Source organism: Rhea pennata, chromosome 1, assembly GCF_028389875.1.
Source record: "Rhea pennata isolate bPtePen1 chromosome 1, bPtePen1.pri, whole genome shotgun sequence".
In the NCBI taxonomy this organism is placed as follows: Eukaryota; Metazoa; Chordata; class Aves; order Rheiformes; family Rheidae; genus Rhea; species Rhea pennata.
The window spans coordinates 23,893,911-24,038,089 of record NC_084663.1 but is presented as its reverse complement, the minus strand read 5'-3'; the positions used below and the strand labels follow the sequence as shown (position 1 = coordinate 24,038,089).

The 144,179-nt window shown below is 38.7% G+C and overlaps 4 protein-coding genes and 1 long non-coding RNA gene across 7 annotated transcripts; 4 read left to right on the top strand and 1 right to left on the bottom strand.

Moving 5' to 3' along the window:
* Positions 1 to 18,541: 18,541 nt before the first annotated feature.
* Positions 18,542 to 27,356, top strand: LOC134154946 (hyaluronidase-1-like). Its single transcript, XM_062601601.1, has 3 exons — positions 18,542 to 19,459; positions 25,807 to 25,896; positions 26,928 to 27,356. The coding sequence occupies exons 1-3, from the start codon at positions 18,542 to 18,544 to the stop codon at positions 27,354 to 27,356; spliced, it is 1,437 nt and encodes a 478-aa protein (XP_062457585.1).
* Positions 27,357 to 40,436: 13,080 nt separating this feature from the next.
* HYAL4 (hyaluronidase 4) lies at positions 40,437 to 60,065 on the top strand. Its single transcript, XM_062590237.1, is given in 9 exon segments — positions 40,437 to 40,446; positions 41,463 to 42,201; positions 42,203 to 42,294; positions 42,297 to 42,343; positions 42,346 to 42,453; positions 43,162 to 43,296; positions 58,158 to 58,355; positions 59,717 to 59,807; positions 59,920 to 60,065. Coding segments are annotated over 9 exon segments (1,566 nt in total).
* Positions 60,066 to 60,876: 811 nt separating this feature from the next.
* Positions 60,877 to 111,766, bottom strand: LOC134154940 (uncharacterized). The gene is made up of 4 exons (XR_009961381.1): positions 111,685 to 111,766; positions 108,146 to 108,228; positions 71,342 to 71,377; positions 60,877 to 61,275 (listed from the first exon to the last, which is right to left on the bottom strand). It is a non-coding gene; the product is annotated as an uncharacterized LOC134154940 (long non-coding RNA).
* On the top strand, positions 92,713 to 100,217 carry SPAM1 (sperm adhesion molecule 1). The gene is made up of 3 exons (XM_062601550.1): positions 92,713 to 93,678; positions 95,643 to 95,732; positions 99,564 to 100,217. The coding sequence occupies exons 1-3, from the start codon at positions 92,713 to 92,715 to the stop codon at positions 100,215 to 100,217; spliced, it is 1,710 nt and encodes a 569-aa protein (XP_062457534.1).
* On the top strand, positions 111,536 to 138,974 carry LOC134154927 (ADP-ribosylation factor-like protein 8B). 3 transcript variants are annotated; one of them, XM_062601563.1, is made up of 7 exons: positions 111,536 to 111,736; positions 116,126 to 116,206; positions 131,549 to 131,622; positions 132,594 to 132,687; positions 134,945 to 135,012; positions 136,338 to 136,408; positions 138,772 to 138,974. In XM_062601563.1, exons 1-7 carry the CDS (start codon positions 111,548 to 111,550, stop codon positions 138,819 to 138,821), a joined length of 627 nt encoding a protein of 208 aa, XP_062457547.1. In that variant the 5' UTR covers positions 111,536 to 111,547; the 3' UTR covers positions 138,822 to 138,974. The 3 variants fall into 3 exon arrangements, with proteins under 3 accessions (XP_062457547.1, XP_062457557.1, XP_062457565.1); XM_062601573.1 differs by lacking the exon at positions 134,945 to 135,012; XM_062601581.1 differs by lacking the exon at positions 136,338 to 136,408.
* Positions 138,975 to 144,179: the final 5,205 nt, after the last annotated feature.

Genomic DNA, 144,179 nt, shown 5'->3' with positions numbered 1-144,179 from the left:
AGTTAGGGGTGGGAGGGAAACAAAAAACACTTTTTACTTGTAAACTAAATGCGTAAGAGAAATAAAAATCATAACATTCCACAATGTCATTTTTATAGTTATTTTAGACAAAGATCTTTAGGGATGGTAACAGCTGTTTGTTATTACACCTCATTGAAAGTGAATATATTAAAGATTAAGAATCTGTGTTGTGGTGTGTACACTATTTCATCCATAGAAATACCTTTTCTATACCTATACAGTCAAATACGGAAGGGGAGGGAGACTGCAAAAGAAGCTGCCCCTTGGCAGATACTGATCCCCATACTCAGCTTCACTTTCCTTCTGCCCTCCTTCCAGTCACTCCCAGTGCCCTGGCCTGTGCCCTAACTGGCTCCTATCCATCTCCTGGCAGCTCCTACCTCTTTCCCTATTCCCTTTTATTTCTTCTCTCCAATATCTCAGCAATCTTTCTGCTCCTGGAGGTAGCACTTGTAGTGAAAATCCTATTCAGCACCCTTAGGCTGGAGCATATTCACTGCAGAAGGATGCTTAACAGAGGTAGCTGTCAAATGCTAGTAAGAGCATCTTAACTATTTTTTTTCCTGAAAAAAATGAAAAAAAAAAAAAAGTTTTGGAATGGTACACCTTGGTCAAATTTGGTGGATGATATCTGTTGGATGATATCCTATCTCCTCTATGTTTCAACTCTTTCTCTAAGTAATTGAATTATTAGATCTTTTTATCAAAATGGTTGTCAGATTCTTTTCAACATAGGCAAAAAGGTTTTTCTTCTAATCTCCCATTGAGAAGAATAAATGCACAATTTTATCTGCAATGTTAAAGAAGTTACCCAAAGGTTGAAATCTGACATTGCAAATTTTGGCCTGGATGATTCAGTTGTCAAAAGTCTAAGCACCAAAAAAAAAGAGATCTAATGATGGGAAAATATTGAGCAAGCCTGACCATATGCATTGTTACCCAACACATGATAAAGATACATTTTAATTTGCTGGGAACAAAGGAGAGTTTTCATTTTCTATCCTGGAGATCCTAATCTGTGTTTAACCAAAAGGGGGAGAACCTTTTATTCTATAGACTTGTGCATCTGATTCCCACTGAAAGTCAGAAAAATAGGCTCCTGTATCTCTTAGGCAGTTTTGAGAGTATAATCCAAAACAGCTTCCAGTATCATGGTTAGGAACAGCAGTACAAATGACTAAAATGATTTCAGTGTTCCTAGTGTCCGTTGAAGTCATCCTAATTATAGATACACTAAACTACTGGATTAAAAGGCATGGGTGCACCTCTGAACCATGAAGCAAGCCGTTGTCTCAGGGTAGTTCCCTGTCTTCTTCCTGGCTGAGGTGATATAGTGTCATCTGTATTATAATCTCTAATTCTACAGAGAACAGATTGTTAATGACCTGAAACATTTTACCATCCCAATGAGTGTCCAAAGAGATTGTCTACTTCCAATTGCAGGAGTATGAGAGTTTGCATGACTCACAGTGGTGTGATGGCTCCATACCTATTTTGTTTAGGTTAGCTCCAAGCCTAAGGGTATGTCTCAGCCTAAATCTCATAGGGTGTTTCTCAGATGCAGTAATCCAGTTTCCTGTGAGATTTCCTCATATGTACATACATCTTGTGCTTGAAAATTGAAAATTAGTTTATATATGAGACAGAAATGTTTTTAGAAAATGACCATTACTTCTTTTACTTACAAAAAAATCTGGATTTAAGATTCTGTTGTAAGAATCTTGTTTTTTACATCTAAGAAGCAAATTATATTTCATTTTTATTAAAAAGCCAAAAAAAGGAAGAGTAATAGAGAGTAGAGAGAGAGCCAAAAACCAAAATTAAGGACAGGATTTTCAAAGAAGTAAATGTAATTTGGACCTAACCCTATTAGAAACTCCAGTACACCTTATTCCTAAAGATTTCTACCTTTTTTATGTGATACACCTTTTTTACAGGAAAGAAGCTTTCATCTTGTAGTCTTTAAAATCATAATTAATGTCTTTTCCATGGGAAAAAAAAAGTGTTAACTTCAGACAGTGGCTTTTGTGTTTCATAGTTAAAATTGAATCATATTTCCTTGTAAAGCAAAACAAAGCACACTGGTAGGAAGAGGCAGGAGGAAGGAATAGCAAAGGCAGAAGAATATAGCTTCTGTATCTGGGTAGCTTTTGAAGCACATGATCTAAACTGTTCTTCTGGCCAGGAAAAACATTTGCCTTTTTGCACTTACTTTCCTCTCTACATTTCCTCTCTACAATTCATGGAATTTTTTTTTTTTTTTTTTTTTTTTTTTAGAACTAGATCTGGTTGTTTGAGATTGGGTTTTAACTTACTACACTAAGTAATAAATATAATAAGGTCAAGACTTCCTGCCTGGCTAAGATTGGTTCTTATTAGACAGGAAGCAAAATGATTGAGAAAAAATAATACAAAGAAGGAAAGAAGCTGAAAAGAAGTTAAGATGCTAGACAAATGATTTTTAGAGGGGGCTTGCGTCGGAGATATGAGGTGAGTCTCTCACACATTACTGATTGCTGTAGTCCTTGCTACTAGGGCTGCTGACCATCACAACCTCTGCAAACACAAATGCCCCAGATTGCTATGACCTGGAGCACACTGCCTTTCACCCCACATTTTAGCAACAATGCAATTAAGGTGTGCAACCCCAGTGAGCTGTGGGTGCTACAGTGGACATTGTTCGGTTGAGGTGGTCACACTGATGAACCCAACTGAAGCTGCAGTTGGCTGTCTCCTGAACATCTTTTGGCTATGTTGATTCATAATTCTTCTTTTTGTTTCATATTCAGCACTTTTTACAGTCTTTCCTCTTCCCTTTCTGACAAAGAACTTTCAAAAGGCCAAAAAGCATGACTAGAGCAAACACTTTCACAAATATTTTTATGTATCAGCCGAATAACTTCAGAAAAATGAATCCCTTAGTCTTATTAGTGGATCACTTTTACCCTGCCTACTCACCCAAATTTTGTTTTACAGAGTTAACTTTAGATAATAAGGATAAAGTGTGAAGGACTTTAGTTAGCAGTGGGTTTCTTGTAATTTTTGTATAGCAAGAGTGTTTTCAGATAAACAGAGACTTTTTTCTCAAGTGCTATCTATTTTTTTCATTTAAGTATCCAAAAGACAGGTGTTAATTGTAGAAGCAAAAACTTTACTTTTTCAATATGCAGAATTACTTGATTAATTTTCTACAATCCTACTTGATTTTATATAGTGTTAGAAAATCTAAGAAAATTGTAGAGATAAGATTTATCCACAGGACCCAGCTTCTGCTTTCTGCCTATAAAATAGAAATACAACAAAACTGCCTTGCAGAAGTACATGGGAAATCATGGTTGTTCTTTAACTTCCTCTTTAGCAAACATAAACTGACATTTTTTTCTCCTTACTCATTTAGCTCCTGCTGTTGCATGAAAGTACCATCAGCCATACAGGCTTGTGAGTCAGCAACTTCTCTGCGTGAAGCTGAGCAGTAAATTCCATTTCTTCCTCTTTACACTTTAAATATAACTTAATTTCTCTATTCAACTAGGAATGAGGTCTGTTAGTTATTCTCTTCTTGTACGATGGTGACATTATCAACTTTCTTGCTAGTCTGAAGTAGCTTTTGCATGACAATGAAAAATCAGTTAAACACAGGAAAAAGAGAATGCACAAGATTTTATTCTGAAGGGGTGCTAAAATAATGGCAATATACAGAAAAATGATGAAAGGATCTTTTAGTAAAGTACCTCTTTAGACAGGAGTGTCTCAGATCTGAAGACTCTTATCTTCAGAGAAAGGGGGTCAGAGACTTCAATCTTCTTTTCTCTACTTGCTATATGTACCAAGAGTTGAGGAGCCACAGACCTGATTTTGCAGAAGTCATTGCCAAAACATTTATCTTTCGAAAATGATGTTCTGAGTCTGATAAGCTAATAAATGTTTGCAGACTTTAAGCTTTAAATATTCACTATCTCTGTGTTGTAAACATAACCAGCACCAGGGTAAGATCTCTGCTATCTAAGTGCAAAGACCTGATATTCTTACTGTATTCTCAGGAGTCTCTTGCAAGAATACCTAAAAACTGTGGTTAAATGAGCCACCAAATGCTTTCAGAAAATGTTAATAAAGTGAACTTTTTTTGCAATTATCCAGCTAATTAAGTATTTGCTTAATGCAGAGGAAAGCCATAAAAGGTTCAGTCTTAATAGATTTTATGTTCTTTAGAAAACATAGGGAAAATTAAGGGGGCTTTAATCTTTAGTTTTCTTATATTTTGTGTTCTACTAAATGGGAACATTTGAGATTTGTTGGCTAGAAGCATTAACTTCATTATATAATTTCTTTGTAATGTTAGGTTAAATCTCTGTTCTTTCCTTCTCCTGATGAAACCAGGCTGCTAGCCCAAGCCTTGTACCAGCATTGGCTGACATGTGATTGCTCTGAGATTCGTAGGTGTGGGCTTTATTTCACCCCGAACTTGCTTACGCTCACTGTCCTTTCTATATAAGGAAATTGCCACGCACAGATTGTGCGTGCATTATTCAGGGAGAATCCTACCTGAAGGAGCATCAGCCCTTTCCTATGGCCTGGCATCCGTGCGTTGCCGTGGCAACTCAGCAAAAGGCAGCCTGGCATCTCTGGGGTGAGATTTTAGCACGAGGAGGAAACAGCCAACCCAGGAAGAGGCAAAATAAGTGGAGTATGTTGGACTTGGACCTGTAGTTCAAGGGAGGAGATATGACAGAGGTATCGGAGGTTGACTTCTGGGCCTGCAACTGAGACAAGGTGGCAGAAATGGTCTGAACTTCCTTAACTTCAGAAAAACGTCAATGAAATAATGTCACATTGCGGTGGTATTCCCCAAAAAGGAGTCTGAGTCAGAAGTGCTGGCAAAAAGGTACAAATGTCCCAAGGCAAGCTCATTCCTGTCCAAACGGGGAGTGAGAAAGGCAGTTTAACCAAGTGATTTTTAGGATGTGTTAGGGTCTTGGTTTATCTAGCCCTAAAATCAAATGTCTTGCATTTATGATTAAATATGTTTCAATAAAAATAAAAAAGATACCTATCCCTGTAACCCTTTTATTCGCTAACCTCTGAAGGGATAGATTTGTAATGTTACATAAGGGCTTAAAATGCAGATAACTAATGATATTTTCACACATGCCAAAACTGGTTCAATGTTATCAATCTTATACCCAAGAGTATTTAGATGCCTGACTGCACTGAAATCACTAAGAAACAGAAATTAAGTATTTAAATAATTTGGGGAAATACAAGCCATTAGTCCTACCAGGCCCAAATAGTTAAATTGCTTTTAACAATGTCACTTCACATCTGTTTGCATCTTTAGTCAATGATGTGTTTTTGAAAAAATGACCACAGGGGCAAGCATCACTTTCATTAACAACAGCTTTTAATAAAATAGACTCCTGGGAGGGAATTCAATTCAAAATACATGTATGGATTTATGTATGGACTTTCCATACAATCCATGATTTCTTCTGCCTCAGGGAACATTTTTAATGTCTTCTACGGCATGACTGGAGTTGAGGTCCATCTGCTCAAATGAATTAATAAAAGTTGCTAAGGTTTCTGATTTAGACTAGGAGTATCTGAGTTTAGAGAGATGCAGCATGAGTTAAACATTCTCACATCCTAGACAAAAAAAGACAAAAAAAATCTTAGACTACTCCAGGCTCGCAGATTTGGCAAAAGCTTTCAGTGCAACTCGGGAAGTTGGCAGGAGCTAGACTTCAAATCTTAGCAATGTTGTCTTGGTATCTGTATGAATTAAATATATATATGTATATATATATATATTTATGCATGTGGATATACACAATTGTCACATGGCAGGAATCTATAGCTGCTGCCTCCTGTCAATTCTTACAACTCTCTGGTGATCTTCATTTCTCAAATATCAAATGTAACTGTAACATAAAGTAAAAAAAAGCAATAGCAAGCAAACAAACTCAGTTCTTAGTGCCCTCAAAAAGTGCAGGTAGAAAGAAGGATTAAAGACAGAAACCTTTGATGTGTTACAGTATTGAGCTGACTTTTATTAAGTATCATTGTTACCATCAAGTAGTATTGTCAAGCAGAAACTACTTGATATCAAAACTACTTTTTCCATTCTAGATTGTTTGAGGTTATTTCATAGTCCTGAACACACGATTTTGCTTTTGCTAGCTTTTTTCCCCAATGGTCGGAAGAATTTTTCTTATGCTGGCAGCTCGGAGTACTTTCTGTATGACTAGGGATGCCTTGAAGAAACAAGTTCTTGAGTTCCGTTTTGTCTCCTGTTTATCCTATAGGATACACTTTTGTAAGCATCTCTGAATAAAACAATATTTTGGTAGGCTGCAAATCATTTATTTGAAATTTGTTGTTCTTCCCCACTTCAGTTAAAGAAATGCGGTATTTGTTAGTGGTTAATTTGAGATGTTTTCTTCCACAATACCAATGTATTTTAACTGTGTTGAGGTCTAATCTTTTGACTGAACCTAAGATTTTACTTGTATATTTACATAAATCAAGTGCATGTGCACACCATGTATTTAACTGAGACTTGTGCACACTGATTATTTTAATAACATACTTAATTATAAGGTTATTATTTATGTGGTATATTTGAACTGATAGAGCAAAGAGGATCATCAAAATAAATTCTTTATGAATTATGCATCAGTTTACTTCATATTTTTCTGAGTACATGATTAAAAAAACCAAACAGTAGAGCTAAATGAAAAACAAAACAGCAATGAAAATGAAGGAGGAATATCATAGGGATACTATCACTCAGGTATTAACACTGCATGGCTGCTGAGGCTTGGTTTTCTAGAACTGAGGCTCGCAGAGGATGCTAACCCTTAAAAAGATTTTGCAATAAGTGGGCAGTGCCAAGGCAAATCTCCTCTCAGAGGGGTATATACAGAGCGTAGGAGGAGCATATAACAGGGCCTCATCCATGGCATCAGTGGGTCGTTATTAAACGCACAGTATACCATGCATACCTACTGGAGGTGGTGGACATTAGCTCAGTCACTAGAAGATGTTTCTGTCTTTTTTTGTTGTAGAGAAGAAGCTAAGGCGCTCAGAGTGAGTGTGAATATGTATGCAAGTCTGTCTGCCTGCGTAATTGTGTGTCAGCCCCCAACTGTTACTCTCAGCCAAACATTCAGGAGTGGTACAGTTCTCAAAGACTGATGTGTTTCTACGTACTGATGAAAACAACCTTCTGAGTAAAAGACAATAAAAGTATCCTATCTGAAGGGAAAGATTGCAGTATGTGCTCTGCATGGCATCGTAGGCTGGACAATCAATACAGGAAAAGATCTTTTATGAATATCTCAACCTTGGGAAAACTTAGACTGGAGCTCAGTCAATGATGCACACAAGTCTGTAGGAAACAGCTTTGTTATTTCCAGGGCTCAGGGAGCTACTTGCTTCCTATTTAATTTGAATAATTGTGCAGATCTGTGGCCAAATGTAGCAACAGCAACAAAAATCTGTAGTTGTTTCAATAGTTCTCTGTACTTGTTTTCTGTATTTATTTCAATTTTAATACTTAACCTTAAATGGCAGCAGTCATACTTGACAAGATTAGGAAACTTCGAGTTTCTTTCTTTAACACTTCTCAGTTCCCACATGGGAATGTGGACTACATTTCTGACCTCATTATCTGCACTACTTTAATAGAAAAATATTTAGAGATCTTCCTCTATAAAATTCCTATAGGTTGGATGTATTTTCAAGTGTTCACTCAGGTAGAATGTATTCATTTAAGTTTCTTGTGTGCTAAATCATTTTCCAAGTCTCTTTGAGCAGCAGTATATGTGGCTGCTGTCTACATGGACTGGTCTGTCCTGCCAGGCACTCTGGTACGGATGGTCTCTTCAGGGAATATTAAGGCTGAACATTTCAGGATAAACTTTGGGGAGGTCTATGCCCAACTGCTCTCTTTAAAGCAGTTATTCTTGAACTATTTTGCTTGTTTTGATTTGCAAGTAGCCCTTCACTGCTCTGCAGTAGTCCACTGTAGGCAGACGTCAAATTGTCCCCACCGTTAATGCCTGTCACTTACTGAGCTGAGAGTATGTAACTCTCAAAACATAACTTCATTCTTCTTGAACACTGATTAGGTCGTTCCCCCATTAGTTCACAAGAGCAGACAATATAAAATTATTTTTATGAGATCCAGGCTGCTTCAATAGTTATGGCTAACTTTTTAATGCATTAATTAATTAAATTATGTATTTATTTATTTATTTTGCAGTTGCATGGTGACAGTTAGGTAAAATTATGCCCTAATCTTCCTATCCTGTGAATTTCTCATTAGTTAAAAGTCTACTCATTAGGAAGAACAAATTCCCAGGACAAACACATCAGCTATTGTAAATTGTTCCACTAAAGTTTTCTGCCGTTCACTGATTTTAGAGAGGTAAGTGCCATGTTATTTACTCAATTAATAATCATTAAAGACAAAGTTTTCTCTTCTGCTTGTAGTCTAACAGTAGAAAAGCTTTCTATATTATTTTCTGTAGCATGTCACTTTATTTCTATATTCCTTTCAAATAGCTGTGGTGCTTTACACTGTTTATAATGTCTAACAACAATTTTTGATTATAAAATTGATCTTGAAAAACTGTCTGTGAATAAAAGTCACATCTGAAAAACAAGAGGAATGTTTTGACTTTAAATAGGATTTCACAATATTATTAATCAATTTAATACTTAAATGCACTCAACGCTAGAGACATAGGAAGCAGCTAATCGTAAGTTAGTCATATAGTTAATCTCATACAAAAAATAAAACTTTCCCTTTTTCATTAGAAAAAAAGCCACAGAAAGTAAATGTTTCAGTGATATAGCTATATAGTAATACATTCCATCATCTACAGTCAGTATATTTGAAATTTGGGCTCCGAAGTAGCCCCCAAAAGGGTGTAGTTAGATGTTTGACAATGAGTTCTGTTCATTAATGATTTGTGTTAATATGTCATGCTCTATAGATCTAGTGAATTTTGAATTCATTTTCTGAGGCAATGTAGACTGCCAAAGAAGCTGAATATTGGCACGAAAATAGTCATATGCTAATTTCACCTCAGAAGCTTTATGCATTGTTTTCCAAATTGTTCTGAGTTTCTGTTCAACAAAGTGCTAATATTTCCTGCTGTGATATCCAAAAAATAGGAATTATTTACTGTAAGCATTTACAGTAGATATACACAATTATTTTAAAGATTTGCCAAAGTATTAGTTTTTTCACTGACTGAAGGATTCATTTTTCCTTTCACAAGATTATAAATGCATAATAACTCCATTATTTCAGCTGGAATATTTCCAGATTTACACCCATCAATTAATTTCAATTGAATTTCCTTGAGTTACAGGTCTGAAAGCAGAATTTATCTCAGAGAGAGCTACTGTTAATTTAGCTTATAGTATTTTCTCCAGAATAAGCCATTTCTGATTACAGGAATTCTCTGTGTTATCAATTTGACTTAATATTCTCTGTTTTATAAGTGCCTCTAGTAATAATAATGCTTTCAAAAATGAACATTTGAATTAAGCAGATTGTGTTAAAAAAACAAAACTGTGTAAAATGCTTCACAACAATTTAACTCATGTATTATTTATTGTACTGTATTGCCCATTCATACATTCTCATAGCTATTAAAAATTACATGCCAGAAGGTAGGATGTATTCTGTTAGTGCCAATTAATGTTCATAATCTTTGGTGAAAAGTGTTTATTAATACATTAAAAGGAAAATCTATAAACCAGTAAGATTTTTTTTTTCAGGATACTACTGGCATGCACTTCTATTTTCACCCACCAAGGGCCAGAGCCAGAAGAATAATATCCTGAACATTGCAAAGGACATTAGTCTTACTTAATTTCTCAGGGAAATAAAGCTTTAACAGCTCTTACAATCAACATGGCTCCTCAAGAAGGCAAAAAAGTAGAATTTATTTTTTTTCCTTTATTATTTGCAAAGTACTTTAATGGAATAACATTTGAAAAACAATGAACACTATTCAAATTATATGTATAGGTATAATCTTTTATACTTTTAACACAAATACTGAGAATATTTTTTTCTAAAATATGTTTTTGTCTAGAATATATTGCAGTAGAAGTGGAATTGGAAACAACATGACACATTAGACCTTTTCCAATGTCAATGTGAATGGCATGGATTTGAATAAAACAAGTCAGATCAACGCTTCATATATTAGATACAGTCTGAATTCGTGTATTAGGCACACAAAAATATACAATATTCTAGGTTTTATATAGCTTCCTCCATTCAGAAATATGTCTTTTTACTCAATACTTAAGAAATTGAAAGATTGTTTGTGGCACAGATACGTATAAATATTTGTACTGTCCCTCTACTGCATGGACAGAATTAATCCAAATTAACTTATATTTCCTTGGTATTTGAAGTATCATCCATAATTTCTTGTGATTTAAAATGACAGAATGGTCTTTTAAGTAAAACACAGAACTGGAAATCATGATGCTTATCTTATTTTTCCCTCTGTTACAGATTTGCTAGTAAATTATTTAAAAGTTTTTGTGTCTCAATTTCACAATATGCTCCATTGGAATGGGAACATTATTCTCTCTAACAACATGTTAAAAATTCACATCTGAAAAACAATGTGAGGTTTCCGTGTTAGCGGCAAAGGGGCAATGAGAAAAAAGAGCCAAGAGGGAATAAAGTTCAGGAAATTATCCTGAGAGCCTCTCCATGTGCATGTGCGTGTCTACCTATGAGCTTTCTCATGGAGCGCGTAGGAAGCACGAGCCTGGGCATAGAAAATCCAGTTGGGATTGGGCAAGCTGTACTCAGGCCAGGTAGGGCCAATTCAGAAAAAAAAAAATGTAGGCTCCAAAAATGGGATCCGAAAGAATTTAGGATGAGGAGAGGGTTGACATGTTGCAACACTGGGGCACTGAAACCTAAGTGTTTAGATGCCTAAATTCTGTATACCTCGAATAGGCAAGGTTGAGCATTTTACCTGTCTGCCTGGAATGAGTGATAAGAAGTACCAATCCTGCCACCCTGTTGGATTTTGGGGACAATATATAGATACAGGTACCTTTATCAGTGTCTGGACTGTGAGACCTGAAGCTACCCAGTGCCCAGGCTTGACTGTGTGACCTATCCCTGCCCTGAGTACAAGTCAAAATGAGAATCTCTCCATACCCTGAGAAGAAAATTCAGAAGTGAGGACCAGGAGGGAGCCACAGGGGGTCCCTTGGATCACTCTTTGTGATTTTTCATCAGGAGGGATACACAAATGTCTGGAGCACTCTTTGGTTTCAGGAGTTCAAATTCTGAGGACAAATCCTGCCTTATAAATTTAGCTTCTAGATTTGTTTCTGGACAGGCCAAAGTGTTAACTTCATGGACAGAGGAGAACTTTTGATGGCAAAAAAACTAATGGAACGAATGTAATTAGTTACAGACATAAAGGATTTGATGCCAAGACACTGGGCAAACCTGACATTTCTGCCTGTTGTTAACCTCAGCTAGTGTTTCTAGCTTTTAAATACAACTAAAACTTCAGCTATTTCACACATCAAAAATTTGAGATGGAAAAGGAAAGTTACAAGTCTCTTGGTTTTACTGATTTTTTTTTTCCGATGTGGAAGTAGTTTAAGGAGTGATTTGTATTTCTATTAAACCAGTCTTATGGCATTGGCTGAGGTGAAATTCCACCACCATTTATCAAACTGAACAGCCTTCAAGAGCTGTTGATACAAATGTGAGGACTTGGCCAGACAATGCCAGTAAAGATAGCAGAGTCTGACCTCTGAAGACTGTCCTATAAAGAAGTTACATATAGACTAGGGATAACATAGGACATATGAAGTATTAAAATGGCTGGTTTTAATAGAAGAGAAAAATTACGGGTTTTATGGGAAATGCATCTTTTCAATACCATTTTTTTTATTTTTCATTCCTATGCTTGCTTACAGTCTTTTCTCTCAGTTTAAAGCATGACATGAGCTGCACATCACAGAAACAATAAAGCTAAACAGGAAATGCCTAAGCAGACTTTTGGTCCTACATTGGTCCAAATATGACTTATTGTAAAACTGTGATGCATCCAAGAATGTCCTCCAGAGTTTTCTCTTTGCTTTAAAATGAACAATCCACAGTTCCCCAAAAGTCAGCAGCCACAACAGTGACTGTGTAGGTCTGACCCTCTACCCCTTTGCTCTTTGAATTTCTTTTCACATGTTTTGCACACAAACGCAAAGGATGCTACTTTTCACCTTGGAATTAAGCCTCTCTATTCACCAATTGAAAGTGAACTTTAATATGACTCACAGAAAGGAAATAGTTAATCATGTGTCCCTTTTGTACTTCCAGTGATCTGGAAGCAAGACTGCAAACCTTTGCAGTTACTTTTTTCTTGTGTTCACTTTTTAACTTTTAGTTTAGTCTGAGAAATAATTGTACATGGAGAATTAGGATAATGTGAGATGAGACTGAAAAAGGGAGAGCAGAGAGGAGCCAGTGAATCTTCCTTAATCTTTCTTAAATGTGATGCTAATGAAAATTTAAGAGAAATGACACTTGAATAACGAAGTCAGTCTGTGTCCACCTTGTCTTTTCAACAAGACCAGGAAAAACAACAGTTTTGAAGTAGAAAAGTAATAGCAGACAGGGAGTAGGATGGCAAATTGGTCGATAGATTTGACCTTTCCATTATATCATAAGAAAACAGAGAAATATGCATGCTTACATAGATATACACATGATATCTGGTAAATGCATCCTGCAAAATTGTTTGTCATAGAGAATAATGTGTTGATGCACAAGATTTTTCAAACCATTTGCAAGCCACTTTGAAATGTGATTCTATTGTGAATTCTTTTTATATAATTATAATTGAAATGTCTATAGTACTTAGCCATAATAATAATTTCTACCCCAAATGTGGTTAGCCTATGTGCAGGAAAGGACATTTCTTTTTACTGCCAATTTGATACATTCTTCGGTGGAATACAAATAATGCATTCACTTACATTCATTTCCTTTTTAAGTGCCATTATACTTTTTTTTCCAAGCAAAATACTTCCCTCCAGATATGAGAAAACTTAGCTAAAATGGATGTGTGTCTACAGTGAAAGTAAGTACAGCTTTATATTTAGCAATTGAGAGACAGAAGTCAATAGTACATTTGGGAGACTGAAAGTACCTTGGTAAAGTGTTATAAATCTAGTTTAAGCCACACAGCATGATTCTTGTCTGCTAAATAAGCTGGAAAACATCACCTTTCCTATATGATTTAAACGTTCCTCTTTAGTATGTAATAAAACACATTCTGCCTTTCCAACTCTAGCTTTTAAATTATAATAGCCAGATATTGACTAATGATGGTATCTGAAGTAGCCATTATTGTAGGAAATTTTCTTCTTTTTTTCCAAAATATGTTTCTGAATTGTGAAATAATTATGGAGTTCAATGACAAGATACATAATCTAACCCTCATACTTCATAGGTAAAATTGCGTATCTACGAGTTCTTACTTTCCCACTGCCCATCATGCTGCATACATTTCAGCTTATTTTCAAGACTATAGTCTTCCCCTTTCTCTCAGAAGCAAGGGTAAGCTGTGTATGTACCTAGTCGTAGGTTACAGGCTTCCAAGTGTTGCAATTGTTATGTGATTTAGTTTTTAAGATCACCTTTATATACATTTCAGAAAATTGAAATGTCATCTAAAACACCTTTAAATCCTAGCTGAAATTAGGTCTAAAACTACATGCTCTCTCTGCTTCAATGCAGCCGCTGCTTAGAATCTACCTTTCACTTTATGGCATAGTTTGTCATAGTTTTAGAGAAATTGTATCCATTTGGAATGAGCATGAAAAAAGAAATAGAAATATTGTAAGATTCTTATGTGACAGATAAAAGAATTTTGATGAAATGAAATCCCCAGAGAATACATGGTGAGAGATTACTAAATTTTACAAAATGCTTAGTTGATTGATGAAAGCTTCTTATTTTTGTGGTCCATTGACATAAAACTCCACCAGTAGTCAAAACACTTAAAATGTTCCATTTTTGGAAATGAAATTTGAATAGCGGATATGTCCACGTTAATCAGCTGTTTATCCAGAAGAGATGGAAAGCCTTAATCTTCAAGGACAATTAAAACCAGCAGAAGATGACAAAACAGAATAGTATTATTGTTAAATGTATGAATTTTACTCTCTTGACAAGTCAGTATACAAGCAGAGTATAAAATGAGATATTGCATTTGCTATTACAAAATTGCATTGGCTTGCCATTATATGACCAACATATGAACTCTAATCTAAAGTATCACCTATAACATGGTGCGTTGTACTGTAATGTGCTGTTGTACTGTATCCCAAGAAGCTTGGGATAATCAGTAAAAACGGCAGAAGAGCAAAATTGTCTGTCTGGAAAACACCATTGGACTGTATTGGAATCCCTGTTCAACTTCAGTGATCATGAAATCAGGCCTTAATTTTTTAACTTATGGAGAATTCATTTTTGTTTTTAGAATATAGAGCAGAAACACTGAGAATAGATTCTGTTCTGAAAATACTGTAGTGCCTGAGAAAGATATGTGCATCTTTGAATAGTTAAATTAATCATGACAACATGTCATTGAATCAGGAAAACAGGAGAATTTGGATCGAGGTTGATAATGAGCTTCAAGATGGAATCGTTGATGCCTGTGCTCATTAAAAAAAATAGGGATTAAAGCAGCCCAATTAATGCTCATGCATGAGATCAAAAACCCCATAGTCCAAACGAACAGCAGTGGAAACTGTAATAAACGATGTTTTGTTCTTGCTTAGAGACTGTTTCATGCATTTGGGAAACAGCAGATAATTTATTCTGTCTTGTTTTTTCAGTATTAAAGGTAAGACTTACCTGTTCCTTTGAAAACTTGTTTCACATAGCCTCAGATAGTGTTCTGAAGCAAAATAAAAGAACTGTAATGAGATTTTCCTGTGACAATAACATCAAAGCTCATCACAGATTAATGCATCTTTGTTGGACTTTGTCTATAGAACAAGTTTTGGGGAATTCTCTACCCTTTAAGGAATTATGCATATGGGTTGTCTCTCTCTGTATCTTTTAAAGAGTAGCAGAAGATGCTTTGCACTTTTAGACGTCTAAAAGTTAGGCATGTTACCTTGTCTAGGCACTTATCACCTCTCTGGGATAATGGAGCTGGGTGACTGCTTCCGTATAGTCTAAAATAGGGAGCTTGTAGCAACTTTGGGAGGTGCCCATTCCTTGCTGAAGGATCCTGAATGACTGTTCTAGATGAGCTCCCCAAACTTCTAAATATCTAGAACAAGGTTAGTTGGGTTCCACCTCCTCATAGTGTGTTTCCATTTTCTGAGGAAGACACCTACTTTCTACATGTCTACAATTGAGCGAGGCAGCCAGGGTCCCTTGCATCTTCAGTGAATAGCCTAGATCCTGATATAAATATATTCATTTTGTTAGCTGTGGTGTTATTTAAAGCCTTGTCAAGGATAGCAACAAGCTTTGGCCAAGAATTAAAAATATCACTTAGAATTACCCTATTATATATTTCCTGGCCTATCACTGTTAGAGTTTATTGTCCGCATTGCGGTAATGCCTATGGGCCTTAGTTCTAGAAAAGAATTGTACTGAATTAGTCATGAATACATGACAAAATGATCTAATTATATATTCATAATAACATAAGACTGAACAATATCAACATTTGGATGGTGGGACTAGGCAGCTGGGATCTTCTCTTGAGTTTTTTCTTACACAAAAATTCACTAAACACCTTTTCTTTCTCCCATTTCGCTCTTCCTCTTTCATCTGAGCTATCACTGATAGAGAAAAATCTTGCACTGTGGGTTTATTCTCATGTACAGAAAAGCAAGCCTGTCTTGATCATGGAAAAGCTCTTACAAATGTACTGAATCAGGTCAAAGAAGCAATGCAAAGTGCTGTAATGTATTCAGCAGTTTGAGTGTAACAGCAAAGGAAGCAAATTCTTCTTCTTTTTTTTTTTTTAACTTATGGCGTTACTTAGATGGTTATGCAAGGCTCTGACTGAAGGATACTAGAGAAAAAGACTTCCTTCCAGCTGATCAGTGGAGTGAAAATAAGTTGGCTTCTCTTCCTAGTAGGCACGTTCATATGCAGTACCAGCTTGATGCCCCATAGCAGTTGCCACTTCATTCATGGATGTTATCATTAATGGAATATGAAGGATTATGAGCAAAGTTTTCAAACATAGGAGCTAAATCTGTATTTAGGCATGCAGCATAAGGAAACCAGAGCATAAATCTGAAGCTTGTTGATGAGGGCTCACTCCTGGGATGTCCCACTGTCCTGGCCTTTTCCTGTTCTGCTCTTTTTGCACTCCTTCTAACCACTGCTTCATGCAGCTTGCTCTCCTCCACCACTTAGGAAAATATCAATTTAGCAGACCACCGGAGAGTGGGGCTCGATTCTTTCCTAGGGCTGAGGATGAAAGACACAGGACTGGAGGTAAAAGAGAAAAATGTTCTTCTGTGGGAGATAAAAAGACAAAATAAGGACTTAAGGGAGTGGGAGAAGATCAGAAGAGTAGTGATAGCTAGGAAAAATACCCGTCAAACCCAGGGGACAAATGGCAGGGGAGAATGCTGGGTAGTATCACTTACGAAAGACAATACTTTTTCAAACAAAAGAAAACAGATTCTTTCTTTAAGAGGTCTACTGAGGGGTTTGGATAGGGGTGTCTGCAGCCTTCCTGTAGATTTGACATTCCATTACAGATAAAAAGGCAGTATCCAAGAAGTGCTACAAAATCTAGTATTCAGAATAGCTTATTGGCTATAATGGTTTGAAAAGAAAGAAACCTATCTGCTTCAGCTGTGATCTAATGGTTCTATAACAGATCGTTAGGTGTGATAAATTAATATTCCTATTACCTAGGAAATGAGTTAAGTTGTATATGTATGTAACTTGTTATAACTGACTGAGGATATACTAGGGCCAATTGAAGCTACTATAAGTAAGATATCTAGATTACGACTGGATAACTTGGGCTGATTTTACAGTCATGGAAGGAAATCATTAAAAAAGAATGTAAATATAGGGAAGCATCTAGATTCAGAATTCAAATTGACATGGCTAGTGCATGAATTGAGTATACAGCACAGACGTTTAACATGAGAATAAAACTGGGAAACATGATAGATGAATGACAGAAGATAACAACAGAGAGGATAAACTATATCATATGATAGATGTAATGTTTTTTTTTAAAGAGAAGTCAATTTTGTGATCCCTAGGTTCAAGCTGGTATGTAAGCTGGATGTGCTGTATAGCGTTTGATCATCTGTACCAGTAATATGAACTGTACCACCCAGTGAAGAAGCCTGAATAACAAATCCAGCGTAGAGCTGAGCCCTTCTTGGGCAAGAGAGAGCAGCAGGGAGAGATTTTGGAGCAGCCGGCTGGGGCAGTGCTGAACAGCTGCATCACGGGGTTCAAAGCACAGGTTTGGGCTCCCTGGGCGCCAGCAACCCTGGAGCGCTGACAGTGCCCACAGCACTAGCAGTCACTAGACCAGTATGGCCCATAGCCAATTTCCTTTCAGAGCCTGAAAGGAAAAAAAAACATTAATAAGCACCCACTTATATAGACTAACTCCCCTTTTCAAAGATGCAGGATGTTTTTCTGGCTAGTTCAAATATGTTTAACATTGTTTATTTTCTTTAATATTTTAAAGACTTTCAATTACTTTCAGTGTAATAACTATCTTAAGCCGTTAATAGCAACAGCCTTCTAGACTGCAGATTGATGATCACTCTTCCATCTAAATGTTTAGAAAATAAAGACAATGATCAATAGCAGATAAACAACACACTTTTTTCAGATGTCCTAAAAACTGCAGCATTTCTGAGTTCTGTTGGTTTACCTCTCCGTGTGAGGTAAATGCTTCTGTCATAGCTTCTGTTTAAATTATTTTTCCTATTATGATCATTAGCATATACAGATAATAAGGAAAACCTTAGCCTCACAGTGATAATATTCTAAGAAAGACAGACCATAGCAGAACATACTTGGAAGGTGAAATTTGAAATAAGCATCATGCTCTTTTTTATACTGTTCTTTTAAGATATTCTGTTGTTAACGCATTTCCCGTAGACATCAAGGAGCAAATAAGTGTAACGGAAAGTTCTGTAGCAAATGCGTGAGGTGTCTGGGAGAAGTAGAAAGCAAAAAAAGAGTGAACATCAGAACATGCTTCCAGACAGTGAAGTCTATCAAAAAGTCTTCACAAGCATTTGAGATCAGACTTAAGTTTTCCAAGCCATAGTTCTGTACTTTTTCTGATTTGCACTGAGTGTAATGTTAAGAAAATCAAACTGGAAGACATTCCCCTGTCATCTTCTCTGCCTCAAAGGTGGCTAATGTCTTTCTAATATTTCTTCTCTTGTTTTTGTTTTCAAGGAAACACTAAAACAATTTCCCAGAAAACAACATACCATGGATGTCTGGGTCAAATGGATAGCAATCTCAGTGCTGGTCACTATGGACTGTGGCCAGTTACTGAAGCAGACAAAGGCCCCTCTGCTTCTCCACAAGCCTTTCATCGTTGTCTGGAATGCACCCACAGAACAGTGCAGGCTGCGGTACAAAGTGGACCTGGATCTCAGTATTTTTGACATTGCATCAAACACCAATGAGACGTTGAGTGGATCGAACGTGACAATCTTTTATCACACTCATTTGGGACACTATCCCTATTACTCAGATAATGGAGATCCTGTGAATGGAGGTGTGCCACAAAATGAAAGTCTTATCAAACATCTTAATAAAGCAAAGGCCGACATTGACTATTCCATACCCATGAAGAAATTCCAAGGACTTGCAGTCATTGACTGGGAAAACTGGAGACCCCAGTGGGATAGGAACTGGGGCAATAAAACCATTTATAGAAATAAATCTCTTGAGATGGTTAGGAGACGGCACCCTCAGTGGTCAGAGGACAAAATTAGGAAAGTAGCTAAAGAGGAATTTGAAAACGCTGGGAAGAGCTTTATGAACAACACTATCCTTCTGGCTGAACATATGAGACCAAACGGTTTGTGGGGTTACTATCTTTACCCGGACTGCTACAATTACGATTACAAAGAACACCCGGAAACGTACACAGGAAAATGCCCGGCCATTGAATCTTCCCGTAATGATCTCCTGCTTTGGCTGTGGAAAGAAAGCACTGGTCTCTACCCTTCCATATATCTGGATTATATATTGAAGTCAAGTCCAAATGCACTAAAATTTGTTCACTATCGGGTTAAAGAGGCAATACGTATTGCCTCAATTGCTAGAAAAGACTACGTTTTGCCTGTTTTTGTTTACTCCAGACCATTTTATGCCTATACTTTTCATGTTTTAACAGAGGTAAGAAGACAGACTTCTTTAAAATCTAGAGGTTGTAGATAGCCACTTAGAAAAAGTACTTTCTGAAAGTACTGTATAAAAGCATGTATACATTTATATTTCGTATGTAAGGCTGTCTCTCTAAAAGAAAGTATTAGTCATAACACAAAACACTACATCTTTCAATAGTCAATCCTAGTGTTTTGATCTATTTCTTTAGAGTAACATTGTATATTTTTAATGAGAATCTCTTATAAAGAAACTAAAGAAATTGCTTCTCTAAGTAATTCATTCCAATGTTTCAACCTTTAAAACAGCTTGTTGAATGAAGCTGTCAAATTTTTGTGAAGATAGAAAATGAATAGTATAATGGAAAGATAAACTTTCATGAGAAAAGATCTTTCAGGATTTTTGTTTCCTTCTCTAAAGGGAAATTCATTCAGTATAGAAATAAACTAATTAAATAAACTAGTTTGGCCTGGAGCACCTAACTCCTGTGTGGTAAGCATTGGCCATCTAGTGTTTCAGAGGTACAACACATTCAAATATCTTCACGATCCAACATTTGGTACTAACACCTTTGAATCTTTTAAATTAGGAAACCAAGTGTTTGAATGATAGAATTGTCTTTCAACTAATGATAGAGTACGATATATATATATATATATATATATATACATACATATCAGTGGTCAAGCTATATTCATACAAATCCTGAACGAAACAGAAAATGGGAAAGAAGAGGTAAAGAAAGAAGGTGCAGATTCAGTTTGCAAGCCACAGACTGCTTCAGCCTGGAGATGGGAGTAGGAGTGTTGTGGTACATCCCTGCCAGCCTGTGAAGTGTTTCAAACTGCTCCTGAAATCAAATGATTTTTAGCAAATGGAGACTCTTTGCAGCTGTTTTCTGTGTAGTATGGGTAGGAAAGGGAAAAGAAACCGCAGGTCCCAGCTGCCTCAGAAACCATGTACAAGTAGGCAAAGCCAGATCGCACTGAAGGCAAGGGGAGCTGCTAGTGTCAGTGCATGCAGGATTTCACCTAAGGTGCCATTCTTATGATCTCAAAGCAGAAGAATATGAAATAAATTGGTAGTTTGGAGATGTAGGCTAAAATTATATGTTCTTCATAAAATAAGTCAATCCCTTGATTAGTATAAAAATACCATGAATATTATTGAAAGCTGTGAAAACTGTTACCAGTTGTACCAAAGTTCAACATCTGTGGTAATGTAACGTTACTGTTTTACCTTAAGCAATTTTCTGAGAAGTACAGTGGCAATTTGAAATAACATTCCTCATAAGTTTTTCAATTGTATATAGCCATTTACTTTTAGATGCCTTAAAAATCACTTTGCAGCTCACCACCAGGGGAGAGCCAGAAAATCATCCTTGGGTAATGCTCCAATATATATTTTCTAATAAGGCATAGTAACCAGTTCCACTGACATTCCTGGAGACAGAGCTTGCTGTGTCTCCAGAGTATGGATAGTCTGTGAGAAGAGCTTGGGGACTGCCAGAAACTGGTAGGGTTGCACTTGAGGATACTTTAAATAGAAATGATCAGGAAATTATTGTTCCTGTTTTCTTGCATAGCCATGAAGTCATGAAGATATTTTAAGTATGCTTTTGTGCAGTCAGATTTGCACAGTAGACTGAAGTTTCCTATTTGAACCATGTGATGCCCCCAGGTGAAGCTCACAAACCTACAAATGAAGTGTGAAACCTCTGAGCTCTGGAAACAATTTGCATGAAAGAGACATGAAAAGATGCCAGGCATCCAAGCTAAAGAATCACAGACAAACCGGGATACCGAGTTAAAAGCCATTTGAGCTCTGACAAACTGGGACAGGAGAACTGCTCTCCTGCTCCCTGGAGTTGTACAAGAGTTATGCCACTATGATCTAGTAGGAATAATTGCTGACACATTCAAGCCTTGTATGAAGCCCTTATGCATGTGTCAGGAAAGATGCAAATATCACAGTGGAAGAAAATAAATTGAAACAGTGGTTGTGAGTCAGAGTCATTGAGGAAGAGACACAGGCCTAGCTAGCACACCTACAGAAAGACAAAAGGCATAGGCGCAAAACTCATGTGATGGCTATGTTTGCTCTACATTTCACCCTCACCTCACTTGGAAATCAGGGGAGTCGTTCACAAGGTATCTCAAAAATTCATCTAAACCATTTATAAATAATGAATTGGGATCGCAATCACTATGAAAGATTTCTGTATCTGTTAAAAGTGCACATAAGCAGTTTGCTGTCTATAGAATATTTAGAAACCAATTTCCTTAACAATTCACTGTTGACTACGTGGGAGGGGTAGGTTGCACAGTAGCATCTGTGCTTCCTGACTAGATGACTGAAGTCACTAAATAAAGCAAGATGACAACTGACAAATGATGAATAATGGATATCAACTCCTTTCACTCACATGCAGATACTCCTTTCTGAATCCAGGGTGTGCATGTGTACAGAGGCCATTCCCTGCAGCTAAACCAGGCTTGCACTAGTAATACTGTATAAAGAAAAAGTATGTCTGAAACTAATGACTGTTCAAAATGTGAAGGCAAGATTACAGGAATAATTCTTTTCCTTTTCTGCAGCATGTGACCTGGACTGACTGTTCTGTTTCCTCTCATGCTCATACACTGGAACAGCTTAGCTCACCTCCTATTTTTTTAGTATACAGTGCAGTTGCTTGGCTGACCAAAATATGGAGAAGTTCTGATGGGAAATAGAGCATCCTTCTCTGTGTCAAGTCAGCTGCCTGCTAGGATATAGCCCAGGATAGTCTAGAGAGTCTTTGGTTGTACATTGCCCTGAAAAGCTGGAACAAGAATTAGCATCAGAAGGGAACAGGCTTTCTTGAAATATTTATCACTCATACAAACACCAGACACCGGGGTGGCAGCTAACCCAGAAATTTGTCTCTTTAGCACAGGCATGTAACATGAATGCCAGAGGATCTGATACAAATAGTGAAATAGGATTTCCCACCCAGAAAAAATGCCAATATGACCATATTTAAAATGATATCTACATTTTCTATAAACTCATATTTTCTGCATGTGACTCCACAGGGATTACAAGCAAGAATACCTGCTTAGCAGTCCATCTGTTTGTCTACTTACGTTTATATGGAAGAGCCATGCCAGTGCTCCCCCTATTAGTGCTAAACTCTTCCTCACTAGTCTGTAAGGAAGACTCTAGGTTCAGCTCTGAAGATAGGATCATTGCAAAAGTGACATAAGTGTCTGAGGCCTCTCTTGGAGCTTACTCAAGGTTTCAGGGAGGCACCTCCCTGTCTCTGCTTCTAAGCTGCATCTCTCAGAAGTTAAGAGGGACACTTGCATTTCTTTCTTTCTCCCCCCCCCCCCAAAAAAAAAAATCCACATGAGGTATGAGGCTTTTAATTTTAGCCATGACTGTGGCAGAAAAGAGTGATGATCATGACTTCCTTGTTATGCAACGGTCTAGCAATCAGACTGCTGATCTCTGATGTGGGAGCTCTCAGTTCAGTTCTCTCCCTAGACTGTTGAGGCTGAAATCCAGGTCTGTCATTTGCTTAAAAATGCCCTACTCGCTAGTGGTTGTTCAAGTATATTGGTGTATAGGTGGAAGACAAGAGGAGTATTCCCTTTCCCCTTTTCAGCCTATGTTGGACATCAGAAAAGGGTTAGGGAATTAGTAGACCAAAAAGAATGAGAGTGCAAGAGAGTGAACGAATGAGATGGTACAACCTTATGGTCATAGGCTGTACAGGGAAGAGCCCTTCCATACTAAAGGTTTTTGAGGTACTTAAAATGAGTCAGTCATTCAGTAAAAGACAAAACCTTGCCTAGACAGATAAAAATCTGTTTTCCTTCCTTGCAAGCAAGTCCCCTAATCAATAAGTTGAATTAATCATAACCTTTAGAATTAAGTTCACACGTTTCCTTTGCTCTCTTTTGAATCTTTCATTATATGGTGCAGAGTGAAATGGCATCTGAAAGAAAAAAACCTCTCTAAGGGCTGCCTGTAACCTCATGGTGAAGTTAACCCCCACATAGTGGGAGGTGACATATATCTTAAGCATGAGTGAAGAGTGGAAAGTACCACCCATGTCTTTCTAATTCTTCCTGAATGAGGATTCTCACCAGCAGACCCTCATATTAACAAATAAGAGAAGAGGAAAAGTAAAGAGGAGAGAGAGTGTTTAAATGAAATTCCATACAATTTTTTGAATGGAGCTGCTGTTTTCTGAAGCATCTAACACCTGTGTAGAGGCAATGGCTATCCTTTGAGTATCCCCAGGGAAAAGTGCCTTCCAATCAAATGCCAAGTTTTTGATTCTGGTGTTAATGAGAAAAAGATGCTGAGTTTCTCAGTATTGACAAGGTAATGATCCTACATGTGCACAGAAATGGAAGCTTAGGTCATTAGGAAACTTCAGTTGTGAAAATATCACTCTGCTTACAGAATTTATACATATGGAGGATTAGAGTAACTTTAAGGATATGCTTTTGAATTTAAGTATCTTAATTCCGTATAAATCACACATGAAGTGCCAGAATCCCTTTGTGGATCTGTATCTGAACAATTTTTCCAAGTAACAAGAGGAATTTGTGGAAGGTGAGGGTATAGAGCCTGGATTCCACAGGATAATAGAATCACAGAATAGTTGGGGTTGGAAGGGACCTCTGGAGATCATCTGGTCCAACTCTCTGTTCAGGAAAAGTCTGCTAGAGCAGGTTGCTTGGCACAATGTCTAGTTGATTTTTGATTATATACAAGGACGGAGACTCTATAACCTCTCTAGGTAACCTGTTCCAATGTTCAGCCATCCTCATAGTGAAAAAGTGTTTTCTTATGTTCAAGTGGAATTTCCTGTATTTCAGTTTGTGATCGCTGTCTCTTGTTGTGTCCACTGTCATTTGTACTGACTTCTGGTCAAGAACTTTAACTGCTGAAGGATATCATTTACAAAATCTTTATTTTGTGTTTCCCAGACCTTAGTTCAGTCAACCATGCCAAATATCTATTGATTCTTTAGTTTTTATGAGTGAAAAAATTCATTAATTTGTTAATGAGATCCGAACTGTGCTAGTACAAGGCTAGAATCATAGTCTAGCCTTTGTGTATGGACAATCTTTATAAAGTGCATGAAGATGAGAAGGGTTTAGGATCACTCTTTACCAAGAGGTCAGGTTATATTTCACATTCTCTTAACATTTGATACTTTGATCTTCAATTCATACTTTTTTTTCCTCCTTTTTTTTTACCAAATTAAATCCCATGGGGAAAAAAATCACTATTTCCCACATAAAAGTAACACATGCGGCAGACAGTATTGTCCTTTTATAAGGACACTGAACTATAGAGTAATGACATTCTCTCAAAGACTGCTTGGATAATGATTATCAGCATGAACTTCAGGTGAAGCCATTTCTAACTTGTAACACTCTAACCCCTCTTTAATATCTAGTAGGTAAGCTCTACTCTGTTCAAACTCCTACACTAGATTTTCCTACACTATTTGGTCTCACCTTCGGTAAAGAGTCAAAATTACTGCTCACTGTGACTTTTCTGTAATTGTTTTTCAGCCTTCAGCCCAATCTCCTTTTCCCAACATATTTATTTATGTCTTCTTTTATAGCTCTTCAACCACAAATATTTCAGGAATAGGAATTCTTACTATGCATCAGTAAATCAAAAGGCACACTTACACACTGAAATAAATTATTTATTAATAATAAAGAACTAAATAACAATAATAAAATAGTCCATTCATTCTGTTAATCCAAATTTCTTTGACTTCCATACTCTGGTAATTTGGTTTTTCTTTTGGATTGTTTTCTCCTAAGAAGAGATGACAAGACTGAACCAAAGAGCATCACTAACTTTTTAGGGAAGTTTGCTGGTTCTTCATCTAATTAAGAAAAATTACTGAATCTGTCATTACAAATAATGATCAGGAGCTACTTGTTAAACATTTATTGTAGAAAGGATTGATCATGCCTTAAAATATGGGGATGGACTTGAAGATACTTCCTCCATATTTTATAAGATTTAATTGCATTTCTCCTGACAAAGTATTCACTGTCTCACCATTCCATTCTTACTCCTCCAGTTTGTCTAGAAAGAATCCTTGTGACTTTATAATAATGTTTTTATTAGTAGTTCTGCTCCTGAACAAAAAACTATGCAGGCCTTCCAATAGAAGAACCTTAATCTGAGGAGTGATTTTATTGTGAATACTATGCTGCAGGGACCAGTGTTTTCTCTAGGGAGAAAAGAAAAGCAGTGCCTAGATGCCTGGATCCTAGAGCTTTTTATTTTTATATCTGTGATTTTCTGATGTCAATTTTGGCCTTTTCCTTTTTCAGACTGATCTGGTGAATACCATTGGTGAGAGTGCTGCCTTGGGAGCGGCTGGAGTTGTTCTTTGGGGGAGTATGCAATATGCCAGCTCAAAGGTAAGTGATGTTGGTTTATTATTATTTAGGAATAACCTCAACAGTTCTTCTCTACCCCCACCTAGTCTGTGCCTTAGTTACAGCCAGAAGTCTCATTCTTGCACAGAAGAAAGAATGGAGCTTGGTGAGCTGGGGAGTGCTCTACTGGGTCTAAGTAGAAACCGTGTTGAAATGACAGATGGAGAATAATGTAATTCAGGAAAAGGCTTGCTTTCTCCTCTTCCTCTCCTCAAGTGTTCATAAATAATTCATCTGTAAGTGATGGAGAGGGCAAGTGTCCCAGTACTGCTGGAATTGCTCCAGACATTAAGCATATTTTTAAATCAAGTAGTGTGTGTTTTCGTAGGAGGCACAGCAGGCTGGCTTATGCTCCTGTGGGAAGAGCATCCTTCTTGAACCTGGAAAAGACTTTGGTGCCCTCTCTACTTTTGATGCAATCTGTCTTTGTCCTGCTGAAGTCGCTGGCAAAGCACCATCTACTTCAGCACAGGAAGAGGAAAACCAGAACTGGAGCAACAGCCAGAGGATTTCAGAGCTTTTTAGCCACAGTTGCAACAATTTCTGTGCCAGTCTCCAAAAAAGATGCAGCTGCCAATAGATTGAAGGAGTTAGGGCATTCAGGATCAAAGCTGTGATGTATATGTTTTAAAGCCTATTCGTGGCACATTGCTCCTTTTCGACAGCTAACAGAAATCTCTACTTAAGAAACTAGTTAGTCTTAAATTAACATACAGACAATCTTTCTCTTTACTAGGACACACCACCTTCGCTCAAATCACTCTAAAACACTGCATATTGTTACTATGCACCCAAACAATATAATAAAAGTTAGTATTTTGCTAATCTTTCTTACACATGGAAATAATCTCATTTAAACCAATAGATTACTCCAGTGTGTAAATACAACAAGATTTACCTTAATATCTTACTTGAGCCCCAAACAGTTGTGTACTAGTGTTTTACGAAACATATGGAATTTGGCTATAATGTTAGCTACCGAATAATTTGTCACAATCTTTTATTTTTTACAGGAGAGTTGTTCAACTGTGAAACAATATATTGATGGCCCTTTAGGGCATTATGTCATTAATGTGACTTCTGCAGCCAAACTCTGCAGCAAAGTCCTGTGCAGGAAGAATGGAAGATGTATCCGCAAAAACAGTGACTCCTCTGCTTACCTCCATTTGTCACCCCATAGTTTTAAGATTCAAGTCCGTCACTCTGAGATCGGCCCAAGATTCCAAGTGACTGGAAAACTGAGCCTGAAAAACATAGAAGTCATGAGGCAGCGTTTCATGTGTCAGTGTTACCAAGGCTGGACAGGAATATTTTGTGAACTGCCTGACCGAAGGCTAACGGAGCACTGGGTTCACTTTGTGTTCAGTAGATCAAGAAAACAGAAGCTTTGTATCTTCCTCTTAGGAGCCACGCAGCTTTTTCTCCTTTACACTGCACACTAAAATTTTCTGAACCAGTGCAAGTAAATCAGACATGGTACTGCTAAGACTTATGTTCTTTAGAAAGTTTGTATTACAAAGGAAAATAGTATTACTGATTAAATATTTTTATTCTGTTTTGCTTATAGTCCCAGTTCTTCTGGAATTGTTCCAGATATTAAGTGTATTTTTAAAGAACCCCTTCTATTTTTGGAGCAGCTCCTTTACTGTTAGCTCAGTTTTTACTTGTGCCTTAAATAAATAAAACTTTTACTGCTACAATGGAATTTTTACCTGAGTAAAAAAATTGAAGAAAACGGTAAAAGGATTCATCTATGTAGTAGCCGCATAGGACCCAGAGCCTCTTGTTTTAGGACTGGGTGACTTAACACATGGTGATGAGGAGATTTTTCATGTGGACCAGACATCTCAGTCTGTTTGCTACAGCTCCTGCTGAAATCCAGTGGAGCATTTTGTGTGGGCAGCCACAGTGTCCACATCCACATCCACTACAAGTTATTGATTTCACTGCTTCCCTACAAGCCTCCACAGAGGAAAATGTGAAAAGTGCAAGAATTACGCTTTGGTGAATATACTTAAAATATGTATATTTCAGTATTTCACTTCCTGAAGTTGATTTGGGTTTCTTCTGGAGGCATCAGTATTGTCAATGATATTTTTTGTCCCATCAGTTTCGAAGGTACAGTTTGACTGAAGAGAGATCTCTGTAATTTCCAGTCATTTGGTCAAATGTTCATTTTCCCAAACTTATGTGCATTTAGATCAGGGCTCCTGAGCTTTGTCCTGGCAGGAGGCACTTCACAAAGCTGCTGCCAAGGCAGAAGAAAGGACACGTCTCCTTCTTCCTCTCCCCACCTGGAAAACAAGCAGCCTCACACTTTCTTTCTCTTCTTAGCCAGGCCCCCTTCCTAATGTTGGTCTAGATTACTTTAAACATTAACTTGTCTCTGTGCATTATAATTTGCCTGGATATTCTTTGTAATCCACTGTTATTGTTGAATTTTTCATAGTAACTCCCCCCAAAAAGCTTTCTTTCATTTTCTAGGGCTGGATTCACAGCGGGTGTGAACTGTGGTGCTCAGGCTCACTCCAGCCGAGGACCCAGAGTATAACAGCACTGTAACGGGTATTTTGAGGCTGCAGTGATCACTTTAAACCTAGACACTGAAGAAGGAATGACTTCATTTAAATAGAGATTTATTGCTATCCTTAGTGTTTTGAGTCACTCTCTAATGACATGTGCTGAGAAGCTACAGAAGAGATTTTCCACTGACCTTTTACTTTATACAATGTAACAGCAATGGATAACAGCAAAGTGAAGGTAAAAAATTTCATTTTTTGATGTGAGAGAGAAGGAATTAAAATGCAAGTTTAGGAAAACTAAAAGCTGTTAAAATAGAATCAAGTTACAGTGTTTACCTTTATTTTTTCTTGATTGTGAATATTCTGCTTTAGCTCCCTTTTCAATTGAGCTTGCTGAAGTTCAGGGGAAACTGATACTTTAAGGCAATAAGTGCATCAAAATCATTGGCTCATTTTTACTAAATACTTGTCATCAGTAATAGATCTGCATTTAAACTAGATGTTTCTGCTTTGTAGAACACTCATCTACATTCTAAAACCATGATATGACGTGAAAATAATATAATGTCATGTGTTGTGCCACCAAGATGTGTTTTTAAAATGTTGTGCGTCACATTGTAAAGTGTTTCTATTATTTCTAAGAATAAGCTGTTTAAGGATTTATATACAAAATTTATTTGGATAACATAAATTCAACCACATTGATGTAAGTTCTTAGTCAGCTAAAGTTCTGGTGCTTTGTGAGAAGTTTATACAAACACTACAAATGCTGCAGGTGAAGTGGCAATTTTCTCAGTTCAGCCTGTGATATATCTTCCCTATTAGTGTGCACTGACAGAACCTTGCTGAGGTCCCAGGGTTTTATAAATCTGTACGGCAGGTCTTCTTTAGCCTAGGCTGCCACCTCACACACAGCAGTACCTGAATGTCTGTCGCAGTGCACTACATCTGCCTGGATACAGAGGTATTGGATTTGGCTCAAATATTTCTGTGAAGAACTGCAAGGCCAGTTCTGCACCCTGATCACTACACTGACTTCAGCAGATTTCCCTGTGTTTAATCAAAATCAAATTTTTTTCTGTTCTCCTTAATCATTCTTAATGGAAGTAAGCACTTAAGTGAACGTACTTTTATAGACTTTATATATATATATATATATATATATATATATCAGCTGGTCAGAGCACCTTCTTCTGGCAATAAAAAAAGATTTACTGCTAGAAAGTAAGTGTCTTTGGAAGTTCTTTACAACTATAGCTGCTGCTACCAGGGTTGGAGGTAGCTGTGTTTGCTGGCTGAGGGCAGGCAAGGATTGTGCAGCTGCATGTAAGGGTTCCCACATTTTGCATGCTCCCAGGTGGAACCACAGACTGCCCCAGTCAGGCCCAAGGCTGGGATGCATTTGTCTCCCTTAGTCACACTGGTGAATATGGCCTGCCTGGTCAGAGGCAGTAGAGCCCTACAGGGTTGCAGTGTGACACTCGGCCAGTGTCCCACACTGGCTGAGCACAGAGTGGCAACATGTGGGACTGGCCATGGCCTGATGCTCAGCAGGGCCGTGTAGGACCCATCTGCCATGCAAACCAAAGGAGGCCCAAGTAGGTATCAAAACAGGACCCCAAGGATTGCTGTACAATCAAAGGAGGCTGCACATCTGTCTGCTCCCTTCCCTTCCTTTGTGGGTGCTGTGCTCAGCAGAGGACTAACCACACCTTCACTGAAGGTGGAGGCTTACTGATATCCTGGCATTTTTTTTTCTTTCCGTTTCTTGCTGAGAAATGTGAAGTATGCTTTCTTTAATAATGGACATTTTTCAACTTTATTTACTATTAAATTAATATTAGCTTTCAAAAATAAGTGATGGACTAATCAATTTACTTAATCTAGGTCTAAAAACTCAAATTCGAATGAATAGGCTTTCTTCAAAAGCTCGGTTACTAGAAGACAATCTCCTCATTAATTTTTTCCACTTCACTGATGCTCCCAAACACTATCTCACAGTTATAGTCTTGCCAATTTATTTCTTTATAAATATATTGCTGACTTTGATAGTGCTTCTGATAAAATCAGACTCCAGATGCTACAGTAGTACAAAAAATAAATAGCAAGTGGCCTATTTGCAATTGCTGTGGTAGGTCTTACATGATCATACAGGTGCACATAATTTAATAAAGACTTTTTCTGGTCCAGGTGGATAGTGGAGTCTTTGAAGATACACTCTCCTATTTCTATCCATGTTAGAATTATATGGAGGAGGAAGAGTTACAAATAGCAGAGAATTGTGCTACGAACCTTTATGCTGATCTCCTTCGCTAGGACCAATTCTTAAAGCAGAATTAATCCTCGGAATTGGGCATGTGGTTTCCCAGATGATAGAAATCAGGATTTTCTGTATTCTGTCTGGACCACATCCACCAGGATAATAATCTATTTGGACCTCATTTTTGTAGCTCTTCCCAAATGCTGACCTGTGGAGCCATGTAATCTTCCATCCCTCATCGGGGGTTGACAATATCAATAGAAACACAATGACAGATTTCCAGCTTTCTTAAATTTGCTGATTTAACATTCTGAAATTTTGAAATCTGGGGAAATGCTTTGTTCATTTCTTCTTTCTCCCTCACCACTGCCTCACTGCCTGTAAATGTACCTACAAATGTAAAAGCAATGAAAACTTTTGTTTTTAAACTCATCTCATTAATGTTATGTTGATTGTTCATTCCAGAGATAAAAACATATTATCTGTGTACCCAGAAGTCTGAGTGATCAGCAAAAATATGAATAAGTGGACAAAATTATGCAGTCTGGAGGGCCATGATCTTCTATACTAAAATCATCCTGATCTCCCATTAAAGTTTAATGAAGGCTATTGTGGATAAATTTGTTTCATGGTGGATTTTCTATTTCTGTATATTATCTCTTTTGCATGGCTGGAAATACAACACTAACCTTAATTTATCAGTGGAGAAACCATGGGGCAAGCAAGAAAAAGGCAGAATTATTTCAATGGGGTATTGCATCTAATACATGGTTGTACGTTTTGAGCAAGTATGGAAAGGCTGGGGCTCATTTTGCTCCATTTCAGTGTCTGACAGGCAGGTGTGTGGGGCTGCAGACCCAGTTTGGCAGCAATACCAGCTTCAAGTACCATCAGCATCTTCCCACTCCCAACCTTTCCTCTGACTCCATTCCTGTACTGTGGTACTTGTGTGAGCGGGGCTGTTTGTGTGCCTTTGCTGGGAACTGCACCGAGTGTTCATTCAGCTGGGGAGTTCCTTGGTAAAAAAGTGCCCTAAATAATGCATTTCTAAAAAAAATTTGAAAGATTGAGATTCCTCAAGCTGACTGATATCATGACTGCTCAAGCAGCTAAGCCAACATTACGAGAGCAGGGAAAAGTCATCGTGAGGTGGTAGCAACACAGTGAGTTGAGTGTTGGCTCCCAGGGCAATGTGTCATGAATAAGCAGCTTTGGTATGAACTTGAGGACTCAGCGGGGAGGAACTGGCAGCGTCAGCGGGTGACTCACGGGACCCAGTGCACAGCACGGCTCTGCAGCGGTGCCGGCGGCTGCGAGGCCAGGCTGCGCCAGCCTGGCTGCCTCCCTGCCCTCGGCTCCACGCCTGGCACGGCCCCTGCACCCCGGGGCCACCACCGGGCACGTGGGCTCAGGGCGCTTCGCTGGAAACTCCCCCAGGGGCTGGGCTAGAGGCTGATTTCTCCTTATAGCAGTTCACAAGCCGTGGCCAGCAAGGGCAGGAGAGAGGCTGCATGTTGCAGCCTCATCCGGAGCAGCTCTCGCTGCTGGGGGGCAGAGCGCTGCACATCTGGCTGAGGAGGAGGTCTACAGACACGTGAGGGCTCCCGTCTAGCTCCCCTAAATCTAATAGCTAGTTCAGATTTTGATGTCTATCCAGAGGCCAAAGTCAGGGCAGGTAAGTCTCACCTTGGACAGTACAGCTCGAAGAACATGAATATTTAAAATATCCTATAATATCCCTTTTTCTCCTGAGTCTTTAAGATGAAAACAAAAGCTTGCTGGCTGAACATAATCAGTTTTTGTGTTTCATCAGCTTTTTCCTAATTCAAGGTCTCTGCTAGGGTCAATGTATTTGTAAAAATGGGAATTATTTTTAGCGATAAAAGAGCTAAAAACACTCACGTATAGTGCACACAGAATGAAAGTTCAGCTCAGTTAGTTACAATTTGTAACACTGCAAAAACAGATGTGTACATTTTTTCTGTTAAAAATTCCTTGTCAAAATAAAAATTTTTACTTAAATTAAAAACTGTCTCAGTTTTACACTGAAAACAGATTGTGTAGGCAATGAATTAAAGTTGCACACCACACACAATAAGATTTTCACCAAAGAAACTTTGGTACACTTAAGGCACAATTTATTTTTTGTTTATGTTTCAGGAAAAGTAATTTCCTGTCAATCTGTGCCAGATTCAGAGAGTGAGAGTATTTGCAAACGCAGTTTACTCTAAAAATAAGTTGGAAATGTTAGTTTTGTGCATTTCGAAGAATGGTATGAGCTGGAAATAGTACAGACTCTCAAAACCAGAAATCCAGACCTTAAATATATATATATATATATATATATATATATATATATATATATCACATACTCTTTACTAAGATTAAAGCCACTAGAATGTTTTTACAGAAACTAAGCAACGGCACTGTTTGCTTTCTACATACCATAACGTGCAGCAGTCCAGAGCGCTTAGATGGTGAATTAGAGAGGAGGTGGGAACTTCTTCAGTGGTTTCATCAGTAAAAGTAAGAATGTACTCTGAGATTTAACTTTGTGATTTTTAATAGTTACAGTATACCAGTCTATCTCTTATTTAACGTCACCGAAGCAATTTCAAGGTTGTCTTTTTCCTGATTCAGTGAATATCTCATTTAAGTTGCAATAACAAAATGTGACTAAATATATCCATGTGTATATTTAAATATCTACATTTATATATTTAGCTTTGCCCCAGAAAGAGCAGAAGAGTTAACACAGGAATGAGGCTTTGTTTTCTGTCATGTGGAAACAAACTTAGAGGCAGTTACATAACCTTATAGCTTGGCACTTATGGTCTTTGCAGAGGTTCAGATTATGTGTATTACGTAACCTGGTTTACACAAGAGGCTAAAAGCATCTAACAAGCTAAAAATAAGCAGTCTTCTGCAATTTCAAATGACAATATTTCAAACTTCTTTAATATGACTGCTCTTACTTTAACAATAAAAGCCATCTCTTCAGACAATTTTTTATTTTTTGTCTTTGGCAACATTTTACCATACAGGCAGTCTGTTTTCTTAGAGAGATTCAAAGCTACTTTCTTGTTTTTCCATTACAGCAAGACTCTTCCGTTTTTCATTTAAGGTGCTTTCCTTTTATGTTCATGGAAAAAAAAAGCCTGGAATATTATTTCTGCTTTTTCTGACATTTGTGAGCAGCTTTTGGAAAAATGATGTTTGTTTCTGTGCTAGTAATAACGTTCTCAGTCAATTAGCAGGTTATTAAACTATTTGTTATGTTGCTCCTCCAGACACTGGGTTTTCAGGACAGAACAAAAAGTATTTACTTTTTGCTTTATTAGTTTCTCCTTATCTTGGTTTTGTGGCCACTAACAATATTTCCCTCCAGTAAGAGCCAGGTATACCAGGGAACCCTACGGGACTGGTAAGTCAGTCCCTGTCTGCAGTAAAGGTAGTGGATCACGGACACAGAGGGACTGACATTTGCTTTCACCTTGTGTCGCTATCCTTGTCCTTCTGCGTATGGCTGCTCATGCTTCTCACTTTAAGGAATAGGCTGGTAGAGGTGAGCTTCAAAATACACATTTTAATTCTCAGCAAATTTGGCCCTTCATTTTTGCACAGGATTCCCGATGGGCATGTTACAACAGACCCACTCCAAATGCCTTCTTGCCGTCTTCGGGCTGCTCTGGGTCAGTGGGCAGAGGGAGCATATTCGCCTCTTCATGCTGTAGGAGAAAGCCTAACATGCTGGTGGTGGCTTTTTGCTACAAGACTTGTCTAAATGGGAGAGCCCTGGCTTCTGGCCTTCCTCCTGCTCCTTGGCACCCAGAGCAGGCTGCAGCAGGAATGCTGGTGGGCACTGCAACGAGGCGAGATACAAGACAGCCTGGTGGAAAGACAGGATGGAAGCAAGGCCACTTCACAGGTCTTTCAAATGTGCTTTTTCAACCTTTGTGAATTTAAGTAGTGCACAAAGGTTTCACCCAATGGTTGATATAGTGTCTAAGTCCTTCAACCTTATGATGGTAAATGATGATGACTGCATGAAGTTAATTTGCACAAGTGTGAACTGAAGTCCTTTGGAGACCTCTATGGACAAGTGTTCTTTTCTTAAATTTCAGCATGAAGCTTTGTTTTGTGCACTTTGGACTAATCACAAACATTTCAAACCTAAGAGAATGGATAAATAAGACAAACTCTGCTTGTCTGTGAAAATTTAGGTATTGATGCATCTTTATTGGAAGGGAATGGAAATGAGTAAGTACTGAAGTTACATTCATTCTTCTGCAGCAATACTCAGAAGGGTCTCCTAGCTCTCACATCCCACGCTGAGCGTAGTAGAATCATGACCTGATAATAAATTGGTCTGATTTCAGTAAAGGAACTAATTTGAGTTGTGGAGTTCCCCACTCACTTTGGACAGAGAGCTCTTGATTTTTCTGAATGTAATCTCTTATTTTAATGTTTTTTGTGATTCTTCCACTCTTAAAAGGGCCCAACTTCATCTGATTTAAGATAATACATCATTTTTGATTTGCACTAGCTGAAAAGCAGATACGAACTATTCATATTTGCTTTGTTTATCCTCAAATTTTTCCTTTTGGGCTGGCACTAATCAATTAGTTTCTAGCACCATCACTGCTGCAAGGATGGTCAGCAGCAGTTCCTTAAAATATCCTCTCTGTGCTTACAGCGAAACAGCAGGTCATATGATGGAAGCTGCATGGAGAGGCTGCCTGAGAGCATTGCCACTGAGTGAGGATTGCTAAATTTGTTCAAAGCCTCCTGCTAGAATCCAATCCATACATGAGGCTTACAGAGGTTTACATGAGTTCCAGCTTAAAATAATTGCAATAATCCCTTAGACTGACAACACTGAATTGTTGTATTTCCTCCAACAATAACATTTAGCTCTAACGTGATATTCTGTTGGTTAGGGAAAAAAATCAAATGCCTTTTTGTGTTGTTGTTGTTGCATTACAGTTATTCTGTTGGAGGAGGAAGAAAGGAATGTCACCCAAACGTACTGATGCTGGGTGCAAGCTGTAATCACTCCAGTTTGTGTGTAGGAGTTTGTTCTGCAGACACTGGGGGGGCTAATCTTATCCTAGTGCAAGTACAAAGTAACTCTGTTGGACTCACTGGAAAGTTAGTGGGAGAAAGTCAACCCCTTCCTACTGGCCAGGGCTAACCTTCTGTTTAATTTCTGTGAAAAGAATATGCTCAGAACATTAAATGTCATTTATTTGCTTTTTCATTTGGGATTTACCATACAACTGGAGCAGAAAAATGGACAGAGAGTAAAATTATTTCTTAAGAGAATCATTTCAACACAATTTAACATGCTATGAAGAATAATATCAAGTTAGTACTAATTTGTTGGTATTTGAACTTTTCTTAAGTTTCTTAAGCTGCAGAAATGCAGGAAAGAGAATAGTAATTACATTCCATGAGGCTTATTCCTGGTCCAAAAATGCCCTTCATCCACATTGTGTGGACAGACTAGATGCCCAGGATAGCTGTGAAGCCCTCTGGAGAGGGAAAGCCCAAGGAGTTTTCATGTCTTAAAATGGGCCCAAACTTGTTTTTTGCACATAGCCTAAGCCAGCTGGCTGGTTATGCTGTGCAGTGGTCCTCTAAGCACATCTCCCCAACTTGGCTCTTCGTAGTGTGGTTATTTTGAACTCCCAATAAATGAACAGCCAGTAATGTCACAGGAAACCTAGACATCCTGGGACTCAGAGTTTAAGCCAGCTCTTGAACACAGACTTCATGATATGAAGGCTGATATAACCCTGGAATGTGAATCTCCTTGCTTTACATGTGGTGTAACTCCTTATAACTTTCTAATACGCTCTCATACGAGGGCAACACAAACTACTCATACTATGCCATGCCATTATGCTGATTCTATAGTATAAAAGTCAAAAATAAAACATCTCTCTGGAAAAGAGATCTACTGCAAAATCTTTGGGATTTAAAACAGGGGGAAGGTTGTGGAATTGAGCACTGAGAGCTTTTCAAAGCTAGACACAGGCCAAGGAAGCTCTGTTTCAGTATATACCAGACATTAGTACAGTCACTGGCATCAATAGCATCATGGAAGTACAAAGCTAAGCATAAAGACTGACTTTATGGATGATTCTATGAGATATTAAATGAATCCATTAAACCAGTTCCCTTTTTGCTAGGGCTAAGTATGGATTTAATCTCCCTGTCTGGACCACTGTCAGATGTAGTTGTCTACAAATGAGAGAGACCTATGCAGCATATGGTAGAGGAGGAGCTGTATGTGCCATGAGGGTACTTGATCAATCTTTTTTACTTTTTTTTACTCAGGAGTCCAGCTATCCAGCTGGCCACCATAATGCAAGTGCTCTCACATTGACACTGGGAAACTATGGCATTAAAAGGCACTGATACGATAGAGACCAGCTTACTGTCCTGAGGAAAACTACATGGGTCTGTAAGTCATTTGCCAAAATCTCACCTCTGTCTAGCAGTCCCGATCTTTGTCACAGGAGGTTCAATTTTACTGCAAAATTGCTATCAGTACCTGCCTCCCAACATGTCATAGGTAAGTTAAAATGTTGAATTACAGCCTTTGAATCTTTATTCAGCTTATTGCTCACAAGTACTATAGGAAATAGCTGTACTGCAATAGAGTCATACTTCAATCTGTAGCATTTTAAGGGTGCTCTGCACTAGATTTGAAACACTATCAAATGTTATATGGCAGCTCATGCTGCTTAACGCTCCTAGTATCTTGACTGGGAATATTTTACTGAAAGGATTTGAATTTCAGCTATAATCAGTCCTCATTGTCACTGAGTCATGGTCAGATCATGTTAGGTGAGGTCCTGCTTCATTTTTGTTACTCATTATTCAGCCCCTTACATATAATAACTTAACAGAGATACTCCACAGCATCTCTCCCAGGCCCCTAGCTAAAGGATACATTGGTCTAACGTGCCTCCATCCACACAAAGGAAGGAAGGTAGGGGATGGCAGCGAAGCCTCCTCCCACACTGTCCTCCCCCAGGCTGCGGCGAACGGCTCTCAGGGTGATCTCCTCCGTCTCCGGGCTCTGTGCATCTGCAGAGCCTCTGAGCATGTTGCCTCCACATCCAGATTTGTCACCAAAAGCAAGAGTCGCTTCTGATGCTGTGACTTTAACCAGACAAAATTTGTTCCAGCTCATGAGATTTCTGAGGGCATCAGCTTTGCTGATAAAAAGACAATGAAATGATAACTCTGTAAAAATCCAGAGATTTTACTGGATCTCTGTAAGTGTGAGAATTCATGTTTTAATAAAGCCACACACCTCTGATAAAGGTGTTTGGTAACTGGCCGGCTTGCTGAGACAGCCTGTTTTAAACCCATCAGCTTATGCTGAGTCAATGTCATATTGTTGTTACAGTGTTAACTGGAAAGGAAAGAAAAAAGAAATCTCACTGTCTTTATTCACCATTTGTAACTTTTCTAATCCTTTGAATGACTAAAGTAACATCACTGGAATAGAGTTCTGTTACAAGATATATGTTAAGGTTTTCAGCCATAGATTAACTGGGGTAGAGAACATGGCTTATATGATCTGATCAATGCTTAGCCTTTCCTTTATCATTTAGTTGGCTATTTTTCTGCACGATCCTGTGATTTAGTACAAGTAACATCCTCTGTGCCTATTCAAGCTTGAGCTGTATATTTTAAGCTGGTTTTGCTCAGGCCTAGCTAGAGCTGTTTGCTGTCCACCAATGACATAAGGTCGCCACTTGCTCCTGTCTATTGGGAATTGCTGCCCACTCAGCATTTTGGCTGTCAGCTGGGCACCAAGGCGGCTGCCTCGGCGCTGCCTTGGTTCACAGAACAACCATAATTAGCAGAAGGAGTCTAATTGGATACATTCATCCTGGGTTCTGGCAATTATAATAGACATAATTGAGAGAAATACCTAGCAGAAAGGGAAGGAGAAGTTCCTAGTGTGCACTGTCCTGCTGCACAGACGGAATCAGCTGCAGGAAGTGTGGGTGAAGGCAACCACCCTGAGCAGAGCCTGGGCACAGGGCTTCCTCTCAGCTTGCCACATGCAAGCGCCCACAGAGCTGCTCCTGGCTAAAATGTGTATGATGGCAAAATGCGCCACAGGGAATAAAATCAAGAGCCAGTAAATCTCAGTGCCAGTGCTGGTGCTGGCGGCCCCAGCTGCGCTGCCCCGGGAGCCCCGGCACCATGCAAGCCGGCCGCCCGCACGCTGCTGCTGGTGAGAATCAATGCGCCCGGGTGCTGCGTGGGAAACCCTCCCCAAATCCTCGGGCAAATGCCCCAAGGGCTGTGCTCAGCCCTGCTTGGGGACACATTAGCCACCCAGCTTGTGGCAAGTCTGGGAGGAGAGCTGCCGGGCGGCGGCACTGAGGGAACTGAAAAACAGAGCACATCGGCACTTTTGAAGAGTAATTGTAGGGATTTGCTGCCCTCTGGTAGGATTTCCTTACAACTCCAGTTCTCTGTGAATGGGAGAGTTGTGCACAGCCAGATAGACACAGCACAGGGGCTGTCTGCTGGCAGGCATGGGGAGTCTGCTTGGGGATCTGCCAGCCTAACTGCATTTCAGAGCTCCTTTGAGGAAAACAGAGCAGTGCAACAGGCAGCGAGCAGCTGGAGACCCCAGCTATAGCCTTCCTGCTCCTTCCTGGAAAGGCAAAAGGCTCTTGCTGATCCGAGGGAGAGGCTGGAGCAAGAGGCACTGTGGCTGGTGCTGGCACAAAGCCCCCTTCATTTGCTCCATCACTCCTGCGGTGACAGCACAGCAAGCCTGACTTGCTCAAGCTGGTCCTTGGGTATTTGCCCCCTTGCAAGAGCAAGCCCACCTTCCTCCAGATTGGACTGTACATGCTTTTAGTGACAAAATTCATTTTGGTTTATAATTCTGAGAAGCCCTGAGTGGCTCTGCTGAGTTTAGTTTCTCAGCATGGTATATTCTTTCTGAGAGACATTGAGAAAATTAAGCTAATTTTCATTAAACCCCCTTCCCAAAATGCATGTTAATGCAAATTAGGTGTGCTACTCCCTTTGCCTTTTCATAGGGGTCAGGCATCTAATTTGCTGGTGGTGGTTTTGAAAATCTGGGACTATTCTTCACTAAATGCACCATATTGTAAGCCTCTAGGGGTGAGATTTCTACTGATGAAATTTTGAGTTCTGCATGTCTACACTGCACATGCAATGGAGTGTCTTTGTAATCAATAGAAGAAACTAGCATATTTAGGACACATCAAACCAATTTAGTGTCTCAAACCATCAGATGACTTGTATTATCTATGGATCATTAAAAATGCCTGGGGTCACTACCTTGGATGTTGACGGTTTTGCCACAGGTGCTCAAAATTAGGTCCTAAAATAGCAAAGAGATGGAGAGAGGGTGTCATAAAAATACAACAGGAAAATGGATCTCACCTAATTGATGTTCTTTTTTTGACATAAAGAAAGAATATCCTAGATACCCTGGAGGAATACAACTGTTATTCCCATTCACTTACGAACCAATCTGGCTGCTCAAATGAGACAAATGATCCTTACCTCCAGCAGCTGGCAGTCCCAGGAGAGAGAAACAGCAGGGTAAGATTGAGGAAGAAGGAAAAGAAGTAGGACTCAGAAGAGTACAAATCCATGATACTCACCGATGGTTGTACTGTTACGTAGGATTTCCCTAGGGCTCTGAATGGGACAGGAGCTCGGGAATGGGTGTGGGTAAGGCTGAGTAGGCAACTTCCGTAGTGATGAGTGAGCAAAGTAAAGGAGGCTGAGATAGTGCTACTCGAATGGAGAGGGGGGTATTAGCATTGTACAAGGGGCATGTATTTATGACAGAGATGATGTATTATGTGGGCAAAGGATGGGCACTGGCAATAACACTATAGCTGTTTAACATATATACATGTGTATATATATATACACACACACATATATGTATATACACACACACACACACATGCACACACGCATGTGCATAGTACAGACATAGCAAACAGAGTAAGCTTTTAGTGGCTTGGTGCGTTACACTGGCGTAACTAATGATTCTGCTTGTACCAGTGGCCACAAGCAGTGGCATAAAGTCCACATTGCACAATGCAGTGCTGTGCAAAACACTATGAGTGCTAGTTCAATGTGATAATGCAGCCAGGCTAATAAATAGTTCAGAGCAGCCTTTCATAGATCTGGTTTATTGCTGTCAGGGGTCTGATCTTGTATCCCTTTATGGTGCTGCACAATGACAGTGAAATATATGTGCTTGTTTAGAGGCATTTGGAGCATCTCTAGCTGGCACGGTACTAGACAGGTCAGGCAGGTTCACAAAGCTATGAAGATGGTGATAAAATCTAAGGTTTTATTTGACAGTTATCTCTGTTATTATTGAGAGATATGGGGGAATAAGGTAACCATTTCTTCATCGATTTTTTCAGCCACAGCAGCCACAGCTACTAAAACACCCTGGGGCCCACTGAAGTGATGGTAACATCCTCAGTGATTTCAGGAGGATTTGAATTGGCAAGACCAGCAGCTGCTGCCAATTTCTACAGTTACACTCCACAGACCTACGCAGATTTACTACAGCTGAGAATCTGTCCCCTCTGTTTGGATTAGGCTGTGACCATGTTGTTTCTCTAGTGCTTCTGCAAGACAGTGATACCTTAGAAATGCTTGATACATTTTCATTTAGCTGCATATGGAATAAGCAATAATACCTCTTCTCTTATGCTCTACAGACAGTCTAGGTGATCCATCTACTGCGGTCTCTTACATCCTGAGAATACTGCCTGAAAATGGGGTATTATTACGCATCATTCCCATGTTTCAACTCACAACATGGCTGTGCATAACATTCATCCAGACTTCTCTTACTCTGAAACGAGCCCAACCATCAGTTTTCCAGAGAAAGCCTTTTAGAGCTGCCTGGAATGCACCGACAGACCTGTGCTCCCTGAGACACAACGTAATACTGAACCTGAAAATGTTCCATACAATTGGAAGCCCATCAGCTAAAGCAAGAGGGCAGAATATGACCATATTTTATTTTAATAGTTTTGGCTATTATCCTTGGTACACATCACAGGAAATCCCTGCTAATGGCAGCCTACTCCAGAACTTCAGTTTGCAAACTCATCTGGAAAAAGCTGGCCATGACATAAACCATTACATCCCTGCTTAGGACTTCAGTGGATTAGCTGTCATAAACTGGCAGTACTGGAGGCCTCGGTGGGCTCACAACTGGGACATGAAAGATGTTTACAGAAGAAAGTCCAGGAAACTTATTTCTGAATTGCAAGGGAATATTTCAGCAAATGATGTTGAGCATTTAGCCATACTTTCCTTTGAAGAAAGTGCAAAAGCTTTTATGAAGGAAACAATTGCATTAGGAATGAAAAGCAGACCAAAGGGCCTGTGGGAATACTATTTATACCCCGACTGTCACAATTACAATTTCCATGATCAGAACTACAGAGGTTCCTGACCCAAAAGTTTAGAGGAACAATGAACTTTCCTGGCTCTGGAATAGCAGTGCAGCCCTGTATCCTTCCACTGGCATTAAGAAATCCCTCAGAAAAATCAAAACATTTTACACTTTTGTCAGTTTAGAGTGAATCCATAAGGAAATCCATAAGGATTTCCTCCGTGACGTCTCAAGATTATGCTTTGTCTGCATTTGTATACACTTGACTAGGTTTTAGAGATGAATCTTTATTATTTCTGTCTATGGTAAGCTATTGCTGGAACAATGTGGGCTGCATTAATGCTTTAACCACTCTTGCAGATGGTGCTTTGGGATGGGAACACTCCTAATTGGGCCAGCTCTGCTGATTCATGTTAATTGTCCACATGCTTTAAAGAGCTCAATGTTCTGAAGGAAAATTAAGGTCTCAAATACGTAGATTTTTGCTTCAGTTCATCACTGTGCGGTGTTCAAACATACATTTGAAGGGATTAAAAGGATTTCAGCTTTTGGATTTAGTACACCGGAGATGGTTAATATATTAATCCTCCCTGATGTGTTTTCTTCTGCTCAGGTATGCTTTTACTAACTAATCCCCAGATAGCTTACCCTTTTATAGAAGGGAAACTGAGGCAGATATGTTGGCAACTTGTTTGGTGTCACATCAGAATGGGAAATTGAAATGAGGAATATGCTTTTCAAAAAACAGCTTATTTTTTCTATCACAACCCTGACTTAGTTCACCCCTGCAGAGAATGATTACCAATAGGTCTCAAATTCTGTATTTTATAGTTCAGAGAATGAGCTGTATTCACTTTATAAAGGCTGTATTCAGTCTTGCAGCTGAGGTACACAGTCCAAAGCCAGTGCCTTGTGCGGGGAGGAGTTTTAGTTCCCTCTGTTAGATCCTACTCCTTCCCCAGCATTGCTATCATTTTCTACACAATCTAGTAAGTGGCTGCATTTCCCTCCAGCTTGAAGGCATGTTCCTGTTCTTGGCTGAAGACCTGCCTTTGGGCCTATTTGTGCCTCGTGAAGCAATGCGCATGTTGGAAGTTGCAGAGGAGAAGGAAGTTGGAGAAGATCCCAGCACAAGCGACCTGAGTGGGGTTGGGGGAGATTAATGTACCTAAACATTTATATTTATTCTGTGGTCACACACTCATTAGATTATTAATTTACCATGTGCGACAGGGGGCCACTCTGGAAACAATCCAGTTTACCTCCTGACAAAACACAGAGATTACAGAAAAGTTATCTGAATGCAATGGCCTCATGAGTGTTCTTAGGGCTTATTGCACCTCTGGCTGTCTATATCAATTTTTCTTAGGGCTTTAGGTCTGTGCTAGAGAGTTTTCTTTCCAAAACCTGACATCTTTCTTGACCTAACTCTGAATGGTGCACATCACTCAGAATGAGGACAGCTCTGATTCATTCAGAGGGTAGGACATTGCAAAGCTGTTGAGTAATTTGCGATGATAGCTCCTGGTCAGCATTGAAGGAGGTGTAGACATTTGTTTCAGTGGTTTTATCTAGCTTACCTTTTAGCTTTGTAAGAAGAGAGTAGATGTAAGATAGACAGAGGTTAAGGACAGCTAGAGGCTGTGTGCATCTCTACTGTTTTATGCCCAAATGGTTTCCACCTCTTTCCCCTCTAGGCAATCAATTGCTGTACAATTTTTCTACTTTGATTCTTCATGTGATGTGGCCTGAAGTCATCATCTATGATGGTGACCAGGGAGTCACTTGCATACCAATGACCTTTCACCTTCAATGTAAATGTCGTGTTTATACAGTTCATTTGTTACAGATACATAATCACTGTTCCAATTAGAGAAAACCACTCGAGCTCCAAATAACCTCCCCTTAAAAGTTATGATATGAGGAAAAGGTATAATGAAAGACATCTCTAATGACATAAATATCGAAAGAGCATGAAAATTCAAACTGAAATTCTTAAGATTCCCAAACTGTTGCATTCTCTTTCATTAAAGGCTGCACAATGCCAGCATTCTCCTTCTTATAATTTGTACCTATTCACAATAACTTTTTAAGGGTTTGTATAAGAACTTAAGTGAGCTCCTACTGAAAACAGCAAGGACACTGCAGGCCATCAGAATCGCAGTTTTCAGATTTGAATGGGACTGGAACATGATTGATTGGCATTAGAAAGTAGCTCTTTCCTTCCCCTTATCAGTAAGATATAAACTCATGGAATGATTTTGGGACTATTCATGCTAAAATTTCATTTTAATAAAAAGATTTTAGTTGCTCCCAGTAAATGCTGAGATATCGGATAATTATATTTAAATTTTCATCAAAGATAATTAAAATGCATCCTTTTCCCAGTGTTTGTAACTTGCTTATTATCAGAATCTGAGGCTGTACCTAAATTTGCAAAGATCCACCTATGTTTCATTATCTTTGTACCCCAGAAAGCAAACTCAAGCTAAAATAAAAAATAGTTTTTAGGGAAAGGTAAGAAAAGAAAATGCACTCTGAAGGAATGCCACATAACAAGCCCTTGCTTTAGAAGGGCTGTGAAATGCATGTCAGATGAAGCAGTCTGTTGAGATCAGTTGGAAGGACTTTGGATTATATGGTACCAGACCTGGCCACATTAAATTCAAAGGCTGATTTCTGAGGCTCCAATACATCCTGGAGCTCAGAGTCAATGTGACTAGGAGGGCTGAGCTCCTTTCCAGCTGTGTCAAGCCACTGGAGCACCTCCATCAGGTCTTGACTCGCACACTTTTGCCACACTATCATGCTGTCATGACCTGTATTTCCAGCATGCCTCATGGCTTCTTTCTGGATCTCCAGGCTGCAGTGTTTTCTGGGAAATACAAGTTGTGAAAGACCTTTGCAAATATCTGCACTTCTTTACCGAGGTATATTTTCTATATAAAACCTTATAATAACCCTTCAAATTAGTCAAAGTTAAGTCACCTTGAATGAATTCAATCAACATTAATGAGGGATGCTTGTATAGTGTACTTTTTTCAGGCAGAAAAAAGGGGAAAAAAACAGAGTGGTTAGTTTCACATCAGCAAATTTTCTCCTCTAATTTTTACAGAGCAGCTGCACAGAAGTGCAGCAGTTCCTTGATCCTTGTACTGTAGTGGCCCTGCACTATCAATGTAACAACAGCTTCTGAAGTGTGCAGTAGGCATCTTTGTCAAGACAAAGATCATACACATCATGGATGATGTGTATGAAGAACCTGGAAAGCCCAGACATATTTACATTTGAATCCTAAGAACTTCAGGATAGAAGTACCAGAGGACCAAGGATTTATTATGGAAGTAGAAGCATCAAAGATCTAGAAATAATGTCAAATCAGGGTTATGAAAGAACTGGCTGTATGGAACCTAAAGCAGCTGATGAATATCCCTGGGTCTCTACATAGTCTATATTATGCAGAAGGTTTGCAGTGATCAGCCTGATTTCTTTGTCTTTGATTAGCATGTTCTAATGGCTGCTTAATCAAAGGGCTGATTAGTCAGTCAAGAGGAATGGTGGAGTGGATCTTTCAAAAAGGCTCATGTGATATCCAGCTGGTGGCTGAAGGTGCCTAACATGGTGTGGTGTGGACCTAGATTTTGTAATTCAAAATCTGCAGCTAATGGTCCGAGGCTCTTTACATAATGTATGAGGAGAATGGGGCACCTAGAAGGCTGAGTCAAAGACACATACTCTGAAAAAGGACCTGCCTCATTCAGAATTAGTTAACAGGAAATACAGGTCATAGGAATATGTCTGGACATATAGCCCATCTTCTGAGATTAGACTGCATAGAGGTACTAGAGGCCAGTTTTATGTCCACAAGATATCTACCATGACAATGAGTGGAAAAAAAAGGGTGGGGTTTACCGTTTTCCTTATTAAAAAGAGAAAGACAGGCTATCTGTAGCTACCTCTTGTGGGATTTCTTATTGGATAGAGCTCTCTCCCAGAAAGCAAGGCCAAGGGTGAGGGGATCTAGTTCCTTTTCCGTTCAGGTGGATTCAAGCCCATTTTTTCACTTTTGCATCTGTCATGCTGGAGGTGTTCATATTTTGAGTACCCCACCAGGCAGAAAGGACCACAAGAGTCAGGAGACAAGGAAGAGAAAAGACAAGAAGTACTCTAGTGATTAGGATATTAACCAAGAAAGGGAAGGCATACTAATCCCACAACCAAAGACCAACAATACTACAATGTCTTTTAAACATAATGCTAATGAAAGCACCCCTTGGCAATCAGAGATGCAATTAGTCAGGATCAGGCAGGTTTATCATCTTCAATAAGAGTCCTATGTATGTTCCAAATGCCATTGTAAGAGCAGTCCTTTGGAGAGGGTAGAAAATACGACCAAGGCTCTCCTTCTAGTCAACACCAGAAGAATGTTCTTCTGTAGGTGATTAAGAGCAGGAAGCTTACTTGGCCTGTCTCCAAGGCACTCTGTGAACTTCCAGCTTTCCAGCTTCCCAAGGGTTATGTATTCTTGAAGTAGAATTTACTTGCATAAGACAGTTATAAGGTATTTGGTTATTACCAATATATATATATAAAATATACATATATGTATATGTAAATATAATCTGCATATGCAATAAATTATATCTTTCTATTAGCATCTCTGGCTAGATAAAGAAGAGACTAATTCTTTATCAAATAAGCGCCCTATGAGACCTAAATTCAACTCCCTGCTTTTTCTATTTCACCTAAGGAAACATTTGAAATGTACTTTCCAACTCTGCCCAAAACATTAACGATCTTACCAGCCTTACACCTTTGTGATTTTGCACCTCTTAACAGCTTTTCATTCCTCAAACACATGCTATTATCTTCATATTCAACCTCAATGAGTTACTGTCATAATAAATATGTTAGATGAATGATTGTAAGGTGAACAAGTACTATCTTAACAGAGTTCTTGGAGTCAAATGAGAAAAACTTTCATTACTTTTTTGACAGAATTCCTTTGTATATAGAAATATTTTAAATTCCATTTAGGTTGAAGGACACTGTGTCACTTCAGACAATCAATAAGAAATAAATTGAGTTTCGAACCACTCTTAAAAAGAAAAAAAAACTAAATGAAATTCAGACTATTTATTTCAAAAAATAGATACAGGAAAACCGTTAAAATTTTTCTAAAGAACTTTCTTGGTATTGAGGAAAAAGAAGAGATATTCTAGTTGAAAAATTTTTGGTGGAACAACTTTCTGTCAGAAACATGCAATTTATTAAAATCAGACTGCTGACTGTGGTGTAATTTTTGAAGGAAAGGTGTCAAAATGATTCATTTTCATATTCAACTTGCTGTGCTGTAGAACTGAAGTACATACTAATGGGTTACAAAAGGTATGCTAATGTTTTGTGAGTAGCATTTGATTAGGTGTTAGTTTTGACTCTTCTTGCTACCTTAGTTAAGGCCACACTGTTACTGCTTATAACAACTAAAGAGACTCCCTGGTTTGTATAACAAGTTTCAAATTCTTCCAGAAATATGTTAAAGCATAGCAACTGTCTGTTATATGTTAACCTGCCTATTATATCCTGTATAAACGCTACAGCATTTCTTGATATCTAAACACAGATCCAGGGACCCAGGCCCAATTTTTCCCACGCAATTTATCCACTGAACTGAGATGATTAAGTGAAAGCGAACCTGTTTGGAGGGAGAGAGAAAGGGAGGGCACCTCCTGAGGATGACTTCAGGTGTGGTGGGATTTATCTGTTCCTGACATAAGTTGCACATCAGTTATAAAGATGATAATTTTGGTCAGAGGGACTTATAACCTACTGCCTGTCCAAGCCAGGTACATAAGCCTTGGTCTGGATCTGAGACACACTTCCCCTTTAGATACAGATACACTACCGTTATATCAAAGTGCAAAATAGGCACCAGATATTGCTTCCTTCCATTGAGAGAGGGTTTTTTTTCTCTAATGATTAAAAACAATTTTCAAGTATCATCCTGCTAGTCTGCATTCAGAGGAAGACCTTCAAATGCGAGTTAAATTAAGAAGCATAATTCTTACTTATTACAGTCCGGGTAGGCAACAAACTAAGTACAGACTAGTACAACAAAACTGGGCTTTGAAATATTTCAGAAATATGTATCAGATTTCAGTCTTTCTTTCTCTCTCTAAACAGATTGGCAGGTCTGATTGTGAGGACAGAAAAATAGCAGAAATCCGCAGTGTGCTAGTCATCATCTACACAACGGCACAGTAATGAGATACTTGCTGAACAGCCTAGGTTACCCTACACACATGCAGGCTTTTCTCATGAGAAAGACTGATCTAGGTGATCTTTTGGACTTTTCTGCTAGCATCCTTTCCCTTTTGAGGCCAGAGATGAAGGTTATGTGAGATCTGGTATAAATTTGTATCAGCTGCAGCTCTAAAATCAAACTACCTCCCTCTGTTCTCCTGTAAGGAGTTTTAGTCTTATACCTTTTTGATTTTTTTTCTCTTCTTGTTTATCTATTGGCTGTGTTTTTTCACAGTCCTCAGCTTATGTATTGTGATTTCTAAATCTCTTAGAGCTCTATCTCTCATAGCACATCCTTTAGAGGAGCTAACACAGACTTTGAACTGTGGGTTTTGTTCTGGTGTCAATTCTCTTAGGAGTTAGCCATACAAAAACTCAGTGTTATGGTGCATCAAATATTTTATAGATTTTAGTAGAGTTAGGCACCTAAAGAGGTCTGAGAACTTGTGCCTTAGTGCTTAAGAGCTGTATGGTTAAAACTAGCTTATGTATGTAGCACGTAGAAAGTAATGCAGCGTGTCATAATAAAGCTGACAGTGGAACAAATTAATCTACTGCTAAGTTTATTTCCCTGCACAGGATTAGAGCTCAATATATGTTACTATACTCACTAAATGGTAATGAAAAAACTGACTAATCTCTCCATATTCATGAGAATTCAAGCTTTTAAGGATAATACATGTAAACACACTCTCTCTGATTATACTATAAGTTTTGATTCTTTGTTATGGTTTGTGAAGTTAAACATTCTTCTGTAATATCACATGAAAATAAGCATCTACGGAATTAAAAATCAGAACAAAGCAGAAAAACAGAAATATTTTAGTTAATGCTTTGATGCACTGACCTAAAGCCCTCTGCAGTCAATGGGAAAAGGCATTGAGCTGGGGAACCTCCCAGGGAAGGGCACTGCAAGGCTTCTGGAGACTTCCTAGGGCATCTCTTCCATGCTAGAACACTCCTAAAATAGCACAGATGGAGGAAAACATGCACTATAAACAGAAACAAGTTTTGAAAAGGCTTGCATAGCAAATCTAAAAATACCTCTTCTCTTTGCTATCTGAGTTGTTAAAGGTTGTGATAAGCTACTAAGCATTTAAATAACCAGTGTATTAAAATAACCAGTAAAATAAACAAAATGAACAATAAATACACATGATTTGGTATCTAACAATATTTATTGGTATAGGGCATGAGAATAACCTTAAATATTCTTTCATGTAGCCAAAAGACTAACAATCAGCTAAGAGTCAGCTAAAAATATCCATGTATCTCACTAATTATTGAGACAGTGTACCATTTTCTATGCATTTAGTCTCTCAGCAGAGATAAGTAATGTTATTGAAATAGATTTATAGTTTTAATTGAGAACAGGATGTACAGAAAACTACTCTGACATTATCATCTGCTGATGACCCTCCTAGTCCTAGTCTTTTCTATGAGGCACTTTGAAATGGAAAATCTGCTGCTAATTTTGAATTTCAGTTAATTTGGAACCTCCATTTGTAGCATTATGTAGCACTGACATGCTGCCCCACATTTCCCACAGGCTTTATGTTGGTAAAGATATCTTCTGATTTTGCTTCTCTCATGCTGGCAAAGGGCAGATGTTTGAAGCTGGCATGTGGTTACAATCATACTGTGAAGTGTCTGTAAAAATCATGGCCTTGTTCCTTCAGCTAGATCCAATCAGGCAAACCCCATCTGCACATGTAGCCAGTTACAAGGAACAAATCCAGATAGCAGCAAGGTTAAGTTAGTATTTCAAATTAAATCAGAAATTCTGACCAGATGTAGAAGTCCTTGTCTGAACCATCCTAACTTATTCCGTACTACACTATTTTCCTCCTATTAGCATGAAGGCAGCTGAGCAGTACTGCTATACCTTCTTGCTCATGATTACTACTTCATCTTACAGATCGAGACTTTTGTTTATAATTCAACTAGTTCCAGATGTTTGGATGTTGATGTTAATCCCAGGTAACTGTCTTTTGACAGGGGCTTTGCTGCATATCAATCTGACAGCTGAGTGCCAAATAAATTTGCCTTCACTTAATTCAGGTGCATAACTCTCTCACAGCAATAACACTATTAAATAAAGCATTTTAAACACTGTGCAGATTGTGTTACATATTCATTTTTAATTGTATTCTGCATTGAAATTGATGGGAGTAGGGCTCCTAAGTACCATTAATGAGTTAGATGTTTGTTTTTATTATTATTATTTTCATGTAGAGGAAATTAAAGCATAACTTTTCATCTGAGCCTTAGTACTGCTCTCAATTATGACAGATTATTTTATACTTATATTGAATAATTTAATCACAACTATTATTGTAATGAGGATATTAGAGCAAATTATAGAGCTCTTGCATCTTTTTGCATGTACTTCCACCTTGTGTTCCACTGGAGCACAGGTCTGAGGTAAGCCATTTTCGGCAAATTACAGTTAAATCTTAATTTGTCTTGAAACCAAAAGTTGCCGTTTTATTAGTAGCTGAATTTCTACTGTGTTCCCAGGTGCAGCTAAAATCAAATAAGAAAAAGATTCAAAGCTTTAGCAGATTTAGAGCCCCTGTGGCTTTCCCCTACTATGTGAGCTTAGTTAATGAGGTTGCTTGCAGTTCTCACAGCCTGGTGCACCACACAGAATCCCCTAAAATATGAAACTTCATCCATGTGTGTCTTCCTTAGTAGCTTAAGGTGAGATATTTACTGTTGTTATGAACTTCTGTTCTTTTTATTCTTTTGGTCATTCTTTTGCTTGGACCGTTTTGAAAGAGTGGTAAAGGAAAAAATAGAATATGGAGAGAAGAAGCTGATAATCTGCTGGTAACAAATACAACATGAAATTCAGATTCAAGTTCTTTCTTTGTATAGTATTTGACACCTTCATTCTGTTAAAACACCATATTTTAGATCCTTATTTGATCAAGTTTTGCGGTTCAGCCCATATCTCTCCACGAAATAAAGGTAAACCTGCTGAATAGAAAGTCAAAGCTCTGACATTCCAAGGATAGTACAGCTGTATGTCTCAACAGCGGCACTGAATCTACGTTCTGCTAGCATTTCAGGGAAACAGTGACTCTTGACAGTAGGAGGTTATCAGCTCTCCCCAAAATCTTTGTTTTCTGCAAGTATGTTTTTGCAAGTATACTGTGCAGTGACACCTTAGATGTGACCGTGGAAAACATGGCTCTCACCAGCTGTGATCTGCAAAAGCTTGAGCACAGATTCACTGAAGATTTGTTTCAGGCTGTGTTTAAGCAGTTCTGAGTTTTCCTATTGCAAGGGAAGTTTTGGATAACTCTCACAGAGCTCTTACGCAGGTAAATGCCTAGCCTTTTCCTAAATCTCCTGGCACAGATCACTGAAATGATCACTGTATGGAAGGTGAAGACTTTCCTAGTCTAAGTGAATGGAACTGGCTTATTTCTCAGTGTGAGTGGGAGGAGGGCTGGCAGCCAGGCATTTCGGGTGAAATCCTTATTTAAAAAGACTGGATTTTTGAAATAAAGACTACACCTCTGCTGCAAAGAAAATCAACATCAACTTAACTACCATTCAGTTAAAGCAACATAAATACAAAAGATTTACTTTTAACTCCTGGGAGAGAAGAAGTGGGTGTTTCTACAGATGGTAAAATCCTTTTCTTCAGCTTTCTGAACATACTGCTTTTATATTAATAATACACATTTTGTTACCCTTTCTATATTCTACATTTTGATTTATTATATTCTAAATGTAAAAAAGGATCTGATTCCATTAAAATCAGAAAAGGCTTTGGTTATGTCTTATAGGAGTTCAGGTGAAATAAAAAGATGTAATTTACAGCCTGTTCTTGCCTTTATCTAAATAATTATAAGAGTGTCTGGCTGGTCAAATGAAATATCACAGCTCTATATCAAATATATCACATTCTTATCTTGAAACAATATAGACTTCAGTAGCAGTGACTTACTTGCACAATACTGCTGAGAAGATGGAGAAAACTTAGTATGGCTGTATGTCTAGAAACAAGGTACGTACACCCAAAGTTCTTCAACTCCAAATCCCTTATGGTTAGGCAACTGAAGGATGCATAGGAAAAACTGCAGTCGGAATGATTAGGCTGACACAAGTTTCCTAGAACATATGGATGCTAGAAGCAAGCCCGATGTTAGATTTATCAGAAGTTATGAAACAAATCCAGGCAGTGTTTGTTCCCCAAGACATCTTCATCTGCTACCAGAGGAAATGCAGCTTCTAGAGCTTCTCTCATCTTCCTTTAGCTCCTTGATTATCCCAAGGCCATTCAGCTATGGGGTCTTCAGTTTTCGTTAGAATGCTTGCCTGGCGTGGCAAAATGTTGAATATTTCAAAAAACAAAACTGAACAATGGAATGGAACAAAAATGTAGTAACTGTTACATAACCTTCACGCAGAGGATATCCACACCTGCTGGGGAATCGGGCTTCACAGAGGATGCAATCAACTCCCACTGCAAGTAGGTGAAACTTTCCAGTGACTGTGACAGAATTGTCAAACTTTCACACAAAAAAACTGCTGGACTCCTAAAACTGATTTTTTATTGATTGTGGTAAATGTTACACATCTGTAAAAGATAACGATGGCTCAAAACGTAAAATTTGCTTCCACAGTTCACCTGTTATGCCTAAAACTTACATTAATCAGGCTTTATTGCATTTAAAAAAACTTCAGAATATCCTTTCTAGCACTTGTATTTATTATATCTAATCCATAAGGAATACCTAGTTTCAAATAGCTTTATAGAAAATGTGTTATATTTCTGAGTTTTAGCCAGCTGCTTGATATATAACATTGGCACTTTAAGGCTTGTGCTGAATTTTCAAACCATTTGGAAAATAAATCAGAGCCTTCAGTGAGACTTCTCTGATTTACATCTGCTGGGAATTTGACTCTGACTATTTTAGAAGAGGCTAATTGCCAATCAATAGGAAAATCTTCAAGGTGGTATTTGAAAAATAACATGCAGCCACTAGTTCAGCTTTTCTGGTAGAATTATTGCAAAAAATATATGGTAATGACAGTTTTAGCGAATGCCCAGGTAGAGGTTAACAGTTCTGCTCAAAGCACCTGCTATAGCCTTACCTGGCTTTAGGATGACAGGGAGAAGGAACTAGGAGGCAAGTCAAATGAGGAGAAGTGGGAACACAGCTCTGTGAGCTTCATGTGTTGGGCTCTCTTCCCTCAATAGAGGCAGCTCTGGGAAAGAGGAGAAGGATTTGTGCTTTCAGCAGGTGCATAGGGAAAGGCAAAGGAGCGACTATCAATATGGAGCCAAAGGAAGGAGCTCAGGCAACTGTGTTGACTTACTAACCACGTCATCGTGGGAACCCCTGTGAGTCAAGGCAGGAAAACCTGGCAACCTTCTTCTGAACAAGAGCCTCATGGTTAGAGCATTTACTTAGGGGCTGGGGCTAGACCTTGGCAGGAAGCTGTAGAGTTTGTCTCTCTACTTACTTACATCGTCTGTTGTCCCAGAGATTTATCTTACGTGGGTCTCCAGCAGCAGGTGCACAGAAGGCCCAGGTGGTATTACATATTTCCAAGATGCTTTCTGCATCAGCAGAAACTGTAAACTAGTATATAACTTAGAAAAACCATCAGATCTCTGTCATACTCACATCTACCCAGAGCCCACATCTGTCTTCTCTGAAATGAAAGGCCTACTCAGAGAAATCAGCTCCAAGTGAGTGAATTTCTTAGAATGTGCATTCATTAGTTACTGTAGGCATAGCGCAGTGAAGGTGGAGAGTGTTATACAGGCGAGCAATAATGCTGCTAATATGTGCTATTATTAAGTCTATTACAATGCTAATTGGCATTCCAGAAAATTTAGTGTCATTAAATACATGTTAGTGCCGTGTAATGAATCATCAGTGTGGCCGATCCTGCCAGATACAGGAGTTTTAGAGAAATGTGTTCACTCTGCAGCTTTGCAGTGCCAAGATTGTTCTGTTTGGTGGCATTTCAAGCAGGACAGTGAGGGCAGAAGTGAGCTGTGCTGTGGAGCCAGGCCTCAGCTGCAGCAGGGTGCAAGCACCTGCTCCCCAGGCCCACCTGCCACACTGCTGCCCTCCAAGCAGCTGGCAGCAGGGAAAGGGGTGGCTGTGACATGTACTCACGTTGCATCCAGGGAGAGTGTTTGAATAGTGGAAAGCCTTGGAGAAAAGGGAAAGCAGTCTGCTGGGGACCAGGAGGATGAGATCTGACCATGGGCTCTGTTGCCTTATCTGTTCTCCAGTAGGATGAAGCACTCAAGGGTGAGTTGCTGGGTGACTTGATGGTGGCTCTCAGATAATTCCTTGGTAGCCAGCTTTGCTAGCTCCTGCAAATTTGTCATTGCTTTTCAGTACATGAGGGTTTTCCTCCAGTGCTGGTTGGCAGAATTAAGAGTATAGAAGAAATAATAAACTTCAATAACCTTCATTTGTAAAGGTGAGCATTTGGCTGACGTTAGCAGGTAGGCAGACTTCTCCAACATGACTTTTCTAACTCAAAATTTTACCTAAAATTTCTATTTATGTTTGTGGCCACAGATCAGATCAGTGGCATATGAGCATTAAATCTGATCCTCCTAAGAAATGTCACATTTATGTCTTGCATAGTGCAGATCCAGTGTATCTCAAACACAGCAGTTTTCTCTGTAGATTAGCTATAAAACATACGACCCAGAAGGCCAACATTTCCCAGAGGCACTGGACCCACTGCCAGTGGCCACCATAGGTTTAGCCCACGTCATGTGGAGAAATGACTGAAGACTTATAAAGCAGAATGTTAGTAAGACCCTAATGCTTACTGTTTTTAATACTCAGTAGCTTTTAAGCCAGTTGTATAACGATTCCTATAAATACCTGCTTTTTTGTAGCATGTCGAGGCTGTGAATCTTGGAATGCTTTACAGAATCCAAAATGGTACAGATGGTCAAACTATAGTCCTGAGAGACAAACTGTCTCAGCTTTTCTTACCGCTGACCAACTGCTGAGCCAGGAACAGGACTGGAGCCCCTGAACCCTAAATGAGTGTGCTGCTCCTGAGACCAGAGTGGAGAAGATCCTTCCTTACCACAAACTATTGCAACTGTATTTCCTGCAAGAGAAAACACCGCAGAGGGCAGCACAGGGAAGGTCCAATTTCTTTCTTTACTGGCTCCTTTGTGTTTTTTTTTTTCCCTCACTTTTTTTTTTTTTTTTTTTTTTTTTTGAATGTTTGAGGTTAAAAACACTGGCATAGTTCTTGTCAAGCCAGTGCTGTTATGACAGTTTACATTTGTTGAACCCCTGATCCTGTCTGTTTTCAGAAAAAGCAGCTAAACACGGGGAATGGTTACAGAAATGACCTATGGCATATTTGTTTGTACCAGGCACTTTCATTCAAAAAAGTCACATGCAGACCTCCATAAAGAGAGCTAAAATATGAATGCAACAGGACAGGGCTTTCAGAGTTTATACACTCAGAATAGTTTATCTGTCTTAACTGGTTGAGCTAAACTGCATCATATCCTTTTACTGGTGAAAGTAGCTTTAATTCACCCTGTTTCTCTTTATTTCTAGAGTGACTTATAGCAACTTGAGCAAAGGCTCTTTAATTTTGAATAAAGGTGTCACGCAGCGGTTTTAATGCAGTCAGTCCAAATGTATTTAAAACATCTTTAGTTAGCCTACAGTAGCATTTCCTGGTCTTCCTATTAGCTAATTCCCAGTTTCAGCTGCTGAATAGACAAATCCTAAACTACTAACTCTTGAGTCTGTGGAAGCAAGCTTCAAAACATGATCCTCAAGCTCAAGATTTAGAAAACTAGTAAGAGCCCTCTTTAAAAACATCTGTAAACTCTTTGTAAAGTGACCAACTTTGGTGACTAGAATCGCTATCGTGATACGTTTGCAGTTAACTAGCGCTACTTCTCTACGACTTGGTCTGCAGCTGTGGGATCAAAGCTTCGTCTGCACATGTGCATTCACCTATATAACAGCAGTGGAAGAGGAGCTGTGAATCCCCTATGTGGTGTCTGGTTAATATTTATTTAGTACATGGCATGAAAACCTGAGCTATGGATAAGCACGGTGAGAACTGCAACTTGCTGAAAACGTTACTGCATATATGAAATCTACATAAAGGAGACATAGTCTGTGCAAAGATTACCTTATTACACCACCAAACCTATGGAATAGAAATGTGCTTTATCTGTAGCAGAAGATTACCTACACAGTTTGTCCACTTCTTGAATATACTGCTGTACCTGAATTTTGTGTTAACATCTTTACATTTTTATGTTTTGCCTTGTTTCAGGATAGGTTAGCGAATAATTCTGACAGTTTTATCTTGTTTTCTGAGTTGCTTGATCTCTCTGACCAAATCAATCAAATTCTTAGAATAAAGCTCCAAGGCAAACGTTAATAGGGAAAAAAATAAAATTCACTTTTTGGAAATATTCTCCCCTTTCAAATAAAATTTTCTATTTCCTCAAGAGGTTTTTCAAAGAAAATATGCTCATTAAAAATTTAATTGGACACAGACAGAAAAGGGTCATGAACAGAATCATGTATTTATTGAAATCTGCCTAGAGGAATTCGCTTGCCTAGTTTCTCAAATAGATTTGTAGCACTGGTAGTTCACTGTATTGAAAAATATGGCAAGATAACCTTTCTGATATTTTCTTTGTTCAGCAGAAACTTTGATGGTGTAGAAATGACCAAATATAGGGAGAGTTACAACTTTTTCATGGTATCTTCTAGGAAAGCACTAATTCCAAAATGAGGTAAACCTTTTTGTTGATTGAAAATAGCAGCATCACATTGTCTCTCCTTATTCCAGATTTCAGTATTTAGCGATTTTTTTTTATATATACAGTGCAATGCAAAAACTTTTCAGGGTGACTCAAGCAACAGAAAAATTCCCCCCTCCTCAACTTTATCCTCTTTAGTAACTCTGAGTCCCATTACTGGCTTCTAATATACTTTTGTCTGAATGGCTCTGAATCCCTTCTTATTTGGAGGAACTAGAGCTGGAGCCTGGAAAGCTGGTGGAGGGGTGCACAGTGACTGCAGGGATCTGTTACACTAAAGCAATGGGAGCAAGAAACTCAATTCTGTGCAGTTAGCTTGCTATGCAGGGAGAAGGAGTTAGAAATGCAGTCTGTTTTACGCTGACGGAAGCAGGCAGGCATTTATTTCCTAGCTGACTCAGGAACAGGAGTTCCTGTGAAGCAGGATTTGTACAGGTCCTTAACAGCTTTGCCCTGCTTCTGCTGAGTGGGGTTTTGGAATAACGAAAGAGAGAAAATCCCAAGAACATTTCTGGTTCTGCAACAGCTTCGGCCAGGGAGGAACTTTCACTACCTTGCTAGTGCTGCCCAGGTGTCCCTGTAGCCTACTCTCACACAATATTGCTTTTCAGTGAGTTAAGCTTAGTTTGATTATAAAAGCCTGTTGCACTAGTTCAAAGGGGGTTCAGTAAAAAAGCACAAACACATTCACTTCATGTCTCTGTCTATCCTTGAGAGTTCTGATTCATGCCTATATTTTAGAAGCTTGCAAAGCTCTCTAAAAGCCAGTTTTCATTCTGTTATCTCTGATTAGGGACATGACTACAAAGCAATGAGTGCTTTTGTCTGCATACCAAGAGACCTCACATCTTACTAACTTCAAACACTCAAAAAAGATTGGAATTGCTTTGTTTGCAGTGTCAGAGAGTACACGCTGTAACAAGTGAAAGTGGGCATAAGTGGTGTACCACAGACTGCACTGTTTGTCACCTACTGAGGGAGTGGAGGAACTGGATTCTCGCCAGCCGGTATAAAGGTAATGTTCCTTTGAGAACAGGTAGTTCTGGTAGTTCTCTCCTACAGAACCTTGTAAGCAGCAGATCTCGTCAGAATCAGGTAAAATATCTGCATGGACTTGTTTATTTTATTTTTTTAAGCCTGCTACTGTTTGAGCTGGGTCATTCATAAGCTAAGGGTGGGAGTCAGGTGTATCCCACCTGGCCTCTAGGCAGTTCCAGAGGGACATGGGACTCCTGTACAACCTATATCATATCCACCAGCTCCATGAAGCTAGAGTAGGGTGGTAATAATGTCACTAGATACCTGTATTTAGACAACTGAATTATCATCAAATGTTTTCACAATTGTCTGCACTAATGTTACAGGGGTTTAACCTGCATAAATTTGTCTTTAGGTCAGAAATAGCTGTGACCTAATGCATGAGGACACTAACAAAGATAGTTTGCTTTGATGAGCCCATTAATATATGTTCACTGGTAGCAATCTTAATAAGTTTAGATGTTTAAGTATACCATGCAGACATTACCAAACTCCTAGAAACCTCTGCTCAGATATTTCCCAGCACTCTAGACCCCAGCATCCCTTACACACATCAGGCTTTCCTAATAAGGTCTCATCACTATCTGACTCCTCCTGCTACCTAGATACTTGTAGATCTATTTTACACCCATGATTTGGAGGAATTCTCTAGAAGTTTCATCTATCTGATCTGCAGAGGGTGTTTTGGTAAGTGTCCTTAGAGTAAATCTCCTGGACATTTTAGGAAGAGTCAGCTAATACTGATGAACTCCAACTGTATCTCATTTTATTCAATAGCCTAATATTTGAAATATTTCTGATATTTTTGGGGACCAGAGGCTTAAACTCAAGGCTCCTGTATATTCTACTTATATGGTTTTTGGTCATTCTGAGACAAGTTTTTCATACTTTCTATCAACACAGTTCTATTTTGGGTAAATCATTTGATGCTATTGGGCAAGAGAATGAAGCTGAAAATAAAAGACTGATTCACAGCCAAGAGGTTAGGATGTTCCTGCATGACAGAGTCACAGCTTCAGGGCTCTCTTCTAATGGTAATTAGTATTTAACTAAAATCTCCCCACTTCAGAATGATAGAGTGTGTGGCCCTTGCCCGAGAATAGGTAGAGACAGGAAATAATAACACTCTCCTAGGACACAGAAGGCCTGGATTTCAGTTCCTGCTCCAAGTAAGGAAGAACACAGAGCTGAAAACATCTTGGTCAACTTCTAGTGCTGAAAGAAGTACAGGTCAGAGGTTCTTGGTTCTCTCCTCCAGTCTCAGCATCTGTCTTAAAAGAGCGGAACCAGCCCCTACCTCGCTACATCTTGTGATTGAAGATTCAACGGATGAAGCAAAATCCCAGAAAACTATAGACTGTGTATTACACTATCCAAATTACTGCCCAAGACTGATCTCACTATCTACTATTGCCTAGGCGAAAGTCTTGGTTCAAGAGTTCATTGATTCCAATGTTCCTCTACTACAGGTTGTAATTGAATTTTACACTATCTTCATGATGAAGTATGGTGAGTCTTTAGATAATGATACAACAAAATAGTAAGTACTCTTCTTGAAGCATTACAGTGATGGGAAAATTAGATTTTGTTCTTTGTACCTGTAATATGATGCTGATCTTAGGACAGAAGTCAGAAGATGAGTGTCAGGAAGCAGTGAGGGCAGGCCGCTCCACAAAGGATGGGGAGTCAGGACCCAAGGCTGACCCTAATGCAGGCTATGCCCTCACTGATGAGGGCAGTTCCATGGAGTCTGGACACAGTGGGTAGAGCTGGGTACTGGTGACAGGGTCCATCCACATCCCCAGAGGAGACAGGTGAGAAGCCAGGTCCAGAGCCATCCAGGGTGTCCAATCAGGAACAGTAGGAAATGGGGCTGGGGACATGGCTGGAGACAGGTTTACCTGCAGCATAGCTGAAGAGGGACTGATGGCCCCGGTCTGAGACGAAATGGGGTCCTGGGCCACGGGCAGAGTGGGTGATGCCTCAAGAGGCCAGTCGGGGCTCTAAGGCCTATTAGTGCCCTCAAGGCCCTGAGAGAGAAGTGTTTGAACCCCTTTTGTCAAACAATCACCAATACATGAGAGTACAGTTAGGAAATCAGCATCATCCATGAGAAGCTTTGGAAGTGGTGATGCAAATAGCTCTCTTAAAATCTTGATGTAGTAGGAAGAAGGTTCAAGCTCCCTAAACTCCCAGGAATATACCCTAGCTGGGTGTTTATTTTGAGAAAGGAAGAAGAGAGTTTTTCAAAACCTACAGGTAATACATTTTTAAAAAGACTCTCTGCCTTTAAAGTGAAAGCTCTGCAGCCTGTGTTAAAGTGCTGGATTAAGATTTCTTGCAACTGTTCTTGCTGCTACTCCTAATATGTTTTGCAGCCGTAGGAAAGCCTGTGATTGTTCTTACCTTCAAAAAGTTGCTTTCTTCATTAAGCTTTTGATCCTTTGTGGAAATACAAGCACCAATTACTCTTAATACAATTTATTTGTTCACTGGAATTTACATATTTATTAAAGCACTGTCTGCCTCATTTAATCTTAAAAGTGAAAATGAAAGAGTCAGATATGAAGAGACATAGAAATACAAGGAAAACAAAAACAGACTTGAGGCAACCTCTTCCAGTAACAAGCTAAATTAAACGAAAGAGTAGTTCTACTGCACAGATCCTCTATGGAGAAACTTAGAAAACATTTCAAGTCAGTTAGCTTCTTAAAGCTAACTAAAACTAAAATTTTGTTTGCATATGCACAGTCCTTTCATTTTTAGCACATTTTAGCACAAAGCTTCAGATATTCTAACCAGACATAAAAAGCTCGGGGTACTGGTGACAGGATCCATCAACAGCCCCACAGGAGATGAGTGACAAACCAGGTCCAGAGCCATCCAGGGTGTTCAATCAGGAGCAGTAGGAGATGGGACTGGGGACACGGCTGGAAACAAGGCTACAACATGGGTCCAAAGGGTCCATCCATGTGACCTTCATGCAGAAAAATAGCAAGTAACTTAAAATATATGTTGCTCCTTTGGGGAAAAAAACATCTGAACTCTGTGAGGAATATCTATTAAATGCTATTCTGGAGGATACTGAGCATCATTTCACAAGTATATTGCTGAGTTTGTTAGATTTATTTACATTTATATTGACAAGCCTACTATAAACATTACATTATTGGTTACTGCTCTTAGTGTTAGTACTGATAACAAGACTATATGTTTGGGTTTTATTATGTACATTAATTTCTACTGATCTGTCACTGTATGCAGTAAAATATTGACTTAATAGGCATAATTAGAGGGTGTAATATTAAAAATAGTTCTCAGGATTGACACATACTCAAGATGTTGTCTTCCTAGTAAATTAATGGCAATAGTAAGGGCAGCAAGATTTCAAAAAATCATGTTCTTTTCTTAGAGGGACAAAGTTAGGAAAGAATTTGGTGCTAATAAGTAAGTGAACTCAATCTGCATAAAAGGGCAGAGCCTGGAAACCATTGACAGCTCATTGTATTTGCACACGCTGATGACAATAAAGAGAGTATTGAATGTATTTATATGAAGGTACCACAGTCATCTTTGTGCAGTTGAGCAACGAATGAAACAGGATATTTTTTCTACTGTTATTATAAACCCATTTTTGACATAAGACCTTACTATGTTAGAGCAAAGCAAGTTGTATCCCTGTTTAGGGGGAACGTTTCAGGTGCCATAGGTTCAGGAAGTCTGTTTTTAATTGTTAATTCAACTTGCATGCAGAATAAAACAACTCATAATATAAATCAACAAAGCAAGATTTTACAAGTACAATTGCAACTTTTTTTTTTGATTAAATCATAAATAAAATCTCATTTGTCAAAAACACTTTTTTTTCCCTCCCCCAACAGGATAAATAATTCTCTTTAGAAAAGTGTGACAGATAAGGTTGAAAAGCAGACAATCAGCTAAGAATTCAGTTGCTTTCCCCTACATTAGGACTCTGAAGGGAAAGGCTCCAGCAAATGAGTGTCCTTGACTTACAGCACTCACCACCTTGCTAAGCAGTGAGCAAGAGGAGGATCTAATTCTTCCTCTTAGCCTGGGTGAGGTGCCAGTGCTGTGAGCACCGGTTTGACTCCCAGAGCCAAGGCAATGCAATCCCTGCTGAAGGAAACGCTCAGACCATTGGCAAGGTTTGGGAGAGAACAACAACAACAACAACAACAAAAAAAAAAAAAAAAAAGACTTGGAACAAAGGTAATAGATCTTCGTTTTCAGCTGCATTTTCCAGCAGTTATGTCCTTTTATTTCCAAGGGACTCAGATAATGCAACCCAGATGCTTCTCTGGACATCAATTTAAAGACTCCAAAGATTTTTCAGGCAGGAAATGAAAAAATCTTTTCATAGTTGTTCACTTAAATGATTTTGCCTTCAGCTTTTTGACTTCTAACTAAATAGAAAATTGAATGAAAAGTTATTTCAAATGACAAACTTTTTTCCAGAATATTTTGACATTGTTGGAACTTTCTCCCTCTGTTTACTGAAATTTCATTTTGGAAAAAATTGAACAGTTTTGTAGAGCTTAAAAATATATTTGATTAAAAGTAATGTACCTTTTAATGGAAATGTTTTTTCTAGAAGCTCTACTTCCTGCTGTGGAAATACATATTAAAGTCAGACTATTTTTTACAATATTTGCTAGACACTTTCTACAGAATGTTATATATCATTTATTTATTTCCACATAGGCAGAAGGTGTTTAACATCTCAAAGACAGATATATGTAGAATCTGAATAAACATACAGAGAATTTTTCTAATCTTTACCCCGCAGATTCTGTGATCCATGTTTAAGAAGGCATTTCACCATCCAGCTCCCACACATTTAAATGGAATTCAGACTTTGAAATGCTTTTCAGCCTAAATGCTTAGGTCGTTCTGTGGAAGCTTGTTTAGAGTGATAGTTGTATCTCAGGGATCACAGCACTGAAAAATAGGAGTGGGAGATACCACCTAGATTATAGGGAGAACTGGGGTTCAATAACAGTGAGCTGCTCCTTTCAGTGATCCTTGCCTGCAGCCTAAAGAACACTAAATTTGAACTCTTAGGAAACAAAGAAAGAATTTTCTTTCAGCCTCTAACAGGGATTGCACTTTATAATAATTCTTTCTTTTTTAAAAATTGGAAGTAGAAATAAAAATACCACAAGCTTGCCTGACATGATGATCCTACCAAACTCAAGAACAAAGAAATTACTGTAAATTACGTTAGAAAACCTGCCAGAGGGAAGTTTCCTGGTTCAAGAAACTTAGATGAGTTTCAGTTATTGTTGGATAACTTTTTGCAAACTGAATGCTTTTCAATATTTAAGCTTTTGAATTTACTCTTATTTATGAAAACATGTTTTTATAGATACTGATATCTATAAACCCTAGTTTTTATACTTTAACCAACATTTTAAATAACATAGAAGTCTATTGTGTAAAAAGGTCACAAAAGCAGATATTGGTTTTACTGGCTTTAGACAAAATTTAATCTTTAATTCTTCTCTTTGGGGCTTAAATGCCTTTAGTTTTCCACACTGTAAAAAAGCAAATACCTCAAAGAACTTCTCCTCTAAGGGCCACAAGTGTTCCTATCTTTCACATATAAACTGCAAAACCTCAACAAAACATTGCTATCACCTCCTGCTTCAGCAAAACTCCTTTTCCCCCTTCAATTTTCTGCTTTATTTCTGCAAGAATTCTCTATATACCCTATCAAGAAGTTATATCCAGCTGAGTTCAGTGATAGACATTCACCCATTGGCAAACACAGCTGCTTCTTAAATTCTACTTGGCTGAAATAAAGCCCTGTGAGGTGAGCAGGCTAATAAGGTTTTCTTTCTTGTAGTGAAAACTTTGCATGAGCCTGTTCCATGTTGTACTAAAGGTCTAATCTAGTTAAGAATACCAATAACAGTGGCAATAGCTGATGGATTTGTAAGCTGATTTACATAATGAAAAATCAGTATTAACTAATTAACTTGGGAAAATCATGTTTGAAAGAAAGTATATTCTTCCCTTTGGAAAATAATAAAATACGTGGAAAGCTTTTGATTGCCAAGAAGACCAAGTACAAAGCAAAGGGAAAAGTTCGCATTGTGAAATATGGTGATCCAAAAGAAAATGTAGCATGAGAAAACTTTTACAACTGATCTAATGATATAGGAAATACTCTTCTGAAGAAATCTTGCAAGTGATCATTTCCCTACATGCTTAATGGGTTATCAGGTGTGCAGAGAATTCGGTTCATTAAGACTGCTGGCTGAAGGGCCCTGATTTCTAACATCTGAGAAAGCCCAGAGCAAGCACTGGTGGTTGGCAGTACAGGCTAATGAGCGTAATCTTTTGCAACGGATACATTCCAGCTGCTCATTACCTCTGTGTGAAAGATTTTACATAGCAATGCCCCACCACTTCTCTCCATTAATATAGGTCACACACTGTCCATCAGTGGAGTAATAGTTCCTGTTATTCTTGCAGTTGTCCATAAGCACAGAGATGAGAGAATGGCAAAATTAGAGGATGAGAAGAACTGGAGAGAAAGAGTTCAGGCAGGTTTGCTAGTGGTTCCCATCAAAACATCTTACTCTTTGGAGAAGATTCCTGAAAGGACAGGTCTGCAGGCACAAAAGAGTAGGAATTTGTGTCTGCAGCCCTTCCCTACAGAAAAATGTGGGGAGGGAGGGGGTTGCACCACTGCCTGCCCAGTTCCTCTGAAGGAGCACACTGGAAGGTAATTAGGGCTTACGTTGCATTGCACTGCTTGCATTATCTGAGGATCTGGGCTGCTAAAAAGAAGTGCGACAGAAAGGAGAGTGATAGCTCCTTGTTTATTGCCCGCATTAGCTGTTTCTGAATTGGTACAGATGGATCCTGGGTAACCTTGTTATTATGGCAGAAAGACTTCAAAGAAGAGCATCCTATCTTCTCGGAGTGGCAGCTGGTGAAGGTGGACTGTGAAAAAGGCTTGCATATTTGTGGCTTTAGGCATTTTGCTTCCTAATATATCTCATGTTTTGCTGAACTGAACTTAAGCTGCTGCAGTCGCTTCAGGGTATTCGCAGAAGGCTAACTCCACTTTGAATGGAAATGCTATAAATGTCAAACTCCTCTGTGATTACTTATGTGCAAATTTACGTTGTATCGGTCATTTACAATATGACAATCAAAATGGTAAGGTCAGAATTCAGAGAAAGGTCAAAATTCAGCATTTTATACTTGAAAATAATGTGCCACTGAAAACCATTTGACAAGCTCTGGTTAAAAGCTGAGCTCAAGTGGAACAGCTGATAAATACCACATGTCCTTTCCTTAGCTATTGGACATTAAGCTCCAGAAACTACAACGAACTTGTTACAAACTGCCTTCATGTGGTTCCTGAAAATATTTTCCCTCCTATTTTCACTATGGAAATGCTTCGCTGTAGAGCGATTGTTCCTGTGAGCACTTTGTGCAGTAATTCTTTTTCTCAGCCCATGACAGTTTGGACAATCCCACTCTACTAAATTCTTTAGATTCCAAATCTTTTTGTAGATCTAGAGCCTAGTCATACTTAATTTAAGTCAATTTTAAAAAATGCATTTATTTTGGTGGTGGAGGATCAAACCCTTTTGGCAAGGCATTTTACCAGCCTTTAGAAGAACTAGTGATAAATGGATTAAACAGTTATATTTACTTGACTATCTCAGTCAAAATAAATTTATTCTTTCTGTTACTTTCCATTAGCAATCTGATATTTTTACTATCTGATTGTCCTTTTTTTTTACCCTCCTTATCTATTTCTGAATATTTGATTTCTTCCATATAAGACCAAATTCTCTTTTTTCCTCCCTCTTACTAAGGAAATTTGTGGTATATGTTGATGATTTTTTTTTCTACCTATACATCTTCTGTTTTGCAGTGTTTTAGTTTTCTATTACATGCACCTCAGCATTATTCAGAAATAAAAGCAAGAAAAGATGTATTCCTGATTTTCCCTCAGAGAGGAGAAGAGCCATTGAATAAGTATATTATACTGGTAGGGCACCAGAGCAGAATTTTGGAGCTAATAATGGTTCTCAGAGGATTAGTTGCAGTAAATTACTCAAGTTTCATAGACCAGAGGGCATAGGGTAACTTAGTAGTAATAGAGAAGGAAAAATTCTTCTCCCTCAAGGAAAGAGAGACAGTTGGAGAAAAATAATCTAAAGCATTTACTCAGTGGAAGTATCTAGAGAAAAAAATGCTAGAAAAGAATAACTAATATCAGTGATTGGCAAAATAGTGACTTCCTATATGATCCAACTGCAAAAATATATCAGTGCAATTTTTTGTGACAGTATGACATCATGGAGAAGTACCCTTGCATTTGTAATAGTGCATATAGATCTCATCAAGACCTTACTTTAAAAATATTTCAAGCATTATAGGCGATTTAGGAAAAAAAGAATGAACATTGACAGGAATTGAAGAGACTACCATATACTAAAAAAAAAAAAAAGATAAAAATAGTTGATTACATAATGATTCATGGTAAAAAAGGACAAAATCATAGGCTATAAAAAAAATGATGACTGTAAATATCAGGAAAGGGAGATCTATCTTGTGTGGTGTCAAAAGTTATAAACAGAAACAATAGATTAAACCTAGGAAAAGAAAGAAAACCTGGTGAATATCAAGGTAAAATGAAAGTTGTAAGTTGTATTTTGTTCTGTGAGCAGTAGTTGAAGAGACTCCATAAAGTAGGGGATATATACACATGGTTATAGGACCAAGTGACCTGTCAAACTACTTCACTTGTAAGATTCTGTTAGCTAAATACTGAGAATAAAATTCCATTAACTGCAGTATAGCTCACACTTTCAATAAAAGAAGCTAAAACAACACCTTGTTTCTGTGCAATAGAAATAAAAATTATTTTACTTAATATGTAAATTATCTTTGCCTAAATTGGTGAAGACTGTAAGAACTGGTGCATTTAGGCCTTCACAACTTCATCCTGCAATTTTCTGATCCTGCAATGTGATGCAGATGTGCACTTGCAGCTGTAGTGCTATTATTTGCAAAAAGATGCCAGGTTGTTTCATTTCATCCACTCAGATTCCCCCATCCTCTGTTTACAGAGACAGTGGCAAGAATGAAGCACATTGTCAGCCACCCTTCCCTGTGCTGGGCCAGTGATAACAGTGATAATTACACAGGATTTATACTAGCTTAGACCTGCTTAGGATCCAGTATGTGACAATGTTTACTCTGTTGGGAAAAGAATGACTAACACTATCCTACTAATGCCTGATGTAACCATTAACCCAAGGGCAGTCACAGAAAAAGCTATAAAGGAGGTAAAATCAGTAGAGGACAGACACTATTTGCTAAGTTTGCCAGCTGTTGATCTAGGGTAGTGAGTTAATTTGAAGGAAGAGTTTGCCATCAAAGTTATTTCAGAGTCGTGTGTGTTCCCACACTTCCCATAGGGACTGTATCTTGCTGGAATATGGATCCTAGTGTGGGAGAAGTGGCAAGGATGGTACAACCAACTTTTCTTCCTGAGCTTGTCTGTTGTCATTACCTGTTTTGCTACATTTTATGACTCCTGCTTCCAGATGGCAATTTATAGCTTAGCTGAATAAAAAATAAAAGGATATTTTGTCTCCTTATTTTATGGATATAATCTTTTATTGTGAGAAAGCAACAAATTACATTGTGTTTCCAAATGCTACTGGAAAAGGCACAGGCAGTACACTAAGGCAATTTTTCCTGGGCACACCATTTCCTAAGGCAGTTCAAAGAAGATACTGAAGAAATGCTCACTCCTTTCTTCCTTTTCCTGTGCTATGACTGGCTGATATAACATGCGTTCACATGCTGCAATGCTGTCCAGTAGAAAGGCAGCCACACCATACAGATCAGGACAATATCTGCTGTTGGCTTGCTTCTGGACAGCTCCTGCACTTTGGCTTGCTTCAGCATCTGGTTTTGAAAGTAAATTAATTTAAGATGGCAGTTCCTTTGCTTGCAAAGTAATTTTAGGCCTCTCTGGGCAATCAGTCTGGAATGCAAACCAATTTTGAGCTGTTTTTTTTAGTCTATGTCATGGCAAGAAGAACAAGGGCATGGCAAGTGCACTTCTGAGTGCAGGGTCTGTTGGCATTCCTGGTTTTCTGAAAGTGGAAAGTTTTCTAGCCCCGTAACTGTAACTAATAAAACTGAGGGGATTGTATGTAGTATGTTGGAGTAACTTGCTAAGGAATTTGCTCTCATGGCTGCTAAAACCCTATCAAGAGCCATGATGATGCCCTTAGCATCAAATGTTAATGAACAAATGTTCATTATAAATGTAACTTGTACAGTGTATTACTGCAGAAATTTGCTAATAATTGTTTACGTAATGGGCTCTTTTAGAGGTAGTTTGATACTGGTTATGTTTTAGTTGGAAAGGTCACTGGTATCCATGTTATCACTTTATTTTTTGTAGGTTTTTTTTTTACCCTTCAAATTGGTAATTATTAAAAATTTGTCTTTATGTAATTTCATTGAATTTTAGGCTAAAATCAAGTATCAAGTTATAGAGCTTCTCAGATAAAATAGACTTGAACCTCTAAAATAACCTCTAAAAATGAGGCTTCCTGCCCCATGGGGTCTCCAGCACACCTTCAGACTACGCACTGATCCTCAGTTTGAGTAATCTTTTATGATCATGTTGACATTGTCCTTTATCACATCCTGAGTAGTTCTGTACAGTAGGAAAGATGCTTTCATCTCCTGTGGAGAGAAATTATTTTTGATTCTGTACACTTTATTTTTCATGCACTAATTAGAGGTGTATTATCTTTAGGTGCCATCTGCAGCCAACAGAGAGAAACTCTAAGGATGATTCCTTCCCCTTCACCAATCCTTCAGCATTTAAAGTGAACTCCAGAAGTTCCTGCAGGGAGAGTCTAGGTCATCCTTGAAGCAGGCATCTCAGATGGATGTCTAAAGTTAACTATATGAATTGCATAGTAGCATTCAACTCTGAATTTTAACCACCTACATGTTAGGCTTCTGGACCCAGCTATTTACTCAGTCACTACATGGACTTCCTGGCAAGGATAAATGCAGATATCCTCTAGATAGAAACCTCTACAGCGTAATTCATCCTGACTACTATGGCATCTATCTCTTTCTGTTAATGGCAAAGAGCGTCTGGAGTGACTACCTTGGAGTAAACACCTATCTATTAGGTGATGGAGAGACGTCTTGTCCTAAGTGATAAAATATCAGTTTGTCAGCTCAATCTTTTAGCTTATCCAGTGGGATAAAATAGGCAGTAGGATGCAAACTGCCCTCTAACAGTCTATTAATATGATTCAAAATTATTAAGTTGTGACCTGTCTGAAAGGTTGGAAAATAGCTCAGTCTGTTAACTCAATTTCCTGTTAACTCAATTACTTTCAGCTGAACAGTCACTATAGTTAGCTTCAAGCAATGCAGCAGCCAGCTACAATATTAGTTGGATACTTAAGAGTGCAACCAAGCTTTCAACCTAGTTATGGTGTCCTAATAGAGGAAAAAATACATTTCACTATAGATGCTTTGAATGCATAAAGGGAAGGGATGGATAAAGGAGGATTGTTTAAGTATGGGTAAAAGCTATGAATTTCAGGAAGATTCTAATTTTCTCAAGTCTTAGTACCTACTCTTAGTAACAATGCCTAAAATGAATTGTAAGGGTTTTCTTTTTTAATATCTTATGTTTATAGTGTTTGAAGTCCTCTAAAAATTCTCCTAATAATTCCTTAACCCTATTGCATGCACATGTGAAAAATTGGCTGCTACACTGAAAAATTCCTCACACAGTTATACAAGCTGGTTTTGGACAAATTGCTCAGTATTGGCTTGTGCGGTCTTGGATGAGTTCTGCGGTGTAGAAGCAAAATAAAGTGCGAGTTTAAAGTTTAGTTTATTCCAGTGATACTTGCTGCTGTGTGCAGAAATTAAATGTTTTGTCTTGCTCAAGGAGGAAATAAGTGTCCTGAAAATTGACGTTTTACTTTGGGCAATTAGGAAAAAAACAAAGAGCCTATATTTTAAATAAAGGTCATTAATTCTAGGGGTTGCATTGTCAAAGTACCCATCTTTAATTTAAAATTTCTGAACGGCTAAAACAATATAAAGAACATTTAATGCTTCTGGAGAAAAATACATGGCACTAGAAACTAATGGGCAGCTCTGGAAATGGGGAATTTGGTATATTTCTACTTTGATTTTCAATGCAAATGTGCACAGCCTTTAAAGGCTTTTATCTGGCAGACAGTCCTGCACTGTGTCTCATCTGTTGCATTTTTATGTTGTCTGACATATGCGTAGCCAAAAGGAATTATGTGTCAGCCAATTTAAAGAAAAAAGTTTAACTCAAAGTGACATTAAAATATTGTGGAATTCAAAGAATACAGTCCTGAAAGAGTCCTCAGGAAATCATGTGATCCATTTCTTACTTTCCAAAGTTAGGATTACTCATACCTATAACTTTCTTGAAAGATTTCATGGCATTCCTAGACAAGATATGTTAGTGCTTATCTCCCCTTAGTGGTGTAAGGTTTTCTAATATTTAATTTAAGTCTTTGTTAATGTGATTTAATTTCAAAAGTTGTTTTCTAACCCTTAGTGATATGGAGAACACAAACATTTGTTCATCCCTTTTTAACCCTTTCACTCATTTACATAGTAAAAGCTGAAGAAATAGGAGCCTGTCATGATTATCTAATCTGTTACAAAGTTTATTTTCTATTTGTAAGCAAGCATATTCAAAATTAATACAACAGGAGAGAAAGAGCTGTCCCTGAAAATTTTGACGCTGCTGATATCATAGTAGCAGCGGAATTTCTATATTCTTTTGTTACGTTCAAAGAAACATCTGTCATAGATGTTACTCTTAGTTTCCTCAACATATAAGCAAGAAAATAGCAACAAAATCAGGATCCAACACAATCCTACATAATGCTTTAGGACTTTTTATCTCTTTATCTTACTTTCATGTTTTGTTGGTTTCATAATGAACTACTTACAGGTGGTTTTGTTAGTGAGTTCAAATCCTTTGTTCTCTGAAAAACAGAATTGAAAAGAAACGATTCACTTACTTTGTTTTATACAAGCATTCCAGAAGTTCATGTATCATTTTATGTAGACAATTTTAGAATAGAGTCAAGCATAGAAGAAACTGTAATAGTTCTCAAATGACTAGTTGAAGGGTATCAGAACTACCCTCCAGAAATTCTATTTCTATGCTGCAAAGAATTAAACCAGAAATTAAATGTAATCTATATGTGAAAATCTTATGGGAATTGTTATTTCCCGAAGTTATTCCTCCAGGACCTAAAAATATTGGGTAATGCCGTGTTGCAATGTAGCATCATTTTTATAATGTACAACGATATTTTAAGAATGTGTATGATAAATAACTCATTAACATTGCTGCCCAGAATCACCATTTCACTTACCATGGGTCTTCCTGAATTTGTTTTGGCACTAGTCTTTATGACTCCTGTGTGGTTCTTTTTATACCTTTTATGTGTAGATGGATAGCCTGGGAAGACACTTACCATTTCAATACTGCTTTGCAATCCAAATGAACTGCTACCTCTGCAGCTTTCAGAAGTCATTTAAATATATGTCACAGGCAGGTGAAATAGTTCAGAGGCAGTTTATAATGCAGATTTTCTTTAAGGCCACATTCCAACTGAGTTAGAAGGTGCAGAAACTTACTGGTATTAGAGCTAGCTGGTAAGCAATCTTCCACCCCCAACCTTATGAAAGCTTTGTGGGTTTTTGTTCTGTGTTGTTTTTTTATTTAGATGCAAGTAGTCATTCTGATACAGATCAACATTTATGACCTGATTTAATTCACATTTTTCACTGCAAACTTAGTAAATTTGTGGGTGTTTTTTTTTTTTAACCCTGTAACAGATGTAGCAGGGTTTATTTCTAAGCATTCTAGTAAACTGTGATTCTTATTTATTTAACTATTTTTTTAAAGCTGTTCTACAAGCGGAAAAAGATTCTGTGAGATATTCTAGGTTTATAAATATTTATATTCATAAAATCATAGAATCAGTAAGGTTGGAAGGGACTTCTGGAGATCATCTAGTCCAACCTCCCTGCTCTGCAGGGTCACCTAGAGCATGTTAGACAGGGTTGAATCTAGGCAGGCTTTGAAGATCTCCAGAGAAGGAGACTCCACAGCCTCTCTGGGCAACCTGTGCCAGTGCTCCGTCACTCTCACAGGGAAGAAATTCTCCCTCATGGTCAGGCGGAACTTCCTGTGCTTCAATTTCTGCCCATTGCCTCACCTTTCATATAGGAATTACAGTAAAAATTCCCTTTGTCTGATTTTTCACTATTTCTGGTGGAATTAAATCAGGAGTATCCTCTAGTAAAGTGTGTGCAGAGGAGAGAGAAAGATTTCTTCTTGATACATGTAGATGGAAATAGATACTACTTTATTTCAGATTTCTGTAGTAGTGACATGTAAACCAGCAATAGGTAAATAATGCAAAAATTTGAGAACTAACTCTCTAGAACCCTTGAATTTCTTATAAAACAAGAGAAAGATGTTTATAATTATGACTTTTTATTACCTAAATCTCCAAACAGACTTCTAATGCATGAATAGTTATTGACATGTTTTAATGAGTTTTTGCTCTCCTTGACTTCACAAGCAGAGTGAGAAAAAGCAGACTCAGCAGGGAAGTTCTGAATGCTCAGGAAAAAGCTAATCTAACTGCAAGAAGGTCTCAAGAAAATCCTTGAGATCAAACTCAAACAAAAATCTATCAATGAAACACACTTTAAAGCACTTTTTTTTTTTTTTTTTTTTTTTTTTTTTTTAATTTGGACAGCCATTCTGTTAAAAAGTAAAAACACCGAACTGAGACTAGTAGGGAAAATAGTCTTCTCAAGCAAATTTATACACTTCTATGCTGATGGGTCAAATGCTGTTTCTTATAGTTTGAAATGTGCAGTTGCAGCAGAAGAGGCACTGTCATTTGTGCTTCTAGCTGCCACAATCCAGGGCTCCCTGTGTTAAGGTAAGATACAACTGAAGATGATTTTGTCTAAAGAAGGCTGCCTACACCTGTACTACCATCTCTGCTACACGTGTGGAGAACTTCCAGCCAGGGCATAGGACAGCAGCAGTGAACTGTAATGTGTTGAGTCACTACAGCTTGATTTGTGAGAGCTTTTTTCCAGGTATTCTCATTCTTATGGAAAATGAGGATTTTCTGTGCTTTCCTCTGCCTGCCTCTCTTAACATGTGTACACACCATATTGCAAAACAACATCCAGAAAAAAGCCTCTTCCCTCATATATCTTGCATGTACCTTTGCTTTGGACAGTGATATGTCTATGAGCTTGGTGTAGAGGTTAATATTATTCAATAAAGATAGTTAATTATTCCAGGTCAGTATCATAAGTGGTATGTTCTACCCTCACGTTTCTCAATGACTATAGCATGATTAATATACTTCAGGAAAATGCAGATGGAGAATATTAACAAGTATTTTGAATGTCTTCCACACTGGTAATTCACAAGCAGATTACTTTTGAATAACAGAGGAAGGGGGTCTGGTATATAAGACACTCTTTTAATACAAGAGTAAACCAGCAGCAGAGGGTAAGAAGCAGCATTTTCCATGATCCAGTGGTCTAGGTATCCTAGCCAGAAAGGAATCAGAAATATATAAAAAACTAGCGAGTGATCTTTGTATTCTGTAGTCTTTATCGTGGAATGGATGCAGAGCAGATTATACACCCCCGGAGAGAGGCTGTCTGCTTCTCCCTGCCACATACCCTTTGAACTCGTGCATGTGGAAAGAATCAAGTTCTAGACATACCCATTAGTGTGCAAGAATAGGCCAGTGGGCTCATTCTTGTTAAAGACACAATCCCAAGTGTGCATAATGTTAATGAATGTGGAATAACAATGGCTTAACATTTACTTAGATGTATCAGTTACCTGCACTGTATTGATTTTCATCAGTGAGATTTGGGGGTGAGGTAGGTTTCTTGTTCTATTGTTATTTATTTAAGCTGGAGTTGTTTCCTAAGCAATTTTTGGACTTGGGCTGAGTGAGGGAAGGGTGTCTCTTCCTTTCCTCTTATTCTTTATTAAAGCTGCTACTTTCAATATGTGCATATGATACGTAGGAATAAATCTTATTTGACAGAAAATCATTTCACCCAGCTTGCTTTTAGCTTTCACCTCTGAAGATACAACTTAGAAGTGCCTTGGCACAGACTGACATAAAACACAATGAAAAATGAAAAGCAATCTGGTAAATAAGAAAATTCTTATTTTCTAATTTTGATAGTGCCTATTGCTATGGAGTTTGGCAGGGAATAAGAAAGACTAAAATGTAAATTAGATATGCCACCATCAATTAGGTATTCAGAACTGGAAAAGGCAAACAAACAAAACCGTTCATGCCATCCTTAAAAGCTTAGATCTGAGCCCTGGAAGACGCTGAGTGCAAACAGCATTTTGGGAGGCCTCCCTGGAGAGCCATGCTGCCCATCAAAGGGCTTTTCTAGCCTGTACAAGTCAGAGGTACTCTTGCATATGCAAATAAGCTAGTCCCAGAACAGGAAAAATCATAGCTGCAGAAATGCAGTACGGTGCTGTACATAAACTAAAAGCTCTGCAAAAACAACTACACTGTATCTACTCTGCAGAATTGTGCATGGGACAGAAACCTTCCCAGTCTGATCCATATGGATTAAATCTTTAGGCTTTCAGTTCTAGAAGGCACAGTGCAGCACCCCCATGAAGAGAGAGTCTGCTCAGGTCCTGCAGTTTCAAAAAACTAAAAATGGGCTATACCAGATTAGTAAGCCTGACTACTTCAGGCTCAGCACTGTTCTGTACCACTTCCAGGACACAAGCTGGTGTCTCTATGTTGCTCTGCCTTGCACTGTACCCTTTATATAAACTAGTTTGTTTGGAAATAACAGAGGAAACTCTTCTCTGGGCTCCACAATATGATGCAGACATACTCTCAGAGTAGTTAAATGTAACAGTAGACAAGAGACATTGTGAGTTTTCAAAAAACTTTAACTGCTGTAATACAGTAGAGGACTCTGGTTCTTAGGCTCTATGTTTTGCTAGCATTTAGGAACTATTTTCACTTGGAAAGGAAGGAAAATATTCTCCCAGGCTAAGCATGCATGCAGGCTCTCTCATCTGATTGCAGGCTTTATGTACATCCTGGAGTATACGGAAGTGCACTACTTTCCCTGTCTCTTCCCCAGTGCCCTGGTTCCTATAGTAAGGAAGCCTGGTGACAAAGGCCAGAAGAAGCAGTATGAATTCTGCTCAGCTCCCTGACCTGGATGCTCAGTGAGCAAGCTGCGAAGATGTCCGTAGTACACACTGCCTGGCCAATCTTATGCAGCCTCAGCTCATTAGCTCCTGGACAACATGGGGCTTTAAACAGCTGCACTAGTACCTGAAGTGGCTTGTTCACGTAAAACTAAAAAAAGGTGATAATCACTTATGATGGCCTGTCTCTGTGGGTAGCTAAACACAGCACCTACTGGAGGTCCTGAATGGAATTAACCCATAATTCTCAGAAAAGCAGTCTAAATTCTCTAACCTGGAGCTGAGGAAGTACTGTGGAAGATATCTACACAATATGGGCTAAAGGAAAAGAAAGTGCATTTTGTCAGAGGCATAGGGTGACAAGCATTGCAGGGCTGTATTGTTGTCCAAGGTGCAGTGAAATCCATTGGTTGACAAACAAGCAAGCAAAGAAGACTGAAGCCATGTATGCAAATGTTTTCCTAATTGTTGTTCCTCCTCCTTACAGCCTGTTTCTTAAATTATCAAAGATGTGGCCACAAAGAATCCAAATAGTTGTTTAGTAGGTTACAGTAAGAGTGGAAACACTTTAGCATGCTTGGGAACAGATTCCTAAAAACAGGTTAGGTTACTCTTGGGAAGATATTAGAGGAAAAAAATGGCAGAACAGAGCTGCTCTATTTTCATCTGATCTACATTATTTTGAGTTTATAGGCTATTATGGTGCTCCAGCAATAATATGCTTTTGTGCATAACCCAAGAAGCTTGGAATACCCTGGAGGTGGGGGTTTTTTTTTTTCATTTTGTTTTGTGAGTTTTTTTTTTTTTTTTTTTTTTTTTTTCTCCTCAGGGGTTTTCTCTCCCACCGGCTATGTCCTAGTGCCACACGCTTGGAAGATACCAGAGCACACCTCTCCAGAGAGATATGCATAGGCCTGCTTTTGTCTGTGTTTTCTCTGTGTTTCAACAGCTCCTTAAGATTTGTTTTCTGACTCTTGACAATAAGCTGCGAGAGTAAAACCCAGATGGACAATATGCATGTCAAACACAGGTGTTCCTAAGCAAAACTATGAGGAAGACTTGAGCTCCCATAGTTTATCTGCAGAGATAAAACAATGCCCAGGTCTTGCTGTAGGTGTAGGCAAAGTATGAAAATGTCATTAATGGTTGAAAATGTGAAGCAGTGATGGATCCGCCACTAGCAAGTGGGCCTTACTTTCCTTGCCATGCACTCTACCTCCTGCTGTGCTGAGATTGTGGGTGACCTGTGGGGGGAAAGGTGGGAAAGGAGTCTCAGTCTGCTTGCAGCCCTTCTGCCTTTGTTCTGGAATAGGGTAACAGGCTGCAGAGTGTTGAGATTCAGAGACTGTGGCCCTCACAAATACAGTAGGTTATGGAAATCAGTCCCATAATGTGAAAGGTTGAAGGAGAATAGTCCTGAGGGACTCAGATTGGAGGATAAGCTCTATACCACAGAGATGGTAGGCAAGCAAATTACAGAGTAGGTCCTTCTACCTGGGAGATGTGGAGGTTAAGAAGGGAACTTGGGAGAAATGAAGACTGAAGGTATAGGTCCCTAACTGTCCTGGAATCCAAAAAGAGAAGAGGACCTCAGTGAAGGATGGGCTTGGGAAAAGGAGATATGATGGGCAGGATAGGACCTGGCATGTTGTGAATGAGGATCAGAAACAGGTTATGTGTGTCTTAAAATGTGCACTGGCTCAACAACAATGCCTTGCTCCACTGAGATGTGAAGATCTACCAGGTTTCATCTTCCCAGTGGGGTCACACTGACTGGAAAGCAGGGATGTGTGAAGAGAAGAGAGAAGGGAAGAGAGAGATCCTATTCTCAGCACACTGCTCTGCCTCTTCTGCATTGACCCGGCACACTTTGGTTTGCAACCCACCGTATCAAAGTCACAGTACTGAGTTTTGCTGCTGTTTAATAATGAGAAAAAAATAAAATTACTCTCTCCTTCATTCTTGGGACAGCAGAACTCAATTTTGCCTACACTGGTCAGAAGTTTTAAGCCATCTTTGCTCTTACATGTTACATGCTCTATATTTTTATTTGCAGAGTTAAATGATATAAACTGTGTGGTATTTGCATGTCTTTACCATCTTCTCTTCCCTTCTGGCTTCTGGCATCTCATCACCTATTAGCTGCCAGATGTGGCTTCTCTCTCTCTCTCTCTCTCTCTCTCTTTTTTTTTTTTTTTTCCTTCTCCTGCTGTCCCAAAATCAGCAGGAACTCCTTCTAACTTGAGTTATATCAAAATGAAATTAAGAGCCACCTGACAGTCATACTCTTATGATTCGGAGAAGAACCGAAACACTTAGTACTAGGTTATTGCTGAATCCAGCCCATTTGATAGCAACTGGAAATTATTAGTATCTGCCTTGCAGTCTGGCAGCTGTTGGGTGTGACGCTGGTGGTTCTTCTTCAGTTGCTAATGGACAGATGGTCACATCATAAAAACACAAAATTAACACTTCTGGCAGCCTCAGTGGGAGGAATGATACCTTCAATGGGCCAATGAGGCTGTTATTAACACTGGGCCATGCACACAGAAAAGCTTGGAGAGTTCTGAAGCAATGATTTGCAGACCCTTGCTGCAATTATTTTGGGGATGGGAACCTTGTTTACCAAGGACAAGAAGTCCTGTTCTGAAAGAAATAGTTTGCTGATAGAAGCCACAAGGGATGTTACTAAATAAGAGGAAAAACTAGTAGCTTAATGAAGTGGGAAGAACGGCTTGGTCACAGTTCTCTGCACCTATTCTTTTCTTTTGTTTCCCACATCTCTGGGGAACCATTTCTGTATCTCCTCAGGCTCCTTGATTTTATTCTATTCCAACAATCACTTCCACCAAGCATATGGTAAATCTTCCTTCTCATTTGAAGAATTGTTTCATTTATTTATTTAATGCTTTTGGCAGGAGCCTTATACTAGGAGGAAATTCCTGTTTGACTGGAGAAATGGATGTTAGACCACAAAATGGGTGGTAAAGATGAATGGTGCTATTATGGCTGTAGGACTCCTATGGACTGGATCCTGTACCATAAAGATTCAGTGTTACACAGAGAAAAATAACTGAGGTTTGTGAGGTGGAGGAGCCTTGCAGTCTGCAGCTTGGGCTGAAACAGCAATGACTTTTTTAGCTGGCTCATGTTGTTAACTGTCAGGAATCTCTCAGCAGTAGTTTGACCTACATAGTCTCATGACTTATTTATGTTGTTCTTCTGACACACAAAGCCGGCTGGATATTTTCCATGAAGAAGGAAAGCACTTTCTTTGACAAAAATACCTGGTGAAAGAATTAAGTCTAGGCAAAAACAAATTCAGAATGAATAGTTAAAATTCCATAGCTATATTTTGAATTTTATTCTATATTTTTACCAATGAATATTATTTTAAAATACTTATGTAAAATGCAGAGTAGTAATAATAGAGAATGATGATATGACAACATAAATATTAACAAATTCTATTCCATCTTCTTCCTTCATTTTAGGAAGGTCTTCACTTTAGATTATTTTTCTCATAACTTTAAAGTAGTTTTATAAACCACTGTTGTCTAAACCACTATGTGCCTTTATGTGGAAATGTGTTAACATACCCTACATTAACATCTGCAAGCAAAACTCCAGCGGTACTGCCTAAATCTCTGAGAGCAGTCAGGTTGTGCCAAATTCAGTGATCTCTGGGCTTAGCTACCTCAACATCCCCTGGTAGGTCAAGGATTTCCTCATGCTACGCCGCTTCCCACATAGCATGTACCGTGGTATCTGCTGGATGCACTGGGTGCTTCGACCAGCAGCCCTGGGAATGCAGTTTTACTTCCCCTTAACCCCAGTTCTCCATAGTGACTCCACAAAAAAACCTTTTAGTTTCACTAGTCAAACCAGAGAGGCATTAAATGTAAAATGAAGTTAAAATGTTAAATATGCCCACTTCAGAAAAAAAAGTAAAAGATTTATTTTAAAGCATTCGCTTGGTGTTTGTGAAGTAGACTACAGAACACAGTGTAAGACCTGTGGCAGGTAATGTTTTGTTACATTACTTACTGCGATCAGCTGTGATAGGAGACACCTTTAATCAACTACCCTACAATTATGCTAAGTTTTTCGCTAAATGACAAATCCCAATTGGCTGGGCCAGAGCCCTGCCTCTCCAGACAAAGCTAATTACTTTGCCCATTCACCTATTCCTTCATTGCAGCAAGTCCTGACCTGTGGTATCATGTAGGTGAGTACTTACTATAGGTATTTTTATTGCTTAAATTGTTACCACTTCAAAATTTAAAGTTTCTGAGCTCCATAAAGGGGAGGTACATTTCAATAAGACTTTCATAGAGATTGTCAAGAATCACATGTAACATCCTAAGTGAGCCACGTATTTACTTTATTCTGTATCATACTACTATCTATTTTTTTTTCTTGGGATTAAAAGAAAAAATCAAAAACAGGCAAAGTGATTCATTGAGCTATTACACTAACAAAAGGCTACCTTTACACAGTAAACATAGCTGTCGTAGTTATTGAGTAAAATATATGCATACATATCAAAAACATTCTAAAACAATCTTGCATTAATACTTATTTTGTACTTTTTATGTTAATCTGTTAGTCTAGACAATTATTTCTGGCACTAGGGAATAGGTTTTATTTACAAGCAATAATACACACTAATATGGAATATGGATTTTTGTTTCTTTAGGAGTCTACTGGTACAAACTTATGCTTGTGTTTAAGTTATTTGTCCCTAGCAACTCTTTCTAGTAAAGGTTGGAAGAAAAGACACTGTAGTGTTTTCAGCCTTCCAACTCAGGTAAATGATATGCTACAGTGCAATAGTTATTTTTTATACAGAGCCACAGATGGGGAAGGCAATCCACAAAAAAAATCAAAGGTAAGAGGTCTGAGTCAGAGTTGCTTATAAACAATAGGGGCAATTCTGGGCAGGTCCTGCACAGGTATGGGTTGGTGTGGGCTCACGATGAGGCCTCCAAAGCGGAGAAAACTCGGAGCAGGAGGACACAGGCGATGTCCTGCCTCTCTCAGGAGCCTGGAGCAGGGGCTTGGAGAGCAAGGCTCGTATGGCCCACATGAGCGTCATGTGGGTGGTCCAAACTCATACTTCAGCGTACAAGACTTTGAGGCCTTAGTTCCTTAAAACCAGGTAACTTCTTTATGCCTCTTACTAGTTATCCAAAATTTTTGAGGGCTTGCAAGTTATTTCAGTTAGAAGAAGGAAAGGTGGTGAGGTTGGGTATCCTTGCTGGTTGTTTATAAGAACGGTAGAGATTTTGCTTTCCTGAACAGTGACTGATCCAAACAAAAAGAAAATGTTGTTTGCTCAGAGCTGCCAGCCTCTTTTCCAACTCCCTTACTCTAAATCCTTTTCCTTAAGCTTTCTCTAAGGGTTATGATAATGTACTTGCTCAGGCAGGTTTGGATCCCAGCTGTGCTCCTTTTTTCTTTTCAGCTGAAGCTGTCAGTTCTTTGCATAACCATTTCCCAAAACGGCGCTCGATAAGGCCTCTTTTATAAATCACTGGTATTCTGCATAGCTTTGTACTCACCTTTGTTTTGAGACTTTGACATCTGCTTATCCATCTCTCTCACCTCTCTCCAGGGATGGGTGGCAATTAGGCTGGCTCCTCGGTATTAGTAGGTTTATCAAAATAACAAAAAACTATGAGGATTGTGAAGAAACAGAGGATGAAAAGGGGCACAGAAGGAAACCACAGGAAAGAGCAACTATTCCTGAGGGAAGGTTAATTTCTTTACTGCAATTTCATGTTTTCCTCAGATTATATACAATCATATGGGAGAAAGGAATACAAAATGAATTATAGTTCCAGGAGAGCAAGTTTGAAAAGAGAAAGCATTCAGGTATGGCAAAAGAGAACTGAAACCACATATCGTGAAGAGAGGCTAATATATAAACTGACTGAGGTTAATAAGAAATATTTATTTTCAAGCATTGTTCACTTCTGAAGACTTCCCTATCTCCCACTCTTGTTACTCTAACTATAAAGTATTGCTATTGAAAATCTGGGAACAATTTTATCTACAGAGGTTGGGTTTACTCCAGGAATACATCTAATCTACCACTTTTCAAAGGGGGAATATTTTTGCTACCCTAATGATGGAACTTACCATCTCTCCTGGAAGATCCTCATTTTTTCCAAACAGAGGACGTAATTTTTTTGACTGAAATAGTTTCACCTTTTGAATTGTGTTAATTTTAATATTGCATTACTTAAAAGGCAAAAGCCTATTCTGCCTCTCCCATAAACACTTTCTAGGACAGTCTCACCTCTTCAAAAGCACAACTATTTTTATAGAGTATAGATCACTTTTCATATTAATCACTAGAACAGGGCAATGATTTGCTGAGGGGAAAAATATTTTTTAACACAGATGTGAAATGCCATCTGCTTTGACTAAAAATGTACTTTAGTTATATTTCTGTGCTGCCAAGGCTGAGAAGGAAAGAAAACTGTATTTTTCTCTGCTCAGTTTAGAATTCTGAATTTCAAAATAATATCCCTGTGGAGAGGGGATAAGTGTGTTCATTAATGGAGTACTATAATCCTCCATGTTATTGGCTTCAGGTGATACTGTCCACATACTTGCAGGTATGTTGTCTTGTTTGGAAAACCTCACCTACAAGATCTAGTAAATTGCTTGGGAAGCCTGTTTTCGTACTGTAACTCAAAAGTACACTGATCTGCACTACAGCTGTCTTGTAAAAAGTGCTGTCCAGAAGAGTTTAAAATGATATTGGAGTGCAACGTATTGCTGCAAAGAAAAACACGTTGGGCTACTTAGCTGGAACTGCAAAGCAGTATTTTGATGAAAATATTCAAAGATTATTTCATTTACTCGGTTGATTCTGTGTCCCCACAGAATAGGATGACTAATGAAAATAGTGCCTATGACCTTCTCAGGTAGTTAGGGAGAAGAACAGGTTGAACATACAGCCTGAAATAGAAAATAAGTTTTGTTCTTTTTTTCTGGAAGGTCACTAATTAGAATTATTCAAGAGGTCTCAGCCTGATACAGTGAAAAATACTTGACTGAAAACAGATCAAAGGAAATTGATAAGTTGTGTTTGAAAATTTGGCTGTGATTTGCCCACTTCCCATGTACGTAGTACAGAAATGTGATCCAAACAGACTCCCATATTTATCCGTGCTTCACTTTTAGCTGTATGCTTCAGTGGATATGTTTATATTCTTTTATATGATACTGACTAGTGATAAATATCTTTAACGATTTTGAATCTTTGGTACAGAGAAGAAATTTGGACACGTTTTGCCATAAAGTACTAAAGATTCAGCAGGTAGTCCTTAGTGAGTTGGAGTTCATTGAAAAGTGGCAAGCAATGGACTCTTATTTTGTCCTTGATTCCTCTTAAAAAATCTGCAATGGAAACTGTCATTACAGAATCTGAATTCTGCCAAGCCTGATTATACACAATGCAGCAAAGGAATTTTTTCAAAAACTGTCTGAACACATTTCTAAGAGTATATTTGGCTAACTCACTCAAAAACAAATTTGAATGTCAATAAACAGACTTCTAGGATATTAGGAATTTTTACAGAATTGAAAATTAGAATTTGCAAGGAGAAAAACAAAATCAATAGGAAGAGTAAGTTTTTCTAAGATTTTAAATTAGTTGCAGAATACTGGAATAGTCATGATAAGAATTAATTGGAAAAATTAATTGGAAATATTAGCAGAAACATACAGTAGCATCACATTTAAACAACCAAACAATGCCTAGTATACAAAACCAAATCTCTTGCCTTCACATTTTCAAGTGAAGGCTCCCTACAGCTCAGAGGCTCAGCTAGCAACTTTTAAAATACTGGTATACTTTGATTTCTCCTATAGGCAACCTAAAATTCTCTAAGCAATTCAGTCAGAAATGTGAGTATATAAATTTGTTTTTGGAGTTTTCCTTAGGCTTCAAGTCCTCATGTAGCCATTGTCCTGTATTCAGAAAAGGCACTCTGGAATGGGATTAAACAATCATAGAAGAGCTGGTTTGGTAGTCCTTGCTAAGGACGGCTATAGCATTTGGGTGTAGTTTGACAACCATTTCTTAGTCAGCAGTGCTGGCTAAACTAGCCAGTTTTGCTGGTTTATGCACCTCGCTGTGAACTTGGTCAGGAAAAAACTAAAAAAAACAAAAAACTCTTTTGCTGAGGTACTTTTAACCTAGACCAGATCTGGAAACTGTTTCACTGTGTGGCCCCACAGACAGATATATTAACCCAACTCAGAAGATTATATTATGGTGAGGGTAGAGTTTTAGAAGCTAATTTCAGAAGAAATACTTAACAAATTCTTCTTTTACAGTCAACAGTGCAACTTATTTTCATACTCTGTGTACTTACATTCACAACTAGGGTAAATCCTTCTACATAAAATCTCCCTTGAAGTTTAGCGTTTGTCCAGGTTAAACTTGCCGTCAACTGTGCAACACAGACGGTTCAAACTTCCAGAGTTGCACCTTCTTTCTAGGGAGCTTCCTGTTCTTTATGAGTGTTAATATTAGCCTGACAACACCTGTATATATGTTTGTATTAATTCAGTATAATTGCTTTCTATTTTAGAAATGCCAAAAATGAAGACTCAAGTGGGGAAAAGAGAGAATGCAATGTAAACGTGAGATTATTCTTGCCTTTCTGCTGTGGCTGTTTTATGACTCTGACATCAGTTTGTAAAGAGCAGCCGCTTGCCCAAGACATACACTTCTGAAAGAAACATGAGGATTGAAATCTTGTACAGGCAGAGAGGAGTATGAACTCAAATGTCTCACCTAGGATGAGAGTTCTCATGAATGAGTAAAGCTATGAAAGCCACGCAGTGCGCTGGTGCTTTAAAGGATAGCAGTGATAGAAGTCTCTTTCAGAAGGCCTCCTCCACAGTGGACTGGAGGAGAATGGGGTCATTTCTTCCCATACCACCTGAGGCATCCGAGGCCAGGACAGGAGGGATGTCAAACACATTAAGTATTCTTTTCTATTGGCCCCTGAATAATACAAATGGTGATGTCTGACAGCTATTTGTTAACAGTGTGGGCTGCTTTGGTTCCTGTTCGGAGGAACATAAGTCTATGGGCTGCATCAGTATCCCAGGTACCTTTTTAAAAGCTTTGGATTCTGCTTCAGATTGCAGATTTAAATGCCTTAACCCTTAACTAAACATATTGTTAGAGGAACAGACATCCCTCCGCTCCTCAGGAGTCATAGTTGTTGCTTTCTCCTTAGGACATATTCAGTGGTGATCTCTTCACAGAAGGTGGAGCTGAGTCTTTAGACACCATTCACAGTTCCATATTTTGTTCTATGTGCTGCCAATCAGCCAGACTACCATAGCTAAAGAACATTCATTTTCTTCCTTGGGTTTCATGAAGGGCATGAGGGTATCTCTGGTTATGTAGAAATGGAATGTGTGAGAATTTATGGACTCCTACTTGAAATTTTGAGAGATGTGGTTAACAGTATTAGCATAAGGATGTCATGCTGGTTGTGCTTATTGACTCAATCTTTTTCTTTTTTTTTTTGTGTGTGTGTGTGTGTGTGTGTGTGTTAGTGGACTACACTGGGCTAAGCCATGTCTCATTATATCGAGGGTAAATGTGAACTCTAACTCTCATGTCTAATTTCCATAAAAAATATAGCTGAATTCTTCTAATGCTTTGTGACATGTCTTAGGTGTAAGCCAAAGAGCATAAAATGATTTTTGATTGGACATTTCATCATATTTGCATGAAGTTCAAGCACTTATGTAATACTCCTCTTTTTCTTTTATTTTCTCATTACCTTTGGCCGAGTAGAGCATTTCTTTTCTTGGTCATGTGACATGGCCCAGGTCTGTAACTCTGTAGCTGTCAGTGCCCAGTGACAGGACAGGAGGCAGTGGGCACAAACTGAAACACAGGAAATTCTGTCTGAACACAAGGAAACACTTCGTCACTATGCAAGTAGTTGAACACTGGAACAGGTTTCCCAGAGAGGCTGTGGAGTCTCCATCCCTGGAAATATTCAAAACGCAACTGGAAATGGTCCTGGGCAACCTGTTCTAGCTGACCCTGCTTGAGCAGAGAGATTGATCAGATAGTCTCCAGAGGTCCCTTCCAGCTCCAACTATTCTGTGATTCCGTATCTCCCACAACATAGATATGAAAATGCAACTGTGTAATGTTAATCATATGTGGTTTTGCATTACGATTTATGCTGTGAAAAATGATGAAATAATTAAACCAAGAAAATTCATATGATTTTCTACCATATCTAACCTTTACAAATGCCAAATTCAGGAAAATCTAAAGCAGTAGCTATTTCCCTAGACTTAAGGGATTTAGGTCCATCAGCATGTACTTTTAGTCAGATAGCCCTGGAGCAATTAGTGTTAATATATTGTAAAGATACTGACTTTTTGACAAAGACAAGGGCAGCTTTATTACTCAGCTCACTTAGACCGACGCTCAAGGAGTCTGAAAAGAGCAACATTTATTAGAGCTGTCACTGTTAAGCTGGGCCAAAGGCAATCCTTTTAACTGGATGCTATCATGTAAAATAATCCATTAACTTATACCTAGTTTTGCATTACAGCAAAATTTGGAGGAGAAAAACTTTCCATCAATCAATTAAGCAAAACTTTGCAAGATCAGTCAATAAAAAATAACTAAGTTCCAGCTAAACTAGTAAATACACAATTCAAAACAATGCTTTCTGCTTTACCTGCACATCAATGGCCTATTACTGAAATCCACTTGCAAAAGATTTTACCCTAGCAAAGAGCAAAATTTGTGTCTGGTAGTTTTCTGACTTCAATGGGAGCAAGAAATACTTTGTAATCAGTGCCAGAAGCATAGTAAAGGCTGACTGCTTCTCCCAAAATACCGTTTTTTTTTTGTTTGTTTGTTTGTTTTGAGGTGATTGTAATCCAATCATGTTATAGTTTGACAAAACCTATTAGAGAGAGCTGGCAAATGTCAGTGTGTCAGCTCTGCATGTGCGATTTATTTTACTTTTATTTTATTTTATTGCTGTCTTTACCTCCAGCTGAACCTGCTGAGGGTTGTGAAGGGCATCAAGAAAGACTTATATAGGTGCCTTAGCAGCAAGAGGAAGACCAGGGAAAATATGGGTCTGTGGCTGAAGAGGGAAAGCAACCTGGTAAGGACACAGAAAAGGCAGAGATACTCAACACCTTATTCTACTCTATCTTTAATAGTAAGACCAGCATTCAGGAACTGCAGACCCCTAAGACCAGTGGGAAAACCTGAAGCAAAGAAGACTTACCTTTGGGAAGGAGGGTTACGTTAGAGAATGTTTAAACAAATTGGACCGGCACAAGTCCCTCAGCACTGGTGGGTGCATCCCATGGAACTGCCCCAGTATCATTGCGATGACATCAATTATCATGGCAACTGAGGGAGACTCCTGATGACTGCAGGAAAGAAAATGTCACTGCTATCTTCAAGAAGGTCGAAAAGGAGGATCTGTGGAACTACAGGCTCATCAGATCAGCCTCACCTCAATCACTAGGAGGCTGATGGAGCAAATCCTCCTAGAAATAATTCCCAAACACTTTAAGGATGAGAAGTGATTTAGAGTTGTCAGTAGGATTTACAAAGAGGAACTTGGATCTGACCAACCTAATAGCCTTCTACGATGAGATCACTGTCTCAAGTGACAAGGGGAGAGCAGTGAACATGGTTAATCTTGACTTCAGCAAAGCTTTTGACACTGTTTCCTATACCACCCTCACAGACAAACTGATGAAGTGCAGGCCAGATAAATGGACAGTGAGGTGGTTTGAAAGCTAGCTGAACTACCAGGATTGAAGGGCTTGATCAGTGACAAACTCCAGCTGGAGGCCTGTTACTTGTGTTGTCCCCCCCCCCCCCCCAAAGACACACAACACTACATAACATCTTCGTTAACGACCTGGATGGTGGGACAGAGTGCATCCTCTCCAAGTTTTCAGACAAGGCAAATTTGGGAGAAGTGGTTGACACACCAGATTGTCAATGTTTTTTTCTGAATGGCAGCACAACTATGTGGAGAAATGAACCAAAAGAAACCTCATGAAGCTTTGAAAAAGGGAAATACAAGGTCCTGCAGCTGGGGAGGAACCATTCCTTTTGTGAGTGAGGGCTGACTGTCTGGAAAGCAGCTTCACAGAAGAGGGCATAGTGGGTCCTGGTGGACATGAAATTAACCATGAAGAAGCAATATGCTTTTGTGGCAAAGGAGTCCGATAGCCTCCTGGGCTGCATTAGAAGAGCTGACTAGCCAACAGGCTGAGGAAGGTGATTATTCCCTTCCCCACTGGTGAGACCATACTTGAAATACTGTCTCTGTTTCTGGGCTCTCCAGTGCAAGAAGGACATGGATGTACTGTAGCAAGTCCAGCAAATTGCCACAATGACTAAAGGGCTGGAACATCAGCCACATGAGGAGAGGCTGAGAGAACTGGGATTGTTTAGCTTGCAGGAGATTTTTTTTTTCTTGCCATAATCTCTAGGTAGTTGGGGGAACTGCATGAAGCACATTTGTCTACAAGCGTCACCAAGCAGATGTTATGCAAATGAAGTAGTAACTTCTTGGATCAGTTGAAATAAAATCACACCCTCTTTATAGCTGATCAGATCTATGATCTAAATGAAACTGTTTATTTGGAGGTTCTCTTCAGTTATCAGCTCAGCAGCTGTGGAATGCTGGTGAAATGTGTGTATGGATTTTCAGAAGTGACATAAGTCCCGCCACTGCTTCTATACCAAGAACCTGTTTGTCTCCTGAGAATAATATGAATTTGTAACACAAAGGGGGAATGTACAACTGAAGGCTAGATGAAAGAATTCAAAATCATCAATGAGGATGCCTAACTACTGCTGCTACTTGTTCATTATCCCAAGAGAACTGAAAAGAGGATCAAAGTTTTTTTTTTTTTTTTTTTCCTATATCTATTAATGTGAAAGCAATATGCAGTCATCATAGGCACCTCTTGATCTTGGTTTATTAGGAATCTGCAGTTTCACTTTTCCTTTAGAAAAAAGCTGTTGGTTTTTGTGGCTGGAAGCTTAGACTTCAAACCGTTGTTTTCCAACTTTTCCAAAATATTGTTGAAAATCATCCATTGAGGAAAGACTATAAAACTTTATTGTGAAGAGAGAGAGAGAAAAAAGGAAAAGATAAACCCAACAAAACAGTGCAGAGCTATATTTGAGCACAGCTCAGCTACTCATGAAAGACCATGGAGAACATGGTCTCCATGTAGATGTGTACGTAGCACTATGAACACTCTGGATGGCACAAAACCAATTTGGGTTACTATGTTGAGGGAATGAGGACTACAAGGCCGAAACCTTAGCTGAAAGGTTGTGCTGGTCTGTAGAATAAAGACACCAAAGGCATTCATGGTAGAGAGTAGAGAACCTGTTTTAAGTTCTATTACTTATGCTCAGAAACTGGGCTCCAGCAGCAGTAGACTTGAGGTGGCAGAGGTGCTATCGTGGCTGGTGGGAGGAAGGTGTTGCTGTTCTAGCTCTGTTAAAGGTTGCACGTCATCACCTATACTATATTCTGCTTTCCTTCCTTTTTTTTTTTCTTACACACACACACACACACACACACACACACGTTTTATGCATATGTATATACACATATATACATACACCTGCAGAAGAGTTCTAATGAGATGTGTGATATTGCCTGGGTGCGCTTTGCTCTTTCTGCTTGCACTTTCTACTCTAGGATTATAAACTTCTGGCTTGAAAAGCCTTCTCCCTCTGCTACCAGGCCCTCTTCCAAGAACTGTTGCTATTGGTGCTTGTTTGCCATTTTTTTTCAACTGGAGTGTGCTGTATCCTTGAGCATCTTGTTTCATCCATGTGTGCTGGCATCTCTAAGGCTAGAAAATTGAATAGGCTCTTGTTCTCTCCTTAGCTACACAGGCAAGGTAGCTGCTTTTAAATGGTCAGCAGTACCAGTTCCTCTCTGGATCAATAGGGAGGGAAGGTTATTGACTTATTTTTTTGGTAAGGGGAAGGATACAGTGAGGAAGATTATAAATGCCACAAATTTTTCTGTATCTGTGCTGACAATCAGCAGGCAATTTTCACTCTGGATTTACTATTTTTACAACTTTGCAGAAATGGAGTTGGTGGTCCTGGCAGAAACACTGTACCCTTGTGGAGATGAAGACTGACACATGCTGGGCTGCACCCAGAGTGTAGCCAGCTGGAACGTGACTGTTCCCCTCTGTTTGGCACTTTGGTAGTGCATTTGGAGGACTATGTCCAGTTTTTGGTGTGTTACGAGAAAGGCACTGACATGATGGAGGAAATCCAGCAAAGGGACACAGTGATAGTCAGGGCGCCAGAGCATGGGATGTACAGGGAGAGGCTGAAGCAACTGGATTTGTTCAATTTGAGAAGGTTGAAGGAATCTCTTACAAGTTTCTTGAATGCCTAATGGTATGGTAGAAGATGGAGCCAGACTCTTCTCCAAGGTGCACTGATGGGATGAGAGACAACATATGGGAATTGCAACATGGCAAATTCCTATGAGATGTAATAGAAAATGTTTTCACCATAAGGGTAGTAAAAAAACTGGAACAGGTTGCTTGCAGAAGCTGTAATATTTCAGTTCTTGGAGATACTTAAATCATGGCTGGACAGGTCCTGAAGCAAAACAATCTAATTTGCTAGAGGCATCATCATGCCTAATTTCTGGACAGCAGTAAACTTTACTGGATAGGCAATGCTCCCTAGTATGCTTGGAAATGGTCTAGGGATAGTTGAATTATTTCTACTTGTGTGGAATTGAATTTCACTTGATAATTCATCAGCAATAATTGATTCAGTGCTTTATGGATGGTTATGTGGGAGAGTGAAAGTAGAAGATGTAACTGATTATGTAATAGAAGACGTAATAACATTTTGTAGAAAATGAGAACTTTTAATTTTAATATGCAAATGTTTGACTCAATGTCTATGCCATTATTTTCTTTGTCTAAAATGTCTCCACAAGGTTCAGGTAAATAAAGATAGCAGAAATGAACAGAGAGGTCTGTCTGGAGCATAGTGTGCCAGGCTGACATTGACTCATGGCAAAACTGCGCTGGAAAGTGCAGTTTCATGCACTGGAGTAGGTTGGGAACAGGGCACAAGGAATGGCTAGCAGCACTGTGCTTCTCTGCTGGCAAAATACCCAAGAGCTGGCAGCCTGCCGAGGAAGAAAAAGAATGAACATGTACAAAGGGGAAATATACCTACAGCCTGTTAACATCAGAAGTGATGGATGAGAAGGAAGCAAGATGTGACCTGCAAAATAGACTTGCTAATCTGGGAAAATCACAAGTGTTTTGGTAATGCAAAATACCTCTCTTGGGAAATTCCTTCTGCTCCCAGATGTCTCCCCCTCCAGTACAACTTTTCTATTTGTTCTGGTTTTCCTCTTAGTCCTCAGATTTACCCTTGAATGAAGAAGAATCCTAGAATCACCTTTAGAGAATATGATATCTATCTCCAGGAGAAGGATTTAATTCATTTGTTGACAAAGATTCTTTCATTATTTCAGTCTCCAAAAGGTCTAGACTTCATCATTTTTCAGAAAGGATATCAGTTATGTTGCTCTGCCTTTTTTTGAATGACAGTTCACACATGGCTTTTTTCCAACAATCCAAGTAAATCTAGAGTTTTCAGTAGAACCAGGTATAATACAATTCAGTGAATACACAGGGAATCTCCCTATATCTGATGGGAGGGAGAGAGATAATACAGGGAGCAGTGACTAGAAATTTGTGGTTTTTCATTCCTGGTTGAATTTAGTGACTGCAAAGTAGAATCTTGCTTACTTTCTTTCCCCTCTCCCCTCAGAAATTTTAGACTCCCAGCCACACTGTGGCTTGCTTCTCAGAACCTTCCATATTCTTCTTCACATCAACTCTCACTCTTATAATCAGATATTCTATAGGCTGATCATGAGGACTCTATGGCAGATGACAGTTCCAGGATTAAACAGTCAGGAGTTTGATTAGAAGGAAAGTGAATTCAGGTGTGCTAATGTACAGAGGAATGCTTTAGCTTTGGGCTACTATGTAAAAGTTGATGACTGCATCACAACCACCACCACTGCCATTATATTCTTGATTAAAAGTGACTGTAACTGCTCACTGTGCATGCATGGATCACCTAAGCTTGTCCGTTGAATTGCATTCCTCAGTAGATTTGGACTTTGAGACACTTAATCTGTAAATCTCAAATTACCTTAGGCAATATGTAGATGTTCATATGTTAATATGACATACAATATTTACCCTATTTAAAAATCTGTGGCCAAAAGACAGAATGCTTACAATATTTTAGATACCTCATTGAGTTAAATGAGTTTATATGGATTGTTTTCTTGGATGTGTGCCTGCAGTCCAAGTTTCACATTTTTGTTATCATGGATCTTACCTTAGGTGCTCTGGAATACTAACTAATTCAGTCCTAAAACTTTGTTTTGAGATAGGTGAGAAATATTATATAGAGATTACTGTTGACTAAGGGAAGACATTGTGTGACACCAGTCACTGGTATAATCAATAATAATACTGAGCATACTGACTCTGATCCATGGATCACTGAATGCCACTCCATTGACAGTTTTATATCTATTCTTATAGTTTACTTCTTCTGTGACTGTCTATTGTGCTTTTCCTTCGAAAGAGAATTTTACTCAAAGGTGGCAATATATTCAAAACTACAAATGGTGTTTGTTTCATGGTTACAAAAGAAAGATTAATTACCTCCTACTTTACCTACATTTGCCTGTTTCTTTTCTACATTAGGTCTTAGAAGTTGTTGAGAAGTTACCTGCAGTCTGAAATGATAGCGAGCTGGCATAGAGGACACTCCTGTTTTACACCTAATGGATATTGCTTAATACTTTAGAAGAAATATATTTTATGTTAAAGCTTTTGACAGACTGCTATCCTTCTGAGCATCTTGATAGCATTTAGTTTGTCTACTCAGAAACACCTAATGCTACTACATATAGTACAATGAAAACTCCAAGAAAAATCCAAAGTTTTGGTATTTGTGTTACTTGTACATCTGCTATAGCATCCTGCATGGTGTTCAGTATTCTAGCTTCTTGCTGCTCATCTCTGAACATACGAGCTCGTCCACTCATTTCTAATTCACCTTTCCTTTCTATCTGGAATGCTCCTACAGAACTGTGTACTGAAAGGACTGGAGTGCAGCTAGATATGAATTTTTTTTCTCTTACTGGAAGCACATTGAAGACATCCGTCGGACAAAACATCACTCTATTCTATCCAGACAGGCTTGGTTACTATCCTTACAAAAATGAAATCACAGGAGAAACAGTCAATGGAGGACTCCCCCAACTCTCCATGCTGGAGACTCATTTAAAAAAAGCCAAAGAGGACATTCAGTTTTATATTCCTTCAGATGAACAGTTTGGACTGGCTGTCATTGACTGGGAAAACTGGAGACCTGTGTGGATAAGGAACTGGGGATCAAAAGACATTTATAGACAGGAATCCATTGAACTGGTTCAGCAGAGAGACCTAAGTCTATCAGAAGTCGAAGCCAGGAGTATAGCTAAAATGGAATTTGAAGCTGCAGCAAAATCAATTATGTTAGAATCTTTGAAGCTGGGCATAGCAACGAAGCCAAATCGTCTGTGGGGATATTACCTTTATCCAGACTGTTATAACTATGATTACAAACAAAATCCACACAATTATACAGGAGCCTGTTTAGATATTGAAATAGCAAGAAATAATGAGCTTAATTGGTTGTGGGAGAAAAGCACTGCACTTTATCCATCTGTCTATCTAGAGACAGCCCTAAGATCCTCCAGAAATGCGCAAGTCTTTGTTCGCAACAGAGTTCAAGAAGCCATTAGAATTTCATATGTCTCTAATTCTACTCATCCTCTTCCAGTTTTTGTATATACACGTCCAGTATTCACAGATGTCTGTGAGGAATATCTCTCTCAGGTGAGTGGATCTAGACTTTAAATATTTCAAATTTAGTGGATATTTATTAAATAAGTATACTAACCTGTATCAGAAAGAAAATGTATAGATTTTGAATAAAAAGATTAAATTAATCCATCAACTAAATTTGGTTAAACCTAGTACAGAGAAGTCTATTTTCAAACCTTCTCATAGTATTTACTAAATAGTGTTTTACTCTCTGAGTAGTTCCTACATGTTGCAAAATATTACAAAGCTAGAAAGCATGTTTTAGTACTTCAGCTCAGAGAAAAGAAATATGAATAATCTCTTCCAAAGAGAATTAGTAAAACCAGGCTGGCCTAATGTCTATTCTTTTACGTTATAAGAAAAATAAGTGAGTCTTTCTTTTCTTAAACAATGTTTTTTTTTTCCCTCCTTCTTTTTACTTTGATATATATGCGATGTTTCTCCTCTGGTTTTGTTAAAGGACCATTGAGGGACCCTGTGGATGATTATTGTAAGACCTGGTTCCCCAGGTGAAGTGGGAGAGGACATTACAATAGTAACTTTGTTACTCCAAAAAAATTATTTTTTTTCTTTTGAAATTACAATGTCTAAATTAAAACAAATAGTTTCCATCGTGGGGATTCTTAAACGGTAAAATACCCTTCTTCCACCCCCAATTCTTCTGATCATTTTGATAATATAATTAAATTAGTTCTCCAGAAATCAAAGAATTTCATTGCCTACCTAAGACTTAAAGTACTGGTGCAAAAATCAACAAATTTTTAAAAAATCAGAACACAAAAATGTCACATACACATAAAAAATGAATCAGGTCACAAGTCTTCTGATAAGTTAGATGAATTTTAAAGCTAGTGAGGAAATTCTGTCCTTATATGCACTGGAGTAGCTGTCTAAATGATATTTGAATATCTGATGTGTTATTCAAGGTTAGGTGCAGGTTAAGATCTAATCCTCGTATTATGGTTGTGGCTACACTTTTCCCCTCACATTTATATAAAAATCTGCTCTATCAGAGACACCACCAAGTTATGGGACCTCCTCCTGGCCCTGGCCATGCTGGCCATCCAGGCTGCGAGGAAGGGGAAGCTTGAGGGCTTGATGCTGGTGACTGCATGGACACTCTTGTGTCTAGTGTCCTCTCACAGGCCCAGGTAGAGCACCACTAGGATGTGCCCCCAGCAATCTGGATGCCTTCAGGGAGCAGTGGGTGCTATTCAGGGGTCCTGATGGTTTTTATAGTTACTAACTTTAAATCCTGTAATCCTCACACCTTTTATTTTTATTTGTTGTCCCCCATAGTTAGATGGTTTCTCCTCGCCTCTCCCTTCCCAAGTGGGCTTTAAGCCTTTGTTACGGCTAAGGTAATATCTAACCTTAAAAGGAGAACTGAACAACAACAACAAAAAAAATCCTAAATCAGTCTTTGTAAAAAGCCAGTGGCATCGTCTCAAGAAAAGAGATTCCTGTTGGTGAAAGCTCTTTCTTTTGCTAAGTTTCTGCTCTAGCACCTTCTGGTAAATGAAATTAAAGAAAGCTGTGCTTTCCAGGCCCTGCCTCAGGTAGCATTACTGAGGCTGGTTATTACCACCCCTGAATGGCCAGAAGGCAATGAAGCAAAACAAAATAAAACAAAAGGTTGGAAATGGTTGGATGAGTGTATGTCATATGCCTAACCACTGGCTCAATTTTACAGCCTTGTTTTTCTAACCAGAAGATATATTTAAATTGAAAATAGTTGGCAACATTTTCTGTAATCACCTGCTTAACCTGAATATATATATTATATATATTAATATATATATATATATCCCAGAATAAAAAATTGTCATTGAGAGCAAAATGTTTGCATCATATGTAATTACTTGCTGTTTCAAAGTGGTTATTTTGGCTATCTAATATTCTATATGCATTATACCCTTTGCCCTTATGTTATAGCTTACTTAAATCAGTGTGATTCTTTGCACATTTACCCTCAGGATGACCTGGTAAATACCATTGGAGAATCTGCTGCTCTAGGTGCTTCTGGAATTGTGATCTGGGGTGATATGAATTTAACACAAAATAAGGTATGCCAAATTAATTATATGAGGTTCTTAAAGAGCAATAAAATGAAAAGGGTATAAAGCGTTATGATTTACATCTTTCTTTTTACTTTTAAACTGATGACTCCATACTGTCAGCAGACCTGATGTCTTCTCTAGTTAAAAAGAAACAAACACATCTGAGGCTTATACAAATTGCCCAAGACTATGCAGGCTAAGAGTTAAACCTTTGAATGTGCCAGTAACATTGTGAGTAGTAACAATGTGAGTAACTGGACAAGCTATTATGATATCTGGAAGCAAGTTAGGACTTGATTAGTTAGTTTAAGGAAAGAGTTCTCATATTTTCATTACATTCCAGTCATAAGGTACAGAAAAATTCCTTGGGCTTGCTCAGAGCCATTATTCCAAAGTCCTTTTTCTTTTTTCTTTTTAACATGGTGCACTTAGCAATACTATTTAAAACATTAGGAGGAATCAGACTAGGAGGATTTCAGCTCCAGCCATTCCTGTGTTTTTTATGTAGTAGTCTGACTAATTCCAGTGTAAGAAAGATCCAAGTCACAAGAGGAATAAAAAAGGAATTTGTTTTAGAAAGGTCAGGTACCCAGTTTGAGAAACATTGTTATAAGGATGTTGAAATAACTCTTTTGAACTAGCTCATTCATACTTAGGCAAGTTTGGTATAAAGATTTACTGTATGTGAAGTACTTTCACCCAATTTCAAAGTCTCCTAAGAGCAAAGAACTGAAACTCATCAGCATTGTTGGGCTTTCTGTAACAGAATGCATGGCCAAATAAAACTCCTGCAGTTCTGTAAGGGTCAAATTATCAAAGGCATCCCACCTGCACTCTTTCTGTATGTGCCTGGCTTTGAGTATGCACATCAGTTGCACCTGAAGCTTTTTTGCACACTACCCCTGTAGCAGGACATAGATTAACAACAGTTTTTATTGTTTGAACTTTGAGATTTGCATAAGCAAGTAGAATTTTCCATATCCCAGTCAGACAATGTATTTACACAGCCATGCAAGTGAGTAAATGTCTTGCACTTAGAGTCTTTATTTAAGGGTATCATTATCACTAGCTTCTCAGCAATGAAATATTCCTATGAGCCTCACTTCTGTGAGAATTACACCAACCAAAATTTTCTAGCCAGGGATTTTATATATCTTAAAGAAAAACAAACAAACAAACAACTAACTACCAATTTGTTTACTTGGACAGAATAATATAATTGCTTGTATTGCAGCTGTGTTTTTTAACATTTTAAAGTTCATCATGGCAAATACTGCAGGTGAATATTACAAAACCACCCAAATCCTCTAAGACATTGCAGATTCTAACTCCAGTTGATGTTAGTGAGGTGGATGCTCTAACACCTTTTGTAGGGACACAAAGGGCCTTGGAAAATACTTCGCTGTGCTAAAGATGGGTGAAAAGTCACATTTCCCCTGTGAAGAGCTCAAGCAACGTATACAGGCCAAGAATATGTCACCAGCATTAAGGCCTTGTGGGCACAGAAAGTACTCTGTAATCTTGTTGGGCTTGGAAGGAAAGGAGACAGCGAGGCCCATAAGGCTGGATTGTATTTAGCCTCAGATGCAGACCCAGACCTGCTCATTCTGCAGTGCAGTGGTAGACCTTTGGGGAACCACTGCTACTTCCCATGAGAGAAGCACAATCAAATGTTGCCGTTCCTTCAGCCCACTGATATAGAGAATGTATATCTTATGACTTTGAGGTATTAAAAGATCTTACTGTGTGGTCTGTGTGGTCAGGAAGGCCCTATACACCATGTGATATGACGGAATGAGCAACAGGCTCGGCATCAACAGAACAACTTTTCTCTTGCAAGTCGGGCAGAGCGGGTTGTGCAAAAGCCTGTCTTCCAAGTTGCTCAGTTCCGGTGTTTACATGAAGATTTATTTACAAAAGCTACTTCAAGTTAGAGACAAAAACCCTGATGCATGCTAGAATGTGTGTTAGTTCTGAAAGAAAGGACAGTTAAGGCTTTTGGTAAACTTGGGAGATGCTATGACACTGAGCTAAATAATACTGGATATTAGGAGGCTATTTTAAATGAGAATGACAAAATAGACTTTTAACTGGCTAACATACATGGGATGAGTTGTCCTTACAGCCTCACTTTTGGGATACTGCTAGTCACTAAATGGAGGAGGGATGTGCAGGGATAAGAAAAAGGCAAGCTTTTATCAATGACACTGAGGAAGGTAATGAAATGCTATTATTGTTTCCAGGGGCTTTTTTTTGAACACCTGGAATGTAAGCCATATTGCTGCTGTTATTCCCCCACTTCCCTTCTGTATGTCTGTTCCTGTCTGACCTTACTTCCTCTCTTTCTTATATCATTCCTTTGATCTTTTGTCGCATGTTGAAATCAATCCAGTTGGCTAAGGCTGCTCTATCCTTGCGTCACTGCTGTGAATTCATGGACAGAAAGGTAAAAGCAAGATCTTAAACAGTCATGTTTGATTCCAGTTTGTTAGGTCTGTGGAGTGGTTGGTAAAAGCCATTGTGTGATAAATCTATGTGTCTCAATAGGAAGTCTGAAAATAAAAGTCAGTAGAGAGATAATTTTTGCCATTTTTCCTTCTATCATTTCTATTTTCTTTTGTCTTATCAAAAGAGGACCATTTTTCATTGTCAGTGGTTCCAGACTATCAAACTACTAAAAGACAGTAGTGGTATTTTTAATGACATATAGAAAACTATCAAGTAGGTATATTCTGCATAAAAAGTCCCACAAAACTAACAGAACAAAGAACAAAAATTTTTATTTAAACAACAGCTTTATTATATATTTTGATTTTTAAATTTATTTTAAATATTTTCTATATTTTTAATGTGAAAGATTTTGATGATTTTTATAAATAGGGATCAACAAATAATAAGTTTTCATGAAATGCTAAACTCCACTTAACTCTATGATACACTAACAAATCAGACTCTCATTAAAAGGTTATCTTTTATTTGATCTTCCTTTGAATATATAAGCAAGGAAAGGAGAAAAACAGCGAGTGTGGCTTCTGTACATTGAATTCTTTATTCTGTTGCTGAGACACTAGCCAGAAACTAAAGCTAAAGGCTCTAATACGGAGATCATGAACAAGTCACACAATGCACTAGGACATGTTCACTGAGATGATTTCCATGAGTGGAAATAACAGCTTTATCTACCTATTGATGTCTGTTATTAGGCAAATATCCTGAGAAGACACAACTTCTGAAACAAACAAACAAGAATTCCAAAGCCTCTGGTTATTAAGCGATATAAGCATATATAGAATAAATGTCAATTGCAGGATCAATTAGATGGTCTCTTAACGTATATTTAGCCCCAAATGCTTTGCATTCAAAAAATGTTGTGAAAGCTGCCCACTCTCATGGCTTATGGCTATTCAGGTCAGGGGAAAATTGAAGAGTCTCAAAGAGATGATTTGATAGAAAAACTATTTGTTAAGGGTGATATTTTTTTTCAGACTCCCTTCAAAATATACAAGCCACGTGAAAAGTAATTTTGATCCTTCATGTAACTTCATCAGATGCATTTGATTCCAAATGCTACAAGCAAATTCATACAGATAGTTTTAATTCCTCTGCTTTCTGATATGAGGGCTTTTAATAACATCTCCAACTACTACCTCACATAAACTTGCTGTGATCCTTGAACTACATAGCAGCTTTTCAGATAAGCCTGCTTCCAACAACCAGTTATAACTATTATCAAAACCTCGAGGGAAGTATTTATAGATATCCACTACAGCACATTAGAATGACAGTATTTTTATAGTTTATTTACTAAGCTTTTCAGCTACGATGTTCTTTTTACAGAACACCTGTAGGACTCTGGACAACTACCTTCGGAGGACGTTGACTCCTTACCTCATCAATGTGACAATGGCAGCCAGAATCTGCAGCCGAGTGTTGTGCCAAGACTCTGGTGCTTGTGTACGGAAAAAATGGAATTCCAGTGACTACCTTCACTTGAACCCAGAGAATATTGTCATTCGAATGACAAAAGATGGAAAATACACTCTACAAGGGCAACCAGCATTTCAGGATCTGCAAATGTTTATAGAAAAATTTGATTGCCACTGTTATGCAGGGTACAGTTGCAAACCTAGAGCTGATATAAATGACATCCATTACCTCCATGCTTGTGTTACAGAAGATATTTGCATTCACATATCCTCAAATTCACTTTCTAATATAGGACCTTCTAGAGAAAAGACCCCACCTAACAGAACTGTTCTTTCATCTGCCTCTCTGAGTAAGGTTACGTTATCTACACAACACGAAATAAAAGATTTCCAATCTACTATTGGAAATAATATACTCAGTATAACAACTACACAATGTAACAATATCACAGCTACCTCTAGTTACGATTTAGAAGCAAATGATACTCGTACTTTCAGTAGTTCTTCATCAGATAAGATGTTTAATTTGTTTTATTTAATTCTAATTTTGAGCACCTTAATATAAATGACCCATGAAAGTGAGACTGAAATTCTTTTCCCTTAACTTTGTTTGAAATTCTAGAGTTTTGATTTGGATAGAAAAATCATTCCTGAAATGTGTAAAACAGCTGCAACTCTGTGAATTTATCTGTATGAGGTCACTTTTTTTATTCCATAGCTTGAATATATTTCTTCAGTTTAATTCTAAACTACTATTTGGGCTGAAGATATAGTGGTCTGTATATAATGATTATACTGTATGATAGGATAATCCAGAATAATGAACAATTTGTAACAGTTCTATTTAAAAAAAAATATTTCATTTCTCATAGTGTTATTTTGTATACTTCAAGCTAAGCCAGTGAAATCTATCTCCACTTGGATTTAATTTAGTCTCAGATTTGATGCTCTATGTAGGAATGAATTTCATCCTACATGAGTATTAGCTCCTAAAAAATACCTGGCCTAACTTTAGACTTTTGAGAATTTTCAGCATAAAGCTTATTTGATAAAGTAATTTTTACTCTTAAAACATACATAAGCTTAATTTTAAAGTGTTCTTCTTACTTTTCACAATATCTATCAAGAAACTGTTTTTTCCTTTAATTGAATATTTCTAACTTCTAAAAAGTCTCTAAGTTTAACATAAATGTTTACATCAAATATTAGAACTTCATTATTCAAAATCTGAGCTGGATTAGTTACTCCTTCATTCTTTCTTCCCTTCTCCCAAGCCTTCTCGTTTATGTCAGGTGTTCCCTTCCTTGGCTTTCAACTGTTCTGTCTGGCCAATACTCACAACTCCTCATCTGATCTACCTCTTTACTCTCTATGAGCATTGGCCAACAATCCTAGTTTCTCTATTCAGAAATTATAGCAACTGGATATGAAAGACCGGCTTAGCACCAGCTGGACAAAGAGTTAGTGGGGTTTGAGAAGGTTACAGATGTGGGACAGTCTCTATGCCTGCCTGCCTGCCTACTTCCGAACAAATCTATTTGGTGGAAGCCAGTTTGTTCGTTAGGAAAACTCAACAGTGGAGGCAGCAAGATGCAATGATGCTGGGGACCTTGGGGTCTCCTTTCTTCACTTCCACTGCTTGTGATCCAGGATACTACCTCTGGATCACATTTTTTATTTGTTCTGCTCATGGAACCCTAAAAGCCCTTCACCAGTACATAGAAATCTGTGTTCCACCAAGTCTCCTCTCTGGGGAGGGAGTACTGGTGCGTAGCAGTAGTGAGGGAAGTCAGTTGACATCTAAGGACTGTAAAAGTAGCGGTATGCACCTCTGGAGAAAGGGACAGTAAAGACAGCAAGACACATAGTATCAAGGGCCAGACCATGCCAAGCAGGACACTACAGAGCAGGACATGGAACAGAATCACAGCTAATATGACAGTGTGTCTTATTTATATTTAAAAACATATTGTGGTTTTGGAATATCTCAGTTACTACACTAGTTTTGGGCAACTCCTTTTCTTTGCTTCCTAGGCTTTTATATTCCCTGTAGAATGCTCTGTTGTTCTGTAGAGATACAGCTCACATTTTCATTACTAATAAGAGACAAGAAAGAATCTGGCATATTCAATAAGGAAAGGCTCAGATCTAAGACATGGCAGCACATTTGCTCTTAAATGCAGCATTTGAATAGCCACAATAATTTTAGACTACATGCTTAGAGTTTCTTGCCAAAAGCAATGTTAAAATAGAAGATACATCTCCAAAGTAAACCACTCCCAGTTTCTATCGAGAGTCCAATTATGGTTTTTATATAGTCACTTTAAGCATTTAGAAGCAATTAACTGCAGTTCATTCAATAAAATAATCTTTACAAATTGTTATGTCAGATGCTTAATAGAACTGACTTCTGATGGGTGAAGAGTGGCTGCTGGCATGGAGGGATGAAAAATATCTTCCTAGAACTAGCCAGGATCTGCACAAATAAATCATCCTCTCCCACAGGTACAACTTACTTCACTAATGGAACTATCTGGGATTTTGATAGAGTAGTCCTTTATTTAAAAAAAATAGAAAAAAAAAAGTCTAAATTTAGCAGAAAATACATATCATAATTCCTACAATCCATTGCCTTCAAATTTTCAGGCATGCAGAAAAACAGATAAAGACTTCAGATTTAATATGAAGAAATAATGTTTTCATGGCTTTTGAACAGCAAGTTATCAAGAGGAAGCGACAACTTTCTCATTGCAGTTATAGTGTTGAATCCACAAACCAGAGCTATTTCTGCCAGTAGCATTCCAAGAATCATGAATTTTAAAAATTATTTATGTAATATACCATCTGGCAGAAAAGAAGTCAGCTATTTTTGATCACCTTTATAAAAAAAGTTGCTTCTCTGCAGCTTTGGTAAAGGTTATTTGATTTTGGCTAAACACCAGCCATGGTATGCCTTCTGCATGATTCCTGCATCTCTGGTCTCTCCCTTTCACACTGGACATGTAACAGCTATCAAAATTTTTCTAGAAACTGGAAATGTCACTGGTAATGTTTTAGGGTACTTTCTGAGCATTCAGCCTTACATAAAATTTTGTATTTTCAGCAGAAACCCTTTACCAAAGCTAAAATTGTATGTTGGTCTATAGAGTTTTAGTTCACAGAATGTCTTGTTTTGTTAAATTATATACTGGCAAAATTTCTTGAGCTTAGGTTTGTTTGTATCCAGCTCTTTGAAAGACTCTAGACTTGCAACACTTTGTGGTAAGGGAGCCTGCAGGGTAAGAAAGCTTGCTGGTCTTACCCTAAGTGTTTTTTGGACTATCAGCCAAGTAATAGTAAGAGCATTTGTAAGAGGGAAGGGATAAAATCACAAGGCAAGGAGGAAAGGGAAATTAAAATAACAGAAGTGTTAAGATAGAGCAGCTAAGACCTCCTAGTGGATGTAGATGTAGTGAACTGCAGGAGCAGTAAAAGAGTGAAGCAGAAGGAAATATACACAGATCAGTCTCTTTATCTTTTTCATGTTTTATCTATCTGGTATTTAATCAGCTTTTCCCCGAAGCCCACTATTAAGATAACGGAACACAGTAGCTGTGCTAGATGAGACTCATCCTTCTTATCACATTTCTTTTCTTTTCTTTTCTTTGAGAGTAGCCAGGGCCAGAAAAGGCCACGGAAAGTGAAAGAATAGCAGACAACTGCAATAAGCAGTCCACGGAACTGTGTCTTCCTAGTCTCCATTCATAAATAGCTGCCTTGTGCCTTAATGAGTTTCTATCAACTCATGCACAATGCTTTACCTATTTTCATTTTTGATATTTACATTATCTACATGTATCTGCAATTCCTGTTTTAAATCCTACCAATCCTACCAGGTTGTGTCATAGTGTACACAACCTGACGCATAGCTGGCTTCAAGTCAGTTACATGCTGTGTAAAATAGTAGTATTATCCAGATATTGTATTTTACTCTGTATTATATATGTCTTGCGTCTACTCTATGTTAAAAAGTCACCATGGGCTCAACAAGTGTCCAAAGAGTAAGGAAGGAGGAAAGAAGGAAAGCAAAGCTACACCTTTCATTGCTGGTAACTATCTTATGTTCAAAGTCAAACTTGTTTTCTCCTGAAGCAGACAAAAGAAACAAATAAAAAACCCCTTCACCTTCCCCGTATTTCTTGTAACTATTATTTGCCTCTGTAGCACTATAGTTTGACTTATCTTTTTGTATTTTTCAAAAGATTAAATACTTGAGAAACTTTCATACCCTTTCATTATGATTATTTTGTACTTCTGCCTTCCAGGCAGAATTCAAGCTGGCAACACTCAGGGACAGGGGAATGCTAAAATGGGTTTAATGAAGTGACATAGTCTAAAAAGAGAGGTTCAGTTACCTTCAATGCACTCCTTCAGTGTATACAACTTGTTGATAATTTTTTTCTTAAAAATCTGCTTTTCTACCTGAAGAATCTGGATCTGGTTTATTGTGCTGCTTATTATGGGACACCTAAAGATACTGGTACTTTTTAAGACAGATGGCTGTTGGCATTTAGAGAACCTGAACAGAAGTGAAATCATAATCTAGTGCCTGGCTTACAGTTTCTTGCATCTCTGTATGAAAAAATGTAAAGAGAGATTTTGAGAGCCAGGCCAATAAGACTACATTGTAGACTGTCTAGGATGTGACTAGCATCCTAAGAAGCCCAGAAAAATTTTCCTTTAATCCTTGTATTACACTGGAACACTCTATTGTATATATATCAGCAAAGAACTGTGTGAAAGATTTCAGACCTGTATGATATGCACTCGACAACTCCCCGATACTGATTTGTACATGCACTCATCCATCATATTTCAATACAAACAACAAGACAGCAGACAGTTACATAATTTTAAAATGTAATCAATTATAGAGCATTGATGACATTTTCAAGACAACCAAATTCCTTTCTTCAAACATAAACAATTAAATGTTATATCAAAGTTATTTAATAGCCTGCTTGTGCAAGCCCCTTCACACCGGTAGTATCCATTCTGCCAAAGCAAAACAGACTGCAAGATTAGGATCAGAGATCTCAAAAGAGAGCCATGAGTTTCACTCCAAAGAATAATATCAATAAAAATCATTTTTATTTTATGATTTCAAGCAATTTATTACTAAGAAAGACTCCATCTTTCTTAGAGAAATTTCTTTTTTGTTGTTGTTCTTTCTTTGCAGTTTTTTCCTGTCCTACTGAAAACCAGTTTATAGGTTGCTGGAAAGAGGATTCAAAAGCTTCTTGTTTTGACTTCATCCCTTCAGCCTTCTGAGTGTTTTCTGAGAAGTGGTTAGCCTGAACCTTTTTGTCTATTTTTCTGGAAGGACTCCACTGAAATTTAACCCAGCATCCTAGTATGATGATGGTTAAACATTCAAAAGTATTCATAAAGTATTCCAGACCAGTCCTAAAGTTTTGTTCATGCCAGTCAAGGGCCTTTAGAGAACAGTTCTTTAGTGCAGGCATTCTGAACCCTCAGCAGCTAGTTTTCTCTTTGCTGTCAATTAGTATGTCCTCAGGACTGCAAAATCTTCCAGCATTTGTGGTCACCTCATTACATGAGAGAGTAAAAGCCAAGGACTTAAAAGGCACACCTATCAATACCATTCTTAGGGGAATTACTTTGGATTTCATTACATTCAGTAATATGTTACCACCATCACTGTATATTGGTGTAGTTTTCCTTGGTCAGTAATGATTAGATGACATTTTTCAGTGCATGCTTACATCTCCCTTAGCTTAAAATTGATACAGTGTTTGTTGATCAGTAAACGGACACACATAGTATATGAAAATCAACATGAATCACTAATTCATATATCCAGCAAACATTTTGTTTCTGCGTTTCTATGCAGTTCTGGAGTGTGGTGTTCAGCTACATATACGTAGACAGCAGACAATATACAGTCACCCCTATTTGCCTTTGTTTTATCTTAGAAAATCTTATTCAACAGAACCTCAAGATTCTGCAAAAGAAATAAACCATACACTAGCAAACACCTCCTGGAGCTTACTGTTCCCTCAGGCTACTAACAGGTAGGGACCAGACGATAGCGTGCCAGTGCAAAGTGACGATTCCCTGACGCAGGGACCTAACAATCATCCATTTAAAGGGAAGCTAAGGCCATCCGCAGTCCCATAATGATAACATTGTTAATGTCACAACAAAGAATCGTATTGCTGGGCCCAATTACTAATTAAAGGCACTGGACTTGTAAATCCTACACATAGTTTTCTAAAAAACTGAAAAGTTCTCATGCCGTATATACCAAACTTTAAGATCCAAAACACAGACTTCAATCTGCCCTACTGTCACTGTAACAGCTTTTACAAAAATCCTCTTTCACACCTTCCATCACTAGAGAAGATAAATGCTAGAGAGTCTGACATTCCAGCCAGCAGAGGGCATGGATGATGCATGTAAACACTAATGGGTATATTACAATGCTTTCACTGATAAATTCAATAAAGTCTTTCTCTTCTCTTTAGTAAAGCAGCTGTTGGACTCTGGCCAACAAAAAAGAAAAGATGACTAGTCTTTTGCTAATGCAATGTCTCATTAGTAGAATACATGTATGGCTTAGTCTACATTTTTTTAAAAAAACATCTGGTATATCAGGACAAACTTGAAAGTATCAGTCAGCTATCACCTCTTCTCATGCTGTCCTCCCTAGAGGAGTCATCCAGTTGAAGGCTTCTTTTCATTAAGACCTACAGCTGTCACTAGAAACAAAGCTTAAGCTACAGGTAATCTGATCTGATGTCTTTCACAGTACCTAGAACTGGGTACCCAAAACCAGGGACTGAAACACCTTGTTCCTGCACAAATGTGGAAATGTCTGGATACATGATGCTGGTTCAGGTCAAATTTTGCTGAACATGTATTTACACCATCATCATAAATTTAAGTTCTTTGTTATAAATTTTTGTAACACAAGTAAATCTCTGCAATGGAGTAAACTGCTTTGCTATTGTTTCAGAGACAGAACCCTTGGAAGACTCAGTATGCTGTGTGCTACATGCCTTCACAGCACACCTAAACTAGTGCTGAAGGGTGTGAATCTCAATGGACAAGACTGCAAAATGAAGCATTTTATCATCATTTAAAGGCTTCCTAGAAAGATTAAGTGGGTTCTCTACAGCCACACAGGATAACAATTTGTTCTTGTGGAACAGATTGCCCAGAGAGGTTGTGGAGTCTCCTTCTCTGTAGATATTCAAAACCTACTTGCATGTGATCCTATCTAACATGCTCTAGGTGACCCTGCTTGAGCAGGGCGGGGGGTTAGACTAGATATCTCCAGAGGTCCCTTCCAACTTCAACCACTTTGTGATTCTGTATGATTGTGCCCCAGCTGAGGTTTTTAATAACCAGAACAAATGTCCTCTAAATTGCTTATTGCAACAAGGTAGCAATATTTTTACACACAATTATTATCAGTCTGTGCCTTATCAGAAACTGTCACAAAAATTAGGACTTTATAATAGATTTTAGCAAACGTAACAGACCTTGGATAAATCATTTGAGAAATTTTCAAATATTTTATTTTGATTCCCTAGGCACCATAACAGACTTCAATCAATGCATAACTGAACTAATGTATTAAAATTTACCTGACTCTGTTGGCCTTCTGCTGGCCTTGTATGAGGATACAGAATAAATTATTTTCTAGATTTTGTTACTATGTCTTAAATATATTAAAGTTGCTTTAAACTTCCATTGCTATGAACCTTAAGCACTACTTCAAAATTTTAAAATCTTTGCAGAAATAGAGATTGCTGTTTTATGAGTGTTTGCCCCCACCCCTACCCCTTCGCAGTAATCGGAACATCCGTATTCACAGAAATCACTCTTATAAATGGACTTGCCTTCATCACTAGTCTCCAGCTGGGTGCAGAAGTGGGAAGCTTTATTTCAGTTTCAGGGCAGCCAGAAACTTTTCATTTGTTCAATCAAAATTCACAACTTGTTTTGGCTGAAACTTTTTTTTTTTTTTTTTTTTTTTTTAATAGTAAGATATATAGCAGCAAAAGAAAAGACTGATGCTTTGCCTAGGGATTATTTCTTGAAGTCCTTTTACCTATCATACTTCCTACCCCATCTTTTCCAGCTATGTCTCTAGTGAGCCCTTTCTCTTATGCGTAAATGGTAATCCACTGGTAAATTTTGAGTGCTGACTGGCTTAGTTTGTATATTTTGAATGGACATCTAGCTCCCACCACGGAACAATTAAAAACACCGATTTCTGTTTCCTTCTCCCTAAATGCAGAAACTGATTTAGGTTCACCCCTTTTAGCATGGCACCAATTTTCAAGAAACTTTGAGTGTTGTACCATGCTTTGAAATGGCTGAAGCTGACACAATCAACCAAAATTCTACTCTCACCCAAAACACCAAAGCACTTCATCTTGTAAATTTTAAAATTAGTTTTTAAATTATCAGTTAATTCCTTACCTAAGGAAAGGAGACTTATGAAATATTTTTGTCTTTGGGTTCACCAGTTGTCTGGCCATCCATCTTCACAGTATTTTTTAAACCTGTGGGAGAATTTCAGTCAACATGGGTGGCAATTTTAATCTATCAAGTTTCTACACACTTCAGGAAAGGTGACAACTTGATAAGGGAGAGGAACACAAATTAATTTCTCCACTGAGGGAGCTGCAAGCAGAACTTTTTCATTATATAGTCTATTTGCTGAAGGTAGTTTGTCATAGACATATGTATAGCTCTGGATCAGGAGGACAGCATAGCAGACATGAAGAAAGAGGAAAACCAGGGTTATTACAGAACTGAAGAGGGATGGTTTATTGTTCTTAGCCCTTTAAGAAGCTAAAGTTCATTAGTCCTGCTGCTTAAGACAGAACTTTATCTAGGAAAAGCCATTGCAGTTACATATTTGCTGACTGTCACAATTCAATTTTTCTTTTATTCTGGAAGCTCCTCCTTTGGCATCTGTGTTGTCCATTTAGATTTGTGAATCATTAAGGCTAAAGCTCTACCACTCTATCTTCACCTAGCACAAAGGACTGAGCCCAGTGAATTACCATAATAAGAATAAATAAAAATAACTAGGGCAACTACAATCTCTGTAGTAAAGTTCAGGAAAACACTAAATTATGCATCAAATCTTAACAAGAATTAGTTTTAGGTATGAACAAATAATTGTCAGAGCTGCTGAGTCACAGGGCCAGTTTGGTATCTACAGAGCTGTGAAAAACAGGAATAATATGAACATTAAAAACAGTAATTCTAAATGACGTAAAACTTGCCATATCAGATCAAACTATCACTCCTTCTTGCTCAATAACTTGCCTCCAGCAATGGACAGTTAAGCATATTTAGGGAAGAGCATCAGCACAAAACAATTACTTGTATCAAAGGTAGCACCTTAGTGCACAACAGCTGTCAATGGATTTTTTTCTTGCATGAATTATGCCATCATTCCTAAGCCCATGTAAAATTTTGGCGTTTACAACGTCCAGAGGCAATGACTTCCACAGTCTGACTATACACTCTTGGAAAAAGAGCCTCCTTTTGCTTGTTTGGGACTCATCACTTATTAGTTCCATGTGCTGCCCTCTAGGCTTAATATTAAGGAATGAAAAACAACTCCCTTATATTACCAGCAGGCAGCAGGGCTCAGTTCCAGAGTCCAATTTTCTTCTGGAAATATTCAATTAAATTTAGAAGAGTAAATAATTGAATAACTATATATATGCATATAAAATCTTAGAATTACTTTATGAGTCATCTTGACTGCATCTACCACCAGATCATGAAAAAGCATAAATTTTTCACCTTTATAGCTAGGCCCAGAACTAATTGTTCTTGACAGCAATGTCATAAGAGCTTCCAATTTTTGTGGTCTGACTGACATAATCAATGAGGTCTGTCTCAAACTGCATCCTGTAAAATGATGAACTCTGTCTCTGAAGGAAGCATTTCTAAATGGTCTGATGAATTTGCTTTGTTTCAATAGCAGAAGTATCTATACTAAATTTTTGACGTTTGTTTATATCTGTGTGAAATTCTTTATCCAGCAATACAGTAGATAAGGAAACTTACCCACTTACCCTTATACTGTAATCTTCTAGAGCGTCACGCATAATTTAAATGACAACTTTAGAGGATGGCAGATATATCCAGGTCAAATGTTAGATTTATCAAGAAAACAAGCCTTTCTTTAATGCTGTGTGGCAAGACAGCACACTAAATGCCACTTATCTAGTACAGGCAAAAGAAGATTCCTTGTGATGCTACATATCCTGTCATTGCCAACTATACAAAACAACCATAACAAGCATTAGTGATGCTTAAGCAAAGAAGCAAGTTAAAGGAGAATCTCCAAAAATTGACTGTCAAGGAAGAACCCAAATAAAAGCAAGAAAAACCTTGTAACAGAAAGTCTGTCCTCACGCACCAGACAATTTAATAAGATTTTCACAGGAAGAGTAGAAGTACTAGGACTGCTATCATGGGGGGTGAAGGACCTACAAAATTGATCCCACGGAGAAAACTCAGTCCACCTACTCATGCACTGCGAATCCAGCCCTTGGATGTAACTGGGTCTATGGTAGCTCACTGGCAGACAATCCACAGCGGCATACCCACCTTGGACAGCCCCACGAGGACCCAGCATGCCTCCATCACGGCATGCTCCCACGACCAGCTGTTTCACCTCGTACCGTTCTCATTGTGCCCAATTTGCCTGTTGTCTGCCAAATGATGCCTCGGCATGGAGCCACCCTGCTGCTTTCTGAGGCGCACTGGCTGCCATGTGAGGATGCAGCCCCTTACTCCTCACCGGGTGCCCCTATGTCCAACCACTGAGATGTCCACAGATGCCCCAGTGCAGACCTCTGCCTGTCATCCCGCTCAAGCTCCTCTGACTGAAACCAAACGATGGCTCCAGTGTAGCCCCTGCTGCCTCCCTACATGTTGTGCCCACACAAAGGAACACCTCCAAGTCTGCTGCAGGCAGCCTGCTCCCCTCACGTGAAACCAGCACATTACTCCCCGGGAACATCTCTGGCATGGACGCAGGCTGTCTCCTCCCAGACAGTGCTCCTGCACCACGGCCTCCCTCGGGGACTCCGGCTGCACCAAAACCTTGGTTGCTCACCAAGCAATGCTGCCTTTAGCCCCAGCAAGGTCCTCCCAGGACTGTCCTTCAGCCCTCTGGGCCATGCCCAGCGTCCTACCTCACCCAGGACCCTCCTTCGGCCATTGTGGACCATGCTGAGCTGTGTGCATCGCTGCCCAAGACCTCCTTCACCCCACAGGGCCATGCCCAGCTCAGTGCCCATTCCTATATGAAACCCTCCTTCACCCCTCAGGTCCATGCCTGGTGCCCATCCCCACCCAGGCCCCAATCTCGCCCCTCAGGGCCATGCCCAGCTCAGTGCCCAACCCCACACAGGACCCTCCTTCACCCCTCAGGGCCATGCCTGGTGCCCACCCCCAGCCGGGAGGCTCCTCGGCCCCTCAGGGCCGCCCCCAGCGGCAGTGGCAGCGGCGGCGCCCATCTCGCGGAGCCGCCCCGCGGCGCAGCCCGCCCCGCGCCCGCACACGCTCCGTCACCTCACCCGCGTGGCGCCTCCCCCTCCCGCCCCCGGCCAGCGCCCCTGCCTGGCTCGCCGCCGCCGCCGCCGCCGCCGCCCGCCCCTGCGCGGCCAAACCCCTCCCCGGTCTGCAGCGGGAGAAGGGCGGCGGCGCCATCACGTGAGCCGCCCTGCCGAGCGGCGCGGCGCGGCGCGGCTCCCCGGCGCGGCCCGGCGGCGACACACCCGGCCCCAGCCTCGGCCCCGGCCCCGGCCCCGGCGCGGCGCCTCCGCCGTCCCCCCCCCCCGCGCCCCCATGCCCAGCAGCGAGGCGGTGCCGCTGGGGCTGGGCGCCTGCCGCAGGTCGGGGGCGCTGGCCGGGATGCTGGCGCTGGTGGCCCGGCTGCTGGAGTGGCTCCGCTCGCTGTTCTGGAAGGAGGAGATGGAGCTCACCCTGGTGGGGCTGCAGTACTCGGGCAAGACCACGCTGCTCACCGTGCTGGCGGTACGCGGCGGGCGGCGGCCCGGGGCCGGGCCGGGCCGGGCGGGGCGGGGCGAGGCGGGGGTGCGCGGCCTGCGGGGCGCGGCGGGCGGGCGGCGCCGTGGGGCGAGGGCGGGCGGCGGCGGCGGGGCCGGGGCGGGCGGCGGCGGCGGGGCCGGGCCGGGCCGGGCCGGGCCGGGCCGCGCCTTTCCCCGCGCGCTCCCCGGCGACAGGTGAGGGCCGCGGCGGAGCCGTGCTGCACCCGCCCTGCGGTCCCGCAGGGAGGAGACAAGGGAGCTCCTGAGCCTCGTGCTTCTCCCACCGGGCTCCGATGCGCCTGGAAATTTGTAAGGGGGAGAGAGAGAGAGAGAGAAAACGTCTCCTGTGCCTGACCCCCGAGTGGGTCCGTCTCAAAGCAGGTTCCTGGACAGAGACTCTTGCCCTAACGCTGAGCTAACTTTACCTGGTCAGTTTATAAAAAAATAAATCTATTACAGCCTTGGAGGAAGCAAGGCATTGTCATGACTTCCCTTTCACTGATTTCTCCCCTTCCATCGGTTTGGTCAATGTTAACGGCTCCCACAATTCCGTGATGTTTTGCCTTGCCCATCCTGCCGTGATGGTGGCCTTGTTCATCTCTGACGTTGACACTGACCACGGCATTTTCCATTTTGCAGTCATGCAATACCTTCCTCATCTTTGCTTGCTATACTGCCTGCCCTTCCCCATTTAGGTCCATCTTGGGTATTTACTTTCCTGCTCTCAGAAGATGCAAACAGAGATACAAACTGCTAATCAAGAAGCTTCTCAATGCATTCACATTTCTCTAAGGTGATCACTGCTGTTAGCTTTATAGCAGCTTCACCTGCCATGAGTTAGGAGCTTTCAGACGTTCTTGAAGAGTCAGTCCTTACCCTGAACAGCTGCTAGATTAAGAAATCAAACAGAAATTGGGCAGGGTACTGCTTACAGTCAAAGAGATTGAGCCAGTGATGGACACAAATGTATGGTGCTGTATGTTTTCATGTGTTATACACAATTATGGATTAAGGGAAAGAACAGGAATATGAATTAGTATGAGTGAGGAAGTGGGGAGAGAGAGAAAGAAGGAGAGAAAGGGACGGAGTAGGGAAAGTGCAGCTAGCAATGTAAGTACGTTTTGGGAGATATCAATAATCAATAAACAGAAAATAATTGTAACTCGGACTTCAGTTTATTAGCCACTCAGGTGTTCTTGGTAACATAGGCCTTGTTATCATCCTCTCTCAAGGGTATGCTTTGCTGAGGAAGGAGGAGAAAGCATAATAAATTATTTTCTTTCTTATAATAAATTATTTGTTTCTTATATTGATTTCATAAATGGAGCAAATAAGGACACAGCAGTTCAGAGACCTTAGTGCTCTAATAGTAGTATGCGGCATTAAGCAGGTAAATGTTTGTCCTGTCATTTATATACCACCACCTGTGGGATGACATCATGTGTTTGTCTCCCTCATGCTCAGATCATCATGGATGAAACAACGCTGCTATTACTGCATTTTTTTTTGTCAGCACATGTGTAACTTAAAAATATTCCAGAAGGCATCATTTTTTTTCTAGCCTAAGGATTGTCACAAAAAGTAATTTTTGTAGCTACGAAAACTTCTATCTTTTGGTCTGCAGATGACTTGCTGCCATAATCACCAAAGAAGGGTGGTAAGAACGTGGGGGTAAGCAGTTTAAGAGAAGGCAATGAATAATAGCTTATTCTTGAATGCCGTTGATATGGAGATAGCAAATAGATTGGGAACTGTGTGTGTACTTTTGTATATCGGACTAGGGAATGATGAGATGGAAGTAACCATCACCAAACAATGGGCATTTGAAACTACAATGGGCCATAAAAACAAACGATAAGAAATTATTTGTTCACGTTACGGTGATATTCGGAGGTCCTATTGTGCTAACACTGAATAAACACGCTTAGAGACAGTCTCCTCCCTGAAGAGTTTGAGCCATGTTTAGTTAGTCCTCTGTTACCAGTGGAAACCTTGGATAATTTCACTGCTTTTTGCTTTGGACGTGCTCTGATGTAATGAAGTAGAATCTGGCCCATTGTTTTTGATATAGTAACATGTACGAACAATATTCATTGTAGGTGCAATATGCACCAACATTTAAGAATGACATTAGAAACTTCTTAGCATAAGTTATTTCCATCTGTGTCAGGATGTAAGCTCTTTGTATTTTACTGAGATATGACAATAAAATTGTTTGATGGCACCTTGAATATTCACAAAAAAGTGCTGTCAAAAATATCATGTAAAATTTCTGTAGTAAGCGTTTTTTTTTTTTTTTTTTGGTGGTACTTAAAGCGTTTGAAACAAACTGCAGTAATCAGAGTTTTTGGAGTAATACGGTCAAAAGATTCAACACATTACCTTTTTTTCATCTTGTATGGAAGATAAAGAACTGTAAAAATACTACTTTGTAGCTGGTTCTCTTCAATTACAATTACATTTTTTAGAGGAAAAGACTTAAGACTAATAAAGGAGACTTTAATTCTTTGCATTCTCTCCCCAGTCCCAGAGCAGTTATGATTGTTTTTTGATGTATGCCTTCCAATTTAAAATATTGCACATAGTGTATAATTTGCAAACAAAGAAGGACTCCTTAATTTCAAGGAATTTGCTTAAACATTAGTTTCCTGAGTTAGCTCTCTAATATTCCAGGCATTCCTGTTCTTGAATAATGATGTTACATGTGTGAATGTCTGTCTTCTGTAAATATACGTACTACGTATTTTAGCAAATTAGGCTGGTACTTGCTACAGCAGATTGTTGCTGATTGGCTTTGTCTTACTCTATCTAATTAAAAACTTCTTCTGTCACTGCTGGGTACGTGTATCTGTATGAGACTACAAGTACATTTGTCTTCACTGTTTTTCCCTGCTGCTGTTGACAAGTCACTGAAGCAAGGAAAGAGAAAAAAGAGACTTTCAGAAACAAAAGTTGGGAAGATGTATAGTACAGAATTTAGCAATAAGTTTCCCTAGGTAAGAGTGAATAAATTATGGATGGAAGTTTTTACTTGCCTGAAGGATCTAGTTCTAAAACCTAAAATCACGTGAGAAGAGCAAATAACCATCAAAAGTTAGCTTTTTAAATCCTAGATTAAAAACAGTCTATCTTAGTTGGTGATTATAAACTAGAAATGTAAAGTGTTCTCATTCTGCCACAAACAGTGAAGAAGAAATTTATGGAAAGTATACTGTGACCTGCAAGAGCAGTAGGGATAGCCATGGCTGGTTCTGCAGCATGAGGAGCACAGCAGCTGTGGTGGACTTTGAGGCTCCCACTTACCAGGTGGGAGGGTCCTCTAGGAGTGTGCCTGCTTTCCTCTGTGTTCATATGTCCAGGTTTTCTTCTAACCTCCCTCCCCCCACCAGGAAACAGTGGGGGTGGTGATAAGGGTAGATGATGAGAATATGGGCAGATAGGTACAGAAGGGCAATGGCACGTCCAAAAGGTCTCATTCTCCTCCCTTCTGGATGACTGGAAAACCAAGTCTGCTCTGTACCTTACAGAGAATTCCTGGCCCTTAGTATAGGCATAACTGTTAAGTGACCTTCTGCACTAGTGTGCTGCTTCTAGTGAGATGCAATACCTTATTAATGATACATTTTGAAAGTGCAGAGCATCATCTTTCTCCTTAAAAGCTATGTTTTATAGTGGGTAGTTTTTTGTAAGGTCCCCATTGTCATGGCAATAAGTTGCTCTCTTGAAGAAATATTTCTTTTAGTGATAGAAGACATCTGACACTTCCTTTGTGTTTAAGGTGTGCTGAGTTCCTTACATACTTGTTTTCTTTCCAGTATTTGCTTACTATCCATCCTATTTTCCATCCCGTGCTTACTTTCCATTTTACTCTACTTTTCTTCTTACTCTTAGCTTTAGCAGTGGGAGTTTTCTGCTGTCATCTACCCAGACAGAAAGGGATTGCACTTAGTACTTCTTAGATTGAGTATTCTTTCACTATTAGTTACATTTGGAGTAAAACCACTAGTAGCAGTGATGAGAGACTATAGAGAAAAGTCCTAGTATTGTCAGTTCTATTGTATTTTGACAAAGCTGCTTTCTGGTTAGCTCAAGCAGCAAATGAAAAATTATCCGAAGTCTTGTGATTTCTCGGGTGATCTTTATCACTACGGAGAATAAAAGATCATTTAAAGGAACTGGAATGAACTGTCTTCCTTGGCATGACAATGCATTAATTGAAGTGCTGGCCAATGCTCTTGTAGAAAATGAATATGGTTTCTTTTTATTCTTTCTTTTTTCTTACTACATTGTAAAATAAAATATGTAGATTGCAAATGAGAAGCTTATCTCCTCTCTGTCAATTATTTTATAATACCTTTTTTTTTTTGTATTCTAGTCAGGGCAGTTCACAGAAGATATGATTCCTACGGTAGGCTTCAATATGAGAAAAATAACAAAAGGAAATGTTACCATAAAGGTAAGTGTGCATGTTTTAATTCAAACATAGTGAATAACTGTAAAAAGTGAAGTTATTTCAACTGGAAATATGAAAATGTAGAATTCAGTAGGTTCAGGGAAGATAACTCACTCAATAACTGATTATTATTCTTTTTTGTATTTGTGAAAATTAACAGGGAATATTCTTTTTAATAGTCTTTATTCAGAGATCCATTTTGTATAAGAATTCTAATCAATAATATCAATGAATCGCTGCAAGTATATTTACTTTAATTAGAAGACATTAACCTAATATCATTAATCCATTATTAAAGAAAAATATCCAAATTAATAATTTTCAATATTTTGTATACCTTCCCTTGTTTTGTCTTCTCATACATCTTTTCAGTCAAATATTTGTGTATATTCAACAATTTATATTGTATCCTCTTGCTGTATGAAAGGTGGGATACATTTATTTGACAGGAAAAGAAGAAGTAATGCTGACTATACAGGCTACTGCCAAATGCACAAATTATACTGAAAAGTGACCTCCCACCCTTAGTTTATTAAAACAATAGGGAGGGGCAAGCAGACAAGTTCAAGATGATAGCTGTTTATCAGGTTTTTTAGTTCAAAAACTGTAATTTTTTTAAGCATGTATACTTAAATTTCTATGTTGTATTAATCTATTTATTTTAGTGATATCCATGCTATATAGCTTAGTTGTACTCCTTCAGGTTAGAGAGGTCATAAAATTCTGGGATATTAGGGGAGCTGAGTTGTCTTCTGGAGCTACATCTTTCACTCTTTCACTGTCTTTCTCACAACTGTAAATGAAATCTGAAGTGACTTCTCTCCTAACTCAGATATCTCAGTGGAAGGTGAGATTTAGCTCAAATAACGTTAGCTCTCTAGAAACAGAACATGTAATGTAAGTCAATTGTTAGGGCACCATTTCTTAGGCCTATGGAGGGATATAGCTGCTGGCAGTTTGGTTGTGATTCATGTCATAGGAGTTCAAAATAAGGATAAATCACTTCATTAGCATTACTACTATTTCTGTTTGCTAATGAAGGGAGACTAGTTAATTAACTTAGATCAGATTCCTCAGTTTGTGAAGTGGATACAGGTTTTTGCTTTTACCTGTACTTTTCACTAAGTCTGTCTTTTTCTTCTTTTGCTCTCCTTTCTCAGTTCTAGAAATGTTCTTTTCCCTCTGGACATGATTCCTGAACTTAGGAAGGATTTTCTGAAATAACCTCTACTGTGAATGTAAACCTTTTCTAGCTATCTACTCAGCCCCTCTAAATAGTGAACATGTAAAGGAATGGTTAAAGAACAAATGATTTCCCTTGCTTGGGAAGCTAAAGTCTTTAGTTAAAGCAAAATTAAAATCAGCCAGAACTTAAAATGATCATATAGATAATGTGACTCTATATGTGTTTATTTTTCCTTTAGTCGGAGTATCTTGGTATACTGTTTCAGAATTTTGCATGACAGAAGGGCCTTAAAACTGCACATTTCAATTGTGTGTCTACTTCTGTTGCAAGCTTATAGAATAATTGCTATCTTCCTCTACAATCACTTGCGTGATCCAGAGCCTGGATGTGAGGGAGAAAGTCCAGAGAAGGGAAGACTTTCCTTCGGTTGAGGAGGATAGGATTAGGGATCTTCTGGGCAGGCTAGACATCTATAAATCCATGGGCCTGGATGGGATGCATCCACGGGTACTGAGGGAGCTGGCGGATGTTGTTGCCAGGCTGCTCTCCATCATCTTTGAAAGGTCCTGGAGAACTGGAGAGGTGCCTGAGGACTGGAAGAAAGCCAGTGTCACTCCAGTCTTCAAGAAGGGCAAGAAGGAGGACCCAGGCAACTCTAGGCCGGTCAGCCTCACCTCCATCCCTGGAAAGGTGATGGAACAGCTCCTTCTGGATGTCATCTCTAGACATATGGAGGAAAAGAAGGTGATCAGGAGTAGCCAGCACAGATTCACCAAGGGGAAATCCTGCTTAACCAATCTGATAATCTTCTATGATGGAGTGACTGGCTGGGTAGATGAGAGGAGAGCAGTGGACGTTGTCTGCCTTGACTTCAGCAAGGCTTTTGACACTGTGCCCCATAACATCCTCCTAGAAAAGCTCAGGAAGTGTGGGTTAGATGAGTGGACAGTGAGGTGGATTGAGAACTGGTTGAAAGGCAGAGCTCAGAGTGTCGTCATCAGTGGCGTGGAGTCTAGTTGGAGGCCTGTGGCTAGTGGCGTCCCCCAAGGCTCAGTACTGGGTCCCATCCTGTTCAACTTCTTCATCCATGACCTGGATGAAGGGACAGAGTGCCTCCTCAGCAAGTTTGCCAATGATGCAGAGCTGGGAGGAGTGGCTGATGCACATGAGGGCTGTGCTGCCATTCAGAGAGACCTGGACAGGCTGGAGAGCTGGGCAGAGAGGAAACTCATGAGGTTCAACAAGGGCAAGAGCAGAGTCCTGCACGTAGGGAAAAATAACCCTAGGCACCAGTACAAGCTGTGGGCTGACCTGCTGGAGAGCAGCTCTGCAGAGAAGGACCTGGGAGTGCTGGTGGATGACAAGTTGACCATGAGCCAGCAATGTGCCCTTGTGGCCAAGAAGGCCAATGGTCTCCTGGGGTGCATTGGGAAGAGTGTTGCCAGCAGGTGGAGGGAGGTGATCCTGCCCCTCTCCTCAGCCCTGCGGAGGCCTCATCTCGAGTACTGTGTCCAGTTCTGGGCTCCCCAGCACAAGAGAGATGTCTCTCCAGTAGAGTCCAGTGTAGGGCTACAAAGATGATCAGAGGGCTGGAGCACCTGCCCTATGAGGAATGTCTGCGAGAGCTGGGCCTCTTCAGCCTGGGGAAGAGAAGACTGAGGGGGGATCTTATCAATGTGTATAAGAATCTGAAGGGAGGGTGTCAAGGGGATGGGATGAAACGCTTTTCAGTTGTCCCATGTGACAGGACAAGAGGCAATGGACAGAAATTGAAGCACAGGAAGTTCCGCCTGAACGTGAGGGGGGATTTCTTCACTGTGAGACTGACGGAGCACTGGCACAGGTTGCCCCGAGAGGTTGTGGAGTCTCCTTCTCTGGAGATCTTCAAGGCCTGCCTGGATTCAACCCTGTCTAACATGCTCTAGGTGACCCTGCTGAGCAGGGACGTTGGACTAGATGATCTCCAGAGGTCCCTTCCAACCTTACTGATTCTATGATTCTATGATACCTCTATTGTAATACATAGTAGCAAGAAAAGTACATACTGTGGGAGTTGTAGCAGAGAAACTTCTGAAATTTTGAGAGGACTCCCCCTCTCTATACAGACAATGGAAACAGAAGGATATATATATTTTTTTTTTCTTTTGTAAATTCTTCAGGGATGGACTGAGAGCTGCTTGAACCATTAACATCTACAAATGCAAATGTGCAATGGCTCTCTGTTGTGCAGTTTATTCTCAAAGATAACTTTTTCAGCACTTTTTTCATGGAATTCACTGCTAGTAGTGTGTCTAGCAAACCTTTATTATATTCATGTGCTGCTGCCAAGTATGAGGCTAATACGTAGGAACTAATAGCACCGTACATGGAAGGTAATGAAATCCATTTAATCTTTGGAGTTTATCTCCTGGAATAGCTAGTCAAGACTAGCATTAGTTTACGTAATGGGCAGTTCTCTGGAAACACAGAAGAACATAGATATCAGTATAAATAGGCATGCATCAATTGCGCTTTATCTGGGAAAACATAAGGTGACCAGAATTAAAAGCCTCTCAAAACTAATTCTTGCAGCTAGTCCCATATACTCCTAGATAGCACAAAAAGGACTTTCTAATCTTTTCCACTGCTCCTAGGGCAGAGAATAATAAAGTGTACACCATTTCAGGCTTAAAGTCACTCAGTGGAAGATAAACCAAATTACTGCTCAGTTTTTGGAGGGGACCCAGAAATCAGAGAAGCAGATGGTAACTGAATTGGAGGAGAAACTTCTTTGAGGAGAAAGAAGAAATATTGTACAAGATGCAGATGCTGCTGAGTAACAGTTATGCAGCTTTTTATTTTTAATGAACTCTGTTATTTCATAATGCTTTCTGTGACAATTCTGGAGATGCTGTGTTTAAAAGTGGTGAAAAGCCACATACAGTTTCATGAATGATGAAGTTTAACTTCTATTGTTAATACTCATTGTATTGTTCCTTCTTTCACCTATATTTACAGTGTATAGAGCATCATCCTAGCTCTTCCTCATCTTTGTTGGTTTATTTCTCTTTGGACATCTTTGCTTGTCATAGTGTTTACACTATGTGTAAGATAAGATTGGTAAGAGAAAATTTCAATATACAGGAGCTATGTGGATTGCAGTAGAGTATTTATGCTGTATATCACTAAGGCATACTGAGTCACAAACAGCTGTGTCTTGTCTGTCTTTCTTATGTATTAATTTCCCTCTTCATTAGCCTCTCTCAACAAACGTTCCCCACTGTGTTCCCCATTTTCTTTATACTGTACAATTTGAATATACACACAAATGCCAAACCCTAAACACCTCATTCCTCAAAGTATCTGCCCTGCCCCTTCAAGAGAAGCAACAAATATCCTCACTTGGTCCAGAACTGGGTTTCCTAGTAACTGCTGAGGAGGAGAAAAGAAAGAATTTCTAGCCTTAGTTAAATGTGTCTCAACAACCATCTACATGTTGCTGAGCAAATAGCTGAGCTCCATTGTAGAAAGAATATACTTCAACATAACAGCAGCTTTTTACATTCGTGTTTATCCTCTCCCAAAGTAGTGCCTTTTTAACCAAAATCAAAACTTCTGAATATTTTTCCTTTATAAGTCCACGTTCTGCTTTCAAAGATATTTTCTTGTAAAAGAAAAGGAAGTTAGTCCCTCTTTTCAAAAAGTCATAAAATACCCTTTCTCCACACCTACTTTTCTGCCCATGATAGCACTTCTAAATCCTAGAATGATTTTCTTGACCCTGGGAACAAACCAAGTGTGCTTTCTGGGAACGTAGGAGGGAATTAGGTCAGCCTAGTCAGGGTGGCAGAGACTAAAGCTGAGATGTCAGTCAGCTTAAGCGGGCCACCTGGTGAGATTGCACATGCCATGCACCCTATTGCCTTTTTTTCCATCAGTGCTAGTGATCACATACCTAAATAGTGGTCAGATCAGCCAGATGATCTAACTGAAAACAACTTCTTAAAAAAAAAAAAAAAAAAAAAAAAAAAAAAAAAGAGAGAGAGAGAGAAAGAAAGAAAGAAAAAAAGGCTAGCTTCTTCCCAGTTGGATTACCTAGCTAGTGTGCTTCCCAAACAGCTATATACTTGCTGGTACCACTACCATGGGGAAAGCAGAGTACGGCATAGACAAGACTACCATTTCGGGGCAACCTGTGCAGACTTAAATAGCTGCAAAACTATATTTTATTTCCTTGGCACATGGAGTGTGCCAGCAGGAAAAAGCAGCAGGAGGAAAGCAGCTTATCCATTTAGTTGGAAAAATTAAGCTTTTCTTCATCTTTCCACCTGGTATCTGTGAACTTTTAAGCACAACTAATGCATCCTGTTGCTAGAAGGCTACCAAAATTGTTTGTTCAGTATACACGCACAGGTTGATAGTGGACTCAAATGAATCAGTGACAATATTTTTTAGAAATAAATGTTTAATTCTGTATTGTTAGGACTTATGAACTTTGGATGTTTTTAAGCTTTTCTAATTCTTATTTTTAATTCATGATTCCTATTAGTTATGAAAGAGAATTTATGAAGAAGTGAATGGACATTGTTGATATCAGAAGAACATTCTGATCGATGTACTAATGGTATAGATTCTTTTTTTCCCAAGATTCTATTTAGTATACACAAGTGAACATGTACACTAACTATGAGAAATCAAGAAAGCATAATTATAATAAGAATGTTAGAGAGACTGCCTTAGAAGTTCAGATGCATCCCACAGCCATCCTATGTTTTCTTGGCCTCTTTACATTGATACCAGGCTTTTAAGAGTGCTGAACCAATGGCAAAAATAGTGATTAGCATTGCAGTACAAAGGACCTACTGCAGACCCATAAGCAGAAGCTATCCCAATTTAAGTAGTCAGACTGTCTTAAGTGTTCATTTATTCCACAGAAGTATTTTTTTTCTTCTCATTCTTTCAGACATGCAGAAATTCTTTGTCTTACTGCCAGAGCATTCCCTAGTCTTCCAAAAGAATGTATTTATACTGAACCAGTGCCTTCTACTTGAGCTCTTAGCAATATTTTCCAATTTATCTAGGAGACTATTCTTCCAAATTTTAATTATTCCTAAACATCAGTTTCATACACTTTTCATTTCATCTGCCTTGCCTGCCTGATCAAAGAAGTCCATAGACAGCACAGTCAATGCAATAGTTACCATATGCAGCCATAGTTTGTAAATAATCCGTAGGAATAAGAATTTCCTTTCAGTTCCCTTACTGTCTGTCTTTAGACTGGATAGAATAAGGCCATGATTTGCAGTTGATATAAAGGAAACGTAAGAGCAGCCGAGGTGCTATACTGGTGCTGCTATAGAATTGCTAGACGTGGAGGAAAATGAGAATGGTGTTGATGGTTCATTCAGCTAGACAAACCAAGGTCAATTACAAGAAAACACTTTTCAAAATAAACCATTTTTGAGATGGGGTAGTTCAACTAGATGAGGAAAATGACTGGTAAGTTTCTACTGAAGTTGTTTACCCAGACCATACTGCAAAGAGAGGACCTGCTGCAGGGAGCAAATGTGTGAGTTTCTGTGTGGATGTATGACTTGTTTTACAGTTCGATCTCAAAAGTCATATTATGTGAAAAGTTTTAAAATGCAGTTGGTGGGAGTAAGAGGATAATACTAAAATACATTAATATGTATTAACTAGATTCTAAAATATACTGAGGTTGAAAACTAAACTGCATAGGCAAATAATTTATCCCTACTAGTTCTCTTGATATCTCTGCTAGAACAGTATACAGTTCTGGTAAGTTTAGGAGGATACAATTTTTGTATATAGATGCATGCTTTTTAACTTCAAAGCCTGTCAAGATGAAACTCTTGTAACTCACTGTTCCTATATCTAGTTAAGCTGTTAAAATCTTACAGCCTAGCTGCTAAACAAAGATTCCTAAATTATTTTACTGTAAGAAGAATGTCATCATTTGTTGATAAGCTGAAGACTGGAGAATGCAGAGGGAGATGCCTCTTGCTGAAAAGCTTCAATGAGCTATTTGCAGTCTCGTTAGCTAGGTAGGATTTAGAGTGAAAAGTGTAACCTTTTTATCCCAGCAAAACAGGTTACCTTTCTCAAGCATGCAAATCCTATGATACCCAAATATTAACTATTAATAAAATTCCTGGCTAAAAAATTATTTTACTAAATCTATAAAGTCCTTCAAATATGTCAAGAATGATCTTCATGGTAAGCAGATATGTCTTGCATCTGGCCTTTTTGAAAGGTCTCAGAGGACACTACCAAACAGAACTAATTAAATTTGCTGCAAGAGCAAGGTTGAGAAACCATCTGGGTCAAAAAAACAGCAAGGGAAGACATGGCATTCTGAAAGACCAAGACTGATCACCTTAGGGAGACAAAGTTGCAACACCAACAAATAGGTGATGATAATATTTTATCTCTTTTGCCATGAGAAAAAAGAGAAAAGGCCACTATGAAAAAGGTACTATACTTATGCAACATTCACCATCTGGTTTCTTGACTACAATTTTATCTCCAGATTCTATTAAAATTCCAGAAGAATACAAAAACTAAGGAGCCAATAATCTTTAATTTCTTCCTTTTTTTGCAGTTGTTTTCATAAGCTAGCATATTTACTGTCATATTTAATCTCTGAGAGGGTGAGCATAATAGTATGGCATGTCTGTGTATATGAGGATTTTCATGAATTACTCTGAGAAAAGAACATTAATCTAAGCCAGCCTATACAATTTGTAAGAAGATACTTGTTTGATGTGCTCTTAATCAAAGTTGAGCATGATCAAAAATTAAACCTGTTGGCTTTAGCAATGAATTTTCAGACTTTGCCTTGTCAATGTATTTTGTAAAGCCTGTCAACTAATATTTCCAAAGCAAAAGGAGGCAGAGAGGAAAGACCTTAGCATATACCATTTGAAATCTAAGCAGAAAACTTAATAGATTTTAAGGCTGTGATTGAGGGATTAAATAATAAGATGACTTCCTGCATCAAAATATCTACATTCATCAAAATATCTATCTGACTCTTAAAGCCCAGTGCCTGTCTGTCAGGCCTGAACTGTGCACAACTGGGGTGTGCTGAGCACACAAGTGAGCTGAGAGGGAAGCCAAACCCAGTACCCCTTCTTGCTACTTACTATTTGTTCTGTTGGGACAGAAAAGAGGATGAGGAGGATCCCAGCCCTACACGTTCTTCTCCAGTTTCCTCCATTGCTACATTTCTCCCTCTTAAGATGTCACTCAAACATCCTGATAGAATCAGAACCATCCTGCTTTTTAATGCTTTGTCCTCTTGTTCAGCAACAATTATAAAAATCTCACCTGTCATGTCACAGTCTTGCATATCATGCAGTAGTTCCAGCCCCTGGAATTATTGTGTGTGCTGCCTGTAGTAGCTCTAGCAGTCTTTCAGCAGATGCTGGCTATTCCAGTTGTTTTGCATCTAGAATAAAGGGACTCTCTCTAAAAATGCCATACCTTACCTGGGCTGATGATAACTTCTATAAAAAAGAATTTCTGTGGGGTAGCCCATTGATTCATAATTGGGAGGGAAGAAAGATTGAACTACTGGGCTCAAGGTATTGTGATCAGCAGCACAAAGTCCAGGTGAGGGTCAGTCACTAGCCATGTATGCCAAGGGTTGATACTGGATGAAAGGTTAACATCTTCATTAATGGCCTGGATGATGGGACAGAGTGCATCCTCCACAAGTTTGCACACAAGGCAAACATGGGAGAAGTCATTAATAGACCAGATGGTTCTGCTGTCATTCAGGTAAACATTGACAATCTGGAGAAATGAGCCAACAGGAACCTCATGAAGTTTGAAAAAGGGAAATACAAGGTCCTGCAGCTGGGGAGGAACTACCCATTTCATGAACACAGACTGATTGCAATGCAGCTTTGTAGAAGGGGACGCAGGGGGTCCTGGAAATGAATTTGATCATGAACAAGCTGTATGCCCTTTTGGTAAAGGAGGCCAGGGGCATCCTGGGCTACATTAGAAGAGCATTGCCAGCAATTTGAGTGAGGTGATCCCATCTTGACTACTTCTGGAATAGTTTCCCCATTTCTGGGCTCCCCAGTAAAAAAAGAAGTTGACTTCTGGAGCAAGTGTGATGAAGGGCCACAAAGAGGATGAAGGGGCTTGAGCGTTTTTTCATGTGAGGAGACGCTGAGGGAACTAGAATTGTTTAGCCTGTAGAAGAGGAGGCTTGGGGAGATACTATTCATGTATATAGACACCTCATGGCGGGGAGTAGAGAAGAGAAAGCTAGATTGTTCTCAGGGTATATGATGAAAGGGCAAAGAGTCAGTGGGCACATACTGAAATATAGGAAATTAAACATAAGAAAAAGCTTTTTTATTTTGAAGATGATCAAGCATTATTGGAACAGCTTGCCCTTATAGGAGTCTCCATTCTTGAGTTATTAAAAACCCAACCACACAAGGTCCTGAACAACCTGCTGTCGTTGACTCTGCTTCGACCAGAGGGGTTGGAGCAGATGATGTCCAGACATCTCTTCCAATCACAACAGTTCTGTGATTCTGTGAAAAAGAGTTAAAGGAGGGTTAAAAAGTGACTGAGGTAGAAGAAATTCTGAATATGCTAGTGAATTAAAGAAGCAGAAGTAAAAGTATTATAGCACCCTACCGCCTTATGTATAAGCAAGAACAGCTTTGGAGACTGTGTCTTTGCTGGGAATTGTGTTTTGAAGAGAATGTGCATTAGATAGAAAAGTCTACAGAGATCATGGCGGATGCATGAGGCCAGTGTCCGGAGTCAGGATGGGCAGTGTTGAATGTCTAATTAGTTATTCAAAGTAACTGAGAAGACCCCTAAAAATGGATGGAGAGTAAGACTTCGGGAAATTGTCTAAACCTTATGCTTTGATATGAATCAAATACTTACTTGAATATCTAAAGATAATTGGTTCTTGAAATTTGGTTCTTCCATGAAGAAGGTCCTTCAATATACCTTGTTTTGTACCATGTTCTTTCACTCTAAGTGTTAGAAGGCATTTTGCTAATATCTAGTAAGAGTTGTCATTGTCATAAATGAGCTGCTTTTTTCTTCTATTCTGTATCTGGTGGCCATAAAGAACACTGCCTCTTTTGCAAGTCTTTGAAACATTATGTAGTTACTTTTTTTCCTTTTTATAGGTCATATTTCCAAAATCTTTTCTCATCCTGTTTTCCTGATTTGGACGTTTTCCAAATTGTATGCATTTTTTCTGTAGTCTAATGATCAATGCAGTACTGGAGCCCACTGAAACTGAGGATGATAGAGTTAATACTTCCAAAGTCATACATAGGATGGTTCTGTTAGTACATACTGATGTAAAATTTGCAGCAGTATAGTGCTATTGATACATATTTAGCTTGTGAACTGCTCAAGAGCCTTTTTTTCTCTATGTAGTTATTATCCATTTTAGTTTTGTGCATTTTGGTTTTTCAGTCTAAATATAGCACTTAACCTTGCATGTGTTAAATTTCAGCCTCTTTATTTCAGATGGTCCCTGTAACTGATCCAGATAATTTAGAATTTTTATCCACTCCCAGCTTGAAGTTATCTGCAACTTACATAAACATGCGTTCTATTCCAACAGCCTTTCAGAACACGTGGGATCCAGAAGTACTGCCCTTGATTAGCTCTGTCAGCAGCTTTGCCTCATTGATAAATGCTGAGAATGTGTCAGGACAACTCAAACCTGAGTGGCGGAGGGCATGGAGAACACACAAGAAGAGTCCTAGGGAGCTACTCTGTAGGTTTAAATTAGCATGGTAGAATATTCTTTTCCTTTCTAATCTATGAACACAACAGTGCCTTTTCCCAGCATACACATTGTTGAGCATCCCACTGCTTTTTCTCTGCTCTTGAGTGAAGATTCATTTTGCTTTCATTGGTATATGTTCTTCAAGGACAAGCAAAATTAATAATCACTACATGGTTGTTTGAGTTAACGATTGCCTTGCCTTTGGTCTCGTTGCTTTCAGGCTACTAAACACAAGTTCTGCCTGTGTCTTATACCCACTATATGCCTAGCTTCACCAGTATCTCTTGGAATTTGATATTTGGAGAGTGGTTCATGATCATGTGAAGAGAAGGTACAAAGGTACATCACCCAGAATCAGGGCTTTCTACTTGAGTGAAGACACAATACCAAGGCTAGGATGGATTGGCTGTTGGTGAGAGCTGTGTTGCATCTTAATTGAGGGGGTTACGGTTTTATCTTAAAGCCTAGAGTACTAGCTTTTCAGTGGTGTGTCAGAACATGTGCTTGTACAATCTGAGGTCAGGCATTGCTAGTGCTACCTTTGAAGTGTTCAAACAAATACTATTCTGACTAAATGTTTCCCTGTGTTTAGGATTTGCTCACCTATTTGTTCAGGATTTAAGGTTTTATGACTGATACTTTCTTTTATACTTCCAATCATAAAGATACATTTCTGAGTTCAATTATATGTAGTGTCAGATTCAGCTTGCAGATTAAGATGCCTGAATATAAATAGCTCTATATCTGCATGAGGGTTAAACTCCCTTAACAGTGGAGATCTTGTTGCTACTGTGAACAGAACCTAGAGCTTAATTCTGTGATCCTAAAGGAGACATCTCCATCTAGTCAGCTGAATAACTGTCTGGACTTCACTGACTGTAGTGGGATCTTAGATACTAAACCCACACATTGAGGTATAGATACAAATGCTTTATTGTAAACATCTCAGTCACCAAGATAAATCTTACCTAGAATGTCTGGAAAAAAAAAAAAAAAGAAAAGAAAAAGAAAAAGAAAACATGAAAAACTAATATCTAGAAAATACTACTTTTCCCTTCCTGCAACTTTCTCGTTAAGTGTCAAGCCCTCGCATAATATGTGCTAACTAAAGGAAACACAATTAGGGTGTTAATAAGCCCTCTTATAACTGAAGATTTTCAAAAGCATTAGAACATATTCCCCCAACTGCAATTTTGCTCAACTGTCATGATATGCCTCTGTGCAAAAGAAAAAGATTTACTTTTTTAAAAAAGCTGATAGCTAGTCTTAGGAAGGAGCCTTGGAGCCACATGAAGTATGCAATTTGAACAAGAGGCATATTCAGAGATTCCTGACTTAAAATAATTTAATTTAACAGATAAGTGCTGTGTTAAATGGTTATTCGAAACTATAGCGATTAATCTAGTTTACAAATTAAAACATTACATTATGAGAATGTAGACCTACAAGCATGATAAGAGTTACTACTCAACAGAAAGACACTGGAATCAACAAAACAATGATTTATAAAATGCAATAGGAATAAGATGTGTGCCTTCGAGATTTAGTCTAAAAAAGAACTCCTTGGGATTTTAATCTCTTCTGAGACAATGCCACTGGGAAGCAAAGAAACCAGAACTTTCTTCCTTGTATGATTTGGTCATTCTGTGGGCATTTTCTAGTTCTTAAGATCAGCTAGTCAGCTAGGGGTAAAATTACCTATAAAGTATTGTGAAACTGTTGTTTCTGAGGGACCAACAAAAGCCATGGGAGCAATTTGAAATCCAGTGTATTTTTAAAACAGTGCAGACAAAATGAAGTTTTCCTTTTATAGCTAGCTGTATACTCTGCTAAATTCTAGCCCCTCTCCCAGTTCACACCCAGAATATACTTCTGCCTGTGTGTTAAATGTTGTGATATAAAAATAAGTGATATGCAAAGCCTGCAAGTTCCATGTAGGAAAAGGTGTGTAACACTAAAGCCTTTCCTTCTTGAGTGCATCTGATATTCTCACAGTACTGTCTGTTCAGTCATTTAGATTGAAAATTGTTTTGGGCAGAGATTTATGTTTTGAATAAAGTAGCTAACTGTTGCAAGCTCTTCAATGTGATAAGAGTATAAGAAAGTTAGTCCTAGAATCAGTCTGATTGGGAAGGAGATGAGGAAATGTTTTATATATCACCAATTTATTTTCCTTCCCATTTCAGATAATTATAACTGAGTATATTGATGCTGACTGGGTTCCAAGCACTATTAGAAATACTTAGTCTATTTTGTGTCTTTCATACCGTACTTTAATGAAAAGCTGTAAGCATTATTAGGGAAACTGACTGGAAACGACGTATCTTTCTATTGTTTCAAGGTGACTGTTTCTCCTAATGATAATAATACTTATTCTGCAATGCACTCTAATATAATATAGGTGTAGTATATCATCAAACGAGCACAAAACCAGTATTTTTTTTATCTCATTTATTTTGTGATTGGTCCAAGCTACATTATCTTGTAGATTTCTCTGGCTGCCAGGAATAATCACTATCAGTCTCCAAAAATCTAATCGTGATACTATACATCCCTGTCCTCTTTTCCCTCCTTCCTTCTTCTGATCTACCAAGAAAATAACTTGATACCTTTTTCCAGATGCACAGATGTGCACCAGATGGTTACTGATAATTTCAAGGTCCTGATGAGTTATTGGAATAATTAGTGTTGGTGTGAGATTTGTGAGAACTGTATGCTCATCTCTTTCAAGCTTTAAAAATAAACAGTTTGTTTTATTAAGACTTCTGAAACAGCCCTTCAGATGTCAGTGCAAATAATAATTGATATCCAGTTCATGTTCAGAAGTTCAGTTCAGCTCTTCAATGTGTATAACTCTTAATCTTATAAAGAGGATCAAGGGTAATTTACATATATGTGGTATATTAATTTTATGCCAGAAGGAGCAGTAAGATATCAGCCAGCAAATGATTTTAATAGTCAATTGGGAAATATTTCATTCTAAAATATGAACCTAAGGTGTTGAAAATGATAGAGAAATTGATACATAAATACAATTTATGAACTGTGGAATAAAAAAAAGTAGTTCACAATAGTTGAGGAAGACCTAATCCCAAAGGTCTATTAAGTCTAACTCTATTGTACGAGTCTTTATTGCCATAGCAGCTTTAATATATTTGAATTTAAAAAGTATAAATATGAAAACAACTTTTACTGCTGTGTATGTTACTTCCAAATTCAATTTGTGCTGTAATGGATATGCCTCCTAATTTTGGTATATAAAACATATTGCTTTGATGGCAAAATCTAATTGAAATAAGAAATAATTATTTCTCTTTGTCCTTGACATGATAACAAATACATGCCTTTTGTTTTAAGTATTGATCACTATTTTAATAGTCTTGTAATTTGTAACATAATAGCTCTTTGGTTGTAGCTTCAAGAGCTCTACCCTTGCCTGCAGAATTTAGATCTTTACTTTGGTATTTTCATCATGGAGACAGTTTCGGTTCACATTAACTTCATAAACTAAAGTTTATTCTCATCTACCTAAAATACTGAATTTTTGGAGGCAAAAGAAGAATAATTAACCCCTGTAGAGAAAAATAATGTGCTAGCACTTCATTTTAAAGGAACTCAGTGGGATTGCCAAACACGAAGAGCATGCATAAGTATTTGCTGGATAGGAGCTTTATAAAATTGCAAGCAACATTTGAGCTCCCTTTCCATAAGATTCACTGGTTAATCACTTTGGGCCTATCCTGCACTTGTTTCCTTTCTGTTTCTGATCAGCTAGTCTATATGTCTTTTAAAGCACATTTGATGAATAAATGGGAGAGCTGTGAAGGTATTGGAGTCACTGGATTACATCATCCTTTCCTCAGACTCACTCTGTTCTCTAACTAACTTTTTATTTACTTAAGATCTTTCTTTATCCCACTGAAGGCCTGACACATTCTTATCTCAGGTCTCCCTAGGCCCATTGAAAATGGAACTTAATAACTGTTTTCATACAGTGTGCTATTTGTGGGTATTAGGCTGTATATTCATAGACTTCTCTTTGGTGTCTGAGTTAGTCTGGTCTCTGTAGTCTTTTCATAGAGTCAGTGTTAAAAATGTAGACATTTTTCCAAATGGACATTTGTAGCTGTTAAGGTCACAGGGCTGACTTGTCTGGTGAATGAATCTCTCTCATTACATTGACTGGAAGGAGCTGAGAAGAGCAGTCTCCAAAGACAGTCACTTTATATAATGCGTACATTTAGGCATTGTAAATACACCTGACGTTGTATGTAAGACTTCTGTTGTAATATAGGTTTCTCTGTCAGTACTACATAGTTCACAGTAAGTTTAAAAGTTTTGGAGACAGCAATTGTTTTTGTTTTACCTCTTCCAGGTATGGGATATTGGAGGGCAGCCAAGGTTTCGAAGCATGTGGGAGCGTTACTGCAGAGGAGTCAATGCAGTTGTGTAAGTTCTCTTGTGTATCTTCATACAAAATGCATTTTAAAATATATATTATTAAAGTTGATATGCTTTCATCCCTATCCACCTTCATTACTTTCCCTTTTCTTAGTTACGTTTCTTTTCTGTTATGGTGAGATGTTTAGCTTAACCTGGTGATAACATGAAAACAAAGGAGAAACGTAAAACATGTAGCAGCATTCTTTCCAGAAGCTGATGAGTCTGTAGAAGCAGAAGGCTGAATTCAAGAAAAAAATACTTGGATGGTAGCAGTGGGATAGCCAGTCTTAACCATTTGGTTATGAAGTCATTCAGTTATAAAGTCATTCCGTTATAAAGACATTTGTCACTAGTGTAGGAAGTGAGGAGAATGTTTTTGCACACTTTATTGAATGTGAGATTGACACATTAGAAATCACATTAGAATGATTTATTTTGACTTCATTGGAGTCTAGATGAAGAACAAAGGAGACCTGTTACATTATCCAGTTGCCAAAGAATTATTTCCCACACTTGAAATATTCTTTCTGATTCCCATCACCAGAAATAGATACAGATACAGGTATATTTAAGACCGTCCAAATTTCCATCTATTTGCCCTTAACCTTGATGCTATTAGATTGTAATACTGAAAATATCCTGACAGTAGATAAGATTGTTCCTAGTAAAGTCATTAATAATATACTTAGATCTGACAATCCATTCAATAAAAAGACTCAATGGAATACAAACAGAAGATTTTACACATCCAGCAAACCCAGGTATATACCTGCATGTTCCAAGCGACTGCGTGTTCAGCCATTTTTTCCCACCACTCATATTTAATTGTGCATTATCCTGCATTAATAAATGCATGGCTTATAGAACTCAGGAATATTTTAATGCTATTGGCAATGAGAACACCTTTGTCACATTTCAGATATTTTAATGCAGATAAATAATGGACAAAACCATAAATAACTATTTTCTCATTGTAGTTACATGGTAGATGCAGCAGACTTAGAAAAAGTAGAAGCTTCAAAGAATGAACTACATAATTTAATAGACAAGCCACAGTTACATGGAATTCCAGTAAGTATTTTAATTTTCTATTGTTCTTACATGAATTTAGATTCTGTAGCCTAGATCCTGACGAATTGGTTTTCTCTCTTAAATGTGATGCAACCTTGATATATGGAGCTCTCTTATTACAAAAATTGTTGTGACATTTTTTCGCAATACTCAGCTCTTATCAGTGCTGCAGTGTGTTTGTACATTTTTCCGGTGTAAAGGTCAGAATAGATTTGGAACAAATTCATTTTCACATGTAGCATTATCAGATAGTAATTACTTCCAGTCAGTCCCCTTGTTGGCTGGGTTAGAACCAGTGACCCAGATACATTTGTGTCAGTTTCTTAAGGCGTGTGAGATTTGTCTTTCTGCAGATTGCAGGCACTAACATCAAATAGTCTCCTCTGCTTCCAGAAGACATGAAAGAACTTGACTTTTTCTGTCTTTTGACTTTTTCTTTACTTTTTAGTTTTTGAAACTAAAAATATGTGGGGAAAATGCAAAAATATGTCTGTTCTTAAGTAGAATCTTCATTTTGTCAAAGAACTACTGAAATTATAATGATGAATTAAGGTGGTAGAAGTATGATTTTATTTGATTAACTGTAATCTGCTGTCTTAAATCTAGTATGAATCAGTCTGGTTACCATCATTGATCTTTGATGCTGGTATCACCAAGAAGGAGCTCACACCTTTGGTCACAAGAAACAAAAAAAAGTGGTACATGGTCAGCCAGGAAAAATATTCAAAAATTTATGGCTCCTGCTTGACCCTTATTTTTATATGCAAATATTTGGAACTTTGGCCAGTGGAAGTGCTTGAAGTCAGCTGAGAAAGGGTAGACGTATGGGTAACATCAAGTCATTGTGAGAATAAAGTTAAGTAAATACAGTGTTTCTCGAAGAAATTTTTTTTCAAGGGATTCCCCATCTTTTTTTGTAATGTTTGCTGTTATTATTTTTATATATTAAATTAAACGTATATATTAAACATTATATATGTTACTAAACAAATCCTACAGAAGCCTACATTCAGGCCATTAATGGAGGGTGACACTGTCTTTCTGTTGTTCTGCTCTCACATCCTATTTTACTTCTCTCTGTCCCTTCCTGGCACAATAGGTCTCTGATATCTTCAGAATTACTTAACTGAGCTTTTATACTTTCCTTTTATACTTTATAATATCACATTCCAATTGCCCAGCTTGACAGGCATGGTTATTTCCAAGGTTCAGTAATATATTTTTTTACTTATTATTATTTCTTTGGTAATAACTAGTATTGAACTTCCTTTAATTTATTGTACCTAGATTTTGGCATTATAGATTTTAAGGTACCTTTATTAAGCTGAGAGGATAAACAAGGAGCTTTACTGTGTTCCAGATCTATGGGAAATATGAAACAATCTTGATTTTGACTCAGAGTTGTAACACATACGGAAAACAGTAATGCAATTGTAATTAGAAAAACCTTTCATTACTTGCTTCAAATGTATTTAACTCATTCATCTGACCTTACTTATATTTGAAGCCTTGAGTATCATTTAGGAACTTTAAGTCCCAGCATCTATTCAGTAAAATTTTATTTCTCAAATTTAATTCCTAATGGCAGCCTTTCTGATTTCTACTATGGGTGCTGTAAGGGGAAGTGGAGGAATCAGTCAGCGGCTGGGCAGATGTTTGGGTGATTTATGGTTTGGATGCCTGCCTGTGGACTGTGGCTACATTAAGAAGCGGGTTGGCAAAATAGGAGAGGGACTGTAGAGAGAATCAAGTGGTCTTGAAGACCCAGCCTCTACTCTATATATTTCTGAGATGTTTGCTTCGGATGAGCTTTAACTTGGTCCTGCAGATTGAGTGTCAGATGGTGACTGGAGTGCACTGGTGCATGCTCTCCTTCAGGCTTAGTTTCTTGCAAAAGGAATCTGGTTTATGCAGGCTGACACCATCCCATAATGTGATCCAAAACAGAGTAAGTAGGGACAGTTATAAGATTCACTTCCAAAGTGTGCTGGTGATCCACACTGACATACTAATGCACCCCAAGGTGATCGGATGGATACTCAGCATCTGACCAAGATTGGATGGGAGGATTTCTGGTCTGTTACCACAATCACTGATCATTTTCAAAGTGTCAGCTATTGTGTTTTAAGTATTTGACTACAAGATCCAAAAGAATGCCAACAAATGGTTAAAGACAAAAAAAAACAAAAAAACAAAAAAACAAAAACACACTTCTATTGCTCCTGAGTTTTCAATGAATAGGAATTCTTTCTTTTAGGTGTTGGTCCTTGGAAATAAAAGAGACCTTCCAGGTGCACTGGATGAAAAGCAGCTAATTGAGAAATTGTAAGTAGCTGATCTGAGAAAAAGCTGAGGCACTCTGAAATTCAATACATACAAGAAAATCATTGGTAGTCTATGGCAGTAGCCAGCAATAACAGATTCCATTTTACATTCTCAGATATTCTGCTTTGAGCTCTGCTGGCAATTGAAATAGCACCCTAGGCTGATAACTGACTGCAGTAAATTGAACCACTCTTGATCATTGTTTCAGTTGCATAAAGTTGTTTCAGATATCCTGTTTTCCCATCAGTGAAGATGCAACTGCTATTGAGAATAATAGCCTCACTTAACGCTTCTCAGAGTATATTGTAGTGGAAGTTTAATGCTCAAATGACATTAGAACAGAATCATTTGAAACTACTGTCTGCAAATATAAGCAATTCAAATATTTTTGGCATGTATCCAAAGCAAATTCTTATGAATTACTTAAACTAACATAAATGAGACATTTTGCATGGGAAGTACACATTTATGCAAAAATGGTTAATATAGCAATAATTTTGCAGAATAGGTTTCTGTGCCTCAAAGGACATAATTTTAATCAGTAGGAAGTGAAGTGAAGAAGTTTCAGAAAAAAGATGGCTAAGTAACTAAATTGGGACTTAAGAGGCCATTTCGTTCCTTTTTCTCGTTTGTTTTTTATTCAGGTGTCTCCTGTGTGGTCTTAGGACCCTTCCGTGTTCAATACATCTAGTCTCCGTCTTCACCAGGAGTAAAATCTGCTTCCTGCATGTTTACATGACTTGTAGGAGGATAAATAAATGGAAGAATAGTGACATGTTCAGAAACTTAGAGAGGGTGCGGGATTTCACAGAAAGAAACAAAAGTTAATTAAGATAGAGGTTCTTCCTATAGGTAGAAACACCCTTTCAGCAGGAATCTGATTTGATACCTTTAAGCTGTGTACGGTATAATGAACTTCAGGAAGATTAATGCTGTGCTCATCTGAATATTGTTGTTTAGGAGCTAGTATCTGTAAAGTCTTTGAATTCTAATACAGAAGGATAAAAGATGAATGCTAAAACAAGGCACCATTACCCAGTTACCACTACAAAATGTTACTTTCAGCTCATGGATTCCTTCTTCTTTCTATCTTACAGTGACTTAATGAGAAATTTGATTTTTTTTTTTTTGAAATTATACCTTTAATTCTTTATAATTTAAAAAATGTTTCTGTTATATACAATAGTGTATTATTTTTAAATTGAATATCAGAGAACAGAACTGAACCCACTGAATAAAATATAGAAAAGATGTAATTTAATGGAAATTTCTGTGGTCAGCTTTGTGGAGCTACAGCACTATTTAATGAAATTTTCTTTTTGTAGAAACCTTTCAGCTATTCAAGACAGAGAAATCTGTTGCTATTCTATTTCCTGCAAAGAGAGGGATAACATAGGTAAGTTGCTGCTGCTTTTTACAGCATTGTTAGTGTATACTTCATACCACTGATCAGACTAAAAAAAAAAGAGAATTGAATATCTAAGTCCTGTATATAAGAGAAAATCTTATTTTTTTGTGAAAGATTTTGTCACAAGTATTACATTCAATCATTATTCAATCATTTTTGTATACAATTATATATAATTTGGAAGAACTAGAAGGCATACAGACAAGCCATTCACAGGGTGATTTAGTTCTGCAAGAAGTTATGAAATTAATCTGACAAATGCCTTTGGAAAAGCATTTTTTTTAAAGAAAAGTAACTGAATACATTGCAAAAACTGTTTTTTTTCCAAGAATCAACACTTAGATATGACAGCCTTCCAATTGTAGGTGATATTTAGTACATCTCCATAGAATCGTAGAATTGGTAAGGTTGGGAGGGACCTCTTGAGATCATCTAGTCTAACCCTCAAACGAGTGGCCTGTACAGGGATCGAACCCGCAACCTTGGCATTATTACCACCATTCTCTAATCAACTGAGCTAAACTTAACCCCATATACATGCTTTTACTTTAGAAGTCAGCCTTACAGACCATGTGTCCGTATGGTGGTGTTTCTCAAAATGAGTGACTAGTGTCCTGTGGTACTAGAGAAGTGAAGAATTTATTCTGAAGTCAGTAAGGACATATAAAAGCCCCACCTCCTCCCATCTATCCTTTTTTCTTTCCCTTCTCTCTCTTCCTATTTCATCTTTTCTTTGCATTTATGTCCCTTTCCTCTTTCATGTTTTCCCCTTCCCTTTTCTGGCTACAAAGTGAAGAACTCAGTGCTGACTTTGAGCTACTGAAGGCAAAGGGATGGAGAACAGTCGTGGCTGGGACTCCTGATTCAGCTGGAGGCACAGGCTGCACCAGCAGTTGGCTGGAGATGCTCTGCCTCTCTCCCACCCTTTTTCACATATGCTGCTAAGACAAGTGGTGCTAGACAGGAGCATTACAGCCTGGTAATATTTATTTATAGCTTCTTCCTGAGGAAACCAAACTTACTATAAGAGCTAGTCAGCTCTGTAGAACTCAGCTGAATGAGAAATGGTGGGAATGGAAATGAGAAGAAAGCCAGTCCTAATTGAGAGTCAGTGAAGTACCTTCCAGTGCAACGCTGAGCCTGAAAGGGCTAACCTGATTCCTGAATGTCTTTGTATGAGAAAACAGCAAATGGGTACAGACTGCTTATATCACATGTTATTTGGAAGTGTTTAGAGCATTACTAGAGTACTGTGTTCATTCCTGGTGCCATACATATTTCAAGGAAGACCTTGAAAAAGCTATCTCAGGCAAGAGTCTGGGGAGATCAAAGGACTGGCAGATATATTCTATAATGAAAAATTAAATCTATTCAGCTTATTAAAATGATGTAACTACTAGACTTTTAAGGAGAAGGATGGGAGCTCTTCCTCTAAATTTTTGATTGATGTCAATGTCAGTATGAGATAGTCATTTTTCCCTGCAAACTACAAGTGAACTGGACTCATCATGAGATGTAGGTGAAAGGCTGACAAGTTTCTGTGTCCTGAGAGAATACCTGAGGAAGATTAGTAAATGGTTATTATCTCTGCTTGAGGTGACATGGGATGCTTTCTGAAATCTGAGTGCCTAAGCTGGTCTGGTAGGAAATTCCAGAGTACTCTCTTGAACTTAGGACGGACCTGTGGCAGCAAATTTAGATTTGAGGACTAAAGTTGTTGCTGCCACCTGACATCCTTCCTGCATCCCTGACAGATGTTACTTCCATAAGGCAAAAACATCTAATCTGCTCATGGACCAGTCTGTAAACTGCTCCAGTTTTTAGCTCAACACATTAGGTTGTATCAAGTGAGGTAACAACTTCAGCTATTAAATTTTAATCCAGTGTTGTATGCTTTTTAGAGACCTTGGACTCCTACATTCTACCTAAATGGCATCTTAATGCTTTGTCAGATGCTTGCCCTTCTCTTCACTTCTGATCATATATTCTCACCTTTGTTCTCACACTTTATTTCATTCCAGTTTTAATTTTAAAGTTCTTTTTTTAATGGTCATTTTAAATCTTTCCTTTTCAGCTATTCTTGATCTGTAGTTTAGAGAACTTAATGTCAGTCATCATATTTCAGGAATACAAAATGCACATAATTTAAAACTAAACCAAACAACAACAAAAAAATCCCTAGTATCTTAAGCAGTTAATTTTTAATTGAGTATGAATGAAAACCTGTAGTTTCTAGTTTTTGCTTTTTTGCTTTTTTTTTTAATTGTATTGGCCTTCAGGTGTTCCATTGTCCCTTTACACTCTGCAAATAAGCTGTTCAGTTTTTCATTTTGTTTTATTTATCTTGGCAGACATAACATTACAATGGCTTATTCAGCACTCCAAATCAAGACACTGTTGAAGAAAACTTTAACTGAAGATAACTTTTCTTTCTCGATCACTTTGACTCCTATCACCTATACACTACTGAAAAGATAAGGAATGCCACTGCATACTACCAGGACTCACTTTGATCATATTTGTTAACAGAAATAAAACTTAAGTGAATTATGGTCTGTCTATTTTGTTTCTTTTTTTTAAAAAAAAATCCAGATATTTGTTTGCCTAGGTGAAATTCCTGAAAGCCTTAATACAGGACTGAAAAGAAATCAATACTTTTTGGGCTGTAATGTTTGAGTTTGTGCATGTGAATTGTGAAATACTTAGTAACTTTTTTCTAATTCGAATAAACTGCACAATGGAAAGATATGACTTCTTTGATGATATCTTAAAATTATTAATACAAAACAATTTTCCTATGAACATCTGTATTTAAGCATCAATAATTAATTAAAACCATAATTGAAAGCTTCTTATTTTCCAGAATATTGTTAATCAGAACACTTTTGAATACTCTTATTAAGGAAAAGTTATTTCAGAAGTCGTGTGTCTGTAGTTATCTACTTTTTCAGTCATCAATATAAATGATTCATATGCATATTTTGAGGGAATGGAAAAAATGTAACAATTTCTAGACAATCTTCCCCCTACTGGGGGAGGAAAGGATCTGGGACTGCAGTGGAAGTTTTTCTGTATTTAACAGAGATAGAGATATACAGAGACAGAAGATGAGATCATGTGCGTCTTGTCTGTATAGACCAGTGCTTCTGGACTACTTTCATTCCTGAATTTTAGACAATTTCCTAGCATTGCAACCTCGTATAACTGGGCTCTGAAGTAAGATTATCTCATTTGAAGGAGATTAAAGTGAAATTCACTTCTTAAACTTTTATCCACTAATAATTTCTTAGAGATCATCTGCTTATGAGTACTTCATTTAGAAGCATTCTAATGGGATCTTTTCTTGGAAATTTGAAAAACCTGTGAAAGATGGAAAGGTAATATCAACATTAGTTGATAGACTTAAGCTCAAAGGCCAGGTCTTTCAAAGACACTTTTTATATAGATATAGCAGGGAAAAGTTCTTGGATTCTGGTCTAAAGATACGGTAGATGAACTGATGGTTATAGCATTATAAAAAGTTACAAGTAGTTTATGCAATTCTTATATAATATAAATAATATTTTTTGACAAGTCTTCCATCTGAGGATGTTTTTAGGCTGGAGACTTTAGTAAGCTGCTTAAAACATTATTTGTGATGAAATCTATCTTGAGTGTCACGGGAATGCTACAACAAGCATAGTAGAGTATAACACTTTGTACGTGTTTGCAATACTTTATGCAGAAGCCTGACCAGAGGTGCATATTTTTTCTAGCAGTTAAATGTGCGATTTGACTCTATGTTACATGCTGAGTGCTAAATAAATAAGTAAATAGTGGATGTCTGCTGATCGGGGATATTGGAAACGATCCTCCAAATTTTGAGACATAATCCATCTAGTGTCATTTTGTATGCTGGAAACCAACATTAGATGGCTAAAATGATAAATATGAAACACTTCATTGTTGTTGCCTGTGGTCTTTTGAAGTTGTTGAGCCATTGCAAAAGGCAGTGGAGCCAGAAGAGTCAAATCAATACTCCTGTTCTTGACATCATTCCTGTAGCTATGCTTTTTTACAGTTATGCCTTGTCCTTTCCACCTACTAACATGGCATGCAAACTCCTGTCTCTGCCATAGGAGCTCCATATCAAATCTTACTGAATCACTCCTTAATTTGAACCACTCCTACCCCTTTGCTGGGGGAAGTTTTTGGGGTGTGAAGTAAGCTCGCTGTTTGCTGACTGATTAGAACCAGCCAGTGTTTTGCAACATAGCCCTGGGGAGAAAAGTGGTGTGGGCTTCTATCCTCCTCTTGCTTTTGCTTAGTATGTTATTTCCTTAAGAGAGGACCAAAAAAATTGACTTTCTGAATGTGGTACTGTGTACACTGAGTACCTATGGAAACAACAGACAACTTGTGGAGTGAAAAGGTTAATTTCCAGGTTGACTGAATAAATCTCTATGAATAAGAGATGGGAATAAAGGATTTTGTTATTAAAATTGTCCCATTATAAAGCATATGCTGAATTCCTTTCATTTGTCCTACTGCATGACCTTGCTTCTGAACCGCAGGCAACTCAGCACAGGCACTGGCCTCACTGTTGCCATTTGAAACAGCCTGACTGTTTTTCAACAGCTTGCCTTTGAGTAATTTTTCAAAATAGGCTGAGCTGAAGGTGGATGTTTGGTGTCACACTCAGTAACATTGCTAGAAAGATGAATTGTAGCTGTCTACTCTGACACCCTTTTTCTAAAGTGCACATGGGCATAGGAGTGTTACAGAGGTTTAGACTGCTGGGGACAATTGTGGCAAAGTTGCTTGGTCGGAGACTTTCTCCTGTAGGGATCATGTGTGCAGGGAGTGTCCCCTTGTTGAGTCAGCAATATGTGATGTGGTGCCTTGTATAGGTCTCGTGTTAGGTGAGTTTCAGAGGAAAGGCAGATGTGCAGCGTGATCAACCTGGGCACCGATACCTGCTTCTCAGCACTGCCGGAAAGCTGACAGACAGACAGCAGCATGAGGTGCTGTCAAGTTCGGGCTCTGCTTGAGGGAGTAAGTGCCATGGCACACTTGGCAGTCCTGATCCCCAGAGGTGCAAGATAGTCATACTTTGTGTTGAGATGAGACCTACATGCATCCCTGCAGGGTATGAGAAAAGAGCAGTATTGGGGGGTGATGTGGACAATTCGGGAATTAGGTCTAACCTTCAGTGTAGGCACAGTAACCCCAGGCCCCACAATGTCAAGAGCCCTAAAGTAACAGAAGTACAAAAATGATACAGACATGTTTTCCTTTCTCCCCTTTCAAGCATGGAAACGATATAACAGTCACCAAGGGCTATACAGAGCCTCTAGGTGCCGCCCACCTGTTCTACATTCAGGAGTTTTTACTGATTTTTTTTTCTGCTAGAGATGAAATTTTCCCCATGTTCTTTTCTATTTGCATTGTGCATTTTAGAAAGCAGCTCTGAATTTAAAATTTTAGTTAAATGATACGAAAAAAGAAAACAGTCAAGTTTTTATCAAATACACTATAAAACCTTCCACATTTATTGCGGAGAGCAGTGACACATACATAATATGTTCTTGAATGAGCCATTTTGTCAAGCAGTGGTACTTCAGCATCCTGAGCAGCATGCTAAATTGAATGCCTTTGTTCTGTGCTTTAGGACAGGGTGTACATACCAAATGTCATGAGACTTTTGAGCAGACCAGTCTATGGTAATGAAAAGCATTTAAAAGCTTATAAAACAGAGCAGGCTGTACCCTTGGCTGGCATCTTCAGCAAGGTTCTTCTATCATTGCTGTGACCCACACCAGTGTATGCCACACACACTTAGTGATCCTGCAAGGCCCTACAAAATAAACGCTGCCTACCTCAGGCCATAACCTTGTAGCTTAAAAAGGTGTATGGGAAGTGGGGTATGGGCCATAGGCTGTTTTCTGGGCTGTTAGTTTTCAGCATTATGCTTTTAAGGCCAGTCCATGCTTTGTGGTCCATACAGGGCAATCTATATAGCCTGTCTATACAGCACTTTTTTCCATGGATACATCCTACCTAGATGCACTCAAAGGGTGGGATACATATATACTTTTCCTTTCAAAGATTCTGAGGTATATTGGCAGGATCCGTGATATGTCTCCATCATCTTTTTAGGTATGGGACCTAGGGCACTAATGCTGTCTTCTATGGGAATTGTCTCGAATCTGGTCTAGAGTCAGCAGAGTTTAGCAGCACCACAGCATGCACAACAGAGGCAAAGGAGTGTGAGAAGAGAGGTCCCTACATCCTCCTTACTTATGGGAAAGGATGGTTTCATGTGTTCTCAGAGATGACATGATCAAAGGATGCATTTTATTCCTGGCAAGAGACTAAATGTGATTGTTATGGTCCAAATCAAACTGTCCTTGACATCATTCAGTCAGGCTAGAGGCATAGACAGACCATCACAGTTGACTGACAAAAAGCAGTATCCCAGGTCCTCAGAATGTTGTGATCATCAAAAAGTCACCCAAGGCACTGGACAAGGCAGACTGATGTTCTTCCACCCCTGCAGAAACCATTGAAATGAGATGTCTATGAGGAGTCGCACTCAGCTCCCTCAGTACAGACACAAAGATTCCATGAAAGACAGATGACTAAAATAGATGCTCTCCTGCATGAACAAAAGACTTTCTAAATTAATTGTGGCCTACTGGCCACTGAGCATTGCCCCTCAACAGTACTAAACTCTACAGAAGGAGGACATTGATGCCCCCCATCAAGATAGCCATCTTTTCTTGCAACTCAGCTGTGAGTCACTTGTCCGTATTTGCTTTAATCTTTGTTCAGGAGCTATTTGCAGCTAGCACATTTCACTTGACTGGGCTTGTGGGAGAGCCAGGTTCAGAGACAGTAATGTTCAAGATAGATCTGGGAAGATATTAATTTTATGGGTTTTTTTGTTTGTTTGTTTGTTTTGCACAAAATGAATGGCTCTTTTTCCGATTCTCTCTGAACTTAACTTATTCCAAACAGAAGAGGCATAGTCCACAGAGTCTTCCTCTAAAAGGATAGCATAAAATCATCCCTTCATGACTGCCACTGTTCCAACATTTGTTTCTGGTATGATCTTGGATAAGGAGTTGGACACATCTCTGGAGGTTCTTCATGGTCATTGTCTCTTTTGCCAATGTCTAGCCTGTCAGCAACCTTGAACAGAAAGAAAGCAGTGGGAGCATGGTGGAAAAGAGTAGACTGAGAACTGGGGCTAAGCCAAGTGGCAGGCAATGGCAGGGTTTGTGTGTACTGCAGAATGAACTGTACCCCAAACACCACTTCTTTTAGCCTAAAAAGGCTTCTTTAGCCTTTTTAGCCCAGGTGATGGTGACTTTTAGCATATTGGCTCTGGCAAAAAAATTCTCTTGCCTTTCCAGGTGTGGTTGCTGAGCTGGCCATTGCTGGTTGGTAGGAAAGGGAAGGAGACTTATACCATCATAGCCATATCATGACTAAGAGGATCGGGGCCAGCTAGCCATTCCTGGCTCAGCATTTGATGAGCATGACCCCAGGCCCGAAAAGGCAAAGGGCCAGGTGGACTGCGCCTCACAGTACTATCACAGGAGAGACCACAGTCTCTCCTCTTCACCTGGGAGGAGGGAAGGGTCTGGTCCTGTCACATAGTTGTCCCCTGGGGTGAAATGGATGTCCAGCTCTTTGTGGCACAGTACAGCTTTTCTCCTGACAGGCTGCTGTTACTGGAATGGGAGTGTGGTCAGACTGGTAAAGGAGGGGCCTG

Bases quoted from the DNA above. Each gene is read 5' to 3' on its own strand.
- SPAM1 (XM_062601550.1), top strand. From the start codon at position 92,713: ATGAAAACTCCAAGAAAAATCCAAAGTTTTGGTATTTGTGTTACTTGT. The intron at 93,679-95,642 runs GTGAGTGGATCT...ATTTACCCTCAG, and splicing joins GTGAGGAATATCTCTCTCAG to GATGACCTGGTAAATACCAT. The intron at 95,733-99,563 runs GTATGCCAAATT...TTCTTTTTACAG, and splicing joins TGAATTTAACACAAAATAAG to AACACCTGTAGGACTCTGGA.
- LOC134154946 (XM_062601601.1), top strand. From the start codon at position 18,542: ATGGATGTCTGGGTCAAATGGATAGCAATCTCAGTGCTGGTCACTATG. The intron at 19,460-25,806 runs GTAAGAAGACAG...TTCCTTTTTCAG, and splicing joins CTTTTCATGTTTTAACAGAG to ACTGATCTGGTGAATACCAT. The intron at 25,897-26,927 runs GTAAGTGATGTT...TATTTTTTACAG, and splicing joins TGCAATATGCCAGCTCAAAG to GAGAGTTGTTCAACTGTGAA.
- LOC134154927 (XM_062601581.1), top strand. From the start codon at position 111,548: ATGCCCAGCAGCGAGGCGGTGCCGCTGGGGCTGGGCGCCTGCCGCAGG. The intron at 131,623-132,593 runs GTAAGTTCTCTT...TTCTCATTGTAG, and splicing joins AGAGGAGTCAATGCAGTTGT to TTACATGGTAGATGCAGCAG. The intron at 132,688-134,944 runs GTAAGTATTTTA...TCTTTCTTTTAG, and splicing joins CACAGTTACATGGAATTCCA to GTGTTGGTCCTTGGAAATAA.